General features: G+C 48.8%; 1 protein-coding gene and 1 non-coding gene across 5 annotated transcripts; one reads left to right on the top strand and one right to left on the bottom strand.

The window, feature by feature from the left end:
- The first annotated feature begins 5732 nt into the window (after nt 1-5732).
- SCARB1 (scavenger receptor class B member 1) lies at nt 5733-99011 on the top strand. 4 transcript variants are annotated; one of them, XM_052654585.1, is made up of 13 exons: nt 5733-6056; nt 55314-55471; nt 58614-58755; nt 62935-63138; nt 65611-65706; nt 67952-68067; nt 70736-70902; nt 77884-78002; nt 83463-83536; nt 88237-88288; nt 89150-89296; nt 93191-93319; nt 98170-99011. In XM_052654585.1, the coding sequence occupies exons 1-12, from the start codon at nt 5931-5933 to the stop codon at nt 93317-93319; spliced, it is 1530 nt and encodes a 509-aa protein (XP_052510545.1). In that variant the 5' UTR covers nt 5733-5930; the 3' UTR covers nt 98170-99011. The 4 variants fall into 4 exon arrangements, with proteins under 4 accessions (XP_052510545.1, XP_052510546.1, XP_052510550.1 ...); XM_052654590.1 differs by lacking the exon at nt 5733-6056 and adding an exon at nt 33268-33324; XM_052654587.1 differs by lacking the exon at nt 5733-6056 and adding an exon at nt 51905-51970.
- Nucleotides 99012-107005: 7994 nt separating this feature from the next.
- Nucleotides 107006-107078, bottom strand: TRNAG-UCC (transfer RNA glycine (anticodon UCC)). The gene has a single exon. It is a non-coding gene; the product is annotated as a tRNA-Gly (tRNA).
- Between the last annotated feature and the right edge of the window lie 35541 nt (nt 107079-142619).

Genomic DNA, 142619 nt, shown 5'->3' on the forward strand with positions numbered 1-142619 from the left:
TTTGAGTGCCCTGTCACCACGCATGGTCAATGGCGATCATATTGACTAGTGCAGCCCTGGCATGTCATATAATTGACCAGTGATTATGCTTACCGTTTACTGATCTTGCTTGTCTCCCGGAACAGAAGATCCACATGGCCAGGGAGCTTTGTCATGTTCATTGCTGGGTCCCTAGTCACTAACAGAGTGACTGACACATAATAGGTGTTCACAGTAGGTGTTCATCAACTGAGTGATAGACTGCCCTAATGGTCCAGTGGCTAAGACTCCACACTCCCAATGAAGGATGCCCCTGGGGACTCGACCTCTGGTCAGGGAGCTAGATCCCATGTGCTGCCACTGGGAGTTCCCATCCTGCAAAGAAGATCCCACGTGCTGCAGTGACATAGGCTCCAGATGTGGCCTAAAGTGATAGCTTTCGCTTTCTGGTTGGCTTTTTCTTTCTTCTCTGTGCTTTCTCTCACTCTTCCCACCATCTACCCAGCTACTTCCTCTTTTCCCTCTCTCCACTCTTTCTTCAGCTAAGAGAGTAGTAATTCACGTCTAGGCTCTGGAGCCAAGCAACTTTGTTCCATCCCGGCTCTGGCACTCACTGGCTATGATTCTCTGAATCAAGTCATTCAGCTTCCCAGAAACACTTCTCATGCTTTGCTCTGGGGACTAATGATTCTACCTGGGCTGGGGTGGAGCAGACAACATGTGACAGCCTGCATGGAGTGTTGATTCCCTGTATTGCTGGCACTGTGTTAAGCATGTAACCAGGATGCCCACTCACACCAGGCAGTGGGCACTGTTGAGATGATCTGTACTGCCTAAATAAGGAAGAAACCAGGGCACAGAGAGGTTAAGTGACTTGCCCAAAGCCAACCAGCTATGCAATCTGGCTGCAGAGGTGTGTGCGTGTGTGCTAAGCTGGTTCAGTCCTGTCAGACTCTTTGTGACCCCATGGACTGTAGCTGGCCAGGTTCCTCTGTCCATGGGATTCTCCAGGCAAGAATACTGGAGTGGGTCGCCATGCCCTCCTCTAGGGGATCTTCCCCACCCAAGGATCGAACATGAGTCTCTTAGTCTCCTGCATTGGGAAGCAGGTTCTTTACCCTTAGCGCCACCTGGGAAGCCCAGGTGCAGAGGTAGGTTTATTTATTTATTTATTTGTCTGTGCTGAGGGAGAGCGGAAAGTGAGGTCAGGGAGATGAGGGTAAGCTTGTGGGCTGTGATAAGGACTTTGACTTTTACTCTGAGTGAGGTGGGAAATGTAGGAAAGTTCTGTTGTTGTTTGCTTTGTAACAGCTTTATTGACATATACTTCAATGATGCTATAGTTCCAACTCACTCATTGAAAGTGTACACTTCAGTGAATTTAGTATTCACACAGCTGTACACCAGCCCCACAATCAATTCTAGAATGTTCTCCTGTAGTCACTCCTGGTTTTTTCTGCCCCTACCTCCCCTCCCCTGCAAGCGTAGGCAAACGCCAATCTGCTTTCTGTCTCTATGGATTTGCCTACCCTGGACATGTCACAGAAATGGAATCACAAAGTACATGGTCTTCAGTAACTGCCACGTTCACTCGGGGTAATGTTTCCAGACTCATTCCGTGTTGCTGCCTGTATCAGCACTTCATTATTTAATGCTAGTATTTCATTGTGGGGTATTTCTTATTTTATTTATTTATGCATCAGCTGGGGGATATTTGGGTTGTTTCCATTTTTCAGCTATTGTGAATAGTGCTGATGTGTGCAAGTTTTTGTGTGGACACAGTTTTCATTTCTCTTGTGTATCCCCAGCAGAGGAACAATGGGGACTTATGGTAATTCTGTGTTTAGTTTTTTATTAGAAAACTACTTAATTTACATTTTGGCAGTGCTAAGTCTTCATTGCTGCACTCAAAGTTCCTCTAATTGCAGCGAATGGGGGCTACTCTCTAGTTGTGGTGCACAGGCTTATTGTGGTGGTTTCTCTTGTTGCGGAGCACAGGCTCTAGGGCACATGGATTTCAGCAGTTGCAGTTCCTGGGCTCTAGGGCATAGGCTCAGTAGTTGTGGTCCATGGGCTTAGTTGCCCTGAGGTATGTGGAATCCACCTGGACCAGGGAATAAACCCTGGTCCCCTGCATTGGCAGGCAGATTCTTAACCACTAGGGAAGTCCTGTACTTAGTCTTTTGAGGAGCTATTTCCAGACTCTTCTCCACAGTGGCTGGGCCATTTCACAATCCCACAAGCAGTGTATGAGAGTCTCAATTTCTCCATGTCTTTGTCGACACCCTCACCAACTGTCTTTTCCTCATGAGGGGATTTTGAGCTAAGGAGGAACATCGTCTGACTTGGTGTTTACAGGATGTCTCCAAAATTGACGTTGATTATATTTTGTTGCTGTTTTTCAGTTGCTGTCATGTCCAACTCTTTGCAACCCCATGGACTTCAGCACACCAGGCTTCCCTGTCCTTCACCATCTCCCAGAGCTTGCTTAAACTCATGTCCATCGAGTTGATGTTGCCATCCAACCATCTCCTCCTCTGTCACCCTCTTCTCCTCCTGCCTTCAATCTTTCCCAGCATCCAGGTCTTTTCCAGTGAGTCGGCTCTTTACATCAGGTGGCCAAAGCATTGGAGCTTCAGCTTCAGCATCAGTCCTTCCAGTGAATATTCAGGACTGATAATATTGTACTGTCTTTTATCTTTCTTTTTCTCCTGCATCTTTGTCGTGCCTTGTCCTGGCAAAGCCTTTCCCTGAAACATGATGGAACATCTTTTCTCCAACTTCTTAGGTCACTGCCCACCTCCCCCCATCGGATGTGACTACCCCCTAGCAAGGTCATGGCTGGTCACGTGCCTCAGATATCCTTTCATCTCTGTCTTTCTCTTGTCAAGTGACAGTGTGGCGTGACATGAAAACACTCTTGCTGCGGCCTTGGGGGCTCTCTTGGGTAAGCGTCACGTACATTTGGACCTTGAAGATTTGAAAGTTAGATTGGGTGAGATGGTCAAGGCGAGTCAGTCCTTGCTGAGGGAAGCTGGGTATCAAAGCAGAGGGTAATGTCAGGATGAGGACAGATCCCAGATTGTACTTAATTAGTTAATTTCCAAGAATTCCAAAAATCAGCAAACATTAGGCAATCCCCAGAGCTGATGGGCGCTGAAGGCCTTAAAGAATTCAAGGCAAGTATATTAACTAATTAATGAATTGGTCGATTAATTAAAGAAGTAATTATTTAAAGCCTTTAATGAGTATGTACGAGATGTCAGTCATTGTTCCAGGTGCTGGGGATACATCCATTAGCAAAAACAGGCCAGTTTGTCTCTCTTGGGAGCTGGAGAGAGAAAGAGGCAAACAAATAAATGAAGAAGACAATTTCAGATAAAATGGGGTGAGTTGATAGAGTGATGGTAAACCTACATGGGAAGGAAATCCAGAAAAGAGGGGATATACATATATGTACGGCTGATTGACATTGCTGTTCAGTAGAAACCAGCACAACATTGTAAAGCAGCTATACTTCAATAAAAATTAATTTAAAAAAAAGAGTGGTGGGTTGGGACTTTCATGTTGGACAGATTCAACAGTGAAGGTCTCTTTAAGGAGTGAGGTTTGAAGTGAAACCTGGAGGAGAAAGAGTCACACCTGGGCAAGGGCAGGCAGAAGGAATAGCATATGCAAACGCCCTGTGGCTGGAACAGCTGTTTAAGGAACAGAAAGAAGGGCAAGGAGCCTAGGGTACAGAGAACAAGCTGGTGAGGTTGGGAGATGCAGGCAAAAAGGTGGGCAGAAGCCAGGACAGCTAAGACCTCGGGGCAGCAATAACAAGAATAGTTAGCTTTATGGTGCTTTCATCCGGGGGCACTGTTCTATGTCCTGTTACATCTTCCCACTCATTTAATCCTCACAACAGCCCTTGAAGAGAGGCTTTTATTTTTATTTATGTATTTAGTATTCTTTTGATATGGACCATTTTTAAAGTCTTTATTGGATTTGTTACAATATTGTTTCTGTTTTATGTTTTGGTCGGGAGGCATATAGGATCTTAGTTCCCCCACCAGGGATCGAACTCACACCCCCCTGCACTGGAACATGCAGTCTTAACCACTGGACTGCCAAGGAAACCCTAGAGAGAGGCTCTTCTTATTTTCATTTGATAGGTGAAGGAACTGAGGTGCAGAAAGGGCCAAGCCACTTTCCCCAGGACCCTAGGGTAGGAAACCCCGGAGTAAGGACTTCTTGGAGCCTGTCCCCATCTGACACTATAGCCACCTGATCCAGTCACCTCTGCCCCAGCCACCCTGATCTAGGTCGGGGGTTGGGTCTCTGCTCCTGGTAACCTGGACAATGTTGGGTCTCCCGAGAAGACAGTGGTAGGCAAGGCAGTCACAGCATCTGCTTGATACATACTGACTCAGGCCAGGCTGTTGCTTAAGGATGGGCGTGGAAGAAGGCTGCTTCCTGCCAGGGTTGAAGAAGAATTTCATTCTGAGCCCTCAGGGACTGGGCTGCCTTACCCATGTGCTGGGGATCCCTGCGTGACCCCAACTAGACAATGAGGGGACTGACTTACATCAGGGATCCAGGACTCAGTGCAGGGTCGGGGGGCCTTATGGAGGACTGCAGGGGGGCACATGCCCATGTTTTACTATTTTGGGGGGGTGTCAGTAATCCATCATTTATTTCCTCACCTGCCCATCCTCTGTCTTCCTGTTCATTAGAAAGCAGACACTTGGATTTGTTGACCTAACCCGCCGTGCCTGTTTCCTTATCTGCAAAATGGAGTCGGTGTGGGCAAGGCTCTTAGCACAGAACCTGGCTCCCAGAAGGCTCCTCACTGCTTCATTCTAAAATGTTCCTTGTGAGCAGACATTCCTAGCCAGGCAGCGTTCAAGCTACTGAGAAGGGGAGGGCGGGGGCAGAGAGACAAAGCTTCTGCCCCGTAGCATTTTAGGGACTGGCGATGGTCGCAATGCAAGAACAAATGAACGTGGCACATGCCTGGTGGCGCCCCTTGATAAGGGTGAGGGGAGAGCTGACGCTATTCTGTTTCACACAGGGTGGCTGGGAAGGCCTTTCCGATAAGATGGCCCCAGCAGTCGTGAAGGAAGAAGCCGGGCAGATACCTGGGTGCGGGTGGGGGGCGGACAGAATTCCAAGTCGTGGGGAGTATGAAGTCCAGAGGCAGGAGTCTGCTAGGCTTGTTCCAGGCAGAAAGAGGCTGGAATAGAATGTGTGTGCACGTGTGTGTGGGGTTGGGGTGGGGTGGGGAGTGGGAGCATGGGGCCAGCTGAGGACGCAGAGGTGGGTGCGGGGTCGGGGGGGAAACTCTGGAGTTCCTGCAAGAGTTGGGAAATTTCTACTAAATACCAACAATGATGACGGTCAGGACAGAGGAAGTGGGAGGGGAGAAGGGGTGAAATGAGAGTAGGAGGGGGAGGGAGACAGCGGGAGGAGGGGGAGAGAGATGCGGAGGAGGGAGAAGATGGAGTTGCTCATGGTAAGGGATGAGCGGGGAGCAGGTGGGAGTGAGGAAGCGGGGAAGGGTTAGGAGGTGGAGGCGAGCCAGGTCCAACTTTGCACGCGGGCCACGAGGGCCCCGGGGCTCCCTCCGCCAGAAACGGAAGCTAGGGCGCCGGGTTCCCGGCGGTGGCCCCGCCCCAGTCGGACCGTCTGATCCGCGCCCCGCCTCGAACACGCCTCTTGCTAACTTAGGCCTCGCCCCTTCGCCCGTGCTCGCCCGCGCCGGCCCGAATCCCGGTGCCCAGGGCGTCCCGGTGGGCGGTCCGCCCCAGTGATGGCGCATAAAACCGCTGGCCACCTGCCGGGCCGCTCCTCCGTGCGCTGTGAGCCTCGTCCTCGGAGTCGCTGCCTCTATCACCTCCGTCCCCGTCTCGGTCCCTCCACAGGCGCGGAACCCCGCGAGCACCGCGCGGGCGCCGGGGCGCGCAGACATGGGCAACCTCTCTAGAGCGCGCCGGGTGACCGCGGCGCTGGGTTTCATCGGGCTCCTCTTCGCCGTGCTGGGCATTATCATGATCGTGATGGTGCCCTCAATCATCAAGCAGCAGGTCCTCAAGGTGGGTGAGGGGCTTGGCCTGGGACCCGTGCGTGGGATACCGTCCGAGGCTGGAGGGCGTTGGGCGCCCGGAAAGGCCAGGCGCGCAGCCGGCGGGCTGGCGACCCGGTGCCGGGATCCGCGTGCCCTGGGCCCGGGCCCCTGAGCACCGGAGAGACCAGAGGGCATGAGGCAAGCCAGTTGGCCATCTTTCCCCGGAACCTGCCCGACTCAGGACGCAGGCTGAGTTTGGGGGCCAAGGAGGGCCCCCAGGGCCTTCTGCTGGAGGCACTGGGCTGGGGTTGGGGAAGCCTGAAGGAGAGACCACCTGGGAGCCTCACCTCACCTGAAGGTGAGGGGTCCAAGGCGGGCATGGAGTGTGCTCGTGTTTCTGATGCCGCCAGGAGAAGCCGAGGGGCAGACTCCATGCTTGCCTACCGTACAGCAGCCTCTGACGGTGTCTGGTAGAACTGGCACTGCACTTTGCTTGCTTCCTGTGAGCGCAGGCGGACAGGAACCCTCCAAGCATGTGCATGTGAGGCTCACATGGGTGCCCAGGCCGCCGCTTGTTCCTGCTTCCAAAACCTCCCCATGCAGACCCCGTCTTAAAGGCAGAATGGGTTGCCCTCTCCTCCCCTGCGGCTGCCTTCCTGATGCAGATTGGCAGTGATAAGCTGCTTTACTCCCCAGATCCACGCATGGGCAGGAATAAGCCCAAGGCTGCATAAACAGGGTCCTTCAGGAGCCCACAGCCTGAGAGTTTTCCTCTGATCCTAACCTTATACACCACTGCCCTTTCAACCAGGGAGACAAATTAAGGCTGTCAGCTGGCCTTCAGACCAGCAGACTCTGCCCTGGGTGTCTGGGCAGCCTGTTTGAATGAGCCTGGAGTTACTGAAGGACAGGCAGATTCCAGAGTATCACATTCGAGCTAAAAGCATTCAGAGCTTTGAGGCCAAGGCTACAGCACCTGCAGGGCTCAGAGGGGAAACTGAGGCTTACCTTGGTGCCTCCCAGATACAACCGAGATGCAGGGCTGGGATAAAGATGTGGCTCTTGTCACTTGCTAATTGATTGCTCTTTCCCCCTGCTTTAGGTGAGTTTCTTGAGAATGAGGACTGGGTCACATTTCATGTCCATGCCCCATGCCCAATGCAAGATGCTTGAGAGATGAATGAATGAATGAAGGCTGTATCTGCGTAGACCCGGCTGCCATTTTTTTGGCTTTAAAAATGGTTTTTCTTGAAATCTCTGGGCAAGTGGTTGTCTGAGTCATATTGGCCACACCATGTCCTTTGTTTTGTTCTCAAATCTTGTCCCATTAAGTCCTGTAATCTGATTGCAGGGAGGTCCTGGCCAATGGTGACACTGAGTTCCTAGTTCCTCTTAGTGGTTTTTTAATTTTGCCTGTGAAGTGGCGGGAAAAAGTTTTGTGGGGAGACCTCAGAGCAACAGAACTGCGTCTTTTTATCCCATGGTGGCCAATGGGTGTTTTTGCTTTGCTTTTCAAAGTAGCTGTAAGAAAAAAAAAAGAATGTAGCTGTGAGAGCTTAATCTCAGTGAAAGCCGGCTGTAAATGCCTGCCAATTTTGTAGTTTCTGTGCTGTGTGCGTCATGGAGGGATGGTCTCTCGTGTGCTGTATGCATGGTGAACCCTGTCGTGATCCTGTGCAAATAGCCTCTTGCCTTGGGGGCGGCGGGATGGGGATGAGTGGAATTTATAGTTGATGAAGAATCTTGTCAACCCAGTCCTTCTTGGACTTAATGCAGGTGTTTTCTTTTTATGGCAAGTCAGAAGGATGTGTGTGTGTGTGTGAGTGTACATGCGCACATGCATGCCCTACCTAATTTCTCATTCCTCCTCTGGGCTTCCAGAGAGGAAAGCGCCGCTGTCCTCAGTTGTCCCGGAGCTAAGATTTCCAGGCTTAAACTTGAGGGAGAGTCACCCAGCATCTACCACAAATATCCCAAAGGTGATTGGTCTGTGGCTGAGTGGTGTGAAGACACGGAGGCGAGCCCAGCCTGTGCCAGCTTCTTGGACAGCTCAGGCCACGCCCTGGCCAAGAGCCTTCCGTCAGAAGAGTGCCTGTGTTCAGGAGACTGAGTGAGTCGTACGTTAGGAGAGGAAGGCATGGCCTGTTGGTGTTTGCTTTGGCTGCACGTGTCCATATACAACTTGAATGGGAGGACTTGTGCTTGATTTCTACTGTTTTATGCTTTGGGGTTAATGAAAGAAGTCCATGTATATAAAAGACATGCATTCTTTTTTAACCGAGAAACTGTTTCTTTTCTTTTTTAAAATATAATTTTATTTATTTGTTTTGTGGCTGTGCTGGCTCTTCACTGCTGTGCGGGCTCCTTTCTAGTTGCGGCGAGCAGGGGCTCCTCTTTTCGGGGCACAGGCTTCTCATTGTGGTGGCTTCTCTTGTTGCGGAGCAGGGGCTCTAGGGCACTCGGGCTTCAGTGGTTGTGGCATGGGGGCTCAGTAGCTGTGGTACACGGGCTTAGTGGCTCTGCAGCATGTGGGATCTTCCTGGAACAGGGGTCGAAACTGTGTCTGCCATTGGCAGGTGGATTCTTTATCACTGAGCCACCAGGGAAACCCCAGGACATGCATTCTTGTTTGTAAAAAAAAAATTCAAGTTGAGGGAAAACAGGGCCTCTCCCCCCGCTCATTTTATTCCCCTTCTCGATAGTACCAGCATCATCCAAGATTATCTTCGTAAGAAGACTTTTATAGAGCTACACATCATGGATGTGTATTTAGACATAGACATATAGACATAATATATACTTACATGTATTGAACTATACTATGTCTAAACAGCCTGCAGTTTGCTTTTCAATTCACAGATATCATTTGAAAAATTTTCCATATCTGTCACATTTTCACTGTTGCATAGTATTTCTTTGAATACTGTACACTTACTTACCTGTTTCTCCATTGACTGATAATTTTCTCATACGTGCCTTTCTGTGTACGTGGATAACCACTTCCACCGGGTGCATTTCTAGAAGAGAAGCCTCTAGACCAGAAGGTCTGTCCGTTTTGAATTTGGTCACAGCCTAATGACCCCTCTGAAGATCAAGAGCATTTATAATTCCATCCAGAGTATGAAACTACTCACTCCCCCACATCTCTGCCATTATTGGTGACGACCAATTTATTAGCATCTTGAATAATTTTGGCGGGTTAATCTGATGCGTGTAATTTACGTTTCTCAGGTTGCTGATGGGGTTGCACCCATTTTGAAACTGGTGTCAGTTTCCAGAGCTCAGGGTTTGCAGCCCTGGCCGTGCCCTTTGCTTGCTGGGGACCTCAGGCCAGTTACTTCACCTCTGAGCCAGGGATTGTGTCTTCAGCTCTGAGGCAGGAATCAGATCTAGTTTGCTTCCTGTCAAGATGATGAAGTACAAAGGTACATGTGTGTCGCACCGCCCTGGATGTACCTGTTTTCTCATTTGAAGGTTATCACACTCTTGTAAGCTGTTGTGGTGTTTTTCCTTCCTACAGATAAGGAAACTGAGGCATACAAAGCCCAGAGACATGTCAGGGTTCACACAGCTCATGGCAGTTATGGTCAGGAATCCTGACCACAAATCTGGGTCTACACTTCAATAGGAGAATAGGAAGGAATGCAGAAGTCTTTTATCCAGTGGATTTCTGGGCAGAGATTAGAGAGAAAGAACTAGATCTTTATATATTTGGGCACAGAAAAGCAAAGCGGACGAACACATGACTAACGGAAAAAAAGCTATGAGGTTCTTTGTGTTAAAAAAAAACAAAACAAAACACACTCCACGAAACTCTGTATTTTCACTAGATTTCTATCAGTGCATGTAAAAGCACAGAAAAAGATGTGGAAGGGTGCACCAGACTGACAGAAGTGGTTACTCAGGGAATTGGGGGTGTGGTGGGGGGGAAGCATGCTTTATCTGTGAAGTTCATACTTCTTTTTTTAATAATTAATTAATTTGTCTGGGCCAGGTCTTAATTTTGGCCTGCGGGATCTTTTTTTTTTTTTAGTTGCAGCGTGCGGAGTCTTTTTTAGTTTCGGCATGCAAACTCTTAGTTTTGGCTTGTGGAAACTAGTTCCCTGACCAGGGATTGAATCTGGGCTCCCTGCACTGGGAACCCCCTGACTTTTTCTTTTTAAACAAGGAGAATATATTCATGTATTCTGTGTTTAGTTAAAGGTTAGTTATGAATCCATAGCTTTCCCCCAAAGAATGGCCAAATGAGTTCAGTACAGAGTGTGGGAGGCGCACAGCCGAGGGGACCTGTGGATGGAGCTCCCTGGGAGAGGCCTTGAGGGAGAATGAGACTCATTTCTTCTCCTTTCTCCCCGCTAGTGGGGAGGGTTGGATGAGAGGTGTTCAGACTGAACGCATTTAGGAGTGTAATCAAGGATGACTTTGTGCCAGGCATCTTTGTAAATGTCAATCATCGCAATTAGTCCTGGGAGAATTCTGGGACACACCTCTCATTGTCATCGTCTACAGTTAGGGAAACAAAAGCTTAAGAGAGTATTTGCTGGTGTATGTGTGTGTGTGTGTGTGTGTGTGTGAAAATATCCTGAGGCAAATCCCAGGAGGACGGTCATGCTTGTATCCATAGCCTCGAATGGAGCCTGGCATGCGTGGCCCTCTGTTTGCATGGATTGGGAACCCTGGGCTACATCTCTGGGCATGTATTCCCAAATTACTGGCTGTCTCTGGTCCACCAGGGGAGGTCCTGCTGGGCCAAGGGAAAGGGGCTTATCTGCTGGGCCACCATGTGTAGAGATGGACTTGGTAGCCTTCTTCACGGCCAGGGGTGGGGGAAGTGGGAAACCGAGTCTCTCTCTCTCTTTTTTTTTTTTTTTAATATTTTATTTATTTTGGCTGTACCGGCTCTTAGTTGAAGCATGTGAGATCTTTCGCTGTGGCGTGTGGGATCTAGTTCTCTGACCAGGGATCGAACCCGGGCCCCCTGCATTGGGAACTCAGACTGTAAGCCACTGGACTACCAGGGAAGCTCCTTCTCTGCCATCTTTAAAGTTTTATAGTTGGAATCAGCCTTGGGTGCTTTATCCACTCATTTTTCCAGCTGCCAAATTCTTCCCTCACCTGTGTCCCCTGCTCGATAAATGACACCTCCATTTGTTCCCTCCAAGTATAGAGGCACAAACCTTGGGTTATCCTGGATGCATTTTGTGGTATCCTTGTATCTGCTCCATCAGCAAAATCTATTAGGATTACCTTCAAAACATATTTGCATTCTGACACCTTCTCAATATCTTTACCATTCTGGCCTCCTCCATTCACCATTTGGACTGACGCCGTAGGCTCATCTCTGGTCTCCATAGACAACCTGATCACGTGCCCTCTCTGCTTACAGCCCTTTGAGGTATCCCCATTTCACTCTGAGTGAATACCAAGGTCAGTTTGGTGACCTGAACTCCCTGCCATGATCCAGCTCCTGTTACGTCCTTCACTGCACCCCCTGCCTTGACCCCCTGTTCACCTGCCGCAGTGTCCAGTCTTCAGCGTCCTTGAGCCCACTGAGCTTGGTTCCACCAAACTCTGGCTTGCTTTCCCCACCGCCCTGAGGGCTCACCCCTCAGGCATGCATAGCTCGCCTCTCACGTCCCTAAAGCCACCCCCAACTTATGTTACATGTTGATTTGTGCATTTTCTTTCTCCCTCGTGGGCAGGAGTGGGGGCTGTCCTGTCACTCTCTCCGTAGTGTCCCCAAGACCAGATCAGTGCTTGGGTTCACAATGGGATGGTGGGATGAACAGACCCTGAGTGCTTTGAGGTTGGGCTCTTTCCTTGGCCTTTCCCCACCCCAACCCTCAGCCTCCCTATTTTTACCCCCTCTCCCTCTGCAAGGGCCACCCATGGAACCATGCTCTGCCCCAGTTGCTTCTCACCAAGGCGTAAATGCTCAGTCGTGTGTGACTCTTGGTGGCCCCATGGCCTGTAACCCACCAGGCTGCTCTGTCCATAGGAATTTTCCAGCAAGAATGCTGGAGCCGGTTGCCATTTCCTCCTCCAGGGGATCTTCTTGACCCAGGGATTGAACCCACATCTTCTGCATTGACAGGTGAGTTCTTTACCATGGAACCGCCTGGAAGCCACCAGTTGCTTTTCGCTCTCTGGCAGATTTCTTTTGTGCATCAGTTCAGAGGTGGGGGTTGGGAGAGAGAACTGTCGGTAGACACCAATTAAGCACCAGATACTGTTCTAGGTGTTTTACCTGCAGTCACTCACTTCATTTAGTATCTAAATGGCTTCCGTTGCCTCCTGTTTTATTGAGGGAAATGGAAGCACAGAGCCGAAAAGACACTCGCCCCAGGTCACACCGCTGTAGTGCTCTGGTGGGTAGCTGTAGCTCCAGCTGGGTGGGCTGCTGCCTGTGGGCCCTCTCTTCCCCACTCTGGATCCCTGAGAGCTCAGCTTGGTGTTTGGAGGCAGGGCAAACCCTTCCCCTGGTCTCTGCTTGGGTCCGCTATCCCTTGTCCTTTTCCTGCACAGACAGTGGGGCGGTAGGGTCCTTCCCAGGCTTTTCTCCTGATCATCACCTCCCTCAAACTGTGAGTGCAGGTGCCTCCCGACGCCTTCCCTCCATGGCTGTCCGATAGGCCTGGGTGGGCTCTGGAATCACCGATGCCAAGGGAAGCTGGCCTGTGGTCCCAGCAATTCTCAGGGTGTCCCCGCTGTCCTGAAGGGTCTGCTTGGCCAGCTCTGTTCCCTGTCCCCTGTCTGGGGCTCCAGAAAGCCCCAGGGGTCGTGTCTCGGAGGGTGTCAAAGTTTTGAGGGCTGACTGCATCTGGCTGCCTCTGGCCATGGAGGTTAAGGCTGTAGACTTGACCCGTGGCCACAGATCGCAGGGGACGCACTCCCTTCTCAGGGGGCAGTGGGGTCGCAGGTGTGTTCCAATTTTGTGGTGTTTTTCTTCCTCTTTCCTGCCTGGGGCTTCCTACCCCTCTGGTGTGTGAGAGGGCGGCTTCCACTTACTCCAGAGCCAGGGCTGAAAAACATGGGCTATTTTTAGTTTCCCTGAGTGTCGGTTATTTTTGTTTCCCTCTGTATCCTCATGGATTTGCTTCACCAGTGTGTGTGTTTGAGAGTGTGCTGGATATACATGTTGATGTATGTATATGCATGCCGGTGGTACATGTGTGACGCACAAACATGTGTTGGCATGCACCCATGCACACTTGTGTGTGACCATGTGCTGAAGCATGCACAAATTCATATTGCGTGTTGGCATGGGGTACAGTGTCTTTGTGATAGCGTATGCGTGTATGTACATGAACACATGTGTACACATACATTGACATGTGCCCAGACTTGGTTCTTGGCACACATGGGTTCACACGTATTATTGTTATCCATGTGTATATGCGTGGGTTCACATGTGTGTCGACACATGCTGGGCATATAGTTACACATGTGGACACACATGGTAACACGTGTTCTGAGTGTGTTGGGGTGTGTATGCACACGCGTGGCCATGTGTCCTATTGGGGTCTGGCCTTCTGGAGGCCTGGCCCGAGGCTGTGTTCAGTGCACCTAAAGAAAGAAAGAAAGAAAAAGTGAAGTCACTTAGTCGTGTCTGACTCTTGCGACCCTATGGACTGTAACCTGCCAGGCTCCTCGTCTATGGAATTTTCCAGGGAAGGATACTGGAGTGGATTGCCATTTCCTTCTCCAAAGGATCTTCAGGAGGGCTTCCCTGGAGGCTCAGATGGTAAAGAGTCTGCCTGCAGTGCGGGAGACCCGGGTTCAGTGCTCCTGGCTTTTCCCATTTCGTGACATGTTCCCCAAGCCTTCCTAGGATGACTCATACTTGCCAGGCCTTCTGTCTGACCCATGTGATTAGCTAGAATTTAGAGAAGCTTGGCTACCTGGAATCATCCTGTTATGACTTCAACATGTAGCAGACGGGACAGAAGTGAGTGGATGTCAAGGACTTGCTCGTTGAAGATTTTCATTTTCTCTTGGGCAGTTTTATTCTGCTGGAACTTGGGCCCAGGCACGTCTGCTCCGTCAGTGACTGTGGATCTTGGTGCCTGGAAGCATGATCCTATGCGCTTGGTCAGCAGCAGAGAGGCCCCCCAAGGCAGGTTTCAGCCACAAGGCTGACTTCTCTGGCTCATCATCTTAGAATTAGAGAATTTGGTTACAAGAGCACCTACTCCCCCTCCCCCCACCCCCCTTCTGTGCCATAGAGATCCAGCAGCTTCATTCCCATAAACACATTTAGAGTGCAAAGAATTCAACTGTAGGTAGGACTCAGCCAAAAAAAAGACAAAAGGAGAAGTTCTTTAATGTGCCTCATCTCCTGCCTGCTGGTTCAGATGTGACCTTGGCCTCCACTGGCCCTTGGAGGGGCCATGGGAGCTGAAATGCAAAGAGAAACAAAAAACAACACCAAAAAGCTCATTCTTGGTTTTGGGGCTCTCTGGGGCCCTGGAGCTGGCGAGTTACAGCCTGTCCAGGGGTGCCTGGGACCCACATTTGAAGCTCAGAACCTCCCTGAACCCAGAGGTCCGGGCCCCTGGTGACCCTGGGCGCAGCTGGCTTCATTGTCTGGCTTCCTTCCCCCACCTCCACCCCATCATTTCCTCCTGTGCCCCGATTTATTGCTTCGTGCTGGGTAGGAGGAAGGAATAGGAGTGGCCCGACATGTGCTTGCTTCCTGGCATTTGGGGTGAAGTTCCTTCCACCTTTTCTGGAAGCTGCTAGAAGGACTCTTGAGACACTTTGATGTGTGGTCTCTTGGGCTGCTCTTGAACTCAGATGCTGGTGTCTCCTTATCTCCCTGACCGCTGGCCATTGGCACGTCCCTGCACTAAAGCCTTTCCTGGCCGAGGTCACACGATCTCACACGTCTAATGCCATCTTTGTCTGGGCCCCTCCTAAATTGATATCCTAGGCCCAGGCCTTTCCCCTTGAACTCCAGCCTTGAGCATCCAGTGGCCAGCTCTGTATCTCAACCTGGGTGTTCAAAGGCAAGTCACGCTTACTCTAGCCAGCGCTTGACTTCCCATCACTGCCCCTGCCCCAGAACTTCATTCCTCCTGCCACGTTCCCATCTCAGGCCATCGCTTCTCATCTGCCAGCTCCCCCGGCCAAAAGCCTTGGGGTCAGCCTTGACTCTCTCACTTCCCACGTTGGACCTTTTGTTTTTGGCCTCATCTTTAAAATATTAGCAGAGAGACCTCCCTGGTGGTCCAGTGGCTGAGACTCCACGTTGTCGATGCAGGGGGCCCAGGTTTGATCCCTGGTCAGGGAGCTAGATCCCACAGGGTGCAACTTTTAAAGTTCTCATTCCAGGACTAAAGATCCCGCATGCTGCAATTAAGAGATTTCGCATGACATAACAGGAAAAAAAAGGTCCCTCATGCCGCAATGAAGATCAAATATCCCCTGTGCCCTAGTTAAGATGTGGAGCAGCTAAATAAATAAACAGATAAACGTAAGATACTAAATAACCCGAGAAACACAAAACTAAAAATATACCCAGAGTCCAGCTTCTCTCCACACCCAGGGCCACCACGCTGGTCCAGGGCACCAGCCTGGATCCTTGCTCATCTCCCTGTGCCCACCTTTGCTCCCTGGCTAGGTTTTTCAGCACAGCAGCCGAAGCGATCCCATGAAATCTGCAATCAGAGCATCACCCTCTTCTGCTTAAATAAAGCCCGACAGTGGGCCCACACCATCCCCTCCAAGCCAAGGTGAGACTTTATGTTGGCCCTTAAGGCCTCTACCATCTGAACCTCACCCCTTTCTGTCCTCCCCTTCAGCTTGACCTTGCACCTGGCCCTGCTGGCTGGTCCTCAGACTAACTGGCACATCGGCCTTATTGAGTTCTTCCCTCGCCCACAGCTCTTTCCCTGATGTGACATGTGCGTGATTCTCTCTCCTGCCTCCTTTAGGCCTTTGTTCGGATCTCGCTTTCTCATGGATCTTTCTCTTTTATTTTTTTGGTCTCACTATGCAGCATGCGGGACCTTACTTCCCCTACCAGGGATTGAACCTGTGCTCCTTGTAGTGCAAGTGTGGATTCTTAACCATGGGGCCACCAGGGAAGTCCTTCTCTTGTTGAATATTGCAAGTTTTCTTCCCTTTCCCCGGTGCTCTGAACCTTCCTTACCCTGCTGTTTTTCTTCTGTTGCCTCATCATCCACTGAGACACTGCCGAATTCACCTTTGCATCCTGTTTATTGCTTATTGTATGTTTCTCTCTGTGAGAGTGTCAGGCCCATGAGGGCAGGGACCTTGGTTTTTGTTCATTGCTGTGTCCCACGCACTTGGAACAATGCCTAGCACATAATGGTAGGTTCTCGAATGGTTACAGATGTTTAGAAGACGAGAGTGGTTTCACAGGGAGGTACGTGACCAGTGGCAAGTTGTCACCCTCTATGGTGACATGGGGGGGCTCCCCTCCCCCTGTGTGGCTGCACTCGACATGAAGTGGTCCCACCTCTCACCCACTGCAGGAGCTCCCTCTCCGGGCCGTCTACTCCCGCTCACGCCACTCGTGTCCATTTTCCCTGCCACAGTAGAATGTTCTTTATTGTTTTTCTTCTTATTTGGGATTATTTTTGATATTTCTTTCTTTCTTTGGCTGTACCTCACAGCCTGCGGAACTTCCTTGACTAGGGATTGAACCTACACTCCCGGAAGTGGAAGCATGTTGTCTTAACCTCTAGACCACCAGGGAAGCCCAGTTGCACTTATATATGTATGTAGTGTATTTATTTATGGTTGTACTGGGTCCTCGTTGCAAGGGTTGTTTCCAGTTGCAGGAAGTGGGGGCTACTCTCTAGTTGCGGTGTACCGGCTTCTCATTGAGGTGGCTTCTCTTGTTGTGGGGCTCCGGCTCTAGGGCTCACGGGCTTTAGTAGTTGTGGCCCACAGGCTTAGTTGCCATGCGGTGTGTGGAATCTTCCGAGACCAGGGATTGAACCCATGATCCCTGCATTGGCAGGTGGATTCTTATCCATTGGACCACCAGGGAAGTCCCCCTATGCTCTTAAAAATAATGTAAATTGCATCATTTCACAATACGGATGAAAACCTTCTTGGGTGTGGTGTGAAACCCATCTGCTCCTCACAGCCTGTGAGCCCCTTTCCTGCCTCCACTCCCTGCACTTTACTCTGTTGTAGCCTCACAGACTTTTCTTCTTGTTTTTTGTTTTTGGTTACGCCATGCAGCTTACAGGATCTTAGTTCCCCAACCAGGGATCGAACCTGGGTCCTAGGCAGTGAAAGCATGGAGTCCTGACCACTGGACAACCAAAGAATTCACCTCATGAGCTTTTCTTTTCCTCCCGTGCACAGGTGTTCTTTCCTGCCTCAGAGCCTTTGCACAGACTGTTCCTTCTCCCCACAAGCCTTTTTCCTCCTGACTTTTATGCTGGATTCTTTTCTTATTTAAGCTCAAATGATACTCCTGACGATTACCCCTTTCCTCCCCGCCTCCCCACCCTATGAACCTACCCTATCTGTGTTATAAGCATTCCATGTTATTATCTTCTAAGCTGTCACCATTCTGGAATAATACTGTTCACTTGGTTGAGGTTCCCCGAGGCAGGGGCCTTGTCTGTCTTGCTCATGACTGTATCCCGTGGTTGGGAACCCTGGTCTAGGGCAGAGACCTGGCTGGGAAGGGACCTCAGGCCGAGGCAGTGAGAGGAGTCTAATCGGGATCTTCAAATTCATGGATTTGGAAGGAAGACTCTTTGGCTTCAGTGCTGGCTCTTCCCCTTCTTCCCCTCCTATCTCCCGCATCAGAGAAGACCTGGGAGCCTGGTCTTTGTGGTGTTTTCATGGATTCAGGACCTGAATCTCAACAAGTCCTGCCTGTGTTCCAGAGATATCTCTCTGACTCCAGTGACTGGGTGTTTTTCCTGGCTGAGCGTTGGTGTCTTCTGATTGATTCCTCCTCTGCCCCAGTTCAAAGGGACACCAGTTTATGAAAGTTGCCATTGGGGCCATCTGGGGGTGGTAGGTAAAGAAACAGCACCTGGCTTGGCCCAGGGACCCAGGGAGGTGTGGAGGCTGGCCTGGAGCCACCTCACTCTGCCTCTCAGAGGGAGAAGGGTCCTCCTGCTGGCATCTTGGCTTCAGCTGGGTGGCTTGGATTGGGGGAGGGGTGGTATTTCCCTCCCACTGCATTGAGGCCCTGGTTCAGCATTAAAGTGGAATTGTTTACATTTCTTGTCCTCATGGGCAGAAGTGGCGTGAGGCTGGAGTTGGGAGATCCAGGTCCAGTTTGCTGGTGATACGTACTTCTTCTGTACGTATAGGATCTCATGTCTTCTCAACCAGGCAAAATCATTTACCTGCACTCAATAAACCACAAGTCAGCTGGGTTAGTATTGGCCTAGAGGGCGCAGAGAGAGGGTGGGGAGGGAGCTTCCTGTGGCCCTGTTGTTTCTCCCGTGGGTCCTGTAAGGGGTCCAGCCTGAATGCAATCCAAGAGATAAACATTCGTTTTTAAACCTAGGGCTCAGATGGGCACCTGCGCCACGTGGGGAAGAAACTGGTTGCTTTTAATTTCCCCATCAGTCTCCAAAGGGAACTTTATGGAGGGACCTTCAGAGGTAGAGAATTTTCCCAGTGGCTGGGTAAAGTTGTAGTATGAAGGCTCATGGGCTCTGATGGTCAGGGCTTGTCTCGTACGCTTATCCCTGAGCTAATCGCTGTAGCTTGAGAAAGGAAGGGACTGCCCTGATTGGTCAAGCATGGATTAAATGCCCATCCTTGGAGTTGGAGAGGGAGGTCTTTTTTCCCCCTAAAGCAGGGAGACTGAGGTGGGGTGGGTGGTGCCCTAAAGGGAAAGGGTGGGAAGGACTGTTAGGAGAAGGAGGAAAGGATGACAGGCAGCAGAAATGATTGATGGATGCTTTTCTCCAGAATAGCTTTCTCACTTCATCTCACTGCCTCTCACTGCCTCTGCCTATTGTAGTGTTAGAGATTATTTTCTTTGTCACTACCTTGAACTGCTTGAGAGGGTGGTAACTGATCAGCTAATTGTTTCTGTAACGGAATGTTTCATAAACTCAGATTGTTAGATCTGGCACTCAGTTCCATCTTTTATTCTTTCAGAAAACAAAAACCCAGAGGGAGCAAGGATTTAAGTAAGGCCAGAGAGCAAATTAGCAGTGAGTATCTGCCTGCAGTGCAGGAAACCTGGGTTCAATCCCTGGGTTGGGAAGATCCCCTGGAGAAGGAAATGGCAACCCACTCCGGTATCCTTGCCTGGAAAATCTCATGGACAGAGAAGCCTGGTGGGCTGCAGTCCATGGGGTCGCAAAGAGTTGGACACGACTGAGCAACTAACACTGTCAGGGAAGACTGTTTCCAAGTGGGCAGGGAAAGTGGGTGAAGGTCCGATGGCCTGGGGGAGCAGGGCTTGGGAGAAGCCAAGCAGTTGTGAAAGCAAGTTATGAGCTAATGTTTTTCAGGTAGAAAGTTCCCAGGGTCCCTGTCTGCCCGCCCGCCCACCCACCTCTTGGAAGCAGAATTGGGAGGAGGTGTTTGTTGTAACCTGGGAGAAGTGTCAGGGCTGGGGTGTGCCAAAGTGCAGGCTTTGTCTTTCCTGGGTGGGAGCCGCCCTTGGTGTGCACTGAAGGGGGTGGCGTGGAAGAGAGATAAGCCAAGTTTCTCACCTTCATCAGAACTTGCCCAGGTACAGATGCAGAGGAGTTGACCAGGAATCATTGTAGCCAGCAGGTACATTCTGCAGTCAACCAGCACACCTGTCATCGACAGTCCCCCGGATGAACTCCTGACAACCTTGTTGATCCTTGTCCCAAACCCTAGGACATACCCTTCTTCACCTAGGACAGTGAGGAGGTCGGTGTGGGAGTGACCCTCCTGGACAACCAGGCCCCAAGGGTCTCTGGGAGCACCCCCTTGTGCACAGAGAGTGCCCTGTGTGTCCACATGAGACCCTTCCACCTGAATGAGAAGCATGGGACAGACTGGAACAGGGGGAGATGGAAGGCAGTGTTGACATGTCACCATCAAGGTCAGGCATGGCTTCTCAAACCCCCAGGATTCTCTCTAGGGTCTGGCCAGAGTTTTGGCATCCAGGAGCTAGGTGGACCCAAGAGCGTAGACTTTGGAGCCAGGCAGCATGGGTTCAAATCCTGGTTCTGCCCTTTCTTAGCTGTATGTCTTTGGACAAGTGACTTAACCTCTCTGTGCCTTATTTCCTCCTCTGTAAAATGGAATTAATGAAAGTATCTCCTATACAGGGCTCTTATGAAGATGAGGGGGTGGGCACATGTAAAGTCCTTAGAACAGTGGTCCCAGCCTTTTTGGCACCAGGGACTGGTTTCGTGGAAGACATTTTTTCCAGGGACCCAGGTGTAAGGGGGATGGTTTTGAGATGATTTGACGCATTACGTTTATTGTGCACTTTCTGTTTTTCTTACATCAGCTCCACCTCAGATCATCTGGCATTAGATCTTGGAGGTTGGGGACCCCTGACTTAGAATAACAGCTTGGCAAGTGTCACCTGAGTTTTTTCTCTTGTCATCATATTAACCTTATACACACACCCATTGTAGGATTAGTTAGTTGGTCACTTTACCAGAATGGGACTGCACTATGCCCTCTTTCCAGCATCTTGCTTTTCTGACGCCATCTCTTCTCTGAATTTTCCCCAGGCACCTGGGTAGCTCTCAGTGGGTATCTAGATGATTGAACATCCCACGGTTGTACCAGCCATTCCCATGAGCAGTAGTGTTCTTTTCCCACCCTGATGTTTCAGTTTGAAAAATTTTGTTTTGGGAAAGTTGCGAACACAGTGCAATGAATTTCTGTAAGCCTTCTCTCAAGCTCCACTGATGCTGCAGTTTGTGGCATTTGTGTCCTCTGTCTCTCGTGGCCAAACCATCTGAGAGTTGCTTGCGAACGTGATGACATCTCACTCTGGAGCACTGCCGCGTGCGTGTCTTAAGGACAGGAATATTTTTTTCTGTAACCACCAGTCACCGTCACACGCAGAAAGGCTTGTGATGGCTTGCTACTTTGATCTCATGCTCAGATGACATTCAGAGTCCCTTACTGTCCCATGAGCCCTATTACAACAATTTTTTGTCTTTATTGTTTGAATCATGTCCTGTGTCTGGTTGCCTTGTTTCTTTCTCCTCCTTTAATCCAGACTATCCCTCCAGCCCTGTTCTTTTTACTGAACCCTTCACAACATTAGCGTTTATAAAGGGACAGGCCAGTGTTTTGGCAGGATGCCCTTCAATTTGGATTTGTCTGTTTCCGCGTGAGTGCACGTTTTCTTCTGACAGATTCCTACACAAAAGTCTCCTTGTTTGAGTCAGATGGGAGTAGAGTCGGGATGGATGTTGGGACTCCCCTCTCTCACCCCCAGCTTGGCAGCCAGCCCCCTCCTGCAGCCGGCCTGGGCCTGCCCGGGTGAGTTTGAACCTCCCCTTGGACTGGAAGAAGCCCCTGATTCCATCCGGCCTCGGCTCTTTCAGCTGTTCCTCCATCTGCTTCCTAATTTTCTTAGCTCTGATTCCTTGCCCTCACGCCCAGGTGTGTGATCCTTCCAGCCGCCCTCAGCCAGCCTGCCCACTCCCCTCCAGCCCTCTTCATCTCCCAGGACCATGGAAGCGTGATGGCCTGTGGGCTGGGTTGCCACCTCATCCTCTGGCCTGGGAAGGCATTGCACCTCTGGGGTGCCAGAGGCTGTCTGGTGGAGATTAGACGGCAGGTGAGGGCCTTCTTGTCTTCCCCGCGTGTCCCTCTGAGCCTTACAGAAGTTCTTATGCCAGGTCCCCCTGACCCCATCTGGCCTCTTGGCTGGCGGATGAAGGTCACTCGGGCTTTACTCGGCTGAGAGCCTGCTGCCACCGGAATCCCTTGGCAGCTTTGAAAGACCAACTAGGCCTCGGGACTTCCTTCGACTGCCTGTTCCCAGGGTCCCCGGATTCCACCCGCTGCAGCCTCCTGCTTTGGATTTTCAACTTTGAATTTTGTCTTTGCTGCGTTTCTCTTGTTGCGGCGCACAGACTCTAGAGCGCAGGTTCAGTAGTTGCAGTGCATGGGCTTAGTTGCCCGAAAGCACGTGGGATCTTAGTTCCCTGACCTGGGATCCAACCTGAGTCCCCTGCATTGGAAGGCGGATTCTTAACCACTGGACCACCAGGGAAGTCCCCTTTGATTTCTTTTTATTGTGAAATATTACATACTTGAAAGTAAGTGTCTAAGACACACATGTTAAATAAATAGATAAGCATCAGTGTGATCATCTCTAGATAAAAAAGCAGAACCTCAGCTGCCCTCCAGAAGCCCCTGCAGAAGAACCTGTGCTTGTTTCCAGCTTGCTTGGCTTTTTATCGTGTTATGATGTCTACATCCCTAAACACTGGGATTAGTTTTGTCTGATTGTGAACTTTACATGAGTGGGATCTTACTGCTATGATCTGACTTCCTGTATTCTCTCAAAATTCATACTTTGAAATCCTAATGTCCAAAGTGATGAAGTTAGGAGGTGAGGCCTTTGGGAGGTGATTAGCTTATGAAGGTGGAGCCCTTGTGAATAGGATTAGTGCCCTTTAGAAAAAACAGGCCCCCCCCCCGCCCCCACCTCACAGAGAGCTCCCTTGCCTCTTCCATAATGTGAGGACCCAGTAAGAGTCTCTAGCCCAGAAGAGGGTCCTTACCCAACCAAGATCTCAGACTTCCAGCCTTCTGTTTTTGTAAGCCATCAGGTCTATGGCATTTTGTGAGAACCACCCAAATGGAAAAGACAGAAATTGGTTCCAGGAGGGGCTCTGCAGTAATATACTTAAAAACGCAGAAGTGCTTTGGATCTGGGTGATGAATAGAGGCTGGAAGAGTCTTCAGGTGCTTACTGGAAAAGCCTATTACTGCCATGAAGAGATCATTAAAAGCAATTCTAAGGACTTCCTGGTGGTCCAGTGGTTATGACCTTATGCTTTCAATGCAGAGCGCGTGGGTTCAATCCCTGATTAGAGAACTAAGCTCCCACATGTCACCCTCATGCTGTGTGATGTGGCCAAGAAAATATATTTTTTTTAAAAAAAGAATAAAGTGATTCTATTGGGGGTTCAGATAGAGAGGAGAGTTGTTGAGAAAGGCTCTGGTTTGTTAGAGAAACCTAAGAGGTTGTGAGCAGAATGTTGGTGAGGCCATTCTGATGATATCTCAGGTGAACAAGAGGAACTTGCAAACTGGGGGAAAGGCAGTGTTGTGAAATGGCAGAGAACCTGGCTGAGCTGTGATTGTGTTGCAACGTTCTTGGTAGAATCAGTGGGTGATGAAAGCGGCTACCTGGCTGCAGCTGGTTCTGAGCACGGTAGCTCTGGAAGGCTTATGATCAAATGCCAGCAGAGGGACAGGACTTAAAGATAGAATTGATACTCAAAAGGGAATCTGATCTTTAAAAATTGGGAAAATTCTCAACCTATCTGTATTGGAAAACAAAAACAAAGAAACTGCCTGTTGGGAAGAGAAGACCAAGGGTGTGGCTAATGACAATTTGATAAGATTAGTGTGTGTGTCAACAAGACAGTCTCCCACCTGAGCAGGAAAATAGCCAGATTGGACTGAAGGAGAAGATGGGAAGGCGTGAGGTGGGAGGTCGGGATTCTTAGATTTTCCAGGATAGGACTAGGGAGCTATTTGACTGGGAAAGTAACTGGTTAAAACGAGGGAGGAAGGACCAGAAGGCCATTCAGAGATCACCAGGGCTTCCTCCTCAAAAGTGAGGTCATTGCCCACGTTTCAGATGACCTCTGCTCAGTGGAGCCATGGGGCCCGGGCTGCCCCCACCACAAACCCAGGTAGGTGGAGTCACCAGGGGGCAAGTATCGCCTGGAGAGCCTTAGGCCTGCAGCTACCCCTGCAGAGCTGTGGGGGCCCAGCCACAGCCCCAGTGGGTCTGGAAGACAGGACATCAGCCCAAGGATGGGTTCTTCTTGAACCTTGGAGTATATGTTGATTGCCTCATTAGGTTTGGGGGTCACCTTGTACCTGTTCCTTTTTTTTCTTTTTTTTTCTGTTTCTCCCTTTGGAATGGGAGTGCCTGTCCTATACCCGTCTCACCACTGCATTTTGGAAGCACATAACATATTTGATTTCACAGGTTCACAGCTGGAGTCTCGCCTGTTCTTTTTTTATTTTTTAAATTTATTTTTATTTTTTTATTGGAGTATAATTCCTTTGCAATATGTGTTAGTTTCTGCTTACAATAAAGTGAATCAGCTATACGTATACATATATCCCCTCCCTCTTAGACCTCCCTCCCACACCCTCCTCACTCATTTTTGATTTATATAGTTAGATGAGACTTTGGACTTAACTTTTGGATTGATGACTTGTGAGAGAGACATGGATATGGGGCAGCATTCATTACGGCCTGAATGTTTGCGTTTCCTGGCCACCCCACCCCCCGCCCCCCTGCCAATTCATATGTTGGAAACCTAATACCCTCGGTGATAGCGTTGGGAGGTCAGGCTTTTGGGAGGTGATTTGGTTATGAGAGTGGATGGAGCCTTCCTGAATAGGATTAGTGCCCTCATAAAAGAGACCTTAGAGAGCTCCCTCACCCCTTCCACCATGTGAGAACACAGCGAGAAGTCTGCACGCCAGAAGAGCACACTCATTGGACCACGCTAGCACCCTGACCCCAGACTTCCAGCCTGCCGCCTTATGAAATGAATGTCTGTTGTGTATAAGCCACCCACTTGGTGATGTTTTGTTACAGCAGCCCAGCCCTGATGGAATAAGACACATACTCTGCATTTTTTTTTTTGGTCTTGTTCTTGCTTCCCGTTATGTTTGTGAGACCCATCCATGTTGTTGCAATAAACTACACCCCATCTTCATATCTGTAAAATATCCCATGAGGCTGTCCTGGTTTCTCCATCCTGTGAGCATCTCCACCTCCAGGCTATGAACACTCTTGGCCCTTGCCCTCAGAGTACACAAGGCTGATTTCCTCTAGGGTCCACGGGAAGCGGCAACCCTGCTGGTTCCCGGGAGTGCCAGACTTCCGAAGTGATCCAGTCAGTGTTCAGTTTCATCACAGGCTTTTAATTTAATAACTTATAGAGGTGAAATTCACATAACATAAAGTTAATCATTTAAAGGGATCCATTCAGTGGCAGTCAGCACATTCACGGTACTGTGTCACCATCACCTCTGTCTGCTTCTAGAATGTTTCTATCACCATCCTTTCTTCCTTCCAACTCCCCTGTCCCCTGGCAGTCACTAGTCTGCTTTCTGGCTCTAAGGATGTATCCGTTCTGGACATTCCCTATAAATGAAGGCCGACACTGTGTGGCCCTTTGTGCCAGGCTTCTTTCCCTCGGCATTATGTTTCCAAGGTTCTTCAGGTTGTAGCCTGTGTCAGCGCTTTACTCCTTTTTATGACTGAATTGTATTTCACTGTGTGTGGAGGAAACACATTCTGTTTATCCATCTATCGGTGAGGGACACTTTGGTTATTTCCACCTTTTGGTCACTGTGAATGGTGCTGCTGGGGATTTGTGTGTACACATGCCTGTTTACTTTCCCTTTTAAAATATTGTCTCCTTTAAAAAAAATTATTTTATTTTTGGCTGTGTTGGGTCTTCTCTAGTGCTTGGCCTTCTCATTGTGGTGGCTTCTGTCATTGTGAAGCACAGACTCTAGGCTCTCAGGCTTTAGCAGTTGCAGCTCCTGGGTTCTAGAGCTCGGGCTCAGAACTTGTGGTGCATAGGCTTAGTTGCCTCAAGTCATGGGGAATCTTCCCAGATCAGGGGTTGAACCCATGTTCCCTGCATTGCAGGGCAGATTCTTAAACCACTGGACCACCGGGGAAGTCCCTTTGTCTCCTTATGTTTCTTCTTCTCCTCCTCCTTCTCATGTCTCACCCCTCCCTGCCCCTGCCCCCATCCCCTGGGGGGTATGTCTTTAAATAGGACATGTGTGTCCTTGTGCCACAGGTGGTGCCAGGGGTCTGCTCAGAACAGTGGTCCGGAGCTCAGTTTTGAGCCAGGTAGGTGTGGCAGCCCATCCTGGCTCTGCCTTTTGCTCGTGCGTGACCTGGGGCAGGTTTCCCAAGTCTCTGGGTTTGGTTAGACTCCCGTAAAATGGTACAGACCACACCTTCCCAAAGGGTTGAAATGAAGATCGAATGGGCTAATAGGTGGCAAGTGCTTTGAGCTGGGCATGGCCAGGCAGGTCCTATGCCTAGCACACGGGCTGCCAGAGCCTGGGAAGAGAGCAGACCTCTTTCTTGGTACCCGACTCCTGCTCTTAGCCCTACACTTGTCCCTTCATCATTTGGAAATCTATCCACGTATTCTTGTCTGCCCCATGGCTTCTTCTAATGCCTGGATTTCCGAGTTTATATTCCTCCCATTTTATTTATTCTTTTTATGACGGGTGTCTGGTTCCTTCCACTCCTACCTCCCCAAGCAGCAAACATCCTGGAACTTCCCATCGTAAAGTTCTCATGTATTTCCTTGGAATGTGTAGGGCCTGGGGCAGCCAGGTCGTAGGGCACGCATGGGAAAGGGGAGGCGCGGGAGCCAGAGTCATCAGATGTGCCTTCCAGAAGGGTTCTTGCCATGCCCTCCCACATCTCCTCCAGCGCCTGATACCATCTGGCCTTCTAGAATGCCAGCGGTTGCCATGGGTGTTGTTTTGTTTTGCCTTTCTGAGTTGTGTTCGATCCTTCTTCCATTTGTAAGCCAATGGGAGGACAGGGTCGAGGCTCAGAGTTTGGGGGGCCCATGGTGGGGCACACAGTAAACTGGGGATAGACCCCAGGATTTGGACTTGGTTTAATTAGAAATCTTTTGTCCCCAGTGACCGAGGTCAGCTGCAGGGAGAGGACAGAGGATGCGAGGGGCATCTCTTCAGCTGTAGAGACTCAGTGGGAGAGTTCAGGCTTATTCAGGATGCGGAGGGATTGTGGCTGACCCCACGTACCCTGGGCTATTGTCTTGGGTCAGCGTAGGGGGTCCCCTCCTGCTAAGGGTGTGCCTGTGGTCACCTTGCTGTGTAATTGACATGTGTATCTTAATTTCCGAGGGCTTTGTCTTCACGTGGCCGTCCCCTCTGTAAGCCTCTGTGTCCTTGTCTCTTATTTCATTTAACTTCTGGCCACACTTTTTTTATTTGGCCACACTGCGCACATGCAGGATCTTAGTTCCCCTGCCAGGAGTCACAGCCACGCCCCCTGCAGTAGAAGTCTTAACTGCTGGACTGCCAGGGAAGTCCCCTCCCTGCCTTTTCTTATCTGTCACTGAACTTAGGACCCGCCCTCAGTCCAGGAGGACTTCATCTGGAGATCCGTAACTTGTTCACATCTCCAGAGACAGTTTTCCAGTGTTGCCTTCTGAGGTTCCAGCTGGGCATGACTTCTTGAGGATACTGTTCGACCCAGAACCAAGTGTTTGTCCGACCTTCGGACCAGCAGAACTCCAGGTTCAAATCCAGGCCCTGGCTCTTGGGTTCTCTAGGAGCTTGATTTTCTTCTGGAAGTCAATGTCCTCTTCTGCAACTGGCAGCCCATTTTCTCAGCTCCCACAAACTAAAATACAGGTAGAGTGGCCTCTGATGTGGCATGACAGCTTAAGACACGCCACTTAAGACAGCTGGACGGGATGTGCTTGGTAGGATGGGTTCTTGCCGAGACAGCCCCCGCTGACACCAGAAATAAGGAAAATAAAATAGGGGCACAGTGAAAAAAATTGAAAGTGGGGACTTCCCTGGTGGCCCATTGGTTATGACGCTGAGCTCCCAGTTGCAGGGGTCACAGGTTCCATCCCTGATTGGGGAACTAGGATCCCACATGCCATGCATAGCCTGGCCTAAGACAGGATAAATAAAGATTAAAGTTTCTTAAAAAAAAAAAAAGCATACAGAAAAAGAGTCACAACTGCAATTGAAAAAAAAAAAAGAAAGAAAAGGCAGTACATGAAAAGTCATAGCTCCCTTGCCCCACAGCGGGTCCTGGCTCCAAAGGCAACTTGTGTTAATAGTTCCTTCCTGACAAACAATGTTTGTGTTCACGGGGAGCGGGATGTCTTCCCGTCTCAGGCCCACCCACCAGGACCCCGCATGCCTTTCTCCACTTTGGGTTTGGCACCAAGGGGTTATCTTGGAGACCTTTGTTCTAGCCCGGACACCCTCCTGTTCCTGGGCTGAGGGCCTGTCTGTGTGTGTACAAAACTGTGGGCTTTGTATACGGAGCGCTGCAAAGGGTGGGGCTGTTTCTCTATTTACTGCTGAAGCAGTGACCAAAGGCCTCGTTCCTTGGGACCTGACAAAGGAAGACACAGGTTGGGATCCATTCTGAAGAAACCTTCCTGCTGGTGACAGCCATGGTGTCTTCTGGAACTTTCTCAGGGCAAGTGTGTTTCCTGGGACTTCTGTAACACATGATCACAGATGTCTTTTATTTTACTTTTTGACCACACCTCGAGGCATGTGGGGTCTTAGTTCCCTGACTAGGGATTGAACCCACACCCCCTGCATTGGAAGGTGGAGTCTTAACCGCTGGACCAATGGAGAAGACCCATACAGATGGGTGGTTTAGAATAGAGATGTCTTCTCTCTCAGTTCTGGAGACCAGAAGTCTGAAGTTGAGGTGTTGGCCATACTCTCACTAAGGAGCCTTGTGTCTTTTGGTGACTCCAGGCACTCCTTGGCTTGTGTCCTCATCCCCCTAGTCTCTGCTTTTATCTCCCATGGCGTCTGCCTCTGTGTCTTTGCTACTGTGGACACTTATCATTGGATTTAAGGTCCACCCATGTAATCGAGAATGATCTCATTTTGAGATCCTTAATTACATCTGCAAAGACATCTTTTTCTGGGATTTCCCTAGTGGCCCAGTGGTTAAGACTGTGTGTTCTCAATGTGAGGGCACAGGTTCTGTTCCAGGTTAGGGAACTAGATCCCACATACAGCATGGTGCGTGCAGCCAAAAAAAAAAAAAGACCTTGTCTCCAAACAAAGTCATGTTCACAATTAAAAAAAAATTAATTTGGCTGTGCCAGGTCTTTGTTGTGGAATGCAGAATCTCTTAGTTGCAGCATGCAGGATCTTTGGTTGCGGCATGTGGGTCTAATTCACTAACCAGGGATTGAACTTGGGCCCCCTGCATTGGGAGTTTGGAGTCTTAACCTCTGGACCACCAGGGAAGTCTCCACGTTCACAGGTTTTGGGGCAAAACTTCCTGTGTGCTAGGCACCAGGCTGCCTATGGTATAGGCTCATTGGATCCTCATAACCTCTTCTGAGTTGCGGTAATGTTTATTTTCCCCCTGGAGTCATGGAGGCTCAGAGAGGTTGAGGCACCTGCCGGAAGTTACACAGCTGGTGTAGACAGAACTTGGACCAGTGCTTGAGCTCCTCACTTTTGTCCCAAGGTTGCAGCCCAGCCTCTCCCAGAATTCAGACCAGGTTGGAGAGATGTTTTGTGTGGTCCATGCTGCTATTAAAAAAATGAAACTGGTCACCAAAGTTTAAAGATGGGCCGATGACAGATAAAAATCTAGGTTTCTAGGCAGTGGTGACAGTTTGGAAATTCTACGTGGCAGCCATTGGCCAGGGACTGTCCCTGTTGGATGAGGTCTGTTCCTCGGTAGGCCTCTTTCTTGCCAGGTTGATGTTTCCTACTTCCATGGCCATGGGGAAGTGACTTGGCCCTTCCAAGCCTCAATTTCCGTCTCTGTAAAATGGGGATAATCATAGCCTTGGCCTCATGGGTTGTAGCTGTGAGGGATAAGTGGGTTGATAAATGGGAAGTGAGTAAGTGCTGTTGGCTGCGGTTGTGAGCTGTGAGGTGGCTGCATCAGGTTGGCCTTGTAGCTGTTAATTATGTGTGCATGCGTGTGTGCTCAGTCATGTCTGACTGTTTGTGACCCCATGGACTGTAGCCCACCAGGCTCCTCTGTCCATGAGATTTTCCCAGGCAAGAAAACAGAAGCAGGTTGCCATATACAGGGGATCTTCCCGACCCAGGGATCAAGCCTGTGTCTCCTGCACTGGCAGGTGAATTCTTTTACCACTGAGCCACCACGGAAGCCCAGCTGTTAATCATCAGCCCTCTTTTGGAATAAATTCAGACTTAGTTCATGGAGGTCGTCCAGGGTCCTGGGTGATGGAAGTGTTGGCTGTAGCGGGAAGCTGGGCAGTCGAGAGCCCCTCAGGGTTCTGGTGCTACTTATGGCCTTAGGTGCATTGTAAATCTCGGTTTCCGTATCTCTGACAGCACTTGTGCTTTTTGCCTGCTTAAGTGAGGGAATAGTGAAAATAATTTTAAAATATAATTTATGACTATAATTATCATTCTATTGATAGTATATGTGACAGTATGTATATAGGGAGGGTGAGGATTCAGAAAACTGGCCATACTTGGGCAGTGATCTCATCTTCCTGAGTTTCCTCAGTGTCAGATGAGATGATGTTAGTGTCCACGGCATGGAGCTCTCTGCGGGATCCAGGGAGCAAAGTGCTTTTGAGTGTTCCCCACCCTTACAGAGAGCCAAGGGGATGGTGGGGGTGGTAGAGGGGGTGGGGCTGATGGGAGTGGTGGGGATGGGGGTGATGATGGGGGTGGTGGTGCTAGGGATGGGAAAGAAGGGCTTGTGTCAGGGCACATGGAATAGCGTCCCCTGGGGAAGTGGGAGCCGAGGTGGCTGCGGCCACGGGCCTGGGCTGGGGCTGGAGCTGGAGCCTGTCCCTGGGGGCATCCTGGTCCTCCCTGTCTTGTCTTGCAAGAGGATGACATCACTGACCTCCATGTTCCCTTGGGCTCCGGCAGCTGTGATGTGTGGCCTGGGAGCCCAGATAAGTGGGGCAGAGCTGTCAGCAGTCCCGGCCACCTGTGTCCTTGGCGGGGGAGGGAGAAAGGCCGGGGGCTGGGGCAGAGTCCAGCTGAGGCTTTTGATGTCCTTTCAACCCGGGGGAAGGAGGGTGAGTGTGGGGAGGGTGTTTTTTGAATCCTCTTCGTGGTCTTGGACTCGAGCAGGCTTCAGTGCGTGTTTTCTGAGCAGGTACCGTGAACCGGGCATTGTGCGGGGCAGGGGATCTGCAGTCGTGGACACCCCAGGCCAGGTCCTTCTCCTCTGGGTGGGTGGTTGGGAGGGCCTCCCTGAGGAGGGGCTGGTTGAGGTGATGAGGAGTTGGGCGTAGGAACAGCAGGGTGGACCGAGGGCACAGCAAGCGCAAAGGGCTGGATGTGGGAGGTTGCTTACTGCACTGGAGGAAGAGGAAGCCATGGGCTCGGGGAGCAGGGACAGGGAGAGGGTGGTGAGAGGTGAGAGGCGGGCTGAGGGCTTGTGGGACCTGGGGAGGAGTTTAGACATCGTTTTCAGTTCCTTGAGATGCCAGTGTTCCTGAGCAGGGGAGCCCACGATCTGATGCGTGTAACAGAGCCCTCTGGTGCTGTGAATAGAAAGCGGGGGTGGGGTGGGGGAGAGGGCCGGGGGGCTCGGCGAGGAGACAGTGTGATTGGAAGGAGCGAACAGAGTCCAGATCTCTTTTGCAGGGAGAGTCAGCCACATGTGCTGACAGATGAGACTTGCGGTGTGGGGGCAGAAGAGAAGTCAAGCTCTTCAGTTTCTATCTGAGGGACCCCGTGGATGGTGGAGCTGTTTTCCCAGATGGAAATATCCAGGAGGGCGATCAAAAGCAGGTGGAGGGACTTCGCTGGTGGTCCAGCGGCTCAGATTCCGTGCCCCCCATGCAGCGGGCCTGGGGTTGATCCCTGGTTAGGGAACTAGATCCCACATGCTGCAACTAAGAGTCTTTGTGTGTGTGTGCACAGTCGCTCAGCCATGCCCGACTCTGCCACCCCATTGACTGTAGCCCGCCAGGCTCCTCTGTCCATAGGATTTTCCAGGCAGGATACTGGAGTGGGTTGCCATTTCCTGCTGCAGTATATCTTCCTGTCCCAGGGATCGAACCACGTCTCCTGTGTCTCCTGCATTGGCAGGCAGATTCTTTACCACTGAGCCCCTTGGGAAGCCCCAGCTAACAGTCTGCATGCCACAACTAAAAAAAGATCCCGTGTGCCACAGCTAAGAGCTGGTATAGCCAAATAAATAAGTAAGTATATATATAAAAGGAGATGGAAAGTATGGGGCATAAATCTGGTCTTAAAGTCTTGGTAGGACAACTCAATCACACCAAAAAACAATCCAATTAGAAAATAGGCCAAGGACTTAGAGATTTCTCCAAGGAAGATATACAGATATCCAACAGGCACAGGAGGAAGCACCCTGTGTCACTCATCATTGGCGAAATACAAATCCTAACCACAGTGAGTGATCACCTCATGCCTGATGGAAGGGCTGCTATTAAAAAAAAATGACAGTGATTGGCGAGGGCGTGGAGAGGTTGGAACCCTTCTGCTGTGTTGGAGGGATTGGAAAATGGTGCAGCTGCTGTGGGGTAAGTCTGGCAGTCAGTGCCTCACTCAGAAAATGAAAACATAGAATTGCCATCGGATGCAGCAATTTTACCTGTGGGATACACATTCAAAATAATTGAAAGCAGGGACTTGAAGAGATAGGTGCACACCCTTCTTCATTGCAGCATTATTCACAATAGCCAAAAGCTGAAAACAACCCACGTGTCCCTCCATAGATGGAGGAATAAACAGAATGGTTCATCCATATTTTGGAATGGGATTCAGCCTCAGAAAGAAAGGAAATTCTGACACAGGCTACAATATGGATGAACTTTGAGGATATTGTGCTGAGTGAAATAAGCCAGTCACGAAAAGAGACATATTGTATGATTGATTCTACTTACGGGAGGTCCCCATGGGAGGCAAACTCATAGAGACAAGGGATAGAAGGGTGGGTCCCAGGGGCTGATGGGAGTACAGTTTCAGTTGGGGAAGATGAGAAGTTTTGGAGATGGGTGATGGTGACGGTTACACAATGATGTGAATATACTTCATGCTGCTGAGGCGTAGACTTAAAAATGGTGAAGATGGTGCATTCGATGTTAATGTGTATCGGAGCACAATTTTAAAGTCATGATAGAGTTTAACCTGAGGGAGGGTTGGTACCTGTCCCCTTCTTGCCCCCCAACCTCATCCCAGTGGCATGGATCGGGTTCAGTAGGTGGTAGACCGGGCCCCCGGGTGATTACAGCATGCCCAGCTGCTTGCAAAAGATGAAGCCTTTGAAGGTGGCAGCCCTGAGCCTCTGATTCTTCCAGGCTTACAGCACCATTGCACCATCTTACGAGACCTTGGCAAGTTTCCCCACGCGTTCTTGAACCCGGGCCAAGGTGAGTGGAGGAAGCCTCATTTAGCAACTGTCGTGTGGCCTGTCTACACCCGGGTGCCTTCTTCAGAGCAGTTCATGTCCTTGGTCACTTGACGCTGCCACCGAGGAGGAAGGGGAGGTACTCGTGTCTCCATGGGGACTGAGGGGGAGGGGACAGGGGTTGCCACATTAGTGGTAGAGGACAAATAGTAAATATTTTTCAGCTTTAGAGGCCAAACAGGTTCTGTCTCAGCCTCTCACCTCCACATGGTCCTCTCTGTGGACATCCTTGAGACATTCTGAGCGGGGGCTGTCTAAATGTCACAACAGCTTTGTTTGAGGATACCAACTCGTGAATTTCATGTAAATTTCATGTGTTGCCAATAAGTATTCTTTTTTTTTTTTTCTTCAAACATTTAAGAATGTATGGATGGGAGGAGAGTTTGGGGGAGAATGGATACACGTACACGTATGACTGAGTCCTTTGGCTGTCCACCTGAAATTATCACAACATTGTTAATCGGCTATACTCCAATATAAAATAGAAAGTTAAAAAATAAAATAAAAATGTAAAACTATTGTTAGCTCCCAAGATGCCCAGAAACAGGCACCAGGCCAGATATGGCCCACGGGCTGTAGTTTGCTGAGCTGTTTCATGCTTGAGAAATCGCCCACTTTCTTATTGGGGTGAAATTAGGGTGTTTGAAGGCTTCCCTGGTGGCTCAGAGGTTAAAGTGTCTGCCTGCAATGTGGGAGACCTGGGTTCAGTCCCTGGGTCAAGAAGATCCTCTGGAGAAGGAAATGGCAGCCCACTCCAGTATTCTTGCCTAGAGAATCCCATGGATGGAGGAGCCTGGTAGGCTACAGTCCATGGGGTCGCAAACAGTCGGACACGACTGAGCGACTTCACTTGGACTTTCTAGGGTGTTTGAAGGAAGGGCTACCCTCTGCCTGATTTATATGGAGAAAGTAGGGCTGAAATCAGTCCTCGGGGAGATTGTGCTTGTCTTAAAGAGCAGGGTCAATTGCACTGCCTGGAGTTCCCATCATGGTGGTGTAGTCAGTGGAGGATCAGACTGTGCTTGATTCGCCTGGGGTCCTAGAATCGGAACTGTGTGTGTTTCAGCAGTTTTCTCCCTTCCCTGTGATCCTTTCCCATCCACACCTACGGTAAGCCTTTACCAAGGCAGTAGAATGTTAGGGCCCAGGCTCTGGGTGCAGACTCGAGTTGAGGACCCTCTGTCACTACTGGGTTTGTGCCCTTGGGCAAGTAAGTGGTTTAATCTCTGGGTGCCGCAGTTTTCTCATCAACAAAACAGAGCAGATAATGGTACCTACCTCATGGACTGTCAGATTTACATGAAAGCATTGCTTTAGATGGAATCCTCTGGGCTGCAAGCAACAGAAAGCCTGCTTCCAAGTGGCTGGTATAATAGGGAGCTTTATTATTGTGCTTCGGAAGAGACTGGAGGTGGTGGATGTTTCCAGATTTATTCAGCAGTTCAGTTATTTCAGGGCACTGGGTCAGTGTCTATGTGGCTTTCTGAGCCTTGCCCTCATAATCTCATGATGGCTGCCATAGTGCCAGACATCACACTGTCACACACATCATTCAAAGCCAGAAGGAGGGATGGTACAACGAGAGAGCTCTGTTCAGTTCATCCTCTTATCGCAGAAGATTTTTTTTTTTTTTTTTCTCAGAAGCTACCAGAAGCTAGACAGGCTCATGGGCCTGGACTACAGTCGGGGCCCATCTTCTCTGAGATTTAAGGCTTTGTGCCCAATACTGGAAGCAAGTCAGGGTTTGTTTTGTGGGAGAAGGGGATAAAGGTGACCTTTGAGCCTGGTACCCAGTAAATGCTGGCATCATCATATCAGACAGGCAGAACTTTCACAACTGAACATCCTCAAGTAACCAGCAGCATCTTAGTATCCCCTGGTGCTCCCCACTCCCTTGTCACCCAGCCCCAAGGGTGACTGCTACCCTGACTTCTTCCAGCATAGCTTAGTTTTACCTGGTTTTGTATTTTATCAAAATGGAATCACATACTGGATACTGATATGGTTTGGCTTCTTTGCTCAACGTTAGGCTTGTGAGATAGACCCACATTGCATGTGGCTGTTGTTCCTCAGTTCAGTTCAGTTGCTCAGTCGTGTCCGACTCTTTGCGACCCCATGAATCGCAGCACGCCAGGCCTCCCTGTCCATCACCAACTCCTGGAGTTCACTCAGACTCACGTCCATCGAGTCAGTGATGCCATCCAGCCATCTCATCCTCGGTTGTCCCCTTTTCCTCCTGTCCCCAATCCCTCCCAGCATCAGAGTCTTTTCCAATGAGTCAACTCTTCGCATCAGGTGGCCAAAGTACTGGAGTTTCAGCTTCAGCATCATTCTTTCTAAAGAACACCCAGGGCTGATCTCCTTCAGAATGGACTGGTTGGATCTCCTTGCAGTCCAGGGAAGTCTCAAGAGTCTTCTCCAACATCACAGTTCAAAAGCATCAATTCTTCAGCACTCAGCTTTCTTCACAGTCCAACTCTCACGTCCATACATGACCACTGGAAAAACCATAGCCTTGACTAGACAGACCTTTGTTGGCAAAGTAATGTCTTTGCTTTTGAATATGCTATCTAGGTTGGTCATAACTTTTCTTCCAAGGAGTAAGCATCTTTTAATTTCATGGCTGCAGTCACTATCTGCAGTGATTTTGGAGCCCCCAAAAATGCTGTGTAAATATACCATTGTGTGAATATACAGTGATGTCCTGGTTAATAGCTGGGTTGTTTCTAGTTTGGGGCTACCAGGAGTAAAACTGCTGGGAGCATTTGTGTGGACGTGGATTTTCTTTTCTCTTAGTGAATACCCAGGAATGGGATTACTGGGGTATTGGGCGTGGACTTTTGCGTTAGTAGCTAATTCCCCAATAGTATCCCAGAGTGTATACCAGAGTGTATCATCACTCACACCAGAGTTTGCTTTAGTAGCTAATGCCCCAGCAGTATCCCAGCCTATTGACAGTCCTGCCAATGTTTTGTTTCTTTGGCCACATCACATGGTATCTGGGTTCTTAGTTCCCCAACCAGTGATCGAACCCATACTCCCTGCAGTGGAAATGTGGAGTCCTAACTGCTGGGCCGCCAGGGAAGTCCCAGTCCTGCCAGTGTTAAATGATGTCCCACTGCTAGTAAATAGGCTTAATGAGCTGAGCTCTTGCTATTGTGTGTCTGAGTCATTTGTGGATAACCTGTCATTTTCCTAATCCCTACTCAGCTCTGTCTGATGAACTTTGCTTCCCCATGGCACTTGAGGACCAGTTGTGAGCATATTAGATGCTTAGGCAGGGTTGGAATGAATGAATGAGTACCATATTCTCATCCTGTGTTATTGTAGGTCAGGGCTTACAAACTCAGATCCCTGGAAGGGCCATGCGGACAATACCAGTGAATAAAGCAGCCTGGTGTGAGGTGTTAGGGAGCCGTGGAGCCTCTGGTGATCCGGATTGCAAGTCCTGTGCCAGGAGCAGCTGCTGCTTAGTTCAGCATGCTAGGCTACGTGGGGATGCAGACCCAGAGCCAGCACACCTTCATGTTTTTTGGAAGAAGCTGGAAATCCGGAACGTACCTGCCATTTTTAAGATGTTGTCAACAAGTTCAAGTATTTTGAAATACAACGTGATCCCAAACTCATCCAGTGGCCAAAGCTGACAGTTTGTGGAGTTGGCTTCAGGAAGATAGATCTGTTTCTCTGGGGGTACGGTAGGGGTTGCAAATTTTAACTGGTTTAAAAGAACATGTTATGAAAATTTCAAATGTGCATTTAAAAAAAGAGCACAGCAAGATTGCCATGTGCCCTTCGCCTGCTTTAATAGACATTGAGTCCCTGCCTTCCGGTTTCATCTGTACCGCCACCCACATCCATTTCCCCTTTCCTGAGTTATTCTGAAGCAAGTATCTGACATCAGTTCATCTTAGTCTCTGACACTGTGGTTCTCTAACCGTCTCATGTGGCAGGAGCCCCAGGAGGGCTTGTTAAAACACAGATGTCTGAGTCCCTCCCCCAGAGATGCTGAGTCGGCAGGTTTGAGAAGGACCTGAGAATCGGCATTTCTATCAGGTGATGCTGCTGGTCCGGGGACCACACTTTGAGAACCACTGCTCAAACAGGCCCATGGTAAACAACAATGATGTAAAGCGAAGGACCCCCGCCTCTGAAGCTGCCACGGGGCTGTTATCCCGCCAAAAAGAATTCCGAGGTATAGTGAGGCGTTTTCGAAATGATGAGCTTGTTCAGTTGTTCAGAAATGCCCTGGGCCCCCACCTTTGAGTCCCTTTTGCGGGGCTGAGGGAGTGTGCCTCAGTGGTCACTTGGTCCCTGCCCAGCCAGGACACTTCCTGAGACCCTTAGAACCCCGAGTCTGTCTGTCCTCTGACCTTTGCTCCCCCATCTGCCCTGTGGGAACCTGTTGGCTTTTGGAGGGTTGCTTTGGGAGATACCCCCCCACCGCATTTCTGACGCTGCCCTGGGGAGAGGGGAGGCTGGCCTTTCAGGCTCTCAGCTTTCTGGCTGACAGTGCAGCTGGCGGAGCTCCTTGGGCCGCATCGCAGTTCCTGTTCCGATGGACACCCTGTGTCATTGTCAGGCCAGGCTGTGTTTTGGTCTTAGAATTTGGGAGGAGGAAGGGGCCTGTCCGAGGCCCCAAAGGGGCTTCTTGCAGACCTGAGTTTTGAGGACAAAGGCGCCCCCCACCCCGCCCCACTGCAGCACATGCAAGAAGACCCACCCAGACTGTGTTCTCCCCCGTGTTTCTTTTTTAAAAAAAATAATTTTATTTATCTATTTTTGGCTATGCTGAGTCTTCATTGCCGCAGGGCTTCTCTCCGCTTGTGGTGATTGGGGACCACTCTCTCACTGCGGTGACTTCTCTTGTTGTGGAGTACAGGTTCTAGGGCACTTGGGCTTCAGTAGTTGCGGCACGTGGGTTCAGTAGTTTCAGCTTGCGGGCTCTGGAGCGCAGGCTCAGTAGTTGTAGTGCACGGGCTTAGATGTCCTGCAGCACGTGGGACTCTCCCAGATCAGGGATTGAATCTGTGTCTCCTGCATTGGCAGGTGGATTCTTTACCACTGAGCCACCAGGGAGGGAAGTTCAGATTGCAGATAAAGGGTGGAGGTTCACACAAGGAGGCGTGGACTGAGCATCCTGGGTGTGGGGCTGCACTTTAGGAGGACAGTGGGCCTCCCACGGTGGGAGCTGGTCCACCTTGTTCTGGAAGGGTCTCTGCTTGGTGGCTGCAGACAAGGATGCCCTGGAAAGGAAGGGGCACATGGGGAACAAACATCACCCTGCCCTGGCAGTGGGGCGCTCCTGGGTGTGGATGGGGCTGTATGGGAGGAAGCCTCGCATCTCTGAATGGGTGTGGGAAGCGGGATGATGGGCCCTCAAAGAAGTTCTAATCCCAGGACCTGTGGATGTGTTACCCCTATGTGACAAAAGGGGCTTTGTAGATGTGATTGCATTAAGGAGTTCAGGACGGGAAGAGTGTCCGGAATTACCTGGATGGGACTAACGTCATCATAAGGGTCCTTGTAAGAGGGAGGCAGGGGAGTCAGAAAGGATGCGATGATGAAAGCCGAGGTTGGAGTGATAAGGGGGCCAAGAAATGCAGGTGGATTCTAGGAACTGGAAAAGCCAGGCGACTGGATTCTCCCAGAAAGCCTCCAGGAGGAGCCAGCCCTGCAGACGCCTTGATTTTAGCTCTGGTATGGTGTGTGCGTGTGAAGTCACTTCAGTTATGTTTGACTCTGTGGGACCCCATAGACGATAGCCCTCCAGGCTCCTCTGTCCATGGGAATTCTCCAGGCAAGAATACTGAAGTGGGTTGCCATTCCCTTCTCCAGGGGATCTTCCCAACCCAGGGATCGAACCCATGTCTCTTAGGTCTCCCACACTGGCAGGCGGGTTTTTACCACCAGTGCCACCTGGGACCCATTTTGGATTTCTGACCTCCAAAGCTGTCAGATAGTAAATGTGTGACATTTTAAGCCAGTACATGTTTGATAATTTGTTACATGGCAATAGAAATCGAATGCAATGAATTTGCTTCCATTTAAGCTAGGGAAGTAAAAAAAAAAAGAAAAGCCAGGGGTAAATTTATAATAAATTCTGGTTTGGGTTTAAATAAAATATTTAAACTTAATGTTAAATAAGTTATGGCAGAAAGTGAAGAGGAACTAAAAAGCCTCTTGATGAAAGTGAAAGAGGAGAGTGAAAAAGTTGGCTTAAAGCTCAACATTAAGAAAACTAAGATCATGGCATCTGGTCCCATCACTTCATGCGAAATAGATGGGGAAACAGTGGAAACAGTGTCAGACTTTATTTTTGGGGGCTCCAGAATCACTGCAGATGGTGACTGCAGCCATGAAATTAAAAGACGCTTACTCCTTGGAAGAAAAGTTATGACCAACCTAGATAGCATATTGAAAAGCAGAGACATTACTTTGCCAACAAAGGTCCGTCTAGTTAAGGCTATGGTTTTTCCAGTGGTCATGTATGGACATGAGAGTTGGACTGTGAAGAAAGCTGAGCGCTGAAGAATTGATGTGTTTGAACTGTGGTGTTGGAGAAGACTCTTGAGACTTTCTCGGACTGCAAGGAGATCCAACCAGTCCATTCTGAAGGAGATCAGCCCTGGGATTTCTTTGGAAGGAATGATGCTGAAGCTGAAACTCCAGTACTTTGGCCACCTGATGCGAAGAGTTGACTCATTGGAAAAGACTCTGATGCTGGGAGGGATTGGGGGCAGGAGGAGAAGGGGACAACCGAGGATGAGATGGCTGGATGGCATCACTGACTTGGATGTGAGTCTGAGTGAACTCCGGGAGTTGGTGATGGACAGGGAGGCCTGGCGTGCTGCGATTCATGGGGTCACAAAGAGTCGGACACGACTGAGCAACTGAACTGAACTGAACTGACTGAATGCTAGTTTGTTTTTTTATTAATTTTTTTGTGCTGGGTCTTCACTGTGGTGTGTGGGCTTTCTCTAGTTGCAGTGCACACAGGCTTAGTCTCCCCATGGCATGCAAGATCTTTGTCCCCTGATCAGGTCTCCCTTGCATTGGAAGGTGGTTTCTTAACCGGTGGACCACCAGGGAAGTCCCAATATTGTTTTAGTATATCTACTTTTAAGCATTTCAATATTTTCTCAACGAATTTAATGTTCTGGAGCATTACTGGGGCTCTCATTTTTTCCTTTGCTTCTGATATAACTCAGCCAGGCACTGATGTGACCCTCAGGGAGCCCTGTGTGTCTCAATAGCTTCCTATTTTTAAAACAAGTTTAGATTTACAGAAAAATGGAGAAGACAGTACGGAGGGCGCCCTCGTTTCCCACACTTGGCTTCCCCTATTGTTAACATCTTTAATTAGTGTGGTCCATTAGTGATGATCCATTAGTATTAACTGATGTCAGCACTTTGTTGGGGTTTAATTAGTTCCTATCTCATCTCCTTTATCTTTTCCCTTTAAAACAATTGTTTTTGGCTGTACCTCGAGGCATGCGGGATCTTAGTTTCCTGGCCAAGGATCGAACCTGCGCCCCATGCAGTGGAAATGTAGAGTCTTCAACCACTGGACCTCCAGAGAAGTCCTTCATCTCCTTTTTTCTCTCCTAGGATCCCGTCCAGACACCATGTCACACTTAGTCGTTGTGTTTCCTTAGGCTCCTCTTGGCTGTGCCTGTTTCTCAGGCCGTTGTTGGCTTTGGTGACCTGGATGATTTTGAAGAGCACTAGTTAGGGGTGTGGTCGGATGCCTTTCCATGGGGATTTGTCTGATGTTTCTCTAGTGATGCTATTGTGGTTCTGGGTTTGGGCAGGAAGGGCACAGAGGCTCAGTGCTGTGCTCATCTCATTATGTCAATATGACTCCCCAGTTGAGGTTGGTCCTCCCTGTTTCCAAACCCTATTTACAGATGAGGAAACCAGGGCACAGAAAGTTCTGGTAGATGGAGAAGGGCAGGAAGTTAGGAGATGGGGAGTGGCTGGCTGCAAACATAGAGCTGGGTCCCCTTGCTTGTAGGAAGGGCCTCCAGACCCCAACTCCACCCCCCAACCCTTCCTCCTGGGTCCCCAGTGGTCTCCTTGCTGGTCTCCCAGAGGCAGGCTGATAGCTTCAGAGGTCAGATTTGACAGGATACAGTCTCCCTGTTAAGCCTATGTGGGCTGGGTGCCTCTTGAGGGAGTGCTAAACAGCTCAAAAGCCCTCACCCTTTATATTAAAAATTTTTTTGCTTTAATTTTTTTTTCATTAAAAAAAAATCTAAATTGCCTGGCAGTCCAGTGGTTAGGGCTCTGTACTTCCACTGCAGGGTACATGTGTTTGATCCCTGGTCCTGAAACTAAGATCCTGCAAGCTGAGTGGTGAGGCTGGGGAAAAAAAAAATTTCTAAATTTAGCATCAGTGCAGGAAAGTGTACAACCTTAGGTGTAGAAGTCGATGAATTATATGGATGTGTGTTTGGCATGCTCACCTGTGGAAGGCTCTCCTGAATCCCTCCATGTCAGCTCTCATCCCAAGGTGCTGCAACCCCCGCCTCTAGCACCAGAGATTAGCTTTGCCCATTCCCTGGAACATCACATCAGTGGGCGTCGAGTTTCTGTTGGTCATCACTGTGCTCATTTAGGTCATCTGTGTCCATTCCTTTTCTTTGCTTGGGTGATGTCCCATTGTATTAACATGCCATTTGTCATTCATTTGTGGACATTTGTGTTATTTAGCTTTAGGAGACACGGCCACATCATTTTCTGTACTGACTGCACTTTCACCAGTGTGCATTCTGGTGGCTCCACATTCTTGCTGACATTTGTCAGTCTTTTTCTTGTTAGCCCTTTTGGTATATGGTATAGGATCTCTTTGTGAGTCTAATGGACCTTTCTCTGAGGACTCACTGACCAGGGCTGATGGGGTGACTCCATGAAGTCATGGGGATTGTGTTTCCTATCTTTCTTCTCTACCATTCTTTGTGTGTGGCTGCCATTCTCAAGGCTGCCTCATGACCCAAGGTGGCTGCTGTGGCTCAATCTATCATGACTGCCTTCCAGGCAGTAGGAAGGGGGACTTATCAACAAATACATAGGAATTGCTGATGTTGATAGTGCTGGGCAGACAAAACGGGTGATGGATGGAATGTGATGGGGGAAGGACTGCTTTAGAAAGGATAGTCTCTTTGTCCATTTTGTTCAGTGCTATAGTCCCCAGGACCTAGAAAAGAGCCTGACATGCAGTGAGAAACCAGCAAATATTGTTGATGGAAGGCCTCATTGAGAAGGTGACTTTAGACTTGAGAAATGAAGGGATCACCTATGTAGACCTTGGTGGTAAGATTGCCCTTGGAGGAGCAAACGGTCAATGCAAAGGCGCTATGGCAGAATCTTGCCTGGTGGGCTCAGGAGCAGTGAGGCCAATGTGGCTGGATCAGAGTGAGGGAGGTGGACTGTAAAGGGAGCTATGATTAGTGTAGCTGCAGGGAGCCAAAGGGTGTGAGACTTTGTAGGTCACTGTTAAAGATTGGGATTTAATCCCTAGATAAGTAGGGAGCTGTGGGAGGTGTTTGGCCAGGAAGATGCCATGATCAGATGTACCTTTTAAACCAGTAGCTCTGATCTGTGTGGGGAACAGCCTAGGGACAAAGGCAAACGTGAGAAAACCAGTGAAGAGATGACTGCATTGGTCCAAGCAAATGATGCTAGCGGCCAGGGTGGTGTTGGAAAAAAGTGGATGGATTTTGGGTGTGTCTTAGAGCAAGAGCAGCCAAGACTTCCTGATGGATGGGTTTTGGGTGGGAGAGAAATGGAGGAGTCAAGCGTGACTCAACTTCTTAGCTTAAGCAACTGATTCTGCTGTTTTAGCAATGTGCTTGGGTTTCCTGTTTGTTTGTTTGTTTGTTTTTTAAATCTTTTCTTTAATTCTTCTTGCCTTTAAAATCAAAGGAAGTCAGAACTTTAGTCAAGGGTATGACACCCCAAATCCAGACTGAATCAGTCCACACTACAATCTTCCCTGAGTTGAGCCAACTCATTGGAAAAGACCCTGATGCTGGGAAAGATTGAGGGCAGGAGGAGAAGGAGGTGACAGAGGACGAGATGGTTAGATGGCATCACTGACTCAATGGACATGAGTTTGAGCAAACTCTGGGAGATTGGAGTGCCGCGGTCCATGGGGTCGCAAAGAGTAGGATACGACCCTACAACTGAACAACAATGACAACAAAATGGGCCCCATGGGGCTGGGGGGTTGTCTCTGGATCCTCAGATCCAGGAGGTAGAGAGTGACTGACTGGAGCGGGAAGAGTCTGGTCCCATCCCAGAACCCGGCCTCATACAGGTGAATCAGAGTCTTGGTTCATCTGGTTATTAGAGGTGTGTTTCCTGTTATCAGTCGGGGCAGGATTGCATTTTGCAATTCATTGGGCAGATCAAATTAATGATTAATTTGTGAAACTCCTGTCCTGTGTGCTCCAAGCCTAGTGGGAGAGAGACGTGAGGACACGGGCCTGCATGTTGATGCGAAACCAGGGGCTCAGGCTCTTCCTGCACCTGTGACCTCGGGTGATATTTGGCCCTCAGGCCTGTGTCTGTGTCTGTTCAATGGGCCTTTGAGAATATAATGAGGCAAGGTAGGCAGAAGTGTTTTGTTACCGGACCAGTGCTGTACAGATGGTGGATAGGATTCTCTGGCTTCCCTGCCCTCCCCAGCTTCTCAGGGACCCCATCTTATTCCTTTATCTCTATTTTTAAAAAATATTTACTTATTTATGGCTGTGTTGGGTCTTAGTTGCGGCATGCAGGATCTTCCTTGCATCATGTGGGATCTTTTGTTGCGATGCACAGACTCTAGTTGTGGTGCACAGGCTTCAGTATTTGCGGCACTATGGGCTTAACTGCCCCTCGGCATGTGGGATCTTAGTTCCCTGACCAGGGATCGAACCGGCATCCTCTGTCTAGCGAGCAAGGAGAATTCTTAGCCATTGGTCCACCAAGGAAGTCCCTTGTTCATCTATCTTTAAATTCAGAACATAGCATCTAGCACGAGATGGGGTGACTGTCCATGGAATGACCCAGGTCTCAATTAGATCAGAGGAGGCTCATCTTAGGTAGTTCCCTGAAGGCTTCTTGGAGGAGGTGGCACCTGGAGAGTGGAGTTTTGGAATTGGCAGTCAGAGTCATCCTGGGAGCAGGGAAGAGTGCAATGGGAGGCAGTAGGCACTTGTGGTTCAAGCAACACCCTGATCACTCAGCTTTGCCCCGGCTTTTTCTCCCTGGATTGGGCTGAGCAGGGTCTCCCCCTGCCCCCCCCCCCCACCAAAAAAAAAGTATGTCCAAGTCCTAACCCCTGTTACTGGCGAATGTGATCTTATTTGGAAATAGGGTCTTTGCAGATGTGATGAAAGTATGGATCAGATGGACCCTAAGTCCAACAAGAATGTCTTTATAGGAAGAGGACACACAGAGAGGAGGGGGATGCGATGATGGAGGCAGAGAGTGGAGGGAGGTGGCTACAGCCAAGGAATGCCTGAGACCACCAGGGGCTGGAGGAGCAAGTTAGTCTCCTCCCCTGGAACCTTCAGTAGGAGCCCTCACCTCAATTCCGGACTTCCAGCCTCTAGAATTGAGAGAGGATAGATGTTTTACGTCATCCAGAGTTTGGCTTTGTTACAACAGCCCAAGGAGCCTTACCGCTCCGGAGATGGGCAAGGGGAGGTTTCCTGGTGGGTGGTTTAACTGGGGTTGCAGACTTCCTGGCCCCAGTGACCCCTTGAGAGATGCTTTCCTGGCGTCTGTGAACAGAGATCCTGTGATCAGGCTGCTCACTCCTAAGGGTGAGGACAGAGGCCCCTGAAGTTGTGGGGCCCCTCTCAGCCTCTGCCTGCTTCTCTACTCCAGCTCATCCCAGGCTTGTGCTGGAGGCCTGCATGGCTGGCCTGAGTTCCTTGGAGGGACAGTTATGTGAAGCCTGAGCCTTTCCCCTGCCTTCTGTGGGCCTCTCTGTGAAGCAGAAGACTGGTCTGGGATCCCACTTCCCTGCCCCTGGGCCTCAGGAGATCTGCTCTGCACCCCCTCTGGGCAGGGTCTTTACTGCCCCACCCAGAAAGGAAATGGGAGCTGTTGGAGGCTGATTCTCAGCAGCCATTCACCCCAGTCTCAAGGCTGCAGCCTGGCCAGAGAGGTTACAGATTGCATTTTAATTAAAATTATAATGTTTGTTGTTGGTCAGTCACTCAGTTGTGTCTGACTCTTTGCAACCCCATGGACTGCAGCACAGTGGGCTTTCCTGTCTTTCACCATCTCCCAGAGTTCGCTCAAACTCACGTCCATCGAGTCAGTGATGCCATCCAACCATCTCGCCCTCTGTCATCCCCTTCTCCTCCTGCCCTCAATCTTTCCCAGCATCAGGGTCTTTTCCAATGAGTCTGTTCTTCGTATCAGATGCCCAAGTATTGGAGCTTTAGCTTCAGCATAAGTCCTTCCAGTGAATATTCAGGGTTGATTTCCTTTAGCATTATAAAATTAAGATTTACTTACTTGAGATTTCTCTAGTGGTCCAGTGGTTGAGACTGCACTTCCACTGCTGAAGGCCTGGGTTCAATCCCTGATCAGGAAACTAAGATACTGCAAACCTTGTAGTGTGCCACCCCTGCTCCCAACCCCGACCTTGTAGTACCTCAAGTACAAGCTTTTTAAAACATACACAAAGGAGAAGGCAGAGAGCTGCTCCCTAGACATTTCTACTCTGATTCTGTTTGTTCCTGAGCTCATATTGCTGAGTGCCTGCTGGGTGCCAACCTCTGTTCCAAGCCTGGGAGATCCATCAGTGAATAAAGCAACTGAGGATCTGGTCCTGGTGGCTTTTTGATCTAGCAGGAGAGACAGATGAAGAACAGTAGACATAATTAATTATAAGTATGCCGGAAGGTAACAGTGACTCTGGAAAACATAGAGCAGGTTAAGGAGTTTGGGGATTTGGGGGTAGATAGGGTGTGTCTTCCTGAGAGGAGGCATGTGAGCAAAGATTAAGAAGGGTGAGAGATTTGGCTATGCTGCTACCTCATGAGAAACATTGAGGGTAGAGAGAACAGCCTATGCAAAGGTCCTGGGGCAGGGCTGTGCCTACTTGTACAAGGGATGCCAAGGAGGCCAGCATGGCTGGGCTGAGTGCCAGGGACACGGCAGGATGTCGGATCTGGAGAGGCCACAGGGGCCGGGCCAGTTGGCTTCTAGGCCAACACTGTGCTGGCAACTTAACTAAAATGTTTCGTGTTATTTTGTGTGTGAAAAATTCATGTGAATAGGCAGTTGCTGTTCAGTCCCTCAGTCATGTCTGACTCTTTGCGACCCCATGGACTGCAGTACTCCAGGCTCCCCTGTCCTTCACCATCTCCCAGGGTTTGCTCAAACTCATATCCATTGAGTCAGTGATTCCACGAACAGGCCGTAGTGACTGTTATCTTTCTGCAGCTTGTCTTTTTTTCACTCAAGTTTCTGTCTGCCACGAAGCATGTGGGATCTTAGTTCCCCAACCAGGAGTTGAACCCATACATTAGAAGCATGGAATTTTAACCCCTGGACCACCAGGGAAGTCCCTCGATGATTGTTTTGCAGCCATCTTGCATGTGTGTGGAAACCTGTAGGGCATAGTTGTCCAGCTCTGGGCTGCACGCAATCCTGTCTTGGGAAGCGAGATGACTGGGGTGGGTGGGGACCAGCACTGTAAGAACAGAATGGACGAGGAGAGAATATCCGAGTAGCAGATAATCCTTTGGGAGTGTAAGTAGCATCGTGCTGGAAAGGCAGGTGTTCTTTCCTGAACTTGTTTCCATCGCCCCAGGTGTGCAGGTAGTGATCCTGGGTGGGGTCAGCAGTGTCTGAAAGCCAGTGTGCCAAGCAGGGCACTGTAGGGTCATGGGGAGGGGAGTCGGTGTGCTCGCATTCTCCGGCATCTCTGACTCCCACACCTTTTCCTGGGCTTGTTTTTCTCAGGTGACTTAATTTGGGTCCATCTTTTGGGAAGTGATCTTGTTTTAATTTGCAGTTAGTCTTTTTTTTCTTTTTTTAAAGTTGTGTCAAGGCTTCCCTCATTTTGCAGTTGGTAAAGAATCTGCCTGCAATGCAGGAGACCCTGGGTTTGGAAGATCCCCTGGAGAAGGGCTAAGCTACCCACCCAGTATTCTTCGACTTCCCTTGTGGCTCAGCTGGTAAAGAATCCTCCTGCAGCGTGGGAGACCTGGGTTCGATCCCAGGGTTGGGAAGATCCCCTGGAGAAGGGAAAGGCTACCCACTCCAGTATTCTGGCCTGGAGTAGTCCATGGGATCCCAAAGAGTTGGACACGACTGAGCAATTTTCACTTTCACTTTCTTTTTTCAAGTTTCACTTAATAAAAAACTCACCATTTAAACCATTAAAAACCATACAATTGAGTGACATTTAGGACATTCACAATGTTGTACAACCATTACACACATGTCTAGTTCCAGAATATTTTCATCACCCCAAAATGAAACCCTGTAGCTGTTAAGTAGTCACTCCCCATGCTCCCCTGGCAACTCCCAAACTGTTTTCCGTGCCTATCAGTTCAGTTCAGTCGCTCAATCGTGTCCGACTCTTTGCGACCCTGTGGACTGCAGCAGGCCAGGCTCCCCTGTTCTTCACCAACTCCCAGAGCTTGCTCAAACTCATGTCCGTGAAGTCAGTAATGGCATCCAGCCATCTCATCCTCTGTTGTCCCCTTCTCCTCCTGCCTTCAATCTTTCCCAACATCAGGGTCTTTTCCAGTGAGTCAGTTCTTCACATCAGGTGGCCAAAGTATTGGAGTTTTAGCTTCAGCATCAGTCCTTCCAATGAATATTCAGGCTTGATTTCCTTTAGGATGGACTGGTTTGATCTCGTTGCATTCCAAGGGACTCTCAAGAATCTTCTCCTATAGATCTGTCCCTATAGATTTGCCTATTTTTTTTTTTAAACCATCTTGCACAGCTTATGGGATCTCAGTTTCCCGACCTGGAATTGAACCTAGGCCACAGCACTGAAAGCCCGGAATCTTAACCACTAGCCTGCCAGGGAACTCCCTTGCCTGTTCTAGACACTTCACACAAATGGAATCATATAATATGTGTTTTTTTTTTACTGTCTTATTGCCTATAGGAATGTTTTAAGACTTCCCTCATGATGTAGCACATATGAGAATTTCTTTTTTTTTTTTTTTTAAGGCTGAATAACCTTGGCTACACCACATTACATTCATCCATTCATCTGTCAGTGGACACTTGGGTCACATCCACCTTTTGGCTCTTATAGATAATGCTGCCAGGAGCACAGACTAAGCAAGGCATGATGAAAATGTCCCATTTCTTGTTGCCAGACAGGTGAGGTATGTACATTTGATAAAAGTCAACAACTGGGACTTCCTCGTTGGTCTGGTGGACAAGATACCTTGCTCTCATTGCAGGGGGCCTGGGTTTGATCCCTGGTCAGGGCACTAGATCCTATGTGCCACAACTAAGAGTTCGCACGCTGCAACTAAAAGATCACCCATGCTGCAACTGAGACCTGGCGCAAACACATTAAAACAAGAACAGAGTCAGCAAACTACGTTTTAAAATGATTAATGATCAGGACCTCAAAAATATTTTGCTAAGTAAAAGGAGACGTATATGGTCTTTTGTATCTCTGCTTGTTTTCAAGAAATAGAGAATTATGGATACATTTGAAGACTTGTATGATTCTCTTTATGAGGCTTCAAAGGTCACTCTAGTGGTAAAGAATCTGCCTGCCAAGCAGGAGATGCAGGTTCAATCCCTGGACGGAGAGGATCCCCTGGAGGAGGGTATAGCAACCCACTCTAGTATTCTTGCCTGGAGAATCCCATGGACAGAGGCGCCTGGAGGGCTACAGTCAGTAGGGTTGCAAAGAGTCTCTCAAGAGTCTTCTGTAGCACCATAATTCGAAAGCATCAGTTCTCCTTTTTATCTATTTATTCCCTTGTATAGATACACAGCAGTTGATTTATCCATCGTGAACATTTGAATTGTTTTAAAAACATTTGAGATTGGTGGACTTTCAGGTAGGTCACGTTCTTAGAAGCTACCTAGCTTTTACACAGGCTGTGTCCCCTGTCAGTAATACCCTCCTCGTCTTTTTTTCATGACAAAGCCCAACTCTTTCACATGCCCTCTCTTCCAGGCAGCCCTCTTGCCTGTCCAGAATGAGCTTAGAGAATCTGGTTGGATAAAAGGGAGCTGCATCCAGAAAGGGATCACCTTGGCTTTCTTTCTTGGTCTTTGTGTGTGGGCTGTGATCTTTGACCTTGGGGGGGGGTGGGGGCAGGGATAGAATCAGCTATGTTGGGCAAAAGGCCGTGAGCTTGGCCTGCGCACTGTTATCTAATCAGCTGCCTGGTCCTAATGCTTCTGGTCCAGTGTGACCGTAAGAAAGTTATCCCTCTGATTGTAAGCGGTGCAAAGTCCAACCCCCACCAGAGGTGGGGCAGCAGTGGGGGAGCGGGAAGGGCTGGTCACTTTGTGCCAGGTGACTGCATGGTTGACCTGCTGGGTCCCTAGGCTCTACTTGCCACTGTTCTAAGCATTTTACAGAGGCACTTAAACCTCACACCAGACCTATGAGATGGATGCTATCATTACACCCATTTTATGGATGAGGAAACTGAGGCACAGAAAAGATTAATAACGTATCCAGAAGGCAAAGCTGGCTAATGGGAGATTCCCTGTGAGTGAGTACCCACAAACAGAGTGGAGCCCCAGAACCCCACAGTCCCTTCTGTTGGAGAGAGAAACGTAAGCCTTCATCTGGTGATTCATTGATTTGACCTTGATTTAGCCCTGAACTGGGTGGGAAGACCAGGAGATTAGGAAAGCACAGCAGAATTCCGTAATTTCAAAGACTTCTCCAGGCTTCTCTGGGTCACCATACCTTTGCTAAAAAACGGGGCTGCAGGAGGGAGGCAGGAACTGTAAACTGTTTTTTTTTTTTTGGATTTTAAGCCACTTTACTGCTGTATGATTGACATAATAAATTAGTTGTATGTATATAATTATACAACTTCCCTAATGGCTCAGCAGGTAAAGAATCCGCCTGCAATGCAGGAGACACAGACATGGGGTTCGATCCCTGGGTCAGGAGGATGCCCTGGAGAAGGAAATGGCAACCTACTCCAGTATTCTTGCCTGGGAAATCCCATGAACAGAAGAGCCTGGCGGGCTATAGTCCATGGGGTTGCAAAGAATCGTACATGACTGAGCGGCTCAGCACGTATACAACCAGATGAGTTTAGAGAGAGGTGAAGCCATCACCACAATCTGCATTGTAAACATGTCCAACACCTCTGAAAGTTTCCTTCCTTCCTTTTTATTTATGGTTGTTGTTGTTCAGTTGCTAAATTGTGTCTGTCTCTTTGCAACACCACGGACTGCAGCACACCAGGCTTCCCTGTCCTTCACTATCTCCCGCAGTTGGCTCAAACTCCTGTCCGTCGAGTCGGTGATGCCATCCAACCATCTCATCCTCTGTCATCCCCTTCTGCTCCTGCCTTCAATCTTTCGCAGCATCAGGGTCTTTTACAATTATGTTTCCAATGTTATATGATATTATTGTTAGTCATGATGAATAAAAGATCTGTATAGTGCCTAGAGTTAGCAGTGCTACATGGTAGGGAACTCCCTGGTGGTCCAGTGGTTAGGAATCTGTGCTCTCACTGCGGAGGGCCCAGGTTTGGTCCCTGGTTGGGGAACTAAGGTCTCACAAGCACAGCAAAAAATAGAAAACCCACTGCATTGTATATTTAAATGTTTGCTAAGAGGTTAGAGCTTATGTGTTTTATCACAAACACATAAAAAGAAGGAAACTGGGTTGATGTGTTTTCTTCTGCCCACTCATCTCCGAGGGGATGGAGAGAGGGCACGACAGACCATCTCTGCCCGTGGGCCTGTCTTTGTTCCTTCGTATTAAAATTTGAGGGTTCCATCTGACCCCTAAACCCACCACCAACTGCCAGGCTGAGGTCTGAATTCCACTTTCTTGGCTTCCTCAGGAGCTCAAGTGGTAAAGAATCTGCCTGCAATGCAGGAGACACGGGAGATGCAGACTCGATCTCTGGCTCGGGAAGATCCCCTAGAGGAGGAAATGGCAACCCACTCCAGTACTCTTGCCTGGGAAATCGCATGGACAGAGGAGCCTGGCGGGCCCCAGTCCATGGGGTTGCAAAGAGTCGGACGTGACGGGGCAAGCATTCACCTCATTCACCAAGCCCGTGCTGAGGGGGCAGGTGGTGGGGCTGGAGAGGAGCCACACAGCCTCTCTGGGCCTCAGTGTCCCGGCCTGTGACACGGAGAGGTCCCCCTCTCTGGGAGATAGTCTGGGCAAGGTGCTCTGGCAAGTGTGGCAAAGGGGTCTCCTGGGGTCCAGCTGTGGCCTGAAGATGCGCCATCTGCCTCCTGGGTGTGTTGATTTTGAGTAATACCGTGTTGCCCTTGAAACAATCGGGAGATGCCATAGAAACATCCGGATTTCTGGCAGCTCACAGAATTTGGGAGGAGCTGGAAAAACCTGAGCCCCAGGGACCTTGGGGCCCAGAAGGGCGTTGCAGCTGCTGCCCTTGTTTAAGGTGAGGGCCCTGACCCTCTTGGTTCGAGGAGTCATGGTGTTGGTTAGGGAAGTGACAATGATGTGAAGAGCCTAGAACAGCACCTGATACACAGGCAATCCCTGGGAAGTGCTTGTTTGTTTGTTTTTAAATTTTATATTGGTATAAAGTTGATTTATAATGTTATGTTAGTTTCAGGTGTACGGCACAGCAATTTGTATATAGTAGTGTCTCTGTGTTAATCCCAACCTCCTGATATATACCTGCCCCCACCCTTCCTCCCTGGCACCTATAAGCTTGTTTTCTGTGTCTGTGAGTCTGTTTCTGTCTTACAAATAAGTTCATTTGTATCATATTTTAAGATTCCTCATGTGATACCATAGGATATTTGTCTTTCTTTGTCTGACTTACTTCACTTAGTGTGACAATCTCTAGTTTGATCCATGTTGCCACAAATGGCATTATTTCATCTTTTCTATGGTGAGAATATTCCATTGTATATATGCCATAACTTCTTTATCCATTCATCTGTGAGTAGATACTTAGGTTACTTCCATGTCTTAGCTATTGTGAACAGTGCTGCAGTGAACATTGGGGGTGCATGTATCTTTTCGAATGAGTTTTGTCCAGATATATGCCCGGGAGTGGGATTGCAGGATCATATGGTAATTTTATTTTTAGTTTTTTGAGGAATTTCAATACTGTTCTCCATAGTGACTGCACCAGTTTACATTTCCACCAACAGTGTGGGAGGGTTCCCTTTTCTCCATACCCTCTTCAGCAAGGAAATACTCATTTGTGTTGCTTTGTACAAACCACATTTTCTAGTCACCTTTATTTGCATGTACTGGATGCTCAGGTTATAAAAATGATCCTGGATTTCCCTGGTGGTTCAGTGGTTAAGAATGCCTGCCAATGCAGGGGATGTGGGTTTGATCCCTGGTCTGGGAAGATTCCACATGCTGTGGGGCAACTGAGCCTGTGCACCGCAAATCCTGGGCCTGCATGCTGCAACTACTGAAATCTGAGCACTGCAACTAGAAAGTAGCCCCTGCTCACTGCAACTAGAGAAAGTCTGCACGCAGCAGTGAAGACTCAGCGCAGCCAAAGATAAAGAAATAAATTTTAAAAATCTTAAAAAAAAAAATGATTCCTGTGACTCTTGTAGCTGGTAGGCAGATGTGTTCATCAATAAAGGATTGTTACACCCGAAGGCGAGTCTCTGATCTGATATTTTCAAGAGAACTTTGAAATCCAGATTTTATGTTAAATCATTTTTTTTGGTTGTGCTTGACAATGAGTTCAACTTTTCTTCATTGAAGTGCCATGTAGATCAAATGAAGCACAGCTGAGGCTACAGAGTCACTGGCCCCATTGCACAGATGGGAGAACTGAGGTTCAGGGCTGGCCAACTTGCCCTCAGGTCTGACTCTCTCCAAACCCTCTTCTTCCCAAAATCTACCAGTTAGGGACATGGGGCTGGGCCTGACTGGCCAGCTCCAGTCTTCTTCCTTCTCCAGAGCCCCTGCCCACTGGTTCTGGGACAGTCTGTCTGGAGACAGTGGGAGTGGCTGTCCTTGTCCTGGGAGGCCACATTCAAAGAAAAAGTGAAGGTAACACAAGCTGTTCCAGACGCTTGGCTTTGCAACATGGAGCAACTACCTGATGGGCTGGTCAGGTTGGGAGCGGGATTAGGTGGCAAGGGGTTTTTGCCAAGCTTTATAAACCTGGAGATTTATAGTTCATATGGCGCTAGTGATAAAGAACCTGCCTGCCAGTGCAGCAGACACAAGAGACACGGGCTTGACCCCTGGGTCAGGGAAGATCCCCTGGAGGAAGAAATGGCAATCCACTCCAGTATTCTTGCCTGGAGAATCACATGGACAGAGGAGCCTGGCAGGCTACAGTTCATAGGGTCACAAAGAGTCAGACATGACTGAAGCGACTTAGCACAAGAGTACAACACATAAATTTCTGTATTTCTGGCTTTTCATCAAAAATTGCTCTTGCTCTCATCTCCTGCCCTCCCACTCACAGGCTCTGCTCCCTACCACACTGGCCTCCTTGCTGTTCCCCATTGCTCTGTCTCAGTTCTCCCAGCCCCAGGGCCTTTGCGTGGGCTGTGTCTTATGCATGAAATTACCTACCACCACTAAATCCATGTGTTCCCTCCAATGCCTTTAGTTTTTAATTTTGGTTTAGTTTTTGGTGCTTTGTTTTTCCTTACACTTCACCTGCCTGGCTCCTCTGTTTAAAATTGCAGTCCTCCTCCCAGTCCCTGCTGTGTTTTCACTTTTCATATACCACGTATTTTACCCTAATTGTTGATGACCTGTCTTTCCTCTACTGGAATAAAAGCCCCATGAAGTTAGAGATCTGGGTCTGTCTTGTTCACTTTTTCTAACCCCAGCTGTTAGAAGAGGGCCTGGCATGCCATAGGTGTTCAGTAAATGTGTATTGACATGGAGAACAAACTTAGGGTTACCAAAGGGAAAGGGGGGAGGGATAAATTAGGAATTAACAGATACACATGACTATATATACAATCGGAGAAGGCAATGGCACCCCCACTCCAGTACTCTTGCTTGTAAAATCCCATGGACGGAGGAGCCTGGTGGGCTGCAGTCCATGGGGTCGCTAGAGTCAGACACGACTGAGTGACTTCACTTTCACTTTTCACTTTCATGCATTGGAGAAGGAAATGGCAACCCACTCCAGTGTTCTTGCCTGGAGAATCCCAGGGACGGGGGAGCCTGGTGGGCTGCCGTCTCTGGGGTCTCACAGAGTCGGACACAACTGAAGCGACTTAGCAGCAGCAGCAGCGTATATACAATAGATAAACAACAAGGACCTACTATATAGCACAAGGAACTATATTCAATATCTTATAATAACCTATAGTGGAAAAGAATCTGAAAAAGAATATATATATATATAATTGAATATTTTGCTGTACACCTGAAACATTGTAAATCAACTATAGTTCAGTTTTTAAAAACGTGTGTTAAATGAATGAGTGAATGAATGAATGATGAATTTGAGCTGTGGTTGAGCAGTGGCCACCTCCCAGTCTCTTGATCAGGCTGTTGTTATTAGAACACATTTAAAAATAATGCATACAAATAATATCAACTATTAACATTAATTATGTCATATGTCAACTCTGGAGCAGCACGTGTCAACAGCTTTCCCACCTCCTCCTGCCCCTAGAGCATCTCCAGGGAGTCCCTTCCTCAAAGACCCTGTGGAGTCTGTGATGCAGGCTGGCACCAAGCAGCCGTTTTGGAGCCTTGTGGTAGGGCAGGTGGGTGGGTAGGGGCCCTGGCCCTCTTCCTCATGAGCTTGTTTGTCTCGTCCCCCACAGAATGTGCGCATCGACCCCAACAGCCTGTCTTTCAACATGTGGAAGGAAATCCCTGTCCCCTTCTACCTCTCTGTCTACTTTTTCAACATTGTCAACCCTGAGGAGATCATCCGAGGCCAGAAGCCACAGGTGCAGGAGCGTGGGCCTTATGTGTACAGGTGAGGATGGAGGAGGTTGGGCTGGGACTCAGGTCATCACCCCATTTTACAGATGATGAAACCAAGGCTCCTTGCAGAAGGGCTCATTCAGGGCCAATCTGCTTGCTCCAATCCAGTGCTCCAGTGCTTGAGACTTGGGAGTGACTGCCTGGCTTTGCCACTCAGCAGGTCTCTGACTGTGGGCAGGGGCCTTTACTTTCCTGTCCTGCAGTGTCCCCTTCTGTAAAATGGGGATGACTGTATCCATGGTGGAGTGGTTATGAGGACTGGATGAGATAATGGGGAGCCCAGCACAGTGCCTGGCATGCAGTAAGTGATCAGTAAGTGTTAGTTATTAACACATTATCGTTTCCTGAGTTTGGCTGCTTGCCACTCAAAAGGCAAGCGTTGGATTCCCTGGCAGTCCAACAGCTAAGAATGAGCACTTCCACTGTAGGGGGCGCAGGTTCGATCCCTGGTCAAGGAACTAAGATCCCACATGCTTCGAGGTGTGGCCAAAAAGTTAGAAAAAGAAAAAGGCAAGTGCCTTTTGGAAAGGAAAGATTGCTTTATCCAAGAGGCCAGCAATGTGGGGAGAAGGCGGATTCATGTCCAAAAACCAACTCTAAAGATTCTGCTCAATCATGAAAGTTTTTAAAGGGAGAATCATTTGGAGAAAAGGTCAGGGCCTTTATCTTCTTCCACTGTGTGCAAAACTTTGTTCTGATTGGTTGGTGGTGCAGTTAACAGGGAGATGTTCTAGGAATCTTTTGCTCGGCCAGAGGATACCATCTTCCACCTTGGTGAGGTCCTTAGTTCCTGCAGGAAAACTCAGAGATACTGTTCTGTGTGTCCCTTGAGGAGGAGCCAGGACCCTGCCCCAAGGCTGCACTATTGTTTCCTGACTGCCCCTCCTTTGCTTCTGCATCCCCTCCCTCCCCTGATAAACAACTGTTTGAACCTGCCCCCTGGAACTCAGGGAAGGTCAGAGAGGCTGAATGAAGCTTATTCCCTACAAGAAAACTGGGGACATGGAAAAGGATTTTTACCTGGGAGGGCCCCACAGGGTCCTGCTGTCTTTATTTATGACCACAGCTGTCACAACTTCTTCATTTGATCGTTTTCTTTGGGAGGGTGAAGCTCTCCAGTGGCTACTGGGCTCCATGGGGTCGGCTGGAGCAGTTTTCCAAGAGAGGCTCTGCCACAAGGCTCCAGAAGAGCTGTCAGGTGCCAACCTGCACCACAGATTCCACAGGGACATGGGGGAAGGGGCTCCCTGGAAGACAAGACCCGATTTCTGGTGCTGCCCATTCTGCCCTCAGGAAACTGCAATCCTGGCTTAGCTCATCCATGCAAGGCTTCTGTGTCGAAGCTGAACCTGGTTTGCCAAAGTTCTTACTTATCTCTTCATTCCATAAGCGTTTATTGAGTACTGAACATCTCCTGTATGCCAGGCACTGTGCCAGTTCACTGTTAAAGGCAGACAAAAGCCCCTGCCTCACAGAGCTGACATTCCCATCGGGAGAGAATAAACAAGTGGACAAATGAGGGGAAACCCGGCAGGATAAGCGTGGTGCAAACAAAGCAGGTCAAGCCATGGAGAGTGCTGGAGGCAGGGCTCGGCGGGGGCTGGTCTAACTGAAGGGTCAGGGAGGACCTCGACAAAGGGGGACAATTCCCTAGACCCAGATGGTGAGAAGCGGGCACTGCAGTGTGAGGATCTGAGGGGAAGTGAGTCCTGGACAGAGGGAGCAGCAAGTGCAAAGGGCCTGAGGCGGGAATAGTCTGGTAGTCCAGGAGGGGAGAAGGCATGTGTGGCTGGCGTGTTAGGAGTGAGGGGAGAGTGAGGGGGAGAGAGGAAACCTGAGAATTGGACGGGGCCGGATGGTGAGGACCCTGGAGGCCACAGAAGGAGCTCAGTTTTATCCTGTGTGCAAAGGAGGGTTTGGGGGAGAGGATGACGTGATCTGATTTCCCCTTTTCAAAGATTCTTCTGGATGCTCTGCAGAAAATGGATTGCAGAGCATGATGGAATAAAGACAGCATAACAGCAATAAAAACTGCAGCTGATAAAATGCTTTTCTCTATGCATTAGGCAATCGTTTTAATTGCTTGACATGCATTGAAAGTGAAAGTGAAAGTTAAGTCGCTCAGTGGTGTCCGACGCTTTGCGACCCCGTGGACGGTAGCCCACCAGGCTCTTCCGTCCATGGGATTCTCCAGTCAAGAATACTGGAGTGGGTTGCCATTTCCTTCTCCAGGGGATCTTCCCGACCCAGGGATCGAACCCAGGTCTCCCACATTGCAGGCAGACACTTTAACCTCTGAGCCACATTAGTTCACTCAATTCTCACAAGTAGGGACCTAATGACGTAAGTCTGCTTATTACTCCCATTTTATTTTTTTTCCTTGGCCGCACCTCGTGGTACGCAGGATCTTAGTTCTGCATCAAGGGATTGAACCCATGCCCCCTGCAGCGGAAGCATGCAGTCTTAACCACAGACTGCCAGGGAAGTCCCATTACTCCCATTTTAAACGTGGGAAAACAGGCTTGAGTAGTAAGAGATGGAGACAGGATTCAGGCCCCCTGCCTTCTGTCTTCAGAGTGCATATTCCTACCCACTGTCCTCACTGCCTCCCTCAGAAAAGCTAGGATGCCCAGGGGGAGGGTGATGAGGGACAGGGGGATGGTGGCAGCTTGCTCAAGGGGAGGGAGCGTATGGGATTTGGTGACAAGAGGCTTCTGTGCCTGTCCTGCAGTAGGTGAGCTTCCCAGGGGGCTCAGTGGTAAAGAATCCGCCTGTTGATGCAGGAGATGCAGGAGACCCAGCTTTGATCCCTGGGTCAGGAAGATCCCCTGGAGAAGGAAATGGCAACCCAATCCAGTATTTTTGCCTGGAAGATCCCATGGACAGAGGAGCCTGGCAGGCCCCAGTCCATTGGGTCCCGAAGAGTCGGACACAACTGAGTGACTAACACTTTCACTTTAAGAGGATCCTGGCGGGCTACATACAGTCCTTGAGGTCACAAAGAGTCAACTAAGCACATGCCACAGTGGGTGGGTGGTGGAACAGACGTGTAGGAGGCAGTCAAGCCGGGCACACAGACAGCTGAGGGCCCCCCGGGCTCCTGGCAGCTGACCCACCGGCTTCCTCCCCCACAGGGAGTTCAGGCACAAGAGCAACATCACCTTCAACAACAATGACACGGTGTCCTTCCTGGAGTACCGCAGCTACCAGTTCCAGCCGGATAAGTCCCGCGGCCAGGAGAGTGACTACATCGTCATGCCCAACATCCTGGTCTTGGTGAGATACCCCTGGTCCGTCTCTCTGCCTGCCCCCTGCACTGGGCGGTCCCTTGAGGGCTCAATCTGTGGCTCCTGGGTTGACTCGGCGGGCTTCCTGGGTACATCTTGGTCTCTGGTTGGGGGCATTGGTCAAAGTCATGGCCTTTCCCTTTTCAATCTGCAAATCTAGGGACTTCCCTGGTAGTCCAGTGGTTAAGACTTCCACCGCAGGGGTACGCGGGTTCAACCCCTAATCGGGTGCAACAACAAAGGCAAATCTAGAATCTCCAAAAGGGAGTACTTGGTGGGAAGCTGAATGGGGGCGCGGTGTGCTTGTCTGTGGTGTTTGGAGGGAGGTTGTGGACAGAACATCCATTCTCTGCAGTTAAGAGTCACAGAAGTAGCTGGGTTTACTGCCTGCCTGCCGTGTGTGCCGGGGTCCCCAACACCACCCCCAGGTTCGCTGACTCACTTGTAGGGCTTGCAAGACCCGGCATATATGGTTGTGCTCTTGGCTATAGGTTGGTAGAGTGGAAGGAGGCAGAAGAGAATCAGCAGAGGGAAAGGGCACGTGGGGTGGTGACCAGATGCAGGCTTCCAGAGCCACCTCCCAGGGGAGTCACGCTTCATTCCTTGAGCGGTGATTTATGACCACACACAGGTAGGTCTCCTCTACCAGGAATGCCCACTATAGAGACTCAGCGCCCAGGGGGTGTTTACTGGGGGCTCGTCACGGAGACGCCCTCTGCCTGGCACGGATCCGCGTTCCAGGAAAGCAGGTGGTACAGTCCAGACACAGTGAGCCCCTCTTATCAGTTAGGGAGCGGTGGGAGCGCGCCTAACATCGAGATCTCAGACGCCAGCCAAGGCCCAGGCCTTTCTAGAGAGAACTGTCTCAGGTCTGCTATATGAGCATCTTGCTGACACTACGTGTTAGAACGTGTATGCCAGGCTTCACACGTACCACCTTGTGTACCTGTCAGCAGTCCCACGATCATTAGGTACTATTATTTTCTCCGTTTGTAGAAGAGGAAAACTGAAGAACAGAGAGGTTAGGTGACTTATCTAAAGTCACTCAACTAGCAGGTAGCAGATTAGGGTTTTGAAACTAGTTTGGTCTATGAGGCTGCCACTCTGTGGTACTCAGCCTCTCATTCAATCCTCTGTCCACCCAGCTGAGGATCAGCAGATGTGTGCTCCGGGGCTGGCCCCAGGCTGGGCTCAGGATCAGATGTGAATGCACCTGGGAAGTGTGTTGGGTGGACAGGATGAAAGCTCAGATAAATGCAGCCTGAAGCCTTGCTGCTGCCTCCCTCAGAGTCATAGGTGCATGTTTAGGCACTGAAGTCAGTTTCCTCCACCAGTTAGGTTGGCAAAGACTGTGTGATAAATGCCCAGGGCTTAGGAGCGTTTGTGGGAACAGACACTGTCGTTAGGAACGGAACTGGTATGAGCTGTTGGAAGGTAATTTTCAACTGAAACTGAAGTAATTTTTCGGTGTAAATTGCCTGTGCCCTTGACCTCAGAAGTTTCATAGGTAGGAGTGTGTCTTCTTGATAGAATAACACATGTGGGCAAAGATGTTTTTTCTCAAGGATGTTTATTTCAGCAACGTTTTCAGAGCAAACATCTCCTGATCATCATGTGGAGTTATGTTGTGATATCTACTGCAGACAGACAGTGGACTAGTGTACATCCAGCAAAAGGAGGCAGGGCTGCAGAGGGTGTCGTGGAGCAGTCTCTTAGTTATGTCTAACTAGGGAAAATCGAACACAAGCAAAGTGCCCCTACTTATTGTTTCTGAAGGAGAGATACTTGCATGCATGCACACACCCACTTACACACGTGCTTTTACATGCCTAGACCAGCTGGGCTTTTTCTATAAAGGGCCAGATAATATTTTAGGCTTTGAGGGCTAGACATTGTCTGTTGCAGCTGTTCAAGTCTGCCATTATAATGCAAAAGCAGGGGCTTCCCTGGTGGTCCAATGGCTAAGGCTCTGAGCTCCCAATACAGGGGGCCTGGGTTCGACCCCTGCTCAGGGAACTAGATCCTATATGCCATAACTAAAGATCCTGCATGCCTCAGCTAAGTCTTGAAGCAGCCAAATAAATAAATAAATATTTTTAAAATGCTAAAGAAGCCCAAGACCAAAACATAAATGAGTGGGCATGGCTATATGCCAAGAGACCTATTTCGTGGATATACTGAAATGTGAGTTTCATATAATTTTCATGTTTTTCATACGGTCTTCTTCTGTTTTTCTTTCAACCATTTGAAAACATGCAGAACATCTTAGCTCCTGGACTGTAAAAAGCAGGCCATGGGCTGGCTTTGGCCCATGGACCATAGCTTGCTGACTTCTGGTGTTGATGCTTCCTGCAGGAATACTCAAGAACCCAGAGCAGTGGGTTGTCTTGGGGGAGGCAGTTAGGAAGAGGAGGGTCACGGGTTAGAGAGGGACTTTTACTTTATATCCTTTCACGATTTTTAAAAACCATCTAAGAGACTTCCCTGGTGGTCCAGTAGTTAAGAATCCACCTTGCAATGTAGGGAATACAGGTTTGATCTCTGGCTGGGGAACTAAGATCCCACATGCTGTGGGGTAACCAACCCCACACACCACAACGAAAGATTCTGCATGCCGCAACTAAGACCTGACACAGCCAAAAAGGAAAGAAAAAGAAGAAATACTGACTTAGAGAAACACAATGCCAGTATTTATACAAAATAAATAAAACTCATCTATTTATTACCCTAAAAATCATAATGTTAAGGAGACCCTTGTGAATTCTTATAGAATCAGACCTTTATGTTTAAGAAAATGCTGGTTTCCTTGCTCAGACAGTAAAGCGTCTGCCTACAATGTGGGAGACCCGGGTTCGATCCCTGAGTCAGGAAGATCCCCTGGAGAAGGAAACAGCAACCCACTCCAGTATTCATGCCTGGAAAATCCCACGGCCCAAGGAGCCTGGTGGGCTACAATCCATGGGGTCACAAAGAGTCGGACACGACTGAGCGACTTCTGTGTGTGTGTGTTCCCCTTTCTACAGGTAGAGATTAGATACTCGATGTGCTTGTGCGTATTGTTCAGTCGTGTCTGACTATTTGTGACCCCATGGACTGTAGCCCACCAGGCTCCTCTGTCCTTGGGGATTCTCCAGGCAAGAATACTGAAGTGGGTTGCCATGCCCTCCTGCAGGGGATCTTCCCGACCCAGGGATCGAACCCAGGTCTTCTGCATTGCAGGTGGATTCTTTACCATCTGAGCCACCAGGGAAGCTCAAGTATACTGGAGTGATTAGCCTATTCCTTCTCCAGGGAAACTTCCCAACCCAGGAATTGAACCAAGGTCTCCTGCATTGCAGGCGGTTTCCTTACCAGCTGAGCTACCAGGGAAGCCCAGATATTGGATGAGGTGCCTTTAAAAAGTAAACCAAGTGCCAAGATGGTATCTCCAGAGGAAAACAAAAATTCAAAAATAAATTTACCCATATTCTAAGCACCCAGATACTAGGTAGAACTGGTGCTTGGGGCTCTTGGAGTTTGGAAGGGAGATGCTAAGGAAGTAGAGTACAGTCTGCATTAAGATTCTTTGCTTATAAGGTGACAGTGAAAGGTACTCTAAATTGGCATAAAAAGGGCATTTATGGGCTCATGTTACTGAAAGGTCAGGAGTTGGCCTGGTTTCAGATATGGCTTGATCCAGAGTGCAAACGAGGTTGCCCAGATCTGTGTTGGTTCCATGATCTGGCAGATCCACCCCTCAGGGTGGCTGCAGCCTTGCACACACCATGTTCAAGGGCAGCCGGAGCCACCGTCCCTCTCTACCCCACAAGCCCAGCTGATTTGCTCCTTGTGGCTTGTTGGTTCTGATGGGGCTACATACATATTCCCAAACCAATCACTGTAGCCAGAGAGAGGAAGGTTTCTGATTAACCAGGACTAAGGCACATGACTGCCTCTGGGGCTGGGGGTGGAGTTAACTCGGCCTAAACCCGAGAGCACAGGTGGTCCTGTTACTGAAGGATCAGGGCATGGTTCCGGATGCCCCAGATACCCCAGATGTCCACTGCAGGGATCCTTCTAGGCCTGACCATGTCCCAGGATGGCTGTGACTTGAAGCTTGGCTTGAGGTCCAGGGAGGGCAGACAAGCTGTGTCTAGCCTCTAACCTGTGGTGTCCCCTGGCTCTGCAGAGTGCGTCGATGATGATGGAGAACAGGCCTGGATTCTTGAAGCTGATCATGACCCTCGCGTTCAGCACGCTTGGCCAGCGTGCCTTCATGAACCGCACTGTTGGCGAGATCATGTGGGGCTATGACGACCCCTTAATCCACCTCATCAATCAGTACTTCCCAAACTCGCTCCCCTTCAAGGGCAAGTTCGGCTTATTTGCTGAGGTAAGTGTGGCCCAGTGAGAAGTTCGGGGCCTCTGTCTTGTCCTCCACTGACACAGCCTGGAAACCAGTTACCAGCTTGCTTTTGGAGCTGGCAGAGGCCCCAGGAGCTGTGGGTTGTCAGTGACAGAAAACCTAACTTAAACTGGCTTAAGCCAAAGTCAGTTTCAGTTAAATTCTATTTATTGATTTATTGGTTCATATAACTGAAAACTGTAGGGAGAGAGATTTAGGTACAGCTTGATCCAGGCTCAAATGATGTGACTGGGGCTGAGCTTAGATGGTTGGAGGTTGGTGCTGGAAGAAAGGGGAATGGCTGCTGGGGAGGCAGGTCAAAAATGTCAGTTATTGCTTTGCTCTGAGTTGCCTGCTTTTTCTTAATCTTGATCCAACCTAGTGGTGTCAGTGATTGGGATCCTGAGTCATGATCTGATGTAGAGTCAGATCCCTGACCTCTGATCCCTGACCTTGGCTCCCTCAATCACAGATTGTAAACAGCCCTCTGAGTTGCGCCAGCCTGAGTTTCCTTTTGGGGCTCTGCTGATCCGGTGTTGGGGGTAGTAGGAGGGAGAAATCATGATTCAGTTACAGGCATGTGATAGCTGCTCAGTAGATTTTTGAGCAGGATGACAGGTTCTGGGTGTGTGGGTAAGTTGACAAGTTTAAGGTAATTTAAGTGACATGATTCTTGTCGAAGCAAATTGTAAACTGGTAAACAAATGAAAATTATTACAAATTGAGTCACGTGCTTATAAACTATCTTTGGCTCGGTATAGTGGAAATCCCAAAGCAATAGCCCAGCAGTGTTGGTGTGGTGGCTTTCCCACTCTTTAGGGGTCTAGAATTCTACTTCTCTGCTCTCCCCACCTTAGAGTGTGGTTTCCATACTCAAGATTACTGCATGGTCCAAGAGGCTGCTGGGGCACCAGCTGTCACACTCACTTTCCAGGTAGCAGCAGGAAGGAAGAAGTGGTAGGGGATTTAGGGGCAGTCGGGGGAGTTGAGGACAAAGCAGCATGTCCTGGCTGTCTCCCTCTTTGGGAGGGAGATTTCCTCCCAAAGCAATTTCCACTTGCTTTCCATTAGCCAGAACTAGACCTGTGGCCATACTTAGCTGCAAGGGAAGCTGGAAGATGTTAACTTAGAGTTAGTGTGTTGATGCCCTGAGTAAGGTTTAGGTTTTGATATGAAGGAAAAAGGGGAGAATGGACTCTGGGTAGTAACTAGAAGTCTCTGATACATTTTGTTATAATTATTGTAATAGATTCTTTTGGGTGAGCATTTATTAATAATAATAACAGCAATAATAAAAATAAAGGCTAGCATTTGGAGATATTACTATTTCTTAGGCACTGTCCTCAACAGGCTTTACACATTAGGTCTTTTAATATTCCCAGTGTCTCTTTGTAGTGGTCTCTGTTACTGTCTCTTTATACTGGCTGAAGTTTGGGTTTTTTGTTTTTTTGTTTGTTTGTTTTTTTGAGTTTGGGCTCTTGAAGCTCTGAATGGACAAATGACAGGGCACACTGATATTAGGAAGCTAGAATAGGCTTTGAACTTAGGCCTTGTTGGCTTACCCAGTCAGTAATCAATGTAGCTATTCAGCCGGTAAACAACCCTTATTGAGTTTCTCATGGGTGCTGTACCTTACATTATACAGCGTCCTCAGAGGTAAAAGGGTGCTTTCTAAATTTTACCCAGTGGTCACTCATTTTTTTGTGTGCGTTTTGTACAGTTTTGCTTTGAATTAGAAATCTTTTTCTAAGAAATTCCCTCAGGGTGCCAAAGCCTGGACTTTCTGTCTGGAAAGAACTTAGTAAACATCAAGTCCTCTTTGCCTGTATGTTTCAGGATAGGCAGGTTAAGCAGCCCCCAGATCTCCATGGCTTGGAACAGCGAAGGTTTATTCCTTACTTGTATGCTAGGTCTAGTGTGGGTGACCAGGGCTCCTCTGCTCTTTGTGGTCACTCAGGGACCCAGGCTGAGGGAGGCTTCTGCTGGATACATGCCTCTCCGGTCTCGATAGCAATGATGGAAAGCACAGTGACGTGTGCATGACCAGCCCTTAAAGCTCCCACCCGGAAGTGACATTATCATTTCTCTCCTTTCTCATTGATTGTTTTCACTGATCGAAGAGGTCACGTGGCCATGCTTTCTTGTAACTTGGGGAATGGGATGGGGTGACCCTACCATTCACCTGAGAGGAGAACCAGACTCTCCTGGAGTCAGGAAGGGAAAATGGGACGTTTTCTAGGACGGACGTGGTCTTCAGAGGAGTGTTCCTCCTAGAAAGCCCTCAAGTCCTCCTCTCCTCGACTCCCCCAGTGCTGGACTTGCAGCGGTGAACGAGACAATGAAGCCCTTGTTCTCTGGGTGAAGGGGGAGCAGCCTGTGGGTGGGCCTGAGAATTGACTCCCCATGTCCTTTACCTCCATCCTGGGGCTTAACAATGTCATCCTCTGCTGTTGTCTGCAGCTCAACAACTCCGATTCCGGCCTCTTCACCGTGTTCACAGGGGTCAAAGACTTCAGCAGGATCCACCTCGTGGACAAGTGGAATGGGGTCAGCAAGGTGAGGGCCAGAGGCGACAACCATCCTGTGCAGGGACCGGGTGGCGGTGGCAAGGGCCAGGATCCGCCGCCCAGAGCACCTTCTTCCCTTAAAAACAGGAGTTGGGGATTGACATGTACACACTGCTGTATTTAAAACAGACAGTCAATGAGGGTCTCCTGTGTGGCACAGGGAGTGCTGCTCAATATTCCTTAATGACCTAAATGGGAAAAGAATCTGAAAAAGATTAGATACATGTGTATGTAAAATGGAATCCCTTTGCTGTACACCTGAAACTAACACAACATTATAAATCAGCTATCCTTCAGTTAAAGAAACAAACAGAGGAGGGGACTGCATCTGTAGGGGAGATGCTCTTGAGTCCCGGACCTTATCTGTGTTTAAGGCTCAACTAGGACTTTCTAGGTGGCTTAGCGGTAAACAGTGCGCCTGCCAAGCAGGAGATCCCTGGAGGAGGAAGTGGAAACCCGCTCCAGTACTCTTTCTTGTTTGAAAAATCCCATGGACAAAGGAGCCTAGTGTGCTGTAGTCCATGAGGTTGCAGAGTCAGACATGATTGAGCAAGCAAGCGAAGCCTCAGGTAGGATGTTCCTGGCGGCCCGGTGGTTAAGACTCTGCCCTTCCACTGCAGCGGGGGTGGGTTCGATCCCTCCTGGGGGAAGTTCTGTCCATATGCCCCAAGGCATGGCCAAAATGAAACAAAAGGAAAACTAGTTCTTGGTTTCCAGTGGGTGGGTGGAGCATATGATTTATTTAGCTTTGGTGCTTCACTTACAAGAATGCTTCAAAAATATTACCATCCATTGCACTGAAAGACTGTTGAATTAAAAAAAAAATTGCGCTAGAAACACAGGAAGACATTCACATTAAAAAATAAAATAATAGAGACAGATATAAAGTGCACTTTGTACGTCTTCACACACCCAGCCCCATTCCCATCCGAACTACAGAGGAAACCCACCGTTATCAGTATTGGATATATGCTTCCTGTGTATTTTTATCCATTGAGGTGTGATTTTTTTTTTCTTTCTTCTAGGAGCAGAATGAAATCATACTATGTGCATTGTTTTGCAACTTGCTTTTTTCACCTGAGCGGCCTTTCGGCATTTCTCATGAAAATGATTATGTAGTGATGGTGCCCACACCTTCCAAATACTCATCAGGGTGATGGTTACAGAGACGGGAGGGCTGGGGACAGATTATCCCCCATCAGGGCCCGGACTGACAGGAATACCATCGCAACCAGTAATAACCATTCTGAATGGACCCTGTTGAAATTCTCTTGGGCTTGCTTTCTCAAGATAAAAATGTACAGGGACTTCCCTGGTGGTCCAGTGGTTAGGACTCTGTGCTTCCACGACAGGGGGCCCGGGTTCAGTCCCTGGTCGGGGAATATACAGCGTGGTATGGCCAAAATGTGTGTGTGTGTGTGTGTGTGTGTGTGTGTGTGTGTTGTTCTTGTTTAGTCTCTGAGTCATGTCCAATTCTTTTGTGACCCCATGGACTGTACCCACCAGGCTCCTCTGTCCATTGGATTTCCCAGGCAAGAATACCTGAGTGGGTTGTCAATTCCTTCTCCAGAGGATCTTCCCGACCCAGGGATCAAACCCGTGTCTCCTGCATTGGCAGGTGGATTCCTTACCACTGAGCCACCAGGGAGGCCCAATATGATGTACATATATGTATACACACATACACACACACGCATGAACATATGCTTAAAAACCTTCTACTAGGACAGATGGGTACAAAGTGAGAAGTCTGTTTTTTTCTGTCCGAGTGTCACTCTCCAGAAGCAACTACTGTTTTGCAATCTCCTGGTAGCTACCATTATGATTTTAAATATTTTACTTACGGGACTACCTTCTCACTTGATCTGCTTTGACGACGTGCCTGCCCACTTCCTGTCTGAGAGGCGATGATGTCTGTCTCTCGCGCTCACTGTGCTCCTTGGAGGTGTGAGTGACAGGTCCGTTTTACAGATGAAGTTACTGAGTCCCCAGCAAAGTTGTACATTCAGGGATACACAGTCAGGGAATGGGGAGCTGCCATCGACAGTCCCTCTGGCTGGCTGTCTACACAGCCTGATCTTCTTGCACCAGGACGTCTATCCAGGAGGACTGGCTTCTCTCAGCTGGGTGGTGACTTCACACGTGAAGTCGGAGCTCTAAGTCGCCTGGGCAGTGTCCAAGTCTTTATGAGTCCTTGCTTGACTAAGAGGCCATGTTTAAATGCTTCCCCACAGGTCAACTTCTGGCATTCCGATCAGTGCAACATGATTAACGGAACTTCTGGGCAGATGTGGGCACCATTTATGACCCCCGAATCCTCGCTGGAATTCTACAGCCCCGAGGCCTGCCGGTAATCGCCCTGATGTGTGACATTCCGGGCCTCCTTCTGCTTTGCGGATGCTCAGAGCCGAACCAAGTGGCTTGTGGTGTGTGCTTGGAAAGTGCCTGGCTGCATGTCCACTCGCCCCTGGCACCAGCTTGAATTCTCTTTGGCTGCTCCATGAAGAGCCAAACTCCAACCGCTGGTGCTTTTGCAAGGCTCAGGGAGGCTGCTGGCGGTTGTTGAGGCTTGGTGGTGGTGATGGACAGGAAATGGGCAAGATGGCAAGGGGCCGTGGAATAAGGCAACGAAGGGCTCCCTGTGCCAGCTGCCCTGTTTCCAGTTGGGTGCTGAGAGGCCCGGATGCCTCTCGCAGCCCCTCCGCTTTCCAGAGTACAGCCTCGGAGGTCAGCCTGGGGCTTAACCATTCCAGTGGCCCCAGCAGAGGGGCGAGAAGAGACAGCGGCTCCTAGAGCCTTTCTCTGGGTGTTTCCCTGTTCTCGGCTCCTCTGTTGAGGCCACTCTGGAAAAATCCTTTGCTTGGGATTTTACTGATGTGAACTCAGGAGACCCACCTGCCACCCTAGCAGATCTTGACACAGCCCTGTCTGCACGAGGCGCTGGGGTCCCGGCAGGGACAGGATGGCCGGGTCCTTGGTCCCTGGGGATTGTGTCCTGGCAGGGGACTCAGGCCCATGGACCCGCAGGGGAGGGTCAGAGAGTGGAGGTGTTTTTGTTCTGTATGTGTTCACTTCCTGAAATTAGAAATTTCAACTTAGAGAAGCGTTCCCAGAAAGTGCAGTTTCCTCTGCATTTGTTGTTGTTTAAAACGTCACTAAGTCGTGTTCGATTCTTTTCTGACCCCATGGACTACAGCCTGCCAGGCTCCTCCGTCCATGGGATTCTCCAGGCAAGAGTACTGGAGTGGGTTGCCATTTCCTTCTCTAGGGGATCTTCCCGACCCAGAGATTGAACCCTCGTCTCCTGCATTTCCTGCTTGGCAGGCGGATTCTTGGCAGGCAGAGCCACGAGGGAAGCTGTTTCTCTGCATTCCCTTCTCCAATTTCCCTGATTGTTTCTTTTGCCCCATCAGCTTTATCCTCCTCACTTCTCTCTCTCTCTCTCTCTCTCCTTCCCTCCCTCTCTTCTTTCTGTATATTTTTTCTGGACCCCTTGAGAGTATGTTGGACACCTAAATACTTCAGTGGGTGTTTTCTAAAAACAAGGGCATTTCCTTATGTAACCACATCACACCACCATAATGAGAAAATTTAGCACTGACTTGATGCTATTGTCTAGGGTGATACTCTCCAATAAAAATATAATACAAGTCCCATCCACAATTTTAAATTTTCTAGTGGCTCCATTAAAGAAAAATCAGTTAAAATCATTTTAATGATGTTTTATTGGACCCAGGAGATCCAAAATGGTATCATGTCACAGTGGGTAAACAAATGTAAAATACTAAAGGTGGACTTGCCTGGGGGTCCAGTGGTTGAGACTGCACACTTCTACTACAGGGGTCACGGGTTCTGTCCCTGGCCAGGGAAGTTCCACATACTGTGCAGTGTGGCAAAATTAAAAAAAAAGAGAGAAAAATATTGAAGAGCTGTTTTCCATTGCTCGGGGGTATCAAGCCATAGGAATCTGGAGTGTATTCGACACAGCCACATCCCAAATTGGACTGGCCCCATTCCAAGGGCTCTAAGGCCATGTATGCTGAGTGGACCCTGTGGATAGGACAGGTGGGGTGGTTCTGATCCACAGGCCACGTTCACGTTTAGAGGCACCTTTGAGAAATAAGGCAGGGTGAACAGAAAGAGGGTGAATGGGGGTGGGTTATGGTGCTGCTCCCTGCGGAGGTGACAGCCGAAACGGGACCTGAGTGAAGAACTGAAGTCTGATGTGGGAATAAGAGAGAGGAACGTTCCAGGCGCTGGGAGCAGCAGGTACAAAGGCCCTGGGGCAGGAGGGAGCATGTTGGAGGAATGGCCAGGAGGCCCATGGGGTGCAGTACACGGTGTTGTTGGGTTATTGTTCAGTCGCTAACGTCGTGTCCGACTCTGCGACCCCATGGACTGCAGCATGCCAGGTTCCTCTGTCCCCCACTATCTCCCAGAGTTTGTTCACATTGATGTCCATTGAATCAATGATGCTGTCTAACCATCTCATCCTCTGCTGCCCGCTTCTCCCTTTGCTTTCAGTCTCTTTCCTAGCATCAGGGTCTTTTCCAGTGAATCAGCTGTTTGCATCAGGTGGCTGAAGTATTGGAGCTTCAGCTTCAGCGTCAGTCCTTCCAGTGAATATTCAGGGTGGATTTCCTTTAGGATTGACTGGTTTGATCTCCTTGCAGTCCAAGGGACTCTCAAGAGTCTTCTCCAGTTAGCAGGGGCTGAATCCTATAGAAGCTCGTGGCCATGGTGATGATGTTGAATTTTATTCTAGATCAGACTGGAAGCGGTTACAGTCTTACGTGGGGTTGTGATATATTTTGTCCTTGTTTTAAAGCTTGTGGAGAATGGATTGGTGTAGGTGGTGGAGGCAGGGAGACGCATAAGGAGGTTGTAATTTGCCAGGGAGAGATGGGGCAAACTGGGACACGGAGGGGTGGCCGTGCCTGTGGGGAATGAGTTTACTCAGGCCACCCAGTTCTGGTCACTGCCTTCTGGGATGTCACCTACATCATCTGTCCCTGCAGGTCCATGAAGCTCGTCTACAAGGAGCAGGGGGTGTTTGGAGGCATCCCCACCTTTCGCTTCGTGGCTCCCAACACCTTATTTGCCAACGGGTCCGTCTACCCGCCCAACGAGGGTTTCTGCCCCTGCCGGGAGTCCGGAATCCAAAACGTCAGCACCTGCAGGTTCAGTATGTGTCATCCCTGATGGGAGGGCAGGAGGGTGTGGCCCGGGATGAGGGCTTTATCTGCCTCTTTAATTCCTGGCCTCTGTACCCTCGATAATTCCATTAGTCTAGAGATAATGAGGGCGGCAAGAAGATAACTCAGAAAAAAAAAAAATGCCATGTGTATCTGTTGCTGTCGTAATAAATTCCCACAAACTTGGTGGCCTGGAATAGCACAGGTTTATGATCTTAAGCACTCCAGTGGTTCAGAAGTCCGACACAGGCCTCCCCATGCTAAGGGCCAGGTGTCAGCAGGCTGCATTCCTGTCTGGAGGTGGAAGGGGTGGCTCTGTTTCCTCACCTTTTCCAGCTTCTAGTTTTTGTTGTTCAGTCACTCAGTCGTGTCCAACTCTTTGCAACCTCGTGGACTGCAGCACCCCAGGCTCGCCTGTCCTTCACTGTCTCCCGGAGTTTTCTCCAATTCATGTCCATTGAGTCGGTGATGGTATCTAACCGTCTTATCCTCTGCCACCCCCTTCTCCTCCTGCCCTCAATCTTTCCTAGCATCAGGGTGTTTTCCAGTGAGTCAGCTCTTCACATCAGGTGGCCAAAGTATTGGAGCTTCAGCATCAGTCCTTCCAATGACTATTCAGGACTGATTTCCTTCATTATTGAATAATTTGATCTCCTTGCATTCCAAGGGACTCTCAAAAGTCTTCTCCAGCACCACAGTTTCAAAGCATCAATTCTTTGGCACTCAGCCGCCTTTATGGTCCAACTCTCATGTACAGATGGTCCATCCGTACATGACTACTGGAAAAACCATAGCTTTGACTAGATGGACCTTTGTCGGCGAAGTGATGTCTCTGCTTTTTAATACCTTGTCTAGGTTTTTCATAGCTTTCCTTCCAAGGGGCAAGCATCTTTTAATTTCAAGGCTGCAGTCACCATCCGCAGTGACTTGGAGCCCCAGAAAAGAAACTCTGTCACTGCTTCCAGCTTCCAGAGACCCCTAGAATTCCTCGCTCAGGGTTCCCTTCCTTCGTTTTCAAAACCAGCAACATCACAGCTCCCCTGATCCCACTCCTGTGGTCACATCTCTTTTTCTGATGCTTTTGTGCTTCACTTTTCTAGTTTTAAGGCCCTGGAGACTATATCTGGCCTACCTGGATAATCTAGGCCACACTCCTATTTTAAGCTGATTAGCAGCCCTCATCCCTCCAGTAGCCTAATTCCCTTTGTAACCTTTGTAATCCACAGGTCCCAGGGGTTAGGAAGCAGACATCTTTGGGAAGGGCATCATTCTGCCTCCCCGGCCATGATAGGTAGCTTAATAATGAGGCGTCGTAGGGAGGACCTTTCCCCTCATCTGGGGAGGAAAGGAAGCTGGCAACGGCCTGAGTTCCATGAAATCTTGTTCAGCGTGGGATTTCCCTGGCTGTCCAGTGTTTAAGGCTCTGTGCTTTCTGCTTCAGTGGGGCTCAGGTTCGATCCTTGATCAGGAAACTAAGATCCAGCGTGCCTGTCACATGGCATGGCCAAAAAACTACAAAAAATAAATTAATTAATTAAAAAAAAATCTTGTTCCGTGGTGTGCAAAAATCTTGTTCCGTGGCGTGCAGTTACGGGCTTGGGTGTGGTCCCTGGCGCTGCCACATTGTCCTCTAGCATCGTCAGTGTTTCCTGGTTGTGTGCCAGTCCTCGAGGCACCCCGCCTCACATGCTTACTGTGGAGACTTGGATGTCAGCGCAATTGGCCTCTCCTGACCCTCATCCAGGTCACTGGCAAGCCCGGCCTTCAAGTTAATTCCTGAGTCCTTCTTGTCTTCCTGCTGCCTCATGGCCAGGGCCCTTCAGTTGGCCTTCCTCTTGCATTGTGGCTACCCTCTGTGCCACCCATTTCTCAGACTTCCCAGTGTGTTCCCCTCATGTGGCTATTTAAATTGAAATCAGTGTCTTCCCTGGTGGTCCGGTGGTTAAGGCTTCCACTCCAAGGGGTGTGGATTCGATCCCTGGTTGGGGAACTAAGATCTTGCATACAACATGACATGGCCAGGAAAAAAAAAAAAATCAATAAATTGAAATTGGTTTGATTGAAATCAAATTAAAAAGGTGAAGGTGAATCGCTCAGTCGTGTCCGACTCTTTGTGACCCCGTGGACTGTAGCCTACCAGGCTCCTCCGTCCATGGGATTCTCCAGGCAAGAATACTGGAGTGGGTTGCCATTTCCTTCTCCAGGGGATCTTCCCGACCCAGGGATCGAACCCAGGTCTCCCACGTTGACGGCAGACGCTTTAACCTCTGAGCCACCAGGGAAGCCCCAAATTAAAAAAGCAGTGCCTTATTGCACTGGCCATATTTCAGATGGTCCCCACCCACATGTGCTGAGTCGAATGACTGTCCCATGGGATGAACAGTGCAGAAAGAGAACATTTTCATTATCGTAGAAAGTTCTATTGGACGGGGTTCCAGCCAGCCGCCCAGGGGGCCTTTCCGAGACTCTGATTGGCACCCAACCATTTGCTTTAAATGTCTGACCCCTGCACCATGCATGTAGAGTGAAGTCCTTACGGGGGCCCCAGTGTTGTCGGGATGTGGCCTCTGCCGGTCTCTCTAATGTGACTTCTTCCCGTACTTTCCCCTTACCTATTCTTTAGCCCCGCTGCCTTTGCCCTCTTTCTAAGATAGATCTAGTTTGGTCCTGCCTCAGGGCTTTTGTATCAGTTGTTCCCCAGGCTGCTGTAGATCTCTATGGGTCTTTCCCTCACCCGCTCCTGGTCTGTTCCAATGCCACCTCCTCCAGCAGGCCCGCTCTGATTTCCCACTCTAAAGTTGCTCTCCCCACCCCACCTCCCAAATACTCTATGTCTTTTCACCCTTTATTGTCTTCCTGGTGCTCATCACCCCTGGAAATCACTGAAAGTGTGTCCACTGGGCTGTAAACACTGTAGGCAGGTCTGTGTCCTCAGCTTCTAGAATTGTTCTTGGTATGTAGTGGGGACTCATGCAGTGGGTAAACATATGGATGTGTGGGTGTATCCTACTTAGGAAATTGAGGCTCAAGGCTGGGGTGTGACTGAGCTCACAAGGCTGGTAGGACAAGAAGCCATTCCTCATCTTTCTAGGTCTTGTCTTTTGGGGCCTGTTTGATTAGAGCCACGTTGTCAGCTGGCGATGGGGATTCGGGAGGGGTTGTTTGCAGGAGGGTTGGGAGGCAGGACTGTCAGCAGGTTGGGTGGTTTCCCCAAGTTCAGGCAGAATAAAGTACTTCATGGGCAACATGTTTGAAGCTGGGACCTGGAAGTGCCCATCTCTGGCATGGCCTTTCCTGGCCCTCCTGCCCTTTTCCTCTGTTTGCTTCTTTCTTCACTGGTGTCTGTGGGAATTTCTGCTTGTAGGTGAGCTGACAGTGCAGAGACCTGGTAGGCTGTGTGCTACACAGTTGCCATAGCAAGTGGCAGACGCTATACCAGCCTGATTAGGCCGAAAAGGGAACTTCTTGGTTTATCTTTGTATTAGGCATGGCTCCAGAGCTCGGCTGTGGTCCGAAGCTGCCTTTTGCCATGGGCCAGCTCGATTTTCCTCTGGATTGGTTTCATTGCCAGGGAGGCTTTCGGCTCCAGGGTCCAGGCTCACCTCCTCCCAGTGGAAAGGGGGCCAGTGGGTCCTCTGTATTCCAGCAAAAGTCCCAGAGTTTGCTGTGATTGGGCTGGCTTATATCACATGACCGGCTGTGAACCAATCAGCGGCCAAGGGTGGGCTATGTGGATTGGGCAGGCTGTATCACATGCTCAGCCCCTGGTTCCAGTGAGTGGAGCCAGCACCCACATGGCAAGAGGCTGAAAGTAGGGGAGGGGCTTAATTGAAGCATAGGTTCCAGGAGGTGGTGCCTACTGGGCAGGCAGAAACAACATATCCGTCCACTGCCAAGGGCTAGGCTTGAAAATTACACTGCTTCATCTTAGCACATGTGCCAAAAAGAACTTCAGAAGTGCAAGGGAATTATGTATGCATTATGTAAATGCAATTTTTTCTTTTACATTGAAATAGACATATATACAAGAAAGGTACCCAGCTGACACATGCACTTTGAAAGTCCGCAGAGGGATGGAGGAGGAGAGCAGGAGTGATCCTCTCAGTCGCTGGCCTCACTTCCAGCACCGTGGCTTTGCCTGCCTTTGGTTTTTATGTAAATGGCGTCATAAAGCATCTATTTCTTTTTCTCTATTTCTGGCTTCTTTCACCCATTTTCGAATCGGTGAAGGCCGTCCCCATTGTTGTGAGTGCTCTTTTCATTGCTGTGTAGTATTTCAGTGGGACTGCACTTCCATTTCCTTACCTCTTTTACTGTTCATGGTCACCCAATAAGGTTCTGCTCATAGATCATTACCCTAGTATTGCTAGGAACGTTCTCATACATGTCTTTGGGTGCACTTGTGTGCGTATTTCTGTGGTATTTTATCTGAAGATAAGAAATACCCACTCATTTCCCTTTCTGGGTCTTGAGGAGCTCTTGGGCTCAGAGAACTGTCTCTCCTCCAACCTCCGTGCTGTGTAAGGTCCTGAGACTTGCTCACTGGAGCCCCTTAATTGTAATCCATGGTGATCCTGGGCAATTAGCTCTGGTTAGATGTGTCATAAAGCTATAAATTAATTACCACTTATTACCTGGGCGTTGTCTCTCTCAATCTGTTTGGAAATAAAATAGAAAAAAGACGTACATGCATACATGCTATTAAAAAACCAAGCAAGCTGAAGCAAGAGCAGGTGATGGCAAATTGGTCTAGCCCTTCTCAGTCTCCCCCCAGCCTTGCAGGCATGATGGAGCTTGTTTGAGGTTCATCATTTTCTAGGGCCTGGCTCAGTGACTGCTTCCCTTACCGGGGGGGAGGGGTTCCTCTTGTGTTTGCTCTGTTGATTTCCTCTTACAGTAGAGATGGGAGAATGGGAAACAAGGTTTTTCAAATTGTGAAACCTTGTCCTTGGTGGTGCCAAAGACCCCAAATGTCCAAGGAGGCAACTTTAAATAAAATTGACTTACATGGTACGAGGGGGTCTTCTGGGGTGGCTCAACTGGTAAAGAACCCACCTGCCAATGCAGGAGATGCAAGAGGGGAGGGTTCGGTCCTTGGCTCGGGAAGATCTCCTGGAGAAGGAAATGGCAACCTGCTCCAGTATTCTTGCCTGGAAAATCTCATGGACAGAGGAGCCTGGTGGGCTACAGTCCATGGGATCACAAAGAGTCGGGTACAGCTGAGTGTGTGCACGCGTGCAGATAGGGTGAGATAGGGCTTCTGTTTTCCATTCTTTTTGTCCTTCTGATTATCTCCAGGAGAAAGTGTTGGTGCTAAGAGGGCTTGAGTGCCTTTCTAACACTTATCTGTCCTTTTTGACAGAGAAAGAGCAAGTTTTAGGGTGCCAGCCTCTTTTTTTCGTGTAGGTAACAGTCTCTGGATAGAATCTACAGCATTCATTTGTTCACATTGTATTTATTCCTGTATTTATTTTCTAATTCCGGCAAGTGTGTACCAGTTATGCTTCAGATAGCAAGCATCTTCAAAATATAGCTGTTGAAATAAAGCAATAGCAGCTGCTTCAAAGAAGCACATGATGTAACAGTGCAAGGGGTATCCAGATATGGCAACACATCAGAGAAATACTGGGAATAATAAGTTAATGTTGAGAAACTTGAAGGGAATGGATGGAAAAGGACTCTGGGACAAATGAAGTCAGACAGCAGTGAAATCCCAGCTTTTATTTTAAACCGGTGCTTGGCTTTGCTAAGAAAAGCAGAAAGAATCTAGACATTTGAGGTTGCCAGACACACATAAACAGGAATGTGGGTCACCTGGCTGGCAGTTGATGGGCTGCTGCTTTTAGGGGAGGAGACCTTGTGAGTTTTGTTCTTTCTTTTTCTCGCATCACAGTGAAGTTCCTGTAATATCCAGTTAACCATTTTAAAGTTTACGATTCGGTGACATTTAGGACATTCAAAATGTCATGCAGCCTCCACCGCAGTCTAGTTTTAGAGCGTTCTCATCAACCCCAGAGGAGCCCCTGTACCCCTTAGCGCTCACTCCCCGTCTTTCCTCTCCCCGGCCCCTGTCACCGCCAGTCTGTGCTCTGTCTCTGTGATTTGCCCATTCTTGACCTTTGCCAGGTTCTGAGAGAGGCTTATTCTTTTCCTCCTTGACTCATTGTCCATCAGGCTTGTTGTTTGTTGTCCTGAGCACATGAGGATGCCCTGGTGTTTGCCTCGCTTGGTTGGTTGATGGAGAGGTTCAGCTTCGGGTATCTGGGTGTGAATTCCTCACTCGGAGGGACCCGAGTCAGTGTCTGTTTTCACACACTGGCGTTCATCCCACAGACCAGCTGCTGGGAGAGAAGGAACGAAGCAGGTGTGTCTTCTCCCCTCCCGTGGACGTTAGGGAGACCTGAGGTGTGCACACCCGAACAACTCTGATCATTGCATTGCCTGCAGAAGACAGTCCGGGTTGCTTGGCTTGGCAATCCAGAGGCCCTTTCTCTCACCCAAGTTCAAGTCTTTGTATCCTCAGTTTCCATCATTCCCTCCAGGCACTGTCTGCTCCATACGCACTGTGCATTTTCTCACCTCCTTGCATTCGCCTCTGCCATCCCTTCACTGGGAATGCCATCCCCTGACCTCCTCTGCCGGCATCTTTGAGCCAGCGTCTTCTCCTTGCTTTGATTTCTCCCCCTTTACCATTCTTATGGCACCGAGCTTGTCCCTTGCTGGGTGGGTTCCAGTTCCTGGTGCCTCCTGGGTGCTTGGTAAGTAATTACACGCTGAATGAGTTCTGTCTAGTTATTGCTGTTTGCATCTTGTCATCATCACGAGGTGGGTGCACTGCGGGCAGTGGCTGTGTTTTCATCGCCTGTGCCTCCCTTCACTCAGCTCAGGGCATGCATGATATGAGCAGGTCTCTGGAAGTGCAAACGTGCTGCCTTCATCTGACACCCCCTCTCTGCCCCTTTGCTTTCCAGATGCACCCTTGTTTCTCTCCCATCCTCACTTCTACAATGCTGACCCAGTCCTGGCAGAGGCAGTGTCTGGCCTCCATCCTAACCCAAAAGAACATTCCTTGTTCCTGGACATCCACCCGGTGAGCCCCTGCCTGTCAGCCTGTGGGTGGGGGTGGGGGGAATTTCTGTTTGGGGCACACTTAACTTTCTCCTCTCCCTGCCAGGTACCAGGCTGTTCCAGGGTGGGGGGGATGGGAAGCCTGGGTTTCTTTGGCATTGATAGCTTCTAGGCTATCAAGTCATCAAAGTTTGCCCCGACTCCATAGTGCAAGGACTTCATTATCTCTTTATAAGGGAATTGTCTCTATAAAAAGATCATAACACAGTAAATTAATTAGGAATTATCAACCTGTAAATTAGCCAGAGGCAGCCCTCTGGCTGTGCCGACATTCCATAAAGATCTTTAGGTACCGACAAGAACCTGGAACGTCTTGCAGATAAACTGGGTTCTGGGGAATTTGTCCTATGTAATGTTTTGTCTACAAACAGGGACCAGGAGGATATCAGACCTACACGTGTGACCCTCCCTTGGGCATGTCTTTACCCTATTGCTTCTTCTCTTAGGGCCTCCATTCACTGTAGATTTGCCCATTTGGACTTGGTGGCTTTATCGTTAATTAAAAAAATTCTTTGGTCTCTGTTTCTGGAGTGGACATTCATGGTCTCCCCCCATAGGCCTTTTTGGAAGCCCTTCTTCTTGATGCTTTTTCATGCTGTTTTCCTTGGTACTACTCAGGTTTTCTTAGCCACTGACTCAACCCACAGCCCCTAGCACTCCACCTTCTAGCTCTTTCTCTTCTTTTTTCACTAAAAATCCAGACTGGGAATTCCCTGGCTGTCCAGTGGTTAGGACTCCATGCCTTCGCTGCTGAGGGCATGTCTTCAATCCCTGTTTGGGGAATGAAGATCCTGAAAATTATGTGGCTTGGCCAAATTAATAAAATAAAATAAAACTGGGTTAGTGAAGTCAGCCATGACTGCACACACTTCACATTCATATTTCTAGAATGCTCATTATGCTCCGGACATAATCCTATTCATCCACATGCACCAACTCATTTAATTTTCACAATAATCAGGGAGGTGGGCATTGCCATTCCCATTTTACAGATGGGTAAACTGCAGCCCAAAGAGGTTAAGTGCTCCAGCTAGTAAATGGGGTTCTTGGCTCCATCAGGGAAAGAGCTGTTCTGTCTTGTTAAATTGCTTGAATTCTAGCGGTTAGCACAGAAGTACTTGTATCTCAGTAAACATGGGTTTGATTTACTGAGATCCTAGTGGTTGAGAGTAAGTAAGGGATAAGGCTGACTTCAAACATAGGTCTTCTTTTTTAATTAAAATTTTTTTTTATTATTTCAAAACATTTTTTCTTTAAACCTGAGTATCCTTTGTGTGTGTCTGTTTTTAAAAAAATTAGTATACTTTGGGTTTTTTGTTTGTTTGTTTGACCATACCACGTGGGATCTTAGTTCCCTTGACCAGGGATCAAACCCTTGCCCCCTTCAGTGGAGGTATGGAGTCTTAACCACTGAATCTCCAGGGAAGTCCCTACTTTGTTTTTTAGATTAGTTTTAGGCTTACAGATAACCTGAGCAGAAAATACAGAGTTCCTAGACCTCATTTTCCCTTGGCACGAAGTTTATTACAGTTGATGAATGAATGTTATTATTAACTAAAGTCAATAGCTTACATTACACTTCACTCTGTGTTGTTCAGGTTTATGGGTTTTGACAAATGCATGATGACCTGTATCCACCATTCAGTCTCCTAAGAATGGTTTCACTGCCTTCAGAATCCTGTGTGTTCTGTCCATTTATCCCCCGACTACCTTGTACATTCACCGCCATCAAACCCTTGGCAGCAGCTGATCTTCTGTTATCTCTATAGTTCTGCCTTTTCCAGAATGTCATATAGTTGGAACCCTCGAGTATGTAGCCTTTTAAAGAAATTGAAGTATAATTAATAGACCATATTATTCAAGTGACAAGTGTACAATATGTGCTTATGCCCAGCTGCTTCAGTCGTGTCTGACTCTGTGCGGCCCCATGGACTGCAGCCTGCCAGGCTCCTCTGTCCATGTGATTTCCCAGGCAAGAACACTGGATTGGGTTCCCGTTTCCTCCTCCAGGGGATCTTCCTGACCCGGGGATCAAACCTGGGTCTTCTGCATTGGCAGGTAGATTCTTTACCACTGAGTCTCCTGGGAAGCCCCAGTGTGTAATACAGGGATTCACAATTTTTAAAGCTTGTACTACACTTAACAGTTACTTAATTTAAAATATTGACTATACAAACAGGTCTTTTAATACCCACTACCTTCTGTCCTGTATTAACATACAGTTGATGAAGTGACTATTAATGAATTAAGTTGATCATAATTAATATGATTCTATTACATGTTCTAGATTAAATTCAGTCTTTATTGTTAGACATGTTAAGGCTTTTCCATATTGTCCTAAACTTTTAACCAGCTTTTAAAAGGTTTTTATTAGGGACTTCCCTGGTGGTCCTTTGGTTAAGGCTCTGCATTCCCAATGCAGGTTTGATCCCTGGTCAGGGAACTAAGATCCCACGTGCCATGCGGTATGGCCGAAAGAAAAAAACAAAGGCTTTTATGAGAAAGCTAACAAATGGTTTTCCACTTTCTTTTTTAGTTCATTCATTTCACTGCTTCTCTCTCTCTATTCCTTTCTTTCTCTCTGCTGACTTTTCTCTGTTCTCACTGGTGACTTTCATTTTAACGTGTAGACTTCCTTTTTCTCGCCCCTCATTAAGAAAGAAAGTTAAGTCTGGGAGGCTGGAGAGATGCAAAGAGTTGTTTTGCAGCAGTGCATCAGCAGATGCAGAAGTAGGCTTCTCCTAGTTCTCATTGCAGGCCGGAGGCAGACAGGGAGAGGAAGTGGCCTTGGATTTGTTGTTGATTTGGGGAGGATGAACATGGGGGTTGATCTGCTGATTTCTGATCTCATTAGCTTTGAAAACAATGCCTCCTGGCAGCGACTTCTCTGTTGCCTGCTTTTCTGCTTCTGAAACCGGGGGAGGGAAACCCCCGACAGATGTGGGTTCATGGGGCAAGTATCTGTTCTGTGGGGTTGGGATCGGGGGGAGAGGCAGGGCTTTGCTCAAGAAGAGGTGGCCAGACAGCAGCTGGAGGGACAACCAGGGAGGGAAGAAGACGTATTTCCTGGGGAAGGAAGTGGCCCGAGTAGAGACCCTAGCGTGTAGAGTCTGGAGAGCAGGATGTGTCGGGGTCTACAGGATCACCCTCAAATTGGAGGATTTGCTAGAAGGATTCCCAGGACCCAGCAGGTACTCACACTCACTTCTGTGATTTGTCACAGTGAAGGACAGAAAGCACAGTCAGTAAAGGGGGAAGGCACGTGGGGTGAAGCCTGCAGTAACTAGACACAGGCTTCCAGAGCCTTCTCCTGGGAGATCACACAGGGCACACTTCGCTTCCCGTGTGAGGTGTCCTCAACCAGGGACGCCCAGTCAGGATTCAGCGCCCAGGATGTTTACTGCGGGCACCCTCTGCCTGGCACGGACTCCAGACTCCAGGAAGGAAAGCAGGTGTCAGCATAAACTAAACTGTTTTACAAACCCTGTAGGCCCAGGGAGCCTCTCTTATCTGTCAGGGAGAGGTGGGAGCCCCCTGAAATCCAGGATCCCAGAGGCCAGACAGGGGCCACTGTGCCAGGAGGGCAGCCTCAGGCCCACTGGATGAACGCTTTTTCACACACGGGGGATCTCACTCACATCCTGCCAGGTTCTCAAGTTCAAACTCTCCCCGGTCATGGCAGCGTGGCCTTTGGCCAGTTCCTCTGTGCCCTGGGGCCCCAGAAGACCTCAGGATGCCGGGCTATGCTGGAAGATAATGCCTGTTTCCGCTGGTGTCCGTGATAACGACACAGCGTTTATGGCCCTGAGTGTGGCTGTCTTGCATCCCTGACTTTGCCCTTGCAGAAACCCTACGAGGTGGGCAGAGCTGTCTCTACCTTTCAGATGAGAAAGAGTCTCAGCTGAGAAGCAGCAGTCTGTCCTCAAACCTAGGTTCCTTTCCATTCTCATTTCCTTTCTTTAAAAAACTTTATTTGGCTGCTTTGGGTCTTAGGTGCACAGTGTGGGATCCTTCATGGTACACAGATTCTCTAGTTGTTGCACAGGCTCAGTAGCTGTGGCACGAGGGTTCAGTTGCCCCAAGGCATGTAGGATCTTAGTTCCCCCTCGAGGGATCAAAGCCGTGTCACCTGCATTGCGAGGCAGATTCTTTTTTTTTTTTTTTTTGCAAGGCAGATTCTTAACCACTGGACCACCAGGAAAGTCCCTCCAGTCTCATTTCCTGACACCATTCTGGAACCACCTTCCTGTTTTTTGGTCCTAGATGTCTGTCACTTCTCCCGTTATTGACTTACTACTGAAAAAACAAGATCTCATTAAAAAAAAGAATCCTGTGCAAAGGAAGCTTTCAAATTGGAAATTAAAAATTTCACCAGGACTTCCCTGACAGTCCAGTGGTTAAGACTCTGCGCTTCTAATACAGGGGGCACAGGTTTGATTCCTGGTCAGAGAACTAAGACCCACAGGCTGCATGGGGCAGCCAAAAAAAATTCTCTCCAAATGGAGAGTTCACTGGCAGTCCAGTGATTAGGGCTCCGCCCTTTTGCTGAGGTGACCTGGGGTTCGATCTGTGGTCAGGGAGCTAAGATTCTGCAAGCTGTGCAGTGGAGCCAAAAAAAAAAGGAAAAAAATTTTCTCTAAGAAGGTTAACATAAAATTAAACACAAAGAAAACATATCACTAAACTCTGTGTGAAATATCATTGCCTGCCCTTGGCATGAGCTCTGTTGAAATGGAGATTCCATGAAACTGTATTTCAGAGGCACTGGGGACCAGGCAAGTTTCCCCGGTGGCTCAGTGATAAAGAATCCTCCTGTCAATGCAGGAGAAGTGGGTTTGATCCCTGGGTTGGGAAGATTCCCCCGGAGAAGGAAATGGCAACCCACTCCAGTATTCTTGCCTGGAAAATCCCATGGACAGAGGACCCTGGTGGGCTATCGTCCACGGGGTCACAGAGAGTCGGACACGACTGAGGGAGTGAACAACAGGGACCAGGCATGCTTCCTGATTCAGACTTGCTCTTTTAGATGCTGGCAGGAGGGAATGGAGACAGGTGGGTGATTGGAGAAGATAGAGACTTTATCAACATGCGAATCTATTTTATTTTATTTGGAGGCTGGAGGGAGGGGCAATGGCTGAGAAATATCCTTCTGTACTCAAGAATGCATTGTATGAGTGGAAAGATGGAAAGGATTATTTTTTCCCATCCAGAGAGAGTCTGGTTCTCTGGAGGGGATCCCTCAACATTGTGGACATAAGAGACATTTGGAGAATATGTTTTTACCCATCAGGGGTTAGAGTGGGTAGAGGAGACCCCAGCAGATGGGCACTTCACCTTCTTGAATGGGACCAGGGAGAGGGGATTGGACAGGATTCCCAGGGGTCCAGGAAGGGCTAGCCCCTCACTGTGCTTGTTGCCGCAGGTCACTGGAATCCCCATGAACTGTTCTGTGAAACTGCAGCTGAGCCTCTTCCTTAAGTCTGTGAAAGGCATCGGGTGAGTGGGGTCTGGGAGCTGGGGCTGCCTTGTGGTTGAGAGATCGGGGACTCAGGGAGACTCTGGCCTTTTTCTGGGGAACTCAAAGTCTGGGGAGGGATGTGGGATTTGGTCCCTGCCCCTTGAACTCCTGAGGGGAATCTTAGCTCTGAGCTGAGTCCAGACCACATCCTGACACCCCTGCCCTTTTCTCTGTTAACGTTTGTCCCCTGTTAGCCAGAATGTTCTGTCCAAGCTGTTTCTCCCTTGACAGAGTAGCAAAAATTAAATCGTGCCCAAACCGAGTGTTTGAAAATGGAAACTTGGCCAATAGCATTCTCTAGTGAGGCCATTCACCTGGGGGGAGGAAGGGTGTTTTTAAATTATTTTTTTAATTGGAGTGTGGTTGCCTTACAGTGTTGTTTTGTTTCTGCTGTACAGCCAAGTGAATCAGCTATATGTGTATTCTTCCCCTCTTCCTTGGGTTTCCTTCCCGTTCAGGTCACCATGGAGCACTGAGTAGAGTTCCCTGCTGTAAAGCAGGTTCTCACTGGTTATCTAGTTCACACATAGTATCCATAGTATGCATGTCAGTCCCAGTCTCCCCGCCCATCCCAGCTCCCTTCCCGCCTTGGAATCCATGCTTTTGTTCTCTAACGTCTGTGCCTCTCTTTCTGCTTTTCAGATAGATTCATCTGTACCATCTTTTTAGATTCCATATATATGTGTTAATATACAACATTTGTGTTTCTCTTTCTGACTTATTTCGTTCTGTGTGACTGTCTCTAGGCCCATCCATGTCTCTGTAAATGGCATAACTTTGTTCCTTTTTATGACCGAGTAATGTTCCAATATATATATATATATATTCCATACACACACACACACACACACACACCCCACATCTTCTTTATCCATTCTTCTGTTCATGAACATTTGGGTTGCTTCTGTGTCTTGGCTGCAGTGAGCCCTGGGGTGCGTGTATCTTTTTGAATTATGGTTTCCTCTGGGTACATGCCCAAGAGCGGGCTTGCCGGGTCATATGGTGGACAGGGGAAATTTTTTAAGTGCAGGTTTTCTTTTTCTGTGTTTTTGTTTTTCCAGTAGCAGCTTCATCAGGATTTAATTCACACAGTGCAAAACTCACCCTTTAAGAATGTACAGTATAGTAGGATATTCACAGAGTTGGGCAACATCGCCACAGTCAATTTTGAAACATTTCCATCAACCTGCAAAAGAAACCCCGCACCGTTAGCTGTCACTCCCCGTTTCCCTCAGCCTCAGGCAGCCCTTAATTCACTTCCCATTTATGTGGATTTGCCCACTTTGGCCATCTTGTGTGAACCGGGTTGTATCACATGTGACTGGCTTCTTTCACTTGACCTGGTGTTCTCAGGGTTGATCCATGTTGTAGCAGGTGTCAGCACTTCAGTCCATTTTATTGCTGAATAATATGCCATTGCCTGGCAAGACCATGTTTTTATTCATCAACTGGTGGACATTTGGGCTGTTTCTACCTTTTGGCCGTTATGAATAATGCTGCTCTGAATCTTTAAAAAAGTTTCTATCTTTTGTTTTCGGCTGTGCTACGTCTTTGTTACTGTGCTCAGGCTTTCTCTAGCTGCAGCGGGCAGGGGCTATGCTCTAGTTGCGCAGCAGGGACTTCTCGCTGCGGTGGCTTCTCTTGTTGTGGAGGACAGGCTCTAGACGCACAGGCTCCGTAGTTGGGGTGTACTGGCTTAGTTGCCCCTTGGCACATGAAGTCTTTCTGGACCAGGGATGGAACCTGGGTCCCCAGCATTGGCAGGCAGATTCTTAACCGCTGGACCACCAGGGAAGTCCTGCTCTGAATATTTATGCCTGAGCATGTGGATGTCTGTTTTCATTTCTCTTGGGTAGATATCTTACAGCAGAATTGCTGGGTCCTCTGGCAGCTCTATGTTTAACCATTTGAGGAACTGTCAGACTGTTTTCCAGGGCGGCTGCACTATTTCCCACTCCCCCACCAGCAGTGTGGGAGGGCGCCAGCATCTCTGCATCCTCGTCAACTCTTGCTATAACATCACTATAAAATAGAGCTGGTGGCTCAGATGGCAATGAGTCTTGTCTACAATGCCGGAGACCCGGGTTCAGTCCCTGGGTTGGGAAGATCTCCTGGAGTAGGAAATGGCAACTCACTCCAGTGTTCTGGCCTGGAGAATTCCATGGTCAGAGAACCTGGCGGGCTACAGTCCATGGGATGGCAAGGAGTTGGACACAACTGAGCAACTTTCACTCACTCATTCAGGATAGAGCCGGGTGAGGGAGCATGCTGACTGGTTGTTTTGTCAAGGTCTGTACTTAGTGTGTTTGAAATAGTTCCATTAAAAAAAAAAATCCTTCAGAAAGATTCCTGGGCTGCAGGAATGTGAGCATCTGTTTGGCTTTGTGAGATGTCTCTCAGCTGGAAAAAATAACACTTTGTCTGAGTGCACTGGGGATCATTCGTATAGCTCATCTGCACTCCTCTGCTGGCTTTTTTTTTTTTTAATTTAGTTTATTAGTTTTTAATTTTTTGGCTTTGCTAGGTCTTCGTTGCTGTCTCATTGTGGTGCACAGGCTTCTCATTGCAGTCGCTTAGCTTGTTGTAGAGTTCAGGCAGGTCAGTAGTTGTGGTGCTGGCTTAGTTGCTCGACAGCAAGTGGAATGTTCCCGACCAGGGATTGAACCTGTGTCCCCTGCTTTGGCTGGTGGATTCTTAACCACTGGACCGCCAGAGAAGTCCAAGCTTTCCACCTTTACCTTTTGAGTCTGCTCAGAGAGTTTGTTCCTGAAGTGTTTGTGGCTGGTGAAACAGTCCTTAGGCGTCTCCTGCTCAGGCTGGAGTTCCGGAGGGCCCCCCATCACTCGATGCCTGGTCTGCTAACTTCATGCTCAGGGTGGGCAGGTGACTAGGATAGAGGAGCCGGATAGGCTGGGTGGGGACCGGCCAAGGGCCAGTCTCTGTCGAGCACCAGGGGCCTCGGGCTCAGTGTGGCCACGTCCGATGCATTTGCAAATGCAGGTTTCAGAATCTGGATTTTAACATATGCTTTCTCAGTTTCACCTGTTGGGAGTTCATTCTGATTCTTGACAAATGTTGCCCAAGCCAGCCATCTCTCTGGGTGGCTGGATTCTGCCTGTTGGTGGCCACACACTGCTACTTTGATCTCTCTGGGACTCTGTGTCCCCAGCTGTTCAGAGCTGCTGTGGGCTGGGGTGGTGGTCTCAAAGATGGTGTTTATCAACATCCCTGAGGGCTGTTGAGGAACCAGTGTGGGAAAAGTCTAGAAAGCCATCTAGTTGTGACTTCTCTGAGGAACTTCTGTGCTATTTGGTCACAAGATAGAGGCACGAGGGTTGCACGCTCTGTGCATTTAATTGACATCAGTTCTTACAAACTCAGATTAAAGAGGCCAAAGTGAAGGGGGACCCCCCGCCTTGTATTTCTAGAATGTTTTCCATGTCTGTCTCCTCTGTAGGTGATACTGTGTAAATTCATTTCACTGCCCAGCACTCTACTTAATAAGTGATCTTTGAGAATTGTGATTGAGGATTTGGGCCTTTTGTGCCTATCCCCCAAGTGGGTTCCATCTTCCCTCCAGCTGTGCCTTCTTTAAGCAGACTCAGGAATGTGAAGTTACGGAATATTTGTTTGTTCTATTGCTTCCTGGCATTTAACAGTTGCATGCTCAGTCGCTAGGTCATGTCTGACTCTTTAGGACACTGGACTGTAATCCTCCAGGTTCCTCTGTCCATGCAGTTTTCCAGGCAAGAGTACTGGAATGTATTGCCATTTCCTCTTCCAGGGGATCTTCTCAACCCAAGGTTAAACCTGTGTCTCCTAAGTCTCCTGTACTGGCAGGCAGATTCTTTACCATGGAACCACCCACCTGGAAAGACAACAGTAATAAACACTGAACACTTTCTATATGCTGGGTATTTTTCATGTATCCATATTCAGTCCTCACTAGAGCCCTGTGAGGAATTCATTATAATCCCCATTTTTCAGAGGAAGCACAGAGAGGGTAAGGAGCATGCCCGAGGTCACACAGTTTGTTGGTAACTGACTGTGTCGGGGGTTCCCAGGACCCCTCTCAGGTTCGATGATTCACTGCGAAGACTCAGCTGTGATTTATTATATAGAAAATATTCAAAACATAACCAGCCAAGGGGACGGGCTCACAGGGTGAAGTCTTGGGGAACCAGACAGAGGCTTCTAGAGCCCTCTCTTAGGGGAGTCACACAGGACATGCTTCCTCCTCCCAGTGATGAGTTGTGATATGTGTGAAGTGTCCCCTACCAGGGATGCCCAGTAGAAACTCTTCCCAGGGGATGTTTACTGGGGGCTGGTCACATCAGCGCTTTCTGCCTGGTTCCAGACTCCTTGAAGGGAAGCAGGAGGTCAGCATAAACTGCGTTGTTTGTTAGCTGGGTACATTGCCATCCTGAATAAAACTGGCATTCTGTTTCAAAGAGGAAGAAATGGACATCAGCTAGGTCCCTGGCAGCACCCACCACATAGAAGACATGAAGTTTTCATTTAAAAAGATATTGTCGGATTGTCAGGTTGCTTCCTGTCAGGAGATACCCATTCCTCAAGACCACGCCGATCTAGTCGTTGTAGAATCACAGGTCCAGAGCTGTCTGACCTGAGGCACCCCAACAAAACTTCTCACTTGCTTCATCTCCCTTATTTCCAGACAAACTGGGAACATCCAGCCAGTGGTCCTGCCGCTAATGTGGTTTGAAGAGGTAAGGCTGCCTCCCTTTCCCTGGGTATCAGGTACCTGTGGTCATGGTGTCTGATGCCTCAGTGAGGAGCTGATGTGGGCATTTGAGGCAAGAGGCTGTGTGTGGTGGGGAGGCGGGGCTGGGTAGCTGGACTCTGTGATGCAGAACAGTCTATTAGAAATTTCGCCCTCTCCAAGCACCTCATGTCAATTATGCCAGTGGACTGAAAGGCTCACCTGAGATGAGGGAGATGAAGCTGCTTGAAATTATAAAGTCCCTGGTCAGAGTATAAAATAATATTGCTAATGCATGTGACCACTTCTCCAAAGATGAAGGGAAGTTCGTTTTTAGTGTGTCAGCTTTTTATTGAACTTCCTTTTCTCCCAGGTTTTCAAGATTCCTTCTGGCTTAGTTCATTTTAATTCATGGTGAGCTAACAGCCGGAACAGACAGCCTCCAAATGTCAAATTCGCTTCCTGTTCACATCACAGTCTGGTGGAGCGGGGAGGTGGAGCTCTGCTCCATGCAGACATTTGGGGACATCTGGGCTTCTTCCATCGTTTGGTCCTGACCTTTCGGAGATCCTCAGAATCCATTTCCATTCAGTAAATTGGCAAAGAGATGGAGAGAATCACATGGGAGCCAGGTGTGGAAATTGTAACATCCTTGTGCCCACATCCCATTGGCCAGAAGAAGTCACGTGGGTCTGTCTAGCTGCAAGGGAGTCTGGGAAATGTAGTCCTGATGTGTGGCCCTGGAGGACATAGAGGCTGGCCTAATGCTTTGGCCAGTGGACTTGGGATGGGGAAGGGGTGGAGTGGCATCTGCACCCTCGGCTCATAGTATGTGGCCCTAGTCCATCTGTTTGTCCTTCTTCCCCAGAGTGGGGCAATGGAGGGTGAGACCCTTGAGACGTTCTATACCCAGCTGGTGTTGATGCCCAAAGTGCTGAACTATGCCCAGTATGTGCTCCTTGCCCTGGGCTGCGTCCTACTGCTCATCCCCATCATCTACCAAATCCGGAGCCAAGTAAGTAGTGGTCAGAGCATGGCCTGGGCTGAGTGGTCCCTTGCTTGCCTGCTTGGGGGAAGGAGGGGCTCAAATCAGATCCCTCAACTGTCCCTTCCTGCTGTGCGCATGGACACAGCCTGCACCCTCAGCCTGCACCCACTTCGAGGAGCAGTCCTAGGTCTCTACTTGGGCTGGGGAGCCATCCATCACTGCATTCTTGCCTCTCCTGCATCTTCTGTTACCACTTCTCTGCCTGTCCTGGGAGGCTTGGGGGCCCAACTTTGGAGGAACTGCAGTGGTTTTGGATCATGAGGCCTGGGACTCGAATGGTTTGTTCAGCCAGCCAGCAGCTGCTGGCTGCCAGGTTCTGGCAGGTACAACGCATACAACAGTGAACAAGACAGTTCCTGCTGATGGGCATGCAGGGACCAGCATTCTAGTTGGAAAGACAGGTGGGAGTCGAGTAACTAAACAGAAGAGGTGATTTCACCAATGATAAAGATGATAGAGAATGTGCTGGGCTCAGGGCAGCGCTGTCCAGGACAGATACCATATGAGCCACACGTGTGATTTTAAATTTAAATGTCTAATAGCCATATTAGGTATAAGGGAATTAATTTCAATCATATCTTTTATTTAACCTGGATATATTCAAAAGATTACCATTTCAATCTGCAATCAGTATAAAAACATTAAGTACTTTTGCATTATGTTTTTGAGTGAAGTCTTTGGAATTGGTGTGTATTTGACACTTACAGCAGATCTTGACTGGGACTCACCCCATTTCAAAGCCTCCACAGCCACATTTGGCTGCTAGACTGGGCGGCGCAGTATCCAGGGAGGTTGGGGACAATGATAGCGATAACGTCAGAAGACGTTTCTCTGAAGAGGTTGAATTTAGGCTTAGATGTGAGTGCTCAGCACAGAGTCATGGAAAGACTGCTGCAGGTGGAGGGATGGCCAGTGCAGAGGCCCTGAGGCAGCAATGGGTGGGGCTGTATTGCAGGATCCTGCTGCACTAAATTGGCTGCAGGGGAGTTGGACATAGGGGTGGCAGAGGTAGGTTATGCCTGGCCCTGTAACTCGGGGTGAGCGGCTTGGAACTGATTCCAAGGGATGACTGGAAGCTTTTAACTCATTATTGACTGGGGAATTTTTACAGAAGCAAATGCCTGTAGCTGGCAATTTTTATTTTGGCCAGCCAAAAATTCATTCTGTTATTTCACTGTGTGCAGGTTATTGCATTCAGTAGTCACCCCTGACACACCTGTACAGTCTTCTCGTTTTCATGAAACGTTGTCTTCAACCCGCTCCTCTGTAGAAACAAAGGAGCATTCTCTAGCATCGTGAGTTCTGTTTTCACTTTCTGCATCAAAGTCAATCACTAAGGTTTTTTGTCTCTTTGTTGGTCTAATATTCACATTGTCTGAATCAGAACTATGTTCTGAAGAACTGTCGTCTTCTGAGACACTAGTATATATGTTGTGCAGACAGTCAGAGAAAGTATCTGCCTGAAATTCACCAAAAAATTATTCTTCACTCAAAATTTCACAATGTGTCATTTTTGGGAAAATTTTATGTTTATAATATAAACAGGATTGGAACAAAAACCTTAATGAAGCAAACCGTGAATGGTAATGACAATCATAAGGTGTATAATGAGCCCTTGATCAATTTTAAGCTCTAACAACTTCGCATGGCGTTGTTAATTGTATTAATGTGTTGTTGTTTTTTTTTAACGTGTTAATTCATTCTCTAAAAACATGTTGATATGTCTCTGGTCAATAATGGGTTTAAGGAGAGGAGTGACTGGGTCGGTTGACATGTGGCAACTATTAATAGGCCTTCCAATGAGAGAGCAGAAGCAGGGGGACCAGTGAGGAGGCTCAGGTGAGCTAGGATACTGGCTTGGACCAGAATGGGAGCAAGTATTGAGGCACAGGAGCCCTGAAGAACCAGTCCTGGGGCATCTGCCATTCAAAGTCAGGAAGAAGATCGGGGGACAACAAATACCCCCTTTCTTTTTTTTTTCTTCCTTGGTCTTTTTTTTTCCCCTGCCTTGCAGCAGGGCATGCAAGCTCTTAGTTCCCCGACCAGGGATTGAACTTCTGCCCCCTGCAGTGGAAGCACATAGTGTTAACCTCTGGACTGCCATGGAAGTCCCAAGGAAAACCCCTTCTTGATTTGGCATCATTCAGTAATTCGTTCATGGCATTAACTGACACGTTCACAGCTTATTTTGAGGGGACACTGCACAGTTTGGGAGGTACAGACCTGAATAGGATGTGAGGTCTGGAGACCAGGGGGCTTTAGGCAGGTTACTGCCATCACATGGTGACAAGGGCCCCCGGGGCAGAGGACTTGGGTGAGTAGCTAGCTGGTAGACAGCGGACACCACTCAGTGGCAGAGTCTTGCAAGGCCATATTGAATCCATGAACCAGAAACCCCCACTTTGGGCCCCCCCACTCCAAGTTTTCCTGGAGCCCTAGGCCTGGGCCTTGGAGGGGGGTTGCCCAGCTTCCCTGCTGCCCCCTCGGGCCACCTGCAACACCCGCTTTCTGGCTTTAGCTTTGGCAAACAGCCTTTGCTCTTTTGCCTTTTTCTCAGAGACAGATTGCATGCTTGCTTGCTTGTTGGTAGCTGGGGCAATGATAAACCTTTCCAGGCTCTTAACCTGGGCTTTCAGACCTTTATCACCATTTCTATTCCAAATTCCCCATCCTTTGGGGGAAAAGGTTTGCACTGGTGTGAGGGTACCAGGGCCTCTGGTGTCTTGAGCCCCCGATGAACACTGGGGACCCTGTCCTCTGTCACTGCCCCAGCCAGAGCAGAAGGGAACTCGCGATGGTGTTTGGAATGAATTATGCTGGAGGACAGAGGGGACCAGAGGCCCTAGCCCCCAGTCTGTGGATGACTCCCCAGGCCCAGCATCACCGTGGGTTTCCAGGAGTGAAGACATACACAGCCACACAGGCGGGGATGGGGGTGGGGGTGAGGTGGGTGGGTCCAGGGGAAGCAGCTGGTGAGGGACGGGGCCAGACAGCCCCCACCCCCTGTCCCCTCTGTCTCTCTCCTAACGGTCCATCAGAAGGGGAAGGGGGAGGAGACTGAGGATGCAGGATGTGAACACGTCCCTGCTTCATCCCCTCCAATCCTTGTCTCCCAAGTCCCATACGATTATTCATCGTTTCTATTAATGACGGTGAGGCTCCCTCCCCACAGGTTATACTGAGGGCCCAATCAATGAAATTTATCCCATTGTGTATTTTGGACAGAGGAGCCTGGCAGGCTACAGTCTATGAGGTTGCAAAGAGCTGGACACAGCTGAATGACAAACACGTGTATTTTTTGGTTTAGCAAGGGTTAGGCCTTTTGTGTTTTTATATATTTCCCCTGAAAAAAAAAAAAAGAATGGCACGTCGTTAAACTCAACATATTTTAATTCTCTTCAAAGACTTTTTTTCTGTTCAAGTCATTCTTGAAAAAAAATTATTTTAAACAGAAACACCTTTGTTTCTGGTCTATTTAAAATGCCATCTGCTAGCTCAGTCAGTACAGCATGAAGTTCTTCACATGCCACTTGCTCACCTCTCTGAGACTAGGCCGAGCCACCTTGCACACCATGGCCCATCGCCCCTCCTCAACTTGGCCTAAATTTTCAGGCCGAAAGACCCTTTTTAGTTTGCCCATCTGACCAAATGTGTTTCCTGAAGATGCTGGTGTATCTGTCTTCGGTGAAGGGCACTATCACTTCCCAAATCTCCCAACTGCAATCATTAACGGTGGTTGGACATGAATGTTCTGTACCCCACCCTCTGCTTTTTGAAGAACCCTGCAAATTGAAGAAACCTATAAAACCCATGTGTGTTCAGCTGCAACGGCAACTATAAATTAGCTTGGTTATCTTCTAGGAGAAATGCTATTTATTTTGGATTAGTTTTAAAAAGGGCTCAAAGGATAAGGAGGCCGTTCAGGCCTATTCTGAATTCCTGATGACATCAGCTCCCAAGGGGACTGTACTGCAAGAAGCAAGACTGTAGGTGGGTACCAGGTAATGCCCCGCCCCACCCCCCACCTCCTCCCGTAGTGAGTAGAATTCTGGCACCTTGAAACTCTTTGGATCTTATACATCTCTTCAGCCTGCACTTCACCTGTCCACAGATTGAAAATATGTACTTGTATACTTTGCTGTCTTCTTACATTCTGAGTGATCCCAGGTGTGGTAGGGGATGGAGGGCGACTAGTGGGCTGGTGTCTTATTTTCAAGGTTGTCTTAAAAAGGCAAGATTGAGGTTTAGGTCAGCTGCATCTCAGACTTCCGGTCCAATTGACTCTTCTGGGGAAGTCTGCTAAAAATGAAGATCTGAGGACATTCTTCTAAACCTCCTGAAATAGAATCATGGACGGGCCCCGGGAATGTGTTATTTTAATTCCCTGGTGACTCAGTGGTAAAGAATCCGCCTGCCAGTGCAGGAGACGTGGGTTTGATCCCTGGGTTGGCAGGATCCCCTGAAGAAGGAAATGGCATCCTGCTCCAGCATTCTTGCCTGGGGAATCCCATGGACGGAGGAGCCTAGCGGGCTACCGTCCATGGGGTCACAGAGTTGGACACGATTGAGCACACACGCACCAAGGGGATTATGAGTAGATTGGTCTATTTATTTATTTTTGGCTGCGCCCTGCGGAGTGTAGGATCTTAGTTCCCCAACCAGAAATCGAACCCACGTCCCCTGCATTGGAAGCGTGGAGTCTTAGCCACTGGACTGCCAGGGAAGTCCCTGATATAGATTCCTGAATTAAGTGAATCTGGGATGACCAAGAAAGAAACAATTTAGGCATCACGTGGGCACCCACTATATATCCAGAACTCAGTAGGATTGCCAGATTGAGCAAAAACAAACCCATAAAACTCCCAAGAAATAACAGCAGCAAAGAGATGCTCAGTTAAATGTGAATTTTAGGTAGACAGTGAATGATTTTTGCCTAAGTGTGTCCCATGCAATTGTCGGGACACGCTTATACTGAAAACCTCTTTGTTGGTTACCTGAAATTCACATTTAATGAGCTGCCCTCCCTGTATCTGACAACCTACCTGAAGGAGAAATAGGCTGGTGCCTTGTGGGTTCACCTCCCTCTGGGCTGTGTTCCTTTAGGTCTGAGGTCTTAGGAGAGCCAAGTCCAGCCAGGGGAGGTGACAGGCAGAGCTCTGAGCCCTACTGTTGGGGTTTGGGCAGCAGTGAGTCAGTCGCACTATGGTTGTGCCTCTCATCATAGCTGTTATTTTGGTTTCTGAAAAATGTGCCGCCCTCGCCAGCTTCTGGGGCTGTGCCTGCTTGGGTTTAAATAGCTTTCTTGAGAGCTAAAGCCTGAGGACGAGTCGACAGCCCTTCTCTTTGGGGCCAGTTGGCTGCTCCAGTTTGCTTCGACTGCCAGGGTTGGAGGAGGAGAGAAAACGGAACACGCCAAGTGCTGGGCGTGGGTGTGTTTGCTGGCAGGCTCTGCCAGTCCCTGCGAGGAGCAGAAGGGAGGGACAGCTGTGTCCTCAGCCAGACTCTGGGGGGCTCCTCCTGCCGATCTGGAGATAAGAGAGCCCGACCACGTCAGGGCTGAGTGTTAAGGGGGTGTCCTCCTGAGCTTGGGAGCAGGACATCCTAGCCAGAGATGGGTACCCCGCTTTCCTTCCTCTCTCCCAGAATTCCTCTGGGACGCCTTCTTAGGTACAGTTTGGCCCCTTGGATACCCCTCCCCCTTCCAGCCAAAATTCCCTTCTGCAGAAACTTGTTTGGTGTTCTGGGGGTGTAAGGGTGAGGTCTTCCTAGAAGTGGGTTATTGGCTTTTAGCACGGATAGAGCTGGTGATAGTGAGGTCTCAGCCCTGTGGCTATGCCTCCCTGGACACAGCCAGGATATCCTGCCCGCTGCTCCCTGCCCCCTCCAAAACAAAACCCCACACCAAACATTGGAGTTTCCTCTTGACTTTACCAACAGAATTCAAGCTTCAAGTTATCAGGGAAGGCTTTTTTTTTTTTTTTTTTTTAATCTTTTGGCCATACCACACAGCATGTGGGATCTTAGTTCCCTGATCAGGAATCAAACCTGCGCCCCGTACATTGGCAGCGTGGTCTTATGGACTACCAGGGAAGTCCCAGAGAAGTTTTTGATTAAAGAGGTTCTATTGCCTGCCTTCTGGAAGGCTAAGCCCAGATGAGACCCAGCCCAGATGAGACCTCTATCCCCAGTCATGTGTGCTTGGGGAAGGCAGTGTCCTGTTCGTGCTGTTTTAGGGGGCCAGGCAGGCACCTGAGAAGTTGCCAGTGGTCCAGAAGACCTAGAATCCCTTCAGGGAAGCCTCTAACCTGTTTTGAACACCTGGGGGAGATCCCATACCTTGCCTTGCACTTGGGCATGGGGTGACCTTGAGCTGCTAGCCCAGAAAGATGTCTTTATGTGAGTAAGAAAAAGACAGGCCCTCTGTGCAGACATGGCCTGCTTTAGGACTGAAGGTTTAGAACACAGAATACAACCTATGTATAGCCCCCTTGGCTGAGTGCCTTTGTGCAGTGATCAACCTGGACAACTGTACCAGGCAGCCCTGCAGAGCATGTTCCTGGATCTATCTTTCTTACCTTCTCATGAGTCTCATTATTTCCAAGTCCTCATTACTCAGTTAAAGGACAGTGTTAGGGAACAGGAGGAGGAGGAGGAATCTGTCTCAGGTTCTGGTTCCTTGAGGTTTGTTACATGTGTCTTTCTTGGAAAAGCAGTTTCCCTTTCACTTTAAAAAAAAATTTAATTGGAGGCTAATTACTTTACAGTATTGTGGTGGGTTTTGCCATACATTCACATGAATCAGCCATAGGTGTGCATGTGTTCCCCATCCTGACCCTCCGTCCTACCTCCCTCCCCATCTCATCCCTGAGGGTCATCCCAGTGCACCAGCCCCGAGCACCCTGCCTCATGCATTGAACCTGGACTGGCCATCTGTTTCACATATGGTAATATACATGTTTCAATGCTGTTCTTTCAAATCATCCCACCCTCGCCTTCTCCCACAGAGTCCAACAGTCTGTTCTTTACATCTGTGTCTCTTTTGCTGTCTCGCATATAGGGTCATCGTTACCATCTTTCTAAATTCCATATATATGCGTTAATATACTGTATTGGTGTTTTTCTTTCTGACTTACTTCACTCTGTATAATAGGCTCCAGTTTCATCCACCTCATTAGAACTGTTGAGTGAGGCTGTCTCCAGTCATAGTTCTTTGGGTCCACATTGCTGAGAATCTGCCCCCCACCCACCACCCCGACTGTCGCATGCTGCCTGTATGTGGGAGTGTGGGTCAGCAGGGGTCACTGGTCTCGCTCTGACACCGCCCCACTGCTCCTGGCTGGAATGTGGCTCAGTCTGGGTAGCCTGAAATCAGTCCCACAGGAGAGGAGCCAGGAGTTTCACCTTCCTCTTGGTCCTGCCAAGAGTGGGGTTTGATTTTTCCCCACCCTGCAGTGAGGCAGACCTCTGGGCTTTGTGAGCAAGGTCCAAGCTGGCAGGGGTTTTGGGGGTTTTCCAGCCACAGCTGCTGGGCAAGAAGGCATCTCTCTCCATTCTTCAAGGGGAATGAAGATAGAAGGCTTAGGGGGATGAAAAGTTACCCCCAGTTTTTATTATCACAGCTTACCTTAAAAAATATTTTTTGTTGGAGTATGATTGCTTTTCAATGCTGTGCCAGTATCTGCTGTACAACCAAGTGACTCATCTATATGCATGCATCTATCCTCTCCCTCTTGAGCCTCCCTCCCACACCCCCATCTCACCCGTCTAGGTCAGCACAGAGCCCGGAACTGAGCTCTCTGCATTATACAGCAGCTTCCCACTGGCTATCTGTTTTACACATGGCAGTGCCCACATGTCAGTCCTGATCTCTCAGCTCGGCCCGCCCTCCCCTTCCCCTGGGTCCGCAGGTCTGCTCCCTACATCTGCTTCTCCATTCTTGCCCTGCAAAAACGTTCATCTGTTCCATTTTTTTTCTAGATTCTACATACATGCGTTCATATGCGATATTTGTTTTTCTCACTCTGACTTACTTCACTCTGTATAACCAACTCTAGGTCCATCCATGTCTCTTTAATTTCATGAAATTTCCTTAAATTGTGAAATTAAAAAAAAAAGTAAAGCTAGATGAACTACCCTGAGCTCCCTCTCACCCAGGCTCAGCAACAGCAGTTGTTCACATCTTGTCCTAGTTCTCCTTTCCAATGTATGCCCTTTGCCCCACCCCCCAAGCCCCACAGCCCCACCCCCTATCCCGAGACAGTCATTTCTAGGAATTTGGTGCGTGCCTGTTTCCCCCCTCTAAATCTGTATCCATGAGCAACAGATCAGTGTTTGAAACATTATCTCTGGAGGACATGCTGTATTAATCACTCTGCAGCTGGTTTTCCCTTTCTCGATTTTCTGTTTGGGACAGCTGTGTATGTTGACTACCACCTTGCGACTCTTATGTTTTCGATGCATTAGGATATCAGTGGACGTTTAGGCGGTTTCCAATTTTCCTGTGTCGACAGTATTGCTTGTATAAGCCCTGAACATCTTGTTCTGCCCTTCTCTCTGGATTAGGCGAGTCCCTTTGGACCTCAGTTTCTCCATCTCTAAAATGGGGTGAGAGCAGGGTGGGATGGTGTTTCATGAGATGGGGAGACCCTTACAGTTGCGGCCCAGGAGTCTGTAGGTCACTCCAGTCTTTTCTCATCTCAGGCTTGATTGGTGGGGGCTGCTGATGGGGACTCCCAGGGGGGTTTCCATGCTGGTGGAGGATGTGCAGGGGCGGGGTGGGGTGTGGGCGGGGCTTGGTGGCCAGCCTTAGTGATGCAGCGCCCCCTGCCTTTTCTCCACAGGGTTCCAAAGATGCCATCAGCCAGCCCAGTCTGGCTGCTCGGCCAGCCCAGCTTCCCAGCCCCTACACACCGCTTCTTCAGGACTCGCTCAGTGGACAGCCCACCAGTCCCAAAGTCTGAGCCCCCCACCTCCTGCACATTCCACGCGCACACACACACACATACACACGCATGCCCCTGGCACGTGTCCACAGGTGTGTGCAGACACTCAGGGATGGAGCCGCTGCTGAGAGACTTGGGGTAAAGACTGGTCAACAAGGACTCTTCTGGAAACGTCTCTCCAAGTAATCCACAGGCCTGACCATAGGTGCTATGGGCACGGGGTCCCCTAGCCCAGGCTCTTAATGACTCACGTCACTTCTCCCCAGCGGCCCGCTCCATCTGTCTTGAAACACTGCAGCCCCTTCCTGGTGGCTCATCCAGGCAGGACAGGGCGTTTACCCTGAGAGGCCGCCACTGTCCCCAGATCCAGCCTAGGAGTGCTGACTTCTTGTGCCCGAACCTGGTGGGCAAGGTTTTGTGGTTCAGCAATCCAGCCCGGACTAGAGCTGTAGCCACTGGACACCCATCTGGGCCTCAGAAACGGAGATGCATCCTAAACCCCCTGCAGGATCATGGGTTTGGGTGTCCGGGTCCCTTCCCTCCAGCCTAAACTGACATCATCCTGTATACTGAGCCGGTGACTTCCTGGCAGGGGTGGCGGGAGGCTGTGCCCTGAGCTGCCCCCCACCAAGGTCTGCAGCTCCCAGGTGCCAGAGCAGGGGTAGAGAGGCTCCGTCTGGGACGTCAGCCTGGGTGTCTGGTCAGGAGACCCGCCCGTCTGGGACTCCTGGTCTCTGGGACAAGCCTCTGTCTCTTTTCTACTGGAAGAAAAACTGAATATCATCTTTTAAAAATAATTCACAATGGAAGTAATAAACCTTTTTTAAAAGTGATCGCCTGAGTCTGTAACAGCCTGTTTGTGGGAGCCTGGGTTGGGGGTGGGCTGTGGTTCCATGGGAAGTTCTAGGCTCCTCTTGAGTGCTAAGTCACTTCAGTTGTGTCTGACTCTCTGAGATCCTATGGACTGTGGCCTGCCAGGCTCCTCTGGTCCATGGGGCTTCCCAGGCAAGAATACTGGAGCGGCTTGCCATTTCCTCCTCCAGGAGATCTTCCCAACCAAGGGATCAAACCTGCATCTTTTGCATCCCCTGCTCTGGCAGGCGGGTTCTTTGCCACTAGCGCCAGCTGGGAAGCCCCAGGCTCTTTTTAGCTAGCATCTCATTTCTGGTTGCTGCCATGAGTGTCTCTCAGAGACTGGGCTGCAGGCCTGCCTCTCCACTGTTTCAAGAATTCCAACTTGGGTATATTTAACATTTTATATGAATTCTGCCTGAATTCAGTTCTCTTAAGAAAGAATAGCATCCATGTGAACCATTATCCCCACCCCGCCTTTTGACCCACCTTTTGATTTTTGAGTAGAATTCCCTGATAGGTACATATCACAGGTTTCCAACCATGTGTGAGTTGAAGGACATTTCACATGTGTCCAGTTTTTAGAAAGCCACTACAAACATGAATATACAGGTTTTTGTGTGAACATATATTTTTTCTTTTCCTTCTTTTTTTTTTTTTTCTCTTGGGATCTTAGTTCCCCAACCAGGGACTGAACCGGGGCCCACGGCAGTGGAAGCACAGAGTCCTAACTACTGGCTCACCCGGGAATCCCCGATTTTCATTTCTCTTAAGGAAAATACATAGGAGTGAGAATGCTAGGCCATATGTTAACACATAACATAAGTGTGTGTGTAACCTTGTTCACAGTAGCCGCCCCATTCTACATTCCCACCATCCAGGTATACCTTGGTACTTTCAGGTTTTTAAAAAATTGTTATCACTTGTAGTGGTATCCCATTTTTGTGTGTTTTTTATTTGCATGGAAGTACATTTGCTAATGAGATGGTGGTTTCCTCTTCTCTCTCAGCTAATTTATGTATCCGTGAATGACTGTGACTGCCAGAATGGGACCGATTTTAACATCAATCCTAGTCTTGTTTTGCATAAGTGCAGAGAAGCCTTGTTTACATGAATAAATAGCTGGAAGTCGAAGGAATATTCTGATAGCAGAGTCACTCAGTTCTTTTATTTAAATTTTTTTTTTTAGTTTTAAAAGATGAGGGTATTTTTATTTGAGATTGGAGCATAGTTGGTTAGCAATGTTGTTAGTTTCAGGTGTACAGCAAAGTGATTCAGTTATACACACGCATACATGCACTTTCTTTCCAAATTATTTTTCCATGTAGATCATTAAGAGTATAGAGCAGAGTTCCTCATGCTATACCGGAGGCCCTTCACTCAATTTTTAGACTGCTGAGTAATGGGCAAACATCGGGTGGTGATCTATCATCAAAAAAGTATTTTTACTGATCTATCAACTGACACCTCCATCTGACCTTTCTTCACATTCATAGAAGGCTACAAAGTGGAAACCACCGACTTGCAAAAGGATTACACAGTGTTTTAGATCAGTTCTCGAAACCAGTATTTGAGAGTATCCCTCTGGGGGGGGGCTGAATGGCCGAGAAGGGCTGCACCTGCCTGCTTCAGAGTGAGGGGCTTGTGAGGGGGCCCAGGGAAGAGAGCTTGCTGCCTGCTTTTGGGGAGACTCACAGGTGACAAGTGTTCCTCAGCTTGAGTTTGAGGACCACTGAGAAGACTGCTGACTTCCCCGTGTCCAAGCCTCATCACAGACACTTGCAACTTTTGCATTTAGCCCTGCCTGCTCAGGAAGGAAAAAAGAGACAGTCTCTACAAACCATTCTGCTGTGTGTGTGTGTCTCCCCAAGTGATCACAGGATGGAAGAATTAAGCCTCCAGGCATATCATTATGTCATTATGTAGAAACATCTTGCTTCTGAATATCTTGGTAAAGTTCAAGCTAATTTGTGTTCTTGGTACTAGCTTGGTCCTTAAACCCCGCCACTGACTTCATTGAGGGTTGAGAGGAATTGCCCTCTGGCCTCACAGGGGAAGGATGGGCTTCGAGGCCACCTTAAGAGACATGGCATCAGGCTTTAACATGGCCAGGGCCTCGAGAGTTCTTGGAATACTTTTGACTCAGGCTTTATTCCTATCCTCTCACTTTACACTGCAACCCCGCCTACGATGTGACTTGGCTAACAATATTTTTCTTCAATTTGATCCACTTTTTTGACTTAGAAGAAATTTTCTTTAAAAAAACTTGTTTTTTTTTTAAAAACAGTTTTATCTGAACTTGTGGGTCCAACAGGCAAGTTAAATTTTTCTTGCTGTTGTTGTTGTTAGTAGCTTAGTTGTGTCCAACCCTTTGCGAGCCCATGCACCTTAGCCCACCAGGCTCCTTGTCTGTGGAATTCTCCAGGCAAGAGTACTGGAGTTAGGTTGCCATTCCCTTCTCCAGGGGAGCTTCTGACCCAGGGATCGAACCTGGGTCCCCTGCATTGCAGGCCGATTCTTCACTTTCTGAGCCACCAACAAAGACATAACTGCGTGGAATCTAAAAAATAAAGCAAACTAGTGAATATAACAAAAAAGAAACAGACTCTTAGATGTGGAGAACAAGCCAGTGGCTACCAGTGGGGAAAGGGAAGTGGGGGAGGGACATGATAGGGTTAGGGAACTAAGAGGCACAAACTATTATGTATTAAAAAAACTAGCTGCAACGATATACTGTACATATAGCCAATATTTGATAATAACTATAAATGGAATATAACCTTTAAAAATTGTGAACCACTATGTTGTACACCTAAAGCTTACATAATATTGTACATCAATGGTACCACAATCAAAAAGGAAAAAATATTTTAAAATACTTGACTATTAAAGCTTAGAGGTGTTCATCCAGGTACCACCAGACCTGCCTAATCCCAGAACTCTGTACTGTGCCTCATTGTGCCCTCCCCTTCCTCCTCTTACCACTCTGCCTGAGGAATAAGCGTCTGGCTCAGTCCTGGCCATCATCACTCAACTCCAGCCATGCCCCCTCTTCCAGGAAGCCTGCCTGATCTTTTCTGCTCACTCAGCTCCCCCCAACCTCCACCCCACAAGTCCCTGCTTGGGATTCCTGGGTTGCTGTGTCTGTACCTTAGAAGATACTAGAATGTTCTAGAATACTGGAAGCCCTAACCCCAGTTACTGGAGTCCCTAAACCCCGAGAGTCTGTAATGTAAGCCCTGCCGCCTCACCAGAAACCAGTTTTAACCAAGATGGTTGCTCACATTCCCATGTATTCCTTTGCTCATTCAGATGGTCACTCTTTCAACCAATATTTATGGAGTGTTTGCTACACACTGAGAATGAAGCTATTAGGGTGGTTTTCCTAGTATTAAAGAAGAAGAATACCTGCTTGGCAAAGTCAGTGCGGAGCTCAAAAAAGTGGGCAGACCCGATTGGTGGGTTCAGGGCTGGGGACCCTGGGTTCAACCCTCCAGTTCCAGGGCTGTCCTAATTGGTATCCCTGGGGTCTCTCGCCTGGAGGAGGCTCTGGCAGCCTGGTCCATCTGGTTCCCACGCTTGTCCTGTGCGGTCCCTTCCTCCAGCAGGTCCCTGAGAGGTCCTCCTGCAATGTAAACTATCACCACGCTCATCTTTTGTTTAAATCCTTATTCGATTTTTCCCCACCTGGAGGGTCAATCCCCTTCTGGCCGGCTGATGGGAAAATCCTTCCCCTTTTCAGGCTGCGATGCTGGGCTTCTGGGCAATTACAGATTTGGCCACTGGAGGGCGAGCTGCGCACACAGGTTGTTAGGAGGTCTGGGTTCTCGTTCTCAGAGGTCCTCATTCTCAGAGGTGCTGAGATCACCTCTTAAATTCCTTAAATTGAAAGTGGGGAAACGCGGGGGTCACAGCCTGGCTTCAGGAACTTGCAACCTCCAGAAATTTCATTTTATGCCTCAGTTTCAGTCGCTCAGTCGTGTCCGACTCTTTGTGACCCCATGGTCTGCAGCATGCCAGGCTTCCCTGTCCATCACCAGCTCCTGGAGCTTGCTCAAACTCATGTCCATGGAGTCGGTGATGCCGTACAACCGTCTCATCCTCTGTCGTTCCCTTCTCTTCCTGCCTTCAATCTTTCCCAGCATCAGGGTCTTTTCCAGTGAGTCAGTTCTTTGCATCAGGTGGTCAAAGTATTGGAGTTTCAGCTTCAGCATCAGTCCTTCCAATGACTATTCAGGACTGATTTCCTTTAGGATTGACTGGTTGGATCTCCTTGCAGTCCAAGGGACTCTCGAGAGTCTTCTCCAACACCACAGTTCAAAAGCATCAGTCCGTTAGCACTCAGCCTTCTTTATGGTCCAACTCTCACAGCCATACAAGACCACTGGAGAAACCAGAGCTTTGACTAGACATCTGCACATTTTCTGGGAAGCGTTTCCTTAATATTCTTCAGATTTTCAAAGGGGTCTTGACCTCCAAGGTTCCTCTGAGCAAGAGTGAGACTCCAATAAAACTAGGTTCATGGCATATTGATGCTTCCTTAACATGAAAAGGAAAGGGCTCTGATCTTGGAGGCAGGTCACCTGCACACGAGTCCTGTTGTGCCAGTTGCTGGGCAGCCTTGGAGAACTCTGTAACCTCTCTGAACATTGAGTTTCCTGCCCTTGGGAGTGAAGATTGTTGCTCTGTGAATTCCTGAGAAGCCTTATGAAGGTGGAATAGAAATGAATATGTGAACATACAGGGTCCAGGACTATTGTGAAAGATCTCAGATACTGAGCCTCCAGCAAGCATTTATTAGATACCTACTGTGTGCAGAGGACTGGGTGGGGCACTGAGAGGGAGTCTCTCTCAAAGGGCTGTGTAGATGCGCACATTCATTCAGCTAATATTTTCTGGGTGCCAATTGTGTGTCAGATGCTTGAGAACACACATTGGGAGTTGTCTTGGTTGGAGATGCTGACACAGAGACTCCTGGCCAAGGGGTGTCCCAGAAGGGCAAACTGGGGTCCAGCAGCCAGAGAGGGTAGTTTTTCAAGGAAGACCAGCAGGCACTGGGCTTTGGGGGGAAAGTACCCAGAAACCAGAGGAAACACCGAAACAGTCAAAAGGGATCTGTTTGGATCTGTGAGAGTACTGGTGTTCTCTGCCTCAGAAACACAGTGGTTGGGGGCTTCCCTAGTGGTAAACAGATAAGAATCCACCTGCCAATGCAGGGGACACAGGTTTGATACCTGGTCGGGGAAGATTCCACCTGCTGTGGGGCAACTAAGCACAAGCACCACAACTACTGAGTTCCTGCACTCTAGAGCCTGTGCTCTGCAGAGAGAAGCCCCTGCTCGCCTGCGACTAGAGAAAGCCAGCAAGGAAGACCCAGGGCAACCACACATTTTATGTGTGTGTGTGTGTGTGTGTGTGTGTGTGTGTGTGTGTGTGTGTAGTGGTGGACAAAGCAGGAGAGGTCCCTGCCCTTGTGGGTTTATATTCTAGTGGGGGCGACAGTGAACAAGTGAGTAAGATAACACGAGACAGTGATAGGTGCCGGGGAAGAAGTGAAACAGGTGACATGAGGAGAGGAAGAGTTTCGTGTGTGTGTGGTGGGGGGCGGGGGGGGCAGGAGTGCTACTTAGATTAGAAGGGTGCTACTTCGATGTGCTCTGAGAAGGGCCATTTATGCTGTTTCCCAAAGGATCTGAAGGGATCAGGAAAAGAGCCCTTTAAGAACCGAGAACTGCACGTGCAAAGGTCCTGAGGTAGCAGCGTGCAGACAGGAAATGAGCGGGGCGTGGCGGGAGTGTACTCAACACAGAGGCAGAGGGGGTTGTAGAATTGGGCAGGGGCTGAATCCGGCAGGGCCCTGGAGTTTGGATTTTAAGTATAGTGGGAGTCATCGGAGCGTTTTAAGCTGGGCAGCAAGGTGATCGCTGATTGGCTGTGTGGGGAATTACGGTGGGGGCACAGGTGGGTGAAGAGACAGGTGGCAGGAAGCACGCTACAGTTTATAAAACCTCCCTTGTCGCCCTGCCCTTGCCATGGAACCCTCAGAGCGCTCGTGGAATGGCCGGGGCAGGAGAATCAGGCCGGATTTACCAGTGGGGAAACTGAAACACATTCCTTACTTCTCCGTCTTTTCTGCTTGCTGGGTGATCCCTTGAGGGGAGGCCGTCCGCCTTTGGCTTTTCACCCTCAAGGCCTTGCCCTTTGCAGTTTGATTCTTTTTCTGTATGTAAGCATTTGATCACGCTCTGCCTCCCTTCTTAGACTCTAAGCTCCTGAGGGCATGTACTGGGTCTGTAGGGGGTACCAGCTGTATCCCTGGAGCCTGGCACAGTGCCTGGCAGGAAAGTGGGTGCGCAAAGGCTTTGTGGAATAAATGAACGAATGACGGGGGAGTGGTGAACGTAAGAGATGTGATTGAGGGAGGGCAGTGTGCAGAGCACGCCCAGCTGCCTCGCTCTGCACCCCTGCCTTCTCTCTCCCATCCCCACCTTGTGTTCAAGACCCAGAGCCCGCCCAGGGCCCCGCCAGATGCTGGAAGTGCAGACCTTGGCCACCAGGGGGCGCCGTGGGCCCACCGTCTGAAGGGCAGCTCTTGGTTATGTATTCAAAAACCTGGGGGCCTGAGCCACGTCTATTTCTTTTTTGTTTTCATTCAAGAGTGGAAAAAAAAAAAAGAAGAAGAAAGATCGACAGATCAGCGCTGCATAACCTGTGCTCCTTGTGTTTCTCCATTGTACATATTAAGAGTTTCTACACATAAAAAATGCTCTGCAGTATTCTCGTGTGAAGTTACAGGGTCTGTAAAGTTATTAATTAGCAATGTCCGCAGAGGGCCGGATTGGCTGACGGGTAATAACTATGATTCTTTCAGTCTGGGTGGCCGGCTCCCAGGACAGTGCCTTCAACCTGGTCTGGAGAGTGGCTCCTGGTGGCTCCAGGCCTCGTGGCTGACACTGCGCCCTGCCCCCACCCAGAGATGGGCCTCAGCCTCATCCAAGTCGCAGATGCTGGGGACTCTTGGCCCAGAGCCGGGCTCTGGTGGACTGGTTTCCTCTCCTACAACAGGTTGCTGCCAACATTAACTGAATGCTTCCTATGTGCCATGCACTGCTTTAAACTCTTCATATGAGGGCGTCTCATTTTCCTCATAACCCAGGCGAATGTTCTTATCATCACCATCTTTTTACAGATGAAGAGACAGGTGCAGAGAGGACAGGTAAACACCCAAGGTCTTATGGCTGCTAAGTGTCAGAGTTCAGATTTTAGGCTGAGCAGCTGGGTCCGGGGCACGCGTGCTCATCTGTCACCCAGCGCATCTCCTCGTGGTCCAGTTAACCAGGACTCATGACTGTTGTTTGTCAGAGACTCCTGCTCTCTCTTTTTTAATTAAAAAAAAAAAAAAAAAATATATATATATATATATATATATATATATATATATATATATATATATATATTTGGCGGTACCATGTAGCATGCATCTTAGTTCTCTGAGCAGGGATCAAACCTGGGAACCCTGCATTGGAAGATCAGAGTCTTAATCACTGGACCACCAGGAAAATACTGCCCCCTCTACACCCCACCTTTAAAGGTATGAAAGTAAACTGAAAGTGTTAGTCCCTCAGTTGGGTCCAACTCTTTGCGACCCCATGGACTGTAGCCTGCCAGGCTCCTCTGTCTATGGAATCCTCCAGGCAAGAATACTGAAGTGGGTAGCCGTTCCCTTCTCCAGAGGATCTTCCTGATCCAGTAATTGACTCCAGGTGTCCAACATTGTGGGCAGATTATTTACCATCTGAGCCACCAGGGAAGCCCCTTTTAAAGGTATGTGCATCTTTATTTATTTATTTTTTTTTCGGTTGCACTGTGTGACATGTGGAACTTCCCTGAGCAGGGATTGAACCTGGGTCCCCTACATTGGAAGTGTGTAGTCTTAACCATTGGACCATCAGGGAAGTCCAGAGACTCCTGCTGTCTTGTATCCTTTCTGGAAATCATGCTGGGGAAACCAGCTTTGAGGAACGTCATTTTCAAGCAAATATACAGACGGGTCCTGATTCTGGAGCATCTGAGATCGAAAAGTTTGTTTACTCCCAACTCAATCCCGGCTGCATCCAGAAAGAGGTCCCGCACACCAAAACGTGCTGTGCGATGCCAGAAACGCCCTTAGCGGGGGTACATCTAGGCTCGTTCCAGAGAGGTCCAGAACGGGAGGGAAGGAGAAGAGTAAGAATAAGCACTGCTAAAAATAGTGCTTGGCTCTCTCACACCCACAACAAGACTGCAAAGGGAGGGCAGAGGAGACTGGAGGAAGCCGCCCAGGACTTTTGCCAGAGGGAGGGCTAAGGGCCACTGCTTCGGTGGGGGCTGTTTCTCAGACTGTTCTCTCCCAGGGCTCGGGTGCCAGCTTCTGAGGGTTCCAGGCCTGGCATGCCTCTCCAGAGGGTGAAGGCCAAGTGGCCGTGTCTTGGAGTCTGGAGTCGTGAATGTTCCCAGATCTCACAGGCACTTTGGCCATGAGGCCTGAGCCGCAGCAAACTTGATAACATCCAGAGGTCCTCAGCTGAAGATGAAGGGGGTCCTTGGAGATGGAGATGTTTGTTTTCAACTTTAAGTGACAGATGTTTGAGCAACATCAGTCACGATGCACATTTCTGCACACTGACTCTCATCCACCCCCTCAACTTCCATGATGAAATGGGACTTCCGCTCCCCCGGGGAAGACATCTCAGCAGATGGGCTGGAATAATGTGGTGTGGAAGGCATCCTTGTGGTGGCCTGGTTTGTGGCAGGCTCTCAGAACTGTGGAACGTTGTTCTGGTCTCTGGGATCTTCCATCTGTGCCCATGGCCTGCCCCATCTGCTTTTTCCTGGGCTGCTGGAATTTCTTCCATTTTAGGGGACAGGAACTCCCAGAGGAGACACTAAGAGTGTCTGGTCACAGGGTGGTGACCCAGCCCCTGTGGTCTCTGGCTGTGGCAGCTGCAACTGTTTGGGGGAAGGACATGGTTTCTTCCATGATATCAGATCTAGAGATTAGGCAGCCAGTGGGGTTTGGAAGCCAGAGCTGTTTGCAAAAGAGGCCCCAACATGCTGTATTCTGCAGGCAAGTCCCTTTGACCCCTTGGTGCCCCTGCCCTCCTCCCTCCAAAAGACACTCTAATTCCTGTTGCATTGATTTCATAGGTCCTTATGATGGTCACACAGAGGACTTTTCTTTATTTCTTTGGCTGCGCTATACGCCATACAGGATCTTAGCGCCCTGATCAGAGATTGAACCCTTGCCCCCTGCAGGAGAAACACATCTTAACCACTAGACCTCCAGGGAAGTCCTGAAAAGACAAATGCGTCACAAGGTACTCTTGGATCAAACATTCCGGATGCAGTTTACCTAAGTATCCATAAGGTCTAGTAGAGGTGAGCTGTGAAACCATACATCCCCAGGAGGTGTTGCTCTCACACATGGCGTGGGTGTTCTCCCAGGTGAATCATGGATGGATCTCTACTGTGTAAAACTAGCTTCTTTAAATGTTATGTGGAGATCAGTGGAAGTGTCAGTCATTCAGCTGTGTCTGACTCTTTGGGACCCTGTGGACTGTAGCCCATCAGACTCCTCTGTCCATGGAATTCTCAAAGCAAGGCTACTGGAGTGGATAGCTGTTCCCTTCTCCAGGGGATTTTCCCGACCTAGGGACTGACCCCGGATCTCCTGCATCGCAGGCAGATTCTTAACTGTCTGAGCCACCAGGGGCAAGTTCAAATGCCCACAGAACCAGGCAGCAATGTCAATATGCCTAGAAGGCCTGGTGTTTGGTCTCTGAGTGGTAGGGTAGCTAGTGGAAGAGGTTTTATCTGCCCAAAACTTAACAAGAGAGCTAGTGGCTACATGTGTTCCCAAAGTGACACCTTCTCAACACTTTTTAAAGGTACACAGATGACACCGTTATTGCTAAGACTTGGATGAAATTATGTTAAAGCGGGAGAGTGAGGCTGTTACACCTGTAGTTAAAGAGAACGTCATTTTGTGTCTGGGGTTCTGGGTTATTTGACACCCTGCCTTGCAGACTCCAGTCCAGGCAGCCTCTCTGTCATCTGAGAGCCTGGCTTTGTCTTCAGTCACGCTGATGACTGCCTGATCTGATGGGAATGCAGGCTCTGGTTGCCATGTCTTTCAGTGTGTGTGTGTGTTTTTTTTTTTTTAAGTTTCAAGAGAATTTTTAAAAAGTGAAATCTCCTGGTTTTTAATTATTGGCAACATTTCCAATTAAATAAAATACTGTGTGGGCCTAAGCAAACATGTCTTGAATAGGACTTGGTCTATTTGTTTTTGCTCAGTATTTGCCTTTGCTTGTTATTTGTGTAATTTAAGTATAAGTGACTGTGGTGATATGCCGCTTTCTGGAGGTGTGTAGTGAGGTGTCTTGTGTGTACTCGCTAAATCACTCAATCGTGTCCAACTCTTTGTGACCCCATGGACTATAGCCCACCAGGATCCTCTGTCCATGGGATTCTCCAGGCAAGAATACTGGAGTGGGCTGCCATTTCCTTCTCCAAGGGATTTTCCTGACTCGGGGATCAAACCTGGTCGCCTGCGTTACAGGTGGATTCTTCACTATGTGAACCACCAGGGAAGCCCCTCAGAAAGATGTCCTATATCAGCCTAATTCCCTGAACATGTTTGTTTTTTAACTTTTATGTTTGGCCACACCAAGTAGCTTGTAGGATCTTAGTTCCCCAATCAGGGATTGAACCCAGGCCCATGGCAGTGAAAGCCTGGAATCCTAACCAGTAGGCCACCAGGGAACTCCCAGAATTTGTTTGTCTTATGTACAAATTTATGGTTGAACAGGTCATACTTCAGGGTTTATAAGTGGTAATGGCTGAGATACTAGTTTCCAGAGTTAGATAGAACTGAGTGTAAATCCCAGATCTGCTATTTCTTAGCTTTGTGGTCTCAGGCAAGTAAGTCACTTAACTTCTCTGAGCCTTGATAGCCTCATCTATAAAAACGGAGATAACAAAAATACGACTGTGGTAGCCATTAATGGTCTGTACACCAGATCTTTTTAACTTTCACCTTCTGGGCATTTGGGTGGAAGATATTTCCTGACCCTCACGTGGTTGGTTGGGATCACTCTGGCCAATGAAATGAGGGTAGAGTATCACTTGTATCACTTCTTGGGCTGCAGCATTTAATTGCAAGGATGAGAATCTCCCTTTTTTCTCAAAGAGGTCACTTAACCTCTCTGAGGTTGTATACTCTCTGGTGACAGGCAATGTCTGAGATTTTTGGGTGCTCCATCAGTCGGGTCTCAGAATGAAGACTCCACAAAGTATGGCCCCATGGTGACTTGTATAACATGAGCAAGAAATAAACCTGTTATTTTAAGCCTTGTTATTTCACTGGGATCTAGGGGATTGTTTGTTACTGCAGCATAACCTAAACCATCCTGGCTGATACAAACCACCTCCTGGGGAATGTAGTGAGGATGGAATGAAACAAAGCCTTGAGGGGACTTCACAGTATCTGGTACAGAATGAGGGCTCCATGAACGATAGATTCCTCTTAGGTCATTCAACAAATATTGACTGAGGACCTACACCTTGCCAGGCCCTGGGAGATAGAGCGGTAAGCAAAACAGACCAAAATCCTCGACCCACCAAACTTCCATTCTAGTGACCTGGTGGCTGTTTCCTCTCTCAACTGGGTGCGTGAGTTAAATGGAATCAGATACCATTGGTGGCAGGCAAACAGGGGCTGGGGGAAGATACCATTGGTGGCAGGTAAACTCTCTGTTTGGAGGAGGTAGCAGGCAGGTTGTGGCAATCATGAATGTTTCAGGCCAGGCCACCCCAGCCTGCCCACGGTGACGTTAGTAACAGCCAGGCCTTGGGCAGAGGTCAGTATTGACTTTCCCTGGGGAGCAGGAGACACAGAGCTCATACAAGACACACCTGCCCCAGGCTGGGGAGGAAGGCACCGCACATCTTAGAAAACCTGAAGGTGTAAAAGCTTTCTGTTCAAGCTCCGTCCCCTTTGACACCTAAACCAGGAAGTGGGTGAAAAGAGGATGTGGGGAGTTTCTGAAAGGACACTAATGTTTGGTTTTTTTTTAACCACATTCCTAGTTCCTTGACCAGGGATTGAACCTGGGCCCCCTGTAATGGAAGGGCAGAGTCCCAACAACTGGACCACCAGGGGATTCCCATCAAGTGCCTTTCCAAGTGCTTAGTGCTTGGCTTTCTTCCCTGTTGGCTCAGTGGTTAAAGAGTCTGCCTGCAATGCAGGAGATGTGGGTTCGATCCCTGTGTTGGGAAGATCCCCTGGAGAAGGGCATGGCAACCCACTCCAGTATTCTTGCCTGGAGAATCCCTATGGACAGAGGAGCCCGACCGGCTACAGTCCGTGGGATTGCACAGAGTTGGACTCAACTGAGTGACTAAGCACAGCACAGTGCTTGCCTTATCTTATGCTTTCAGTCCCTACAAATTTCTCCTACAAGGAGAAATTCACCCCAGATTACAAGTGAGGAAACCAAGACTCAGAGAGGTTGAGTAAGCAGGCAAAAGCTGCCCAGTGAGGTAATAGGGCAGGTGGTATCCAAACCCACGGTTTCTGACCCCAGTGCCTATCCTAACCTCTCACGATATTCTTGGGAACGAGAGGAAAATACAGACAAGACAGTCTTGGGCCCCCTCCTCCAAGAACCCGGCCAAGGAGAATCCAGCCAAGGCCATCTTTTATTGTCCTTTTTGGTTTCAATAATTTTTGCCCTGATGACTGAGAACCACTGTGATGGGCCTTGCCCAGTGCTCCATCTGGACTCCCTCTCCACACTCACAAGGCTCCACAGAGGCCCATTATACAGATGGGGCCGCCGAGGCTCAGGGACCTGATTTAGCCACGTGGCCAGCTGGCCTAGGGTGTCTGTGGAAATGATCTGGGGGCAAAGGGAGGAGTCAGGGGCAGCTGAAGGGTCCTCAAGCTTCAGGTGCATGTCCCCTGGAGCCCGTTGGCCAGGAGCCGCCGTGGCGGTGTCTCTGGCTGTGACCCTGATCAGGGTGAGCTCTAGGATAACTCCAGGCGGGCATGACATCATCTCCCAAAGGAGAGAAATGGCTGTGGACCAGACCAGAGGGTGCAAACCAGTGGCCTATAGACTTGTTGACTTTGGCTTACACAGTGTTTGAAGGCGGAAGAAAAACCTGAATTAGTGGCCAATATTGAAAAATCAGGGGATTTCATGGAAAAATCTGTGCTTCAGCTACTTTCGCAAAAATCTGAGCATCTGGCCACACTGAGCCCGCATGCCTCCCTGGCAGCTGTCCCCACCCCTTCCCCTGGGGTGGTAGCTGCTCCGAGCAGGGACACACATTCTCCGCGTCACTGCCCAGGTCAGCCACGCTCGATAAATGCTGATGTGCCCTGGTGGCATCTGAGCCGGCAACCTTGCACTGAACCTGAACTCCTGGAACAGACTTCTTGAAGCTGGCCGAGGGCTGTCCAGAACTCCGGAACACATTCTGAGGAGCCCGTCAGTGGTGCGTGGACCCGCAGCCTGGCAGTCCCTCATTTCCATTCTGCTGCCACCTTGCAAGTGACCCCTTGACGCTCCAGGTTTTCTCTTGAGAAGCAGCGTGGAATCGCAGGAAGCAAACCAAATGAAGATGGGGGATGGTAACAATGAAGACTGTGCCCCTCGCCTCCCCTGGCCACTGATGTCCACATCCTTATTCCCAGAGCCTGGCTTGGTCAGTCCCCTGCCTCCAGGCATAATATTTCTTCCCCAGCCCCTTCCCCTATTATTCTGGCAGCGGTTTCCCACTGGTGCCCACCCCTGGGTACCTCAGTGCCCTTGCCCAGCATTGCCACGTCTCTGTCCATACTTCCTTTGATTAAAATCTCTTAAGCCACTGGACCTGGATTCTATTTCCTTACATCTAAGGGCTATCTCGGGCTTCCCTGGTAACTCAGCTGGTAAAGAATCAGCCTGCAAGGCAGGAGACCTCGGGTCAGGAAGATCCTCTGGTGAAGGGATAGGCTACCCACTCCAGTATCCTTGCCTGGTGGCTTAGATGGAGAAGAATCCACCTGCAATGTGGGAGAGCTGGGTTCAGTTCCTGGATTGGGAAGATTCCCTGGAGAAGGGCATGGCAACCTACGCCAGTATTCTTGCCTGGAAAATCCCCATGGACAAAGGAGCCTGATGGGCTATAGTCCACGGGGTCACAAAGAGTTGGACACGACAGCGACTAAGCACAGCACACAGCAAGGGCTATCCGGCTCATTCCTGGGGCAACCTCATGGGGCAGGTTTATGAGCCCATTTTATAGACGTGGAAACAAAGGCCCTGAGAGGTCGAGTTGCTCATGTAACATCACCAGCTGGCAAAGGATGAGGGACCCTCTTCCCTGACCCCTTCATCTCCCTAACTGCTATTGTGACTGGGCAGCCCACCCCGGGAGCTCTACTTCCTGGTCTGTAAAATAAAGAGGAAACATAATAATGTTCTCAGAGGGCAGATGGGAAAACCTGAGACAGGGTTGGTTTTTGTGGTTATACTCCAGGATAGGCTTTTTTGGGGTGTGCCATGAAGCAAGCAGGATTTTAGTTCCCCAGCCTGGGATCCAAACTGTGCCCCCTGCAGTGGAAGGGCAGAGCCACAACCACTGGACCGCCAGGGAGCAACCACCAAGTGCCTTTTCATTTGCTTGCTCTATCTTATGCTCATCTGTTCCTACAAATTCTTCCTACAAGGAGGAATTCACCCTAGGTTACAGATGAAGAAACCGAGGCTCAGAGAGAGGTTGAGCGCGCTGGCAGAAGCTGTGCGGCGAGTCTTAACCGCTGGACCGCTAGGGAAGTCCCCAGACAGGCTTTCACTGTAGGCTGTAATCCAGCCTTTCGCTGGCTACCCCTGGATGCTTAAGCTACATATCTGTATATCTTCGCAAAGTGGGCAGCTATGCAGTATTTCTAGATTCTTCTCAACCACATCAAGGCCTTTTGCCTTCTCCAACAAACTCACCAACCCCTTCCCCTCTCACAAGCATATCTGTTGACCTTTGGGCTGGATGATTGCTTGTAGTGGGGGCCATTCTGGTCATTGGAGGACATTTGGCAGCATCCTTGGTCTCTACTCGCTAGACGCCAGTAGTATCCAGCCCTTGGTTTCCAGACTGTGCCAAATGACCCCCCACCCAGAGCGGGGGAGCTAAATCACTTCTGATTGAGAGCCACTGGTTTAGACTTTGAGTATTCACCGGTTTGGGTTTCGAGCACTGAGGCTTTCAAAGCGTGAATTCAGTTGGCCCCTCTTGCTCCCGAAGTGTCAGGTTCGCGTAAATGTTAATGTTATGACTCTGACTTTTGGTTGACCCCTCTCCACTGTCCACTAGTTTCAAAAGGGTGTCCAGATTGCTTTCCCGAGCCATCTCAAAGCCTCTGCTTGCCCTGTCCCCAAGCAACCCCTCCCCCTCAGAACCCTGTTCACTCTGAACTTTGGCAGATGTTTCTTCCGCTCTTGAGGACCCAGAGGAGTTGCAAAATGGGATTTCCTCCAGAAGCTCTTCCCTCGACCTCCCTGCCCCTGAACGGAATTAATTTCCTGAGGGGGAAAAAAAAAAAAGCACTGCCTGTCTCCTTTATGTGACATAGCAAATCGTTTTGCAGGACTAGAGTTGAAGGCTTATTAATTGTGATGGGGTGAAGCGCCCTCTGATTTGGGGGGATGGAGATGGATGGGAGGGGGCAGTGGGGGGAGGCGAAAGCCCAGCTGATGCCCTGAAATCATCACCTCCCTGCCACCTCCCGCCACCCTGGGAGCTTTGTCATTGACGAGGCAGGACACACACAGAGCCCCCATATCCATTTGTCTCTCCTCATTTGCAAGAGCTGAATGAAATCCTTCAGCGTTTCCCCCGACAGGAGAATGCAGCAACTCCAAACGAGCTATTTATGGGCCATTTTTTTCAGCATTACTTGCATATTATAATTAAGAGATAATGTCAGTGGAATAGAACATTGTCACCGGGTAATGGTCTCCTGCTGCTTCCGAAATGTCAAGGCAAAGTCACAGCATTTATCAAAAATAAATGTTGGCGGGAAGACGCGACGTTTGTTTTCACAGCAGGGACATTAATCCTGGGACCACGAGAGGGTAACGTCTTTATTTCTTTTCTCCGATGATGATGGATGCCAGCGGATGGTGGTGTTTGACGGATGTGGGATCTTGCCGGTACAGGGGGGAGGCCAGCTGGGGAAGGGGTGCCCGTGGCGGGGCCAGGTGGCCATGTTGGGATGCGGTTGGCGGGAGGCTTCTGGCTGCTCTGTCTCTGCCCAGAATCAGCCAATTCAGTCCCCAAGGATGCACCGGAGGTGGCCTGTGGGGGTGTCCTGGCTCCCGATTGGACAGGACATCTTCTGCAGCTGGTGGTGGCTTGCTGATTGGGTGGGGAGAGGGCGGACATTTGGCAGAAGGCCTCTTCTCTGACTGTGCATCATCCTTGGGGACAACCTCAGTTTCTGCATCACGTTTACCTCAGAGGGAGCCAGCCCAGGCAATGGGCAGCTAAAACAGCTGACCGCTGGCGACTCCTGATGATCCGGGCACCGTCTGCACCGCATTTTGGCACAGGGACCTCTGACTCTCCAGGCAGCCTTCACGGCCGGGCTTAATTGCATGTGAACGTCCCTTCTACACCCCTGCCTGAGTGATCTTTCTCAAGTGCACTTCTGATCACGCAACAATACGGCTGAAATCCTCACCCCCTACCCCAGCCACCACCGCCCTGCCCCAGGCCCTCAGGATAAAGTCCCTGCTCAGAAATGGCTCCAGCACAACTTCTCAGCATTCCTGCCTTTCTCCCAAGCAGCCAGGCTCTGTCTCTGCAACCAACCCAGGCCTTTACTCTTGTTCCTTCCACTGGGACACCCTTCTCTGCTCTTGCCTTCACATAACCCTCACCTGGCCATCTCCTACTTCATCAGGCCTCCATTTCAACAACTCCTCTTCCAGGAAGCCTTCCCTGGTTGCCCAAGCCTGAGATATGTGCCCTTCTCATGCGCTTCTCCCACAGTCCCTATACTTAGGCCCTTTACAGCACTTAATTTTACCACTGTAAGCACGTTGGCCACCTGATGCGAAGAGCCAACTCATTGGAAAAGACCCTGATGCTGGGAAAGACTGAGGGCAGGAGGAGAAGGGGGTGACAGAGAAGGAGATGACTGGATGGCATCACTGCCTCAGTGGGCAAGAGTTTCACTTCCAGGGAGTGGGGGAAGAAGATGAATGACACAAGAAAGGAAAAGAACTCAAGAAAGGAAAACTCACGTTCAGCAAACTCCAGGAGACAGTGAGGGACAGGGAAGCCTGGCATGCTGCAGTCCATGGCGTTGCAAAGAGTCAGACACGACAAGCTGAACAACAACAATTGAAGTACTTGGATTATAGTCTGTCTCCCCTCTCTCAACTGTGGTCTCCAAGAGGACCTTGCCAGCTGCTCTGTCACTGGGTACAGAATAGGGGCTTAGTACTTATGTGTTGGAGCAGCTGAATAAGTGATGAAGGGCTAGAGGCGTTTTATGTGAGTTTGTATCAGTCACCTATTGGCAGGATAATGCATAACAAATTGCCCCAAATATGGATGACCTTCATCAATAAGAATTTATGTGGCTCATGAGTCTGCAGATCACAGGCTGGGGCTAGACTTGGCTGGGGTAGACGTGGTTCTTCTGGCTCAGCTGGGCTCAGCCACACGTCTAGGGGCCAATGGCTATTGGCTGATTTTGGGGAGCCTCAGCTGGGATTGTTGGGCGAGCTCTGTTTCACATGTGCCTCCTCCAGAAGGCTAGCCCAGGCGTGACCCATGGTGAGGGCACAGGGGCAGGAGGGCAAGCAGGAACCTGCTCATCTCGCAAAACTGGAACTCTGTACCCAGTCAACCCTGCCTCCCCTGCCTCCTCCTTCAGGCCCTGGCAACCACTCTTTTACTTTCTGTATCTGTGAACCTGACTCCTCCAGGGCCTCGTAGGAGTGGAATTATCTTTGGGGGATTGGCTTATATTATTTCACTTAGGATAATGTCCTCAAGTTTTATCCATGCTCTAGAGTGACAGGATTTCCTCCCCCTTTTAAGGCTGAATAATATTCCATTGTATGGATAGATCACATTTTGTTTACCCACTCATCCATTGATGGAGCTTTGGATTGCTTCCACCTTTTGGCAATTGTGAATAATGCTGCCAGGACCATGGGTGTGTAGTTATCTTTCAAAACCCTGCTCTCAATCTTTTTGGGTATACAGTTGACCGTTGAACAAAGTGGGGGTGACAGGAGTGGACCCCCACTCCCAATCTTAAATCTTAGTATAACTTTGCAGTCAGTCCTCTGTATCTAAGATTCAAACCTCTATCCATGGGTTCAATCAACCTCAGACTGAATAACCTAGTGGTATACATGGTGCGTGCGTGTAACTCGCTTCCGTCGTGTCCGACTCTTTGTGACCCTGTGGACTGTAGCCTGCCAGGCTCCTCTGTCCATGGGATTCTCCAGGCAGGAATACTGGAGTGGGTTGCCATGCCCTCCTCAAGGAGATCTTCCCAACCCAGGGATCAAACCCGCATCTCTTTTGTCTCCTGCATTGGGAGGTGGGATCTTTACCACTAGCGCCACCTGGGAAGCCCAGTATACATGATACATTTATTGGAAAAAAAAAAAAAAACAGGCGTATAAGTGGACTGTGTATTTCAAACCCATGTCGTTCAAAGTCAACTATATATCCAGAAGTGGGATGGCTGGATCACAAGTAGTGTGACTTTTAAAATTATTTATTTATTTTTTGGGGGCCACATTTCATGGCATGTGCAATCTTAGTTCCCTGACCAGGGATCAAACCCCTCACTCCCTGCGTTGGCAGCATGGAGTCTCAACCACTGGACCACCAGGGAAGTCCCACAAGTGGTGTGACTTTTAGCCTGGTGGGCAAACCCTTTGGGAACAGAGATCCACACATTCACAGAGCAGCAGTTGATTGGACAAGCTTTATCCTCGGGCCTGACTCTTTGGTTTGGATCCCAGCTCTGCTGCTTCCTAACTGTGTGTTCTCAGCTGAATCACTCCTTCTGAGCCTCAGTTTCCTCCCCTGCAAAACTAGGGTAATATGAGCTTCTATTCAGAGAGCAAGATTACATGAGAAGGTATTTAGAGAAGAGCCTGACACAGAGTAAATAATACCCACGTGTTGTTTTATGCAAAGTTCTTGCCCTAGATCCTGCTTTTGACCCTGCCCTCGTGGTCGGCTTGTAGTGATGCTTTTCTGGGACTTCCCTGGTAGTCAAGTGGTTAAGAATCTGCCTGCCAAGATTCGATCCCTGGGTTCGATCCCTGGTCCGGGAAGATTCCACGTGCCTTAGGGAAACTGAGCTTGTGTGCCACAGCTATTGAGCCCATGTGCTCTGAAGCCCATGCTCTGCAACAGAGAAGCTACTGCGATGAGAAGACCCCCTCACCTCAACTAGAGAGTAGCCTCTACTTGGCGCAACTAGAGAAACCCGAGCACAGCAACGAAGACCCAGAGCTGTCGAAAATAAACAAAGCGATGATTTTCTGCCCTTTCTGAACACAACCAGCGGTTATCTGTCCTGAGCAGACCCCAGGAACAGCTGCATTAATTCTGGGTGACAGGCGCTGACACAGCTCCCCTCTGCTGGGGTGTTGGGCTCGGACCTGGGGGGCTGAGGAGGCCAGTGTTGCTGCAGGGTGAGGGGTTGGGGCCTTGGGCAGGGTAGTGGTGGGGGAGAAGTTTCCTGCCAGAGCTGTTCAGCTCCCCAATTCAGGCCTCCGTCTCCCTCTCTTCCCCTGGCGCAGATTGCAATTTGGGCCCGGCAGGAAGAGAGAAATGAGCTTGCATAATAGAGGAACATTTGGTTCTTTCGGGCTGGGCCTGGAGAAGGGTTTTGTGCTGAAGTGTGCAGCGTGGGGGCAGACTGGAGACGCTGCCTGTGTGCCTGGCTCAGGGGAGCCCAGTCTGCCTGGTGGGATGGAGGTGCTGAGGGCCAGATGGACGCGAGGGGCGGGCAGCTCCCCCAGGAGAGGGCAGACCCGGAGTGGGCAGAGGGTCCTTGACTTTGCTGTTTCCAGCAGACAGGAGGGAGGGCTGGAGGGAAACCACACAGGGTGGCTCCGTGGCCTCAGGGGCTCCGGGCCAAGCACGTGGCCACAGCGGGCTGTCTCTCCTGGGGCCGTTTGGGCCACTTCCTTCTCACCCCAGAGAGATTTGTGTTCTCAGCGCAGAGTTGAACCTGAACTTCCCAATCTAAGGGGGAGGGGCCTCTCCAGGACCGCCAGGGCAGACTGAGAGACACAGACTAACCAAGCGTGGGTGTGATGCCCCCACCCATAATTGGACCTCTGACTCTGTTGTTTACAGGGGGACAGAGATGGGACAGTTACCCCTGCTCCCTGAGGAGATCCAACATGCAGATGGAGTGAGGATCATCACTCTGGGACGGCTCCTTTTTTTCTGTCTGCGCTGTGTCTTTGTTGCAGTGCCTGGGCTCTCTAGCTGTGGCACACAGGCTCAGTAGTCAACGGCATACGGTCTTAGTTGCCCTGGGGCATGTGGGGTCTTAGCTCTCCGACCAGGGATCGAACCCACGTCCCCTGCATTGGAAGGCAGATTTGTAAGCACTAGACCACCAGGAAAGTCCCTGGGAGGGCTTCTCTAAATCCCAGAGTGTTGCTTGTGTTTCTGACCTGGTTTAGTCTTTGTGACAGTGTAGGGAGAGGAGGACAGCCTCTCAGCTTTTCAACAAAAGTTGGCTGAACACTGACACAGTCCCAGGCCCTGTTCTAGGGGGCTGGAGCTACCACCACCACCCGGAGCAGAGCAGGTTAAGAGTCACGCGTTGGGGGAAGTTATATTCCAGTAGAGCAGCTGACTTTGAACAAGGAAACAGGTAAACAAGAGCGGTCACACCTGTGTGGGAGAATGCACACGCGGGCTCCAGTTTTCACCTCTCCTTGCATCTGCGCTCTTTGCCATAGAGTTAACCCTGAACTTCAACTTGTGGGGCTTGCTTTGGCCAAAACATGAAATGGAAGTGATGCTGGGCTACTCCTGTCCCTTGAGAGGCTTTGTGCTTTTCTGCACCTTTGCCATGGTGTGTGACAAACACCCTGGATTAGCCTGCTAATTCCAAAGAATGACATTCTGGTGGAGCAGAGCTAACCAGTCAAACCCCACTCTGGATCAGGTACCCCCCCCCCCCCCACCAAGATGCAATTGACAGATGTGTGAATGATAAAGCATGATTGCTGTTTTAAGACACAGAATTTAGGGGTTATTTGTTATGCAGCATATTGGTGGCAATAGCTAACCAATACAACCAACTATTGGTAAGTGTGGCCCAAAGAAGTGAAGAGAGTGTTTAGATGTTACAGAGTTGATGTGGCTGAGTCCAGACAAGAACCCTGCCATCTTGACTCCAGCTTGCTCACTCACCCACTCAACCCATGTGTACTGAGCATCGACTACACACGTGGAATAGTGGTAGCAGCTCGAGACAGCTCAATGAAAAAGATATTCCTTCTGTGAACAACGTCTGCTAAAAGGGAACTTCTCTTTTTCTGAGGATTTCAACAAAAGTCTGAAAATCAAGTCCCATCACCCCAGGGTATATCCTCACTGTGAACCACTCATGGCAGCAAAGGACATGGGTTGTGAGCAACCAAGGCTAGATCTCATGTTCCCTTTCTGTAGCTGGAGGGGAGCAATGACCCCACCTGACCCATATGGACTGAGAGTGGAGGAGAGAGAATTTTCTCTAAAGAAAAAGTGTTGCTGTTAAACTTTAAGAAGCGGAAATAGATGTTGGGAAGATTAAAAAAAAGAATGATGCTCACCCCAGACCTCTGGGGTCCAGATGAGGACCTCCCAGCAGCGCTGTGGTCCTTGGTGAAGTCCCGCAGAGTCTGCAGCTGCTCCAGGCCACTCCCCTGTCTCCAACATCCCTTGCGGGAGCTAGGCCTGACTCTCAGAAGATCAGATGTGATTTATTCCTGGCATCTGTGCTGCCACTGGCTGTGAGGTGCTTTGCAGCAGAACAATAAGTTACAGGGCCATTTATCTTGTTGGCGGCTTCTGATAAAATGAGCAGCCTGAGCAGACAGGACCTTTAATGAACATGATCAGGGCTGTTTATTTAGAAAATAGAAGACCTTGAAATTGGCTTTAATTGAAGGGGTTAGAAGTGAGGGATTTGACCGGACCTGTTGATAGCGGAGATACCCCACCTCTGGAAAGGTCACAGTGATGGGCAGGCCTGGCTTTGAATCTCGGCCGTGCCTCCAAGTTTGACTTTGGGTAACTTCCATGACCTCTTCCAGCCTTTGTTTCCCCATCTGTGAAATGGAGATGTATGGGTCAGCATCACCTGAGTTATGCTGCAGTAACAAACAACCCCCTCCAAACCTCATGGCTTAAAACAACCAGTTTGTATCTCACTGATGCTCCATGGCTATGATGGGTTGGCTGGTGACTCTTTGCCACACCTCCTCACTGTGGGACTCAGATTAATGGAACATGCCATCTGCAACATGACCATCATTGGGCATGGGGGAAACTGTGCACTGGTGTGTTTGCTTTTTCAAATGTATTTATTTGTTTTCGGCTGTGCTTGATCTTCGTTGCTCTGCCTGGGCTTTCTCCAGTTGTGGAGAGTGGGGACCTACTCTTTGTTGTGGTACATGGGCTTAGTTGCTCCGGGGCTTATGAGATCCTCCCGGACCACAGATTGAACCCATGTCCCCTGCATTAGCAGAGAAGTCGTGCAGTGGTTCTTAAAGATTCTTCCCATGAGCAACTTACATCATTTCCACTCATACTGAGTTGGTTCAGGCAAGTCATGTGGCCATGCTTAACTCCTGGTGGGGCGGTGGGAGTGGAGAAGAGAGACCTTGCTATGTGACCATTAGCCGGAAAGCCAGAAGGGTTAGTATTTATTAGAGAGAGCTATTCTGCTGAGCTATCATAGAAGTCAGGAATTTTCTTCTCCCTTCTGGAGATGCTAATTATCTGAGTCTAATCCATTATGCCTTTCCTGGCCAGCTTCGTCACCCTCCCCCCCGCCCCCAATTTCTGCCATGTCACTCCATCTGCTGTGAACTTCCATGTCTGGTGCTGAACATTAAAGCTGGGCAGCCTGACATTTAAGAACCCCTAAGGCTGGCATCTCTCAAGGGCCCCAAATATAGCTTAGAGAGAACTGGGGCTAGGTATTTCTTACCCACCCCCACTGTAGCCCCAGAATCTACCACAGTGCCTGGCCCACAGCAAGTGTTCAATGATTACTCGTTGCAATTGTGAAATGATGTACTGGACATCACATGCCCTGGAAAACGTCAAAGGCAGGATCCTACGTGCTTGGTGCCCCAGGGGTCATGGCCACTTACTGGGTACTAGCTGAGGGCCAGGCCTCATGAGCCAATTGCCCTGCATGGAGGCATGATTGCTTTCATCTTTCGAGCAACCCCCACCCCCAACCCCACAGTAGGCATTACTGTGACAGGATTCTTTATTTGAAATTTTAACTCCTCTCCCCAAGTTTCACTGAAATATAATAGACATGCAACACTGTATTTGTTTGAGGCACATGACATGATGATTTGATACATGTACACATTGTGAAGGGCTTCCCTGGCAGCTTAGATGGGAAAGAATCTGCCTGCAATGCAGGAGACCTGGCTTCAATCCCTGGATTGGGAAAATCCCCCGGAGAAGGGAATGGCTACCCACTCCAGTATTCTTGCCTGGAGAACTCCATGGACAGAGGAACCTGGCAGGCTACAGTCCATGGGGTTGCAAAGAGTCGGACACGACTGAGTGATGAAGTGCGTGCACACACACACACACACACACGCACACGCACACACACACACAGACATTGTGAAACGTTCCCCACAGTAAATTTAGTTAACATCCATCAACTCACATAGTTACAACTTTTTCTGTCTTGTGAGGAGAACTTTTAAGATCTACTGTCTTAGCAACTTTCAAATATACGATATTGTTAACAATAAGCAGGACTCTTTATGGAGCTATTCATTCATATTTATTCACCTTGTAATTTTCTTTCATTGGATTCCAAGACAGACTTCAGCCCTTTGTATTTTCTTAATTTATGTCCCCCCCTCCATGCAGAGGGTAGAAGTTTCTGGAAGATAGTCTACTTGCTTTGTATTAATCTGGGCTCTCTAGAGACAGAGACTAATAGGATATAGTATATTTCTATCCTTATCATCTCTATTTATCTACTTACAAAGAGTTCTTTTTTTTCATCTGGCTGTGCTGTGAGGCTTTCAGGATCTTAGTTCCCTGATTAGGGATCAAACCCACGCCCCCTGCATTGGGAGCATAGTCTTAATCACTGGACCGCCAAGGAAGTCCAAGGAGATTTATTACAAAGAATTCGTTCACATGATAATGGAGGCTGAGAAGTCTCACAATCTGTCATCTGCAAGCAGGACACCCAGGAGAGCTGATGGTTTGAGTTCCAGCTCAAGTCTGAGTCCCAAGACGGGAGATCAGTGTCCCAGCTTGAAGACAATAAGGCAGAGAAGGTGAATTCTCCCTTCCACATCTTTTTGTTCTACTCAAGCCTTCAACTGATTTAACAAGGCCCACCCACATTGAGAAGAAGGGGATGACCGAGGATGAGATGGTTGGAAGGCATCACCGACTCAATGGACATGAGTTTGAGCAACTCCGGGAACTGGTGAAGGACAGGGAAGCCGGGCATGCTGCAGTCCGTGGGGTCACTAAGAGTCGGACACGACTGAGCGACTGAACTGACTGAACTGAACCCACATTGAGGAGGGCAATCTGCTTTACTCAGTCTACTGACTCAAATGTCAATTTCCACTGGAAATATCCTCATGGACTCACCCAGAATAACGTTTAACCAAATATCTGCACAGCCCATGGTCCAGTCAAATTGACATGTAAAGTTAATCATCACAAGTCTTTTGTGAAAACTTCGTGTATTAGGATATAAGCTCAGACTCTGTAACATGGGCCCCATTCCCCTCAAAAAACCCACATCGATTAAATCAAAACTGAAGTTTTTATATCTTTGATGTAAGAGGTCTGAGGGTGGGGGGTATGCCAGGAGGGCTAGGGGCTCAGCTCTGCAGCCATCGGGGTCCCAGATCCTTCAGTTCTCTTCTGTGGATGGTGACGGCCCCCATGAAATTAAAAGACATTTACTCCTTGGAAGAAAACCTATGACAAACCTAGAAAGTGTATTAAAAAGCAGAGACATCACTTTGCCAACAAAGTCCATATAGTCAAAACTATGGTTTCTCCAGTAGTCATGTACAGATGTGAGAGTTGGACCATAAAGAAGGGTGAGCACTAAAGAATTGATGTTTCCAAACTATGGTGCTGGAGAAGACTCTCAAGAATCCCTTGGATGCCAAGGAGATCAAACCCGTCAATTCTAAAGGAAATCAACCCTGAATATTCATTGGAAGGACTGATACTCCAATACTTTGGCCACCTGATGGTGAAGAGCCGACTCACTGGAAAAGACCCTGATCCTGGGAAAGACTGAGGGCAGGAGGAGAAGGGATGACAGGGGATGAGATGGTTGGATGGCATCACCGACTCAATGGACATGAGTTTGGGCAACTCCGGGAGATGGTGAAGGACAGGAAGCCCGGCATGCTGCAGTCCATGCGATCACAAAGAGGCAAACGTGACTGAGTGAATGAACAACAACAAGGGATATGGATGCTCCCTCAAAGCGTGATTGAAGCAGAATCAAAACCAGATCCACGTGCCAGCTCTCAGAAATGGGGAGAGAGAGAAAAAGTGGAGGCAGGCAACTTCCTGTTAAGCAAGTGGTGTGCAAGCCACACAAACCATTCCTGCTCACCCTCAAAGGGGAGCAAGAGGGGCTGTCTCTGGCTCAGCAGCCAGATCCCAGGGGACGTTCTCTTCCTGGAGGACAGGAGTCATCCTGGAACTGGCTGAAAAGTTGCTCCTGGTTCTGGAGGGAGAGCGGGCAGTGGCGGGAAATTTGCATAGGCTGGAGTTGGCGGCAGGGAGGCCGGCCTGGTGACTTCATTTGGTGCCGGTGCTCTTGGGAGGTGTCAGAATCTAGAAGCTACATTGTGTACCAGGAAGAGGGCACCCTGAGTGGAGAGGTCCTAGTGCAGACAATCTCGCTCCCCCCATCCCCACCACAGGGATGCTGAAGAATTTCCCACCAGAAGAGGCTGCACGTCCTGGATCTCCTGGGTTCTCAGTGGGAGCCAGTGGCCAGATGGACTCTCAGATTTGGTCTCTGACCTGAGCCAGCATGGAGGAACTCCAGTCTTGAGACTGAGAATATATCTATATCTATCTATCTATTTTACCATCTTGGGAGGATATGGGCTTGGAATTGACTCTACGTTGATCAGAAAGAAGTAAAATGGGTTCCATCTTGCAGACTTGGATTTGGGATGTACACCAATGATGCCACCTGCTGCATCAATGTCCCCATTTTATTGGAGACAGGCTCAGAGATGTCAAGTCACTGTCCCCTGGTCACACAGCAAGTCGTGGTAAAAGCGGGATTTGGAATGAGGTTAGCAGACCCCACGGGCATCACCACTGCACCCTCTTATTCTGCTTGGTGTGCAAACGCTGTCTGGAGTTAAGACACAAGAGAGGAGAGAGGCATGGGGGTGGTGGCATCATGCGATATGTGATCGCAGATATGTGATCTTTTGTGTCTGGTTTCTCTCACTCAGCATCATGTTTTCAAGGTTCATTTACATTGTGGCAGGTGTCAGGGCTTCATTCCTTTCTACGGCTGAATGAAATTCCATTGTATGAAGGGCCCATATTCTGTTTATTCATCTATATATGGACACCTGGGTTGCTCAAACTTTTGACTACTGTGAATAATGCTATGGTGAACATTTGCGTTGATATTGTTGTGTGGATTCCGGGTGCCTGAGGAGAGGGCTGTGATGTGTGATGTGGGTTTGTCAGCACCATCTAGAAGGTTCAGCAGGCCCCAGCCTGGGAAGCCTCTTGCAGGCTCCTCCATATGTATGTCTCAGAAGCAGTGGGCTGCTTTCTAAACAAGCTGCCTCCTGCTGTCATCTCTGCACCCAGGCTGAGCTGGAAGCGGCTGGTGAATTATTCAAAGTGGCTTCTGTGCAAGTCCTCCACTCCCCCCGCCACGCTGCTGGAAGCATGGAGCTTGGGGAAGCCTGTCACTCAGGCGTGCAGGGGAGTTCACTGTAGAAAGTGTGGCTGACAGCTTATGTCTGATCTGCTCGTCCTGGGCCAGGCCAGTTCATTCACCTCTCTGAGCCTCAGTGTCCTTGTCTCGAAAATGGGTGAGAAGACAGGTAGACTATTTAGCCCATGTCCTAGCTACTGTAAGTAACGTTGCAAACATTGGGGTACATGTATCTTTTTCAACTATGGTTTCCTTAGGGGATATGCCCAGCAGTGGGATTGCTGGGTCATATGGTAGTTTTATTTCTAGTTTTTTGTTTTTTAAAGAATCTCCATACTGTTCTCCATAGTTGCTGTGTCAATTTGCATTCTCACCAACAATGCAAGGGGGCAGACAGATTCTTTACCACTGAGCCACCAGGGAACCCTGCCTGGCATGAGTGAGAAACAATAAAATGGCTGGCATTTTCTGGTATACGTTCCTGTTCCTTGTGACTTAGTCATTTTTCTCTTATGTCCATGCCAAAATGAAACTCTCGCGTGTGCACCCTGAGCAATGGGTACAAGAGGGCGCATGGCAGCTCTGTTCACTGTGGAAAAACCTGAAACCGACCCAAATATTCACTGGCAGGAAGAAGGACACCTACACCGTGGTGTATTCACACTGTGGAGTATTATACAGCAGTGAAAATGAATAGGTAGCAATTCCAGGCCCACACAGGGTGAATCTTAGTAAGAGTGTAGGGCAGAATTTCTCAACTCTGACACTAGTGACATTTTTCTCATTATTATGATTAATATTTTCTTTTTTTACCATGTGGCACGTGAGATCTTAGTTCCCTAGCCAGGAATTGAACCCATGTCCCCTGCAGTGGAGGCACAGAGTCTTAGCCACTGGAGCACTGGGGAAGTCCCTCGTTATTATTTATTTCTTTATGGGCTGCACAGGGTCTTGGCTGCTGCTCGAGGGCTACTCTCTAGTTGTGGTGCATGGACTTCTCGTTGTGCTGGCTTCTCTAGTTGCAGAGCACAGAACCTGGAGCACGTGGGCTTCAGCTGTTGTAGCACGTGGGCTACAGCCAGTTGCGGCTTGTGGGCTGAGTAGTTGCGGCGCACGGGCTTAGCTGCTCCTCGGCATGTGGACTCTTCCTGGACCAGGTGTCGAACCCGTGTCTCCTACATTGGCAGTGGATTCTTATCCGCTGTACCGCCAAGGAAGTCCCCCTTATTATTATTTTTAATAGCAATTTTATTGAGACGTAACTCACACACAATGCAATCCACCCACTTAAATCTGGATATAAGTGTGTGGAGCAAGGAGGTGACCCTGGGGCTCACACAGAGGCCCCTTTGTGAGCTAGTCGCCCTTTACTCCCTCATCTCAGAGTGGTCTGGGTCAGAGATGTTCAACTTTGCAAACTAAATTGAAACAGGGAGGCTTCAGTTTCCTAAAGAGTAAATCCAATGACTACGAGCAGTTACCAAACACTACGCGCCCAGCACCCTGATGGATGAACACATTCAAGACAACTTACAGTCTTTCCTAGTAAACTGTAAAACTGCATTTTACAGTTGAGGAAACCGAGGCACAGAGAAGTTAGGTGGCTGGCTCAAGGTCACACAGCCACAAAGAAAAGGAGATGTGAGCTCCCTCCTTTGGATGGAGAGACTCCAGTTAGGGCAATATTTTAAGCTCCCCATAGGTGAGGATCCAAACCAAGGCCAGGAGGCCTGTTAGGCTGCTTTTAGGTTTCTGTCCTGTTTCTCCGGGGTAGCCGGCCCAGGCGGCAGCTCTATCCCACACTCAGCCCCGGCCAAGCAATGTCACAGCGGCTGTCGCACAGCGGGGCGAGGGTGGGCGTAGAGGAGGGAGTGGCATCTTGGCGGCTGTGACAAATAGAAAACAGATTGCATTTCCCTTCACTTCCACCCCCAGCCTGGGGAGGGGATACCGGAACCCAATTATCCACTTACAATGGACGCTCTATTGTGGGATAAGGCAAGGTCAGGGGCAATGGGGCGGGGCGCTGGCCCTGCCTGGGGCACAGTGTCCTTGGCACAGCCGGTTGGCTGGGTCTTGGCTGACCTGGCTTCCTCCTACCAGCCCCACCACCTCCTCTCCTGCCTCACAAAGACTCAGCGTCCCTATCAAAACTTGGTTACGCTCTCCAACTAACCTTGACATTCTCATTGTCTAGGACAAGATCTATGGATTCTGCTCTGAGCGTTCCAGATTCTAGAAAAGACTCTGTCGTTCATTCATCCTGCCCACCTCTCCTTCATCTCCTTATCTGTATCTATCTTTTTAAAAATAATTAGTGATTTTGGGTGCACGAGGTCTTAGGTTTGGCATGCAGGGTCTTCCATCTTTGCAATGGCAGGAGGAATTTTCTTACTTGCGGCATTTGAAATCTTTAGTTGCGATATGCCAACTCTTAATTGTGGCATGCAGGATCTAGTCCCCTGACCAGGGACTGAACCCAGGCGTCCTGCGTTGGGAGTGCAGTCTTAGCCACTGGACTATCAGGGAAGTCCTTGCACCTCTCCGTTGATGTTGTTGTTCACTTGCTAAGTTGTGTCCGACTCTGCAATCCCATGGACTACGTGCAGCATGCCAGGCTCCTCTGTCTACCATGATCTCCCAGAGTCTGCTCAAATCCATGTCCATTGAGTTGGTGATGCCATCCAGCCATCTCATCCTCTTTCATCCCCTTCCCCTCCTGCCTTCAATCTTTCCCAGAATCAGGGTCTTTTTCAGTGAGTCAGCTCTTTGCATCAGGTGGCTGAAGTATTGGAGCTTGCCCTTCAGCATCTGTCCTTCCAATGACTATTCAGGGTTGATTTCCTTTAGAATTGACTGGTTTGATCTCCTTGCAGTCCAAGGGATTCTTAAGTCTTCTTCAACACCACAGTTTGAAAGCATCAGTTCTTTGGCGCTCAGCCTTCCTTATGGTCCAACTCTCACACCCATAACTGACTGCTGGACAAACCATAACTTTGACTATATATGGACTTTTGTTGGCAAAGTGATTTCTCTGCTTTTAAATACCTGTCTAGGTTTGACATAGCTTTCCTTTCAAGGAACAAGCATTTTAATATCATGGCTGCAGCCACCATCTGCAGTGATTTTGGAGCCGGAGAAAATAAAATCTGTCACTGCTTCCACGTTTTCCCCTTCTATTTCCCATGATGTGATGAGACCAGATACCATGATTTTAGTTTTTTAATGTTGTTTTAAACCAACTTTTTCACTCTCCTCTTTCACCCTCATTAAGATTTAAAGAATCTGCCTGCAATATGGGAGACCTGGGTTCGATTCTGGGTAGGAAGATCCCCTGGAGAAGGGAAAGGCTACCTACTCCAGTATTCTGGTCTGGAGAATTCCATGGACTATATAGCCCATGGGGTCACAAAGGGTAAGACATGACTGAGCGACTTTCACTTGCTTTCTGGAATTAGAGTGGTATCATCTTCATATCTGAGGTTGTTGATATTTCTCTTGCAGTCTTGATTCCAGCTTGTGTCTTGTCCAGCCCTTCATTTTGCATGATGTACTCTGCATATAAGTCAAATAAGCAGGGTGGCAATATACAGCCTTGATGTATTCCTTTCCCAATTTGGAACCAGTCCGTTGTTCCATGTTCAGTTCTAACTGTTGCTTCTTGATCTGCATACAGATTTCTCAGGAGGCAGGTAAGGAGGTCTGGTATTCCCATCTCTTTAAGAATTTTCCAGTTTGTTGTGATCCACAGAGTTAAAGGCTTCCGCTTAGTCAATGATGCAGAAGTAGCTGTTTTTCTGAAATTTCTTTGGTTTCTCCATGATCCAATGAATGTTGTCAATTTGATTTCTCGTTCCTCTGCCTTTTCTAAATCCAGCTTGTACATCTGGAAGTTCTTGGTTCATATACTGCTGAAGCCTAGATTGAAGGGTTTTGAACATAACCTTGCCAGCATGTGAAATGAGAGCAACTGTCGGGTAATTTGGACATTCTTTGGCCTTGCCTTTCTTTGGGATTGGAATGAAAATCGACCTTTTCCAATTCTGTGGCCACTAATGAGATGGTTGTATGGCATCACCTACTCAATGGACATGAGTTTGAGTAAGCTCCAGGAGGTGGTAATAGACAGGGAAGCCTGATGTGCTGTAGTACATGGCGTCACAGTTAAGACAGTTAGACACGACTGAGCAACTGAACTGAACTGAGTTTTCCAAAGTTGCTGACATATTGAGTGCAGTACTTTAATACCATCATCTTTTAGGATTTTAAATAGCTCAGCTGGAATTTGTCACCTCCACTAACTTTGTTCATAGTAAGATTTCACCCACTTGACTTCATACTCCAGGACATCTGGCTCTAGGTGAGTGACCACACTATTGTGGTCATCCGGGTCAGTAAGACCTTTCTTGTGTAGTTCTGTGTATTCCTGCCACCTCTTCTTTATCTTTTCTGCTTCTGTTAGGTCCTTACCATTTCTGTCCTTTTTGGTGCCTATCCTAGCATGAAACCTTCCCTTGCGATCTCCAATTTTCTTGAAGAGATCTCTAGTCTTTCCCATTCTATTCTTTTCTTTTATATCTTTGCTTTGTTCATTTAAGAAGGCCTTTTTATCTCTCTGCTATTCTCTGGAACTCTGCATTCAGTTGGGTATATTTTTCTCTTTCTCCCTTGCCTTCCACTTCTCTTCTTTCCCCAACTATTTATAAAGCCTCCTCAGAGAAACACTTCATTTTCTTGCATTTCTCTTTCTTTGGCTTAGTTTTGGTCACTGCCTCCTGTACAACGTCATGAACCTCTGGACCTGGTTCTTAAGGCACTCTGTCTACCAGATCTAATCCCTTAAATTTATTCATCATCTCCATTGTATAATCATAAGGGATTTGATTTAGGTCATACCTGAATGGCTTAATGGTTTTCCCTACTTTCTTCAATTTAAGCCTGAATTTGGCAATAAGGAGCTCATAATCTGAGCCACAGTCAGCTCCAGGTCTTGTTTTTGTTGCCCGTCTAGAGCTTCCCCATCTTTGGCTGCCAAGAATACAATCAATCTGATTTTGGAATTGACCATCTGACAATGTTCATGTGTAGAGTCGTCTCTTATGTTGTTGGAAAAGGATGTTTGCTGTGACCAGCATGTTTTCTTGGCAAAATTCTGTTAGCTTTTACCTGCTTCATTTTGTATTCCAAGGCCAAACTTGCACTTTATTCCAGGTATTTCGACTTCCTACTTTTGCATTCCAATCCCCATGATAAAAAGGACATCTTTTTTGGTGTTAGTTCTAGAATGTGTTGTAGGTCTTCATATAACTGGTCAACTTCAGCTTCTTTGGCATCTGTGGTTGGGGAATAGATTTGGATTATTGTGACATTGAATGGTTTGCCTTGGAAACAAACCGAGATCATTCTGTCGTTTCTGAGATTGCACCTAAGTACTGCATTTTGGACTCTTTTGTTGACTATGAGGGCTACTCCATTTCTTCTAAAGGGTTGTTGCTCACAGTAGTAGATATAACGGTCACCTGAATTAAATTTGCCCATTCCCATCCATTTAGTTCACTGATCATCTTATTAATGATCTGGAAATGTTTGAACTGCCAAGCAGCTTGATTTCTATTGAGATTCATTCATTTATTCACCAACTACTTATGGAACACCTACTATGTGCTAAATGCTAAGGCTGTATGCATAGATTTGCCAAGTGTCTATGGACCACCTACTATGTACAGGTGGTGGGATGCTGCAGTGAACAAGCAGACATGGTCTCTGCCCTCAGGTATCTCATGGTCTAGAGGGGAGGCAGTCAGTCAGCAATGGTTGGATGTGACGTGCATTTATTGCACACCAACTATGTGCAGGCTTCTTAGGCTTTTTAAGGGCAGGACTGGAGATGCATGATGGTCCATGTGGGCAGTAGGTATTATGAGTCAGGCTCAGATTAAGATTAGAATCCTGTCTCCTGCATGAACCAGGTTTGTCTCCTTGAGAGACTGACTTTACCTCCAGGATATGTTTCAACTATCATATGGCTGGGTGGTGGCAAAACTAAGCAAAGGGGCCTGAGAATATCAGTCTGGAAAATCCCCTGGCAGTCTAGTGGTTAGAACTCACTGCTTTCACTGCCAAAGGCCCAGGTTCAATCCCTGGTCCTGGAACTAAGATCCCTCAAGCCGTGTGGTGTGGCTTAAAAAAAAAGAAAAAAAGATCAGTTGGCTTCTGTAGGGACAGGAGTTGGTTTTGAAGGTTCAGCACCTGTGTCTCCTTCTGATAATGGCCCCCAGTCTTGTTGGGGAAATAATTCTCTTCTCGACTCTCTTGGCTGTGGTTCAGGTGGGGCTGGCTGATCCCTTTCGCCACTCCCAAAGGAGCACATGACCAAACTTGGCCATCAGATCATCCCATCCCTCAACCACAGTCATTGGTTGGGAGGGTTCACATGATCCAGATAGAGTCCAGTGAGATTCGATTCTGGAACATCAAAGACAGACCCTCTTTTGGCTGGGGATGGCAAGTGGAAGGGAAGGAATGTGGTGGTGTTATCTTGCCTCATGAGGGGAGAGCCTTCCTGAGAACAAAACCAACCCAGAAGAAACGGAGAGAATGAATATAGATGGTGCCATTTTGAGCCCCTAGATCCAGCTATGCCTGAAGCTTCTGCAGCTCCTGGACGTTTCAGTAACATGGTCCAATAAATTCTCTTTGTTGCTTCAGTCCTTCTGAATTGGGATTTTATCACTTGGAAGGAAGAGTCCTGACTCATAACTAGGCCTTTTGTCTTCCTTTGTTTCCTAAAACAGAAATGCTACCTCCCCATGTGCAGAACAGGGAAAATTAATTTCCTCGCTTTCTAAAAAGCTGATGAGGAATGGGTGATGGCAGAGGCTGCCTGACCACTCCTTTCTCTTTGGTGTGTGAGGACATCCATTTTCCCGCGGCCCCTGACCTCGCCTCACTGAGCTGGAGCAGAAATCACTTAACCTTCTGGGCCTTGGCTTTGAAAGGTTTATGATGGATCGTGCTTGGCCTCGTGGGCAGAAATGGAAAATTCTCTGCTGTCTGGTCTGTCCCTTCATTCTGCCTTTCCCAGCTGGTCCAGGCTGGGAACGTTTTACAGGAGCAGAAACCGGTGCGATTCAGAGGCGGCAGACTTTTTCTGTGAAGGGCCAAACAGAAAATGTTTTAGGCATTGTGTGCCACGAGGTCTGTTACGTGTTCTTTGTTTCTCGCTTTGGTTGATTTTTTTTACGACCCTTTGAAAATGTAAAAGCATCATTCTTAGTTCTCAGGACACACAAAAACAGGCTGGATTTGGCTCACAGCTCTAGCTGGTTGATTCCTGGATTAGATTATATTTATGGGGACTGAATATCTCTTCTTTCTCCTTTCCTTGTTTTTTTTCCCTTTCCCCTCCTTCCCTCTTCCTCCCTCTCTCCTTCCCACTTTTCCTTATTTTAGGAACAAAAATCCTCATTCCTGGGACTTCCGTGGAGGTCTGGCCCTCTACTCTCTCTCGGAGTTTGCTCAGAGTCATGTCCACTGAGCCAGTGATGCTGTCTAACCATCTCATTCTCTGCTACCCGCTTCTCCTTTTGCCCTCAATCTTTCCTAGCATCATCTTTTCCAATGAGTTGGCTTTTCTTACCAGGTGGCCAAAGTATTGGAGCTTCAGCTTCAGCAACAGCCCTTCCAATAAATATTCAAGGGTGATTTCCTTTATGACTGACTGATGTGATCTCCTTGCAGTCCAAGGGGCTCTCAAGAGTCTTCTGAGACTCTGTGCTTCCACTGCAGGTGACGAAGTTTTGATCCCTGGTCAGGGAATTAAGATCCCACATGCTGTGGGACATTGCCAAAAGAAGTTAAGCAATTAATAATTTTTTTTCAAAAAAGGGCTCACTGAGTTCCAGACTGGTCTGATGAGACAAGAGTCCTAGGTGGGCATAATCTGGTAAAATTCTTAAATATCTTACAAGTGTCAAGGGGAAAGCAGAAGATATTCACGAAGGAAAACAAAAGACTGGAATTAGATTTTCATCTAAGCTATGGAAAGAGGACAGTGGAACAGTATCTACAGAGAAGAGACAGAAGGGATGCAAACTCAAGAATCTTCTATCCAGTTTTCAAAATTTGTTGTTATTCAGTCACTAAATCATGTCCGACTCTTTATGACCCCATGGACTGCAGCACGCCAGGCTCCTCTGCCCTCCACTATCTGTCAGAGTTGGCTCCAATTCATGTCCATTGAGTCGGTGATGCTGTCTAACCATCTCATCCTCTGTCGTCCCCTTCTCCTCTTGCCTTCAATCTTTCCCAGCATCAGGGTCATTTCCAATGAGTTGGCTCTTCCCAACAAGTGGCCAAAGTATTGGAGCTTCAGGGTTAGCGTAAGTCCTTCCAATGAATATTCAGGGTTAATTTTCTTTAGGATTGATTGGTTTGATCTCCATGCAGTCCAAGGACTCTCAAGAGTCTTCTCCAACACCACAGTTCAAAAGCATCAGTTCTTTGGCACTCACCCTTCTTTATGAGCCAATGCTCCTATCTGTACATGGTTACTGGAAAAACCATAGTTTTGACTATATGAACCTTTGTTGGCAAAGTGATGACTCTGCTTTTTAGTATGCTGTCTAAGTTTGTCATAGCTTTCTTTCCAAAGAGCAAGTGTCTTTTAATTTCATGGCTGCAGTCACCATCCACAGTGATTTTCGTACTTTCCATCTTTTGCAGCAAAATGAGAATAGTTGAGGAGTCAGAGAATATAACTTCCAGGTCTCCATCTAGAGAAATGACTTGAAGAAAGACTAACCACACTACAACTGAACCTGAAAAGAAAACCGAAAAATGGAGAAGAAAAAAAAGAGAAAACAGTGTGAAGAACATAGGCATGTGACAGCTTACATCTAAGTGGATCCAGGGACCTCCCTGGTGGTCCAGTGGTTAAGACTTCGTCTTCCAATGCAGGGGGTGTGGGTTTGATCCCTAACTGGGGAGCTAAGATCCCATGTGTCTCACAGCCAAAAGAGCAAAACATAAAACAGAAGCAATATTGTAACAACTTCAATAAAGACTTTTAAAATGGTCCACATCAAAAAAATCTAAAAAAAAAAAAAAAATCTCATTTTTCAAAGCCAGGAAATATCCCTGTAACCCCTGTCTCCTTTGCCTGCCACTTCTCTCTATGGATCTTATCACAGTTTGTAATTATAGATTTATTTCTTTGATTATTTTGGAGTGTCTGCCTCCTCATTCTAGAACATAAGCTCCATGAACAAGGAGTGCCCCAGGAGACCCAGGGCCTGGGGGTTTCTGGCAATTTCAGACTGATTTTAATGACTGTGGGGTTGAGCAAAGATGTGTGGTGAACGTGACGAAAGTACAGAGATATACTGGCATCTGTGTAAACAATGCAGGGAAGACAAGTGGTTGCTGGAGTTCTCTCTGCAGAGGCGAACTCAATTCATAATCCTGAATCAGGAACACAGAAAGGAGTGAGCTCCCCGCCCCTGGGGGTATGTAAGTGGAAATTAGCTGCCCACTAGGGCCAGCTTGCAGATGTGATTCCTGACCCCAAAAGTAGGTTGCTCCTCTGTCAGAGGATGTCCACAACATTCTGGCCTGCTTGAGAACTCCTGGCTATCATTTGACGAGATCCAGATCTGGCTTCTTTAGGATCAGGGGGCTGCCAGGAGTTATCCTGTGAGCTTATACTTATACTTGTCCTGTGATCTTATACTTGTCCTTATACTTATCCTGTGATCTTATACTTGGCAAGCAGAATCAGAGAAACACGTGGGGTCCGTAAGTTCTCTCTGAGCCCAGTTCTCTGGGGAACTCCTGGCTTGGTGAATTCCCGCAGCCTGGACTTTTCTTTGGCTGTGCCCACCACATGTGGGAGCTTAGCTCCCTGACCAGGGTTGAACCTGCACCCCCTGCATTGAACACTGGCCCACCAGGTAAGTCCTCAGCTTGGATGTCTAAAATCCCAAGCCATCCATGACACCGCCCAACAGCGATCCCCTTGCCACTGACACTCCACTGCCTGAGCCAAGGGGAGAAGCCAGATCTGAGCGGGGATCAGGGTCAGACAGGTCTCAGGGCTTCCCCTGGGCGCGGGGAGGACAGCCTTGGTGGAGAGTGGAGTGGTCCCCCTTCCGGTTTTTTTCCAGGCTTGGCTGCCACCCCTGGAATCTGCAAAAGGCCCCCGAGACTCACTCATGCTGGGCACTGTTCCCACTCCTATAAGATCCCCTTGGCTTGCCCCAGTGCAAGTGTGGGCTAGTCGGAGGCCGAAGGACCCACCTGTCAGAGCTGGCTGGGGGCCTACTTACCTGTATCCATGCCAGTCCACTGTCCTGAGTGCAGTTTATGACTGGTTTCATTCTGATGGTAGGTGCCCAGGCTGACAAACCTGTTAAATATTTACATCATCACCCCTGGGCCTCTATGGGGCGGTGTGACCTCAATCACAGACTTGAAGATGTATTGAGACCAACCCCCAATCTCTTGTTTGAATTCCTTCTGAGAGCCCCCCTTAAGAGGAGATACCCAGGTCCATCCTTGTCAAGGTGGGTGCTATTATCCTTCCCATTTCACAAAGGCGAAACTGAGGCATACAAAGGTTAAGTGCCCAGGGTCACGTAGCTTGACTGCATACTCAGTTGCTTATGTATTTATGCATCCATCCAGTGATGGTGCTGGGGGTCAGAAGTGAATGTGCCAGTACTTGTCCTCGTGGAGCACAGGATCTGATGGGGGCTGGGGGCGGACACAGCAGAGGACTTGGCCAAAAGCCTTGGGTTCAGGGGATCTGCCCCGAGGACCACAAGTCTCCAGCTTGGTACAGCTCAGGGGTTGAATAGTCAGCCCCTGTGGACAGCTCTGTCTGTCTGCCGGTCACCAATTGTGCCCGTTTTCTCATCCCTTAGACTTGTGGTGAAGATTAGGTAAGTTATGCACATCTATAACAGAGAGAGTCTGGTACATCCTAAGTGCTGTTCAGTTGCTAAGGTGCATCTCACTCTTTTGTGACCCCATAGGCTCTAGCCCACCAGGCTCCTCTGTCCATGGGATTTCCAGGCAAGAATACTGAAATGGGTTGCCATTCTTTTCTCCAAGGGATCTTCCTGACCCAGGGATCGAACCACGTCTGCTGGATTGGACTTTACCACTGAGTCACCAGGGAAGCCCTAAGTGTCATTAATTATTTGCATCAATCCCAATTGATTAAATAAACAAATGTGACATATCTTCTCAGACTTCAAGCATCCATGGAAGACATTAGCCAGTCAAAGGCATAACCTGTGTGGGGAAGAGTGTCCCAGGAACAGCGTCCCAGGAACAGCATGTGCAAAGACTTGCATTATTGCTACACTTCAGTGCACAATGAACTAAGTATGGGGCCCAGTGCAGAAGCGGCAAAGGCTGAGCCCTCCCCTTTGGAGTGCACCATAAAGAGTTCACCCTAATTCCTTTAGAGGGATAAACCATACCCTCTAAAGTGAGATGCGAAAGGAACAGGCAGATGTGTCTGGGATGGGGTGCAGGAGACGGAAGGATCACTCCCTCAGATCTCATTTCTCAGAAGTATATGGGGGGAACAAAAATGGCAGGGGCTTTGTTGATTAAAATGATAGCTCAGGGACTTCCCTAGAGGTTCAGTGGTTAGGACTCTGTGCTCCCAATGTAGGGGGCCCAGGGTTCAATCCTTGGTCAGAGAACTATATCCTGAGTGCCGCAACTAAGACCCGTTGCAGCCAAATGAATTGTTTAAAAACAGTTTAAAAAAAAAAAAAGATAGTTCAGTTCTGAGGACAGAACCAGGTATGTTCTTATTCTCTCATCTTCTCTCTTCCTTTCATGAAAACCCTCCTCACCAGGCCGGCCCTGCAGCCCTGGAAAACGAGGAGTCTGTCTTTTCCGGCTGCCCAAAGGGACCTGCTGTGATTCTCATTTAAGAGCGAGGCGCTTCCTGACCAGAAATGACTCAGATAGATTTGTCGGTGGAGGACTGCAGCTGCCATCCTGGGATTAATTTGGAACTGCTGCCTCAGGATGGCAGGGCTGCTGGCTGCCCACAAAGGTCAGGCCTTCTCCAAGCCTTCTGTCTGGGTCACTCCCAGGGCCTCTCTCTGAGGAAGCTGCCACCCTCAGAGAGGAAATGACTGGCCTGCAATTCACCCCTGGAAAATTCTGCTGAGGCTTCTCTCCGTCCTCGTGTTTTAGCGATGGCTGCTGAGGGAGGGCATGTAGGAGGGTGTTTATTCAGTCGTTCAATCAGTAAATTGTTATTCAATCAACAAACGCTTGTTCAGGACTTCTTCCATGCCAGGCGCTGTTGCGAGGTCTGAGGATGCAAAGTTAAATAAGGTATTGTTTCTGCTCTCAAAGAATCTGGGCCTCACATGAGAGAGACACGGGAACTGGTAATTACTCATTGTGACATTCTTATGGGTTGAGAATTGGATTAGTCAGGCTCTGTTTGCAAGTGATAAAACAAAGCAAAGACCTCAAGCTTGGTTAAGCACAAAGGAAAGGCATTTAAGGCAAAGGAAAGGCAACAGTCATCATGTAACTGAGAGGTTCAGGTATAGCTTGACTCAGGGGCTAGAAACCTTTACCAGGATTTACTTTCTTTCCAGCTCAGAACTCAAGGTTTTGATTTCTGTGGTAGGCTGAGTAATGGACTCCTCCCCACCCCTGCCAAAGATGTCCATGTCCTAATTTCAGGGAACCTGTGACTGTTACTTTACATGGTAAAATAAACTTGGCAAATGTGATTCAGTTTAGGATCTTGAGATGGGCAGATTATCTCTGAATATCACATGAATGATCAGAAGGGTCCTTATCAGTGAAAGAGAGGAAAGAGAATCTATCACAGAGAGGAGATGTGACTCTATGGAAGTAGTGATCAGATAGAAGTGATGCCATTTCTGGAAGGGGCTGTGAGGCGCAGAATGTGAGCAGCCTCTAGAAGGGCTGGAAAAGGCAAGCCATGGATTCTCTCCTAGAACTGCCAGAAAGAACGCAGCCCAGCAGACACCTTGATTTTAGCCTGGTGAGACTCATTTCAGACGTCTGAGCTCCAGAACCATAAGATAATCAGTCTATGTTGCTTAAACTCACATCTGCCTTGGCTTCAAGTCTAGCAGAAAAGATGGAACGCTTTCTTCTTGGTAACTTCTGCACAAGTCATTATTCTGATTAGATCAGTTTGGGTCACATCCCCATCTCTGAACCAACCACCTGGCAAGCAATGCTCTGGTTGGCCAGGTGTGGGTCAAGGCTCCTCCCCTTGAGGGGGTGGAGCCCCACAGGAACATCCTGAACTGAGAATCAGGTTAGGGAGGTGAAGGAAATTCAGATACTACTCTTGTTAGAAATGGGAATTAATATAGCTAAAAATAGCAATCTTTCATTACAACAGAGGGAAAATTCTCACCTAGTTCTAAAGTAAGAGGAAAGAGCACTGGGGGGCATTGGGAGACTTGGGTTTTATTCCCAGTTCTCTGTCTCATGAGCTGTGTGATCTCAGGTAGGTGGCCTAACCTCTCTGGTCCTGTTTTCTCAGGAGCTGATTGCCACCGCCTTGTGACTTCCTCGGGGTGGGATCATTCTTGAGTCACAGGCCAGCTTTGATCCATCCTCAGTTACTGTCAAACCAACCCCAGGGTCCTGGAGGGTTGGTGTGCTCAAGCTTCAGCGGTCTCAATGGTTTTGCTTTATTGGGGCTTTAGAATGGAATCTCCATCTCATGACTCAGACTTCAAAAGAGATTGAACTTGTCGGCAAATCTGCCTTGGTCTGTTGATGGTGTGGGAGAAAGAAATGTGGCTTCTTCCGTTTGTGGTCTCATGATTCCTGACCCCTCTGGAGGTTTTTCTTGCTGGCGTGGGAGCCGGCCATCTTTGTTTGCCAGGGGTTCCTGTCAGAGGAAAGTTGGGACTTTGGCCTTTTTGTTGAGAACGAAGGGGCTCAATGAGGGCCAGCTCACCCCTTGTTTGACTCAGAGTGGGTCAAGTGTTGCATGATCTATTAATTAGGACTTACTGGCTGACTTCAAAAATAATAATAATCAGCCAAATCAAATGGGTTCAAATCCCAAATTCTGCCACTTCATTGCTGTGTGATGCTGGGCAAGTTACTTAATCTCTCTGAGTGTCAGTTTCTTAATCTACAAAATGGAGGTAACCTTCTGTGGGCAGCTGGTTTTGTTTTCTATTAATATTTATACAGGCTGCAGCCACTAGGAATTCCTGCAGATCCCCACCCTGCTCAGTAAATAGATTTCCTATTGCATGCAACTGTATCTAATTCTAACTCCTAACATGACTTTTCTCTGGTCTTTTGCCCTCTGGTTCCATGGGTGGTTCCTGCTGGCTGCTTTCCCTACCTCTCTTGAGGCTCTCTTCACCCTGGCTTTCTCCTGGCTTCTCCCTGCTTTCCTTAACCTCTCCTGGATTACTCAAGAGTGTCTGGGTCATGCAGGGTGAAGAGTTAGCAATCTCTTGCTCGAAATCGGCCAGTGAATTCCCAGTGAGACTGTAGACACCACCCTGTGTTGGGGGGGAGGGGGCGGGTGAGTCGTCTCTGCACCCTGCTGGGACTTGAGGTTTGGCATCTGTATCAGGCCAGGCCTCTGTCAAAAGCTTTGTTCTCTGAGGTAGGCAGAATTCTAAGATAAGCCCAAGATCATCCCTCGTGAATGCCTCATGTGATTCCCACTGCTGGGATGAGAATGTGATGAGATGGACATTGTCTTGATCAGGTTATGTTATAGATGAAAAAAAAAAGTAAAGGTATAGTCACACCTGGGGCTTCTCTGGTGGCTTAGTGGCAAGGAATCCGCCTGCAGTGCAGGAGACACAGGAGACCTGGGTTCAGTCATTGGGTCAGGAAGATCCCCTGGAGGAGGGCATGGCAACCCACTCCAGTATTCTTGCCTTGAGAATCCCATGGACAGAGGAGCCTGGCGGGCTACAGTCCATGGTGTTGCAAAGAGTCTGACATGACGGAAGCGACTTAGTACACATACACACATAGTCACTCCCATAGTTATGTTATATAAAAATCCATCTTATAGTAGCAGATAGTAGTGAGATGAACCCCTCCCTGCTGGCTTTGAAGAATTAAACTGCAGGGTCTCTGAGAGCCAAGAGCCAGCCCCAGCTCACCACCAGCAAGAAAGAGAGGCTTTCAGTCCTAGTGAATTCTGCCAACTGGAGGGGCTTGCAAGAGGAACCAGAGTCTCAGCAACCCTGCTGACACCTGGCTTCCAGCCTGGTGAGACCCTGAGCAGGGGATCAAGCTAGCCTGGGCTTGCATTCCTGCCCCACAGAAACAGTGAGGTAATCACTAGATGTTGTGAGCTCATAAACTTGTGATGATTTGTTACCCAGCCTTCGAAACTAATACATTCTCTGAATTCTGGGAGAATCCCAGTTTGGAAGGAGCGAGAAGGAATGGTTAGCTGGCTTGGAGGGTCCTTTGTACTCTGACTCTTGAATCTGTCTCATGTAATGGTCTTCTCTTCTATCTAAAGTGTATATCCCTCCAACATCCCTCCTTTTTCCTGGAGAAATTCATAAGGTGAGGTAGGAAAGAAGTTTAGACTTTGCTTGGTGTTTGAGTTAGATTTGGCTGTGAGTAGTAGAAAATCATTTAAGAGCTGATTAGATAAAAGAACTTCTTTTACCATAGGAAGTCTGGGGACTTCCCTGATAGTACAGTGGATAAGAATCTGCCTGCCAGTTCAGGGACACAAGTTCAATCCCTGGTCCAGGAAGATTCCACATCTTTGGAGCAACTAAGCCTGTGTAGCACAACTACTGAGCCCATGCTCTAGCCCCCACGAGCCACAACTACTGAGCTAGTGCCCTGCAGCTACTGAAGCCTGTGTGTGCTAGAGCCCGTGCTCCAAAACAAGAGAAGTCACCCAGTGAGAAGCCCATGCACTGTGACAAAGAGTAGCCTCTGCTCACTGCAACTAGAGGAAGCCCAAGAGCAACACTGAAGACCCAGTGCAACCAGAAAAATACATAAATAAATAAAAATAAATTATTTAAGAAAAAAAAATTCTGGAGGCAGGTGGGGCTCAACTGGAAGACAGTTGAATGCTGCTGTCTTCAGGCTTCTCCTACCATTTTATACTACCATTCTTATCACTGTCTTTGTTTGTCTCATGGTGACAAAATGGCTGCTGTAGCTCCAGTCATTATATCTATATGAAGACAGGAAGGAGGTGAAAGGGGAAAGGGCAGATTCA

The sequence above is a fragment of the Budorcas taxicolor genome, chromosome 17 (assembly GCF_023091745.1).
Source record: "Budorcas taxicolor isolate Tak-1 chromosome 17, Takin1.1, whole genome shotgun sequence".
Lineage (NCBI taxonomy): Eukaryota > Metazoa > Chordata > Mammalia > Artiodactyla > Bovidae > Budorcas > Budorcas taxicolor.

Bases quoted from the DNA above. Each gene is read 5' to 3' on its own strand.
- SCARB1 (XM_052654585.1), top strand. From the start codon at position 5,931: ATGGGCAACCTCTCTAGAGCGCGCCGGGTGACCGCGGCGCTGGGTTTC. The intron at 65,707-67,951 runs GTGAGGGCCAGA...GCTTCCCCACAG, and splicing joins AGTGGAATGGGGTCAGCAAG to GTCAACTTCTGGCATTCCGA. The intron at 68,068-70,735 runs GTAATCGCCCTG...CTGTCCCTGCAG, and splicing joins TACAGCCCCGAGGCCTGCCG to GTCCATGAAGCTCGTCTACA.